General features: G+C 36.8%; 3 protein-coding genes and 3 long non-coding RNA genes across 7 annotated transcripts; 2 read left to right on the plus strand and 4 right to left on the minus strand.

The window, feature by feature from the left end:
* Positions 1-13,728: 13,728 nt before the first annotated feature.
* Positions 13,729-91,841, minus strand: LOC117789010 (protein bunched, class 2/F/G isoform). Its single transcript, XM_034627996.1, has 13 exons — positions 91,770-91,841; positions 89,445-89,813; positions 36,760-37,077; positions 33,432-33,710; positions 29,834-30,583; positions 29,684-29,737; positions 29,038-29,130; positions 27,938-27,992; positions 26,986-27,027; positions 24,006-24,026; positions 15,185-15,345; positions 14,117-14,180; positions 13,729-14,013 (listed from the first exon to the last, which is right to left on the minus strand). The coding sequence occupies exons 2-13, from the start codon at positions 89,454-89,456 to the stop codon at positions 13,907-13,909; spliced, it is 1,956 nt and encodes a 651-aa protein (XP_034483887.1). The 5' UTR covers positions 89,457-89,813; positions 91,770-91,841; the 3' UTR covers positions 13,729-13,906.
* LOC117789011 lies at positions 47,188-64,583 on the minus strand. 2 transcript variants are annotated; one of them, XR_004617821.1, is made up of 2 exons: positions 64,571-64,583; positions 47,188-47,296 (listed from the first exon to the last, which is right to left on the minus strand). It is a non-coding gene; the product is annotated as an uncharacterized LOC117789011 (long non-coding RNA). The 2 variants fall into 2 exon arrangements; XR_004617820.1 differs by lacking the exon at positions 64,571-64,583 and adding an exon at positions 58,963-58,975.
* LOC117789013 lies at positions 59,548-59,956 on the plus strand. The gene is made up of 2 exons (XR_004617822.1): positions 59,548-59,607; positions 59,664-59,956. It is a non-coding gene; the product is annotated as an uncharacterized LOC117789013 (long non-coding RNA).
* Positions 91,842-116,705: 24,864 nt separating the features above from the next.
* Positions 116,706-117,104, plus strand: LOC117788047. The gene is made up of 2 exons (XR_004617718.1): positions 116,706-116,938; positions 116,999-117,104. It is a non-coding gene; the product is annotated as an uncharacterized LOC117788047 (long non-coding RNA).
* A 2,165-nt stretch (positions 117,105-119,269) lies between these two features.
* LOC117788046 (cytosol aminopeptidase-like) lies at positions 119,270-121,027 on the minus strand. Its single transcript, XM_034626702.1, has one exon. It carries the CDS (start codon positions 120,977-120,979, stop codon positions 119,411-119,413), a length of 1,569 nt encoding a protein of 522 aa, XP_034482593.1. The 5' UTR covers positions 120,980-121,027; the 3' UTR covers positions 119,270-119,410.
* Positions 121,028-134,191: 13,164 nt separating this feature from the next.
* On the minus strand, positions 134,192-134,800 carry LOC117786974. Its single transcript, XM_034625407.1, has one exon. The coding sequence runs from the start codon at positions 134,798-134,800 to the stop codon at positions 134,195-134,197; it is 606 nt and encodes a 201-aa protein (XP_034481298.1). The 3' UTR covers positions 134,192-134,194.
* Between the last annotated feature and the right edge of the window lie 8,424 nt (positions 134,801-143,224).

Below are 143,224 nucleotides of genomic sequence, written 5' to 3' on the forward strand. Positions count from 1 at the left end.
TAAAGTCTTTAATTAAAACTACGATTTAATCTCTGCTCCAAAATAAATTTAAATGACATTTTAAAATTAATTTTTAACAAAATTATATTTTTAAATATCATATTAATCTTAAATAATCTTTTGATTTGAATTCAGAATTTTTATCAAATGGATTTGGTTCCCTATAAAAAACGGTTGTGCAACAATTTTTATATGTCCTTGCGATTTCCGTTTGCGATAGCTGTGTCAAATTTTTTGATAGAAATTGCAATCAATATGTAAAAATGAGCTTTACATTTCGTTTATTTAATTTCATTTTATGGCATTTTATGGCGCATAAGTCAAAAAAGGCTATAAAAACCCGTACGTCGTCGTCTGCATGTCCTGCCAACTGGCAACTGGCAGCCTTGTACTCGTATTACGCATTCGCCGTGTTGAGCACGCAATAAAAATACCAATTGCAGTTTGTGCGCCCACGCAGGGAAGAAAGGCAGAAAGGGCCAGTGAGGAAGACAGACAAAGTAATAGCAGAGTGTGTGTGAGAGAGATAGAGAAGGAGAGACAGGAGAAAAGGACAGTGGGCTTTGCTATTGTTTCGTAATGTTGCTGCATGCAAAATTTATTGTTGATTTTATTTTCAGCGTCGTCCCTTTTTACACAACACATTTTCCGCTTGCGTTTTTTATACCTTTTTATGGACATAAATTTACAAGCAGCTACCGGGCTGACATTGGAACTGGAATTGTAGCAAAATATGGAGCTGGATGGCGGACTGGGACTTGAGTCCAACGATGCCCAGGTGCGTTTGTCAGCCTTGACCGCCATTGAAATCAGTGAGTGGCCAGCATAAATTCAGCACACAAGCAGCTGCTGCTGCTTAACTTGCAAGTTGAGAAGTTAAAAACACACACACACACACACGCACACACACTAACTCACTGATACTTGGCTAATACTCTTGGCAGAAGTAAAGACCTCAAGATGCTTGTCTTTTGGCGCGTCCCAGTCGCAATGCCATGTGCCCCAGTCTGTGGCAGCTTTGTCAGCCTTAGTGCCGCGATGTTTGCCACAGTTTGCGTGCCGTGCAGCCATTAGAGCAACGACGATGACTGCTGAGCACGTGGCAGTGGCACAAGGTAAACGCAAATATTCTTATCCTTTGGCAGCCGCCTTGAAACGAGCGTGAAAGTATTTGCAGCCTTTTTGGCTGTAACACCACCCAATTAATAAGCCTGTCGCCCTGTCCCTCAATCTCCTTTTACTCCATTGCTTATTGATTTTCCCGAACTTGTTGAGGGCCACGTGTTTGGGGCGAGTGCACAACAATTAAGCCATTTCGTTGGGGTCTCGTTTAGTTACACTTCAAGTACAACTCCTCTGCCCCTACCCCTGCCAAGTCCCACCTTCTGCTACACACAATTTATTTCGCCTCATTGCGCTGCTCGTGTAATTGTAATATGTAATTGTCTGATTGGACGAGCGAACAAATCGCGATGGCTGCCACGTTGCCTCTGATTGGCGTTGGGCGGTGGGTGGCCCAGTTTATGAGCCGTTATAATGCGCTTATGTTGAGTGATAGCCAGAACGGAGGCAGCTAATACAATTACGCAGATAACACAGCGCGTCCATCCATGTCAAATGCAATCCAATCTGCGGCAGAGACTGTCAAATAACAGCACAGCAATATATCTATTTTCAACCGAACATCTGCTCATCTAATTGGAAAATTAAATTACACCAAATTGTCGAAATTGTAATTATGAAGAACAGAGATGAGATTCCCTTCAATTCATTCGCTTTTCCCTTTTTACCACTTATATTCTAATAATTATTATTACAATGCCTTTTTCACTCTTGGCAATGATTTTTTAATACGCCATTTAGTGCCAATCTTGATGCAAAATTTTGGCAAATTCAGTAGACACATGTTTTTTTGGCTCCACATTACACGCACACTGCTAACTGACAACTTGTTGAATGCTGGCCCTTGGCAGCGTTTTGAGGACACAAAAAACTATGAATAATCCTCAACTAGGGTGTCCATTGGGCGTCGTCAATTATTTTAAATGACTCGGCATGGAAATTAGAAATGCAATAATTGCATAATGCAAGTGATTGTGCCAACAGCTTGTGAAGAGAATGGCCTAGAAACTGGGCAACTGGCCAAATCGACTGCAGCACGCCAAAAGGTAGTGAATAATTTAGGCATTTATGGAAAGTATGTTACTTATACACTGATAAAAAATAAAGGTTGCTAAGTCGAGGAATATTGGTTTAAAGTAATTGATTTTTTTTTAAATAAAACATCTTAAAGAAATAAGAATTTTTGATTTATTTTTATCTCATATAGCTATGAATTTTCTTCTATAAATTGTGTCTAAAGCAGCATTTTTTTGTATCTGACAGTGTGAAAAGTAACGCATTCAAGAGGCACATATTAAATTCTCTACAAAAAACAAATGAGAAAAAAGAGAAGAGAGAATGAGAGTGGGAATTTGAATGGAAATGACAGCGACAACAGCTAAATCCAAAGCCGCTTAAATTGTGTGCTAAGTGCCGTTGAGCTTATAATGAAACACACACAAAAACACAAACACAAAAGCAAACTCCAACACAAAGTCGAGTTCAGAGACAGAGTCGCAGGTACAGGTACAGGTACAGGTACAGGTACAGGTAGAGGTACAGGTAGACATCTCTCATATGGCCTGGTAACGGTCATACGCATTCGAGCGGACTTCCCACGCAGCGACCACGCCCAGTTCCGGTAGCAGCTAGAGGTGTGCGAATCTGGCTAAAAGCGTCAACCACTGCCACTGTAAAGCCACAAAACCACCAACACAGACAGACACTAGCACAAACAGGACACCCAACTACACACACCCATATTGAGTTGGATCTTTGGCTAAGCGCCTGGCGACCGCAGTCAGGACAACGTTTAGAGCTTTGTTATTCTCGTTGTTGCTGTGGGTTTTTTATGATTTATTTAGAAGTGCGCTAGCATACAGTTTCAGTGATTGATGGCCACAGCACTGTGGCCAGAACTTGGCAGGACATTGCGGTGCAGGTCCTCAGTCGGATCCTTATATTAATATGGCCGGCTCGCGTAATTAGCGTAATTATTTGGCCATTTACTTGACAGCGAACAGCATTAAAGTACGAGTATGCTATATAGTACTTTTCCCAACTGGCCTGCAAGTCTCGTTGAGAGCCTCAATCACGCCTTGTTCCCTCTGTCGTCCTGTCGACCGCAAATTCATGCCACATCAAAGTGCTTTGTAACGCCGTTAGAGTTTTAACGCCCGATATGTGCCCCGCCCCGCCCACGACAGCCCCCAAGGGCCTGTCAATGTCGACGTTGTTGATCACACAAATTGAATTGTATATACAATTGAATTTTTGAAAAATTGCTGCACGGCAGAGTTGCATAATGCCGCAAACCGACGTAAGCAGGAGTCGAGCTAGAAAAAGGAGCAGGAGTGGGAAGAGGAGTCAGGGGAAAGTGCAAGCATGTGTGTGAAGGCGACGTCGCAATTTGAGTTATGACATTCCTTTAAGGTCAGAGCCAGCAGCTGTATGTGACGCGGCAGACACTAAGTGCAGCCGAGGGGAATAGTTTTATGCATTGCAAATGACAGCTAAGGTGTTTAAGGAGTTTTCCTGCCACATTCCAATTGCAATGATGCGGCAATTGCTGTGGGTCAAGCAGAAGCCACTTAGAATTGATAACAAAATTGTGGCAAGTGTCTGTGGTGCACAAGTATTACTCAGGCAATCGATAAAAAAGTGTGGCTAAGAGATTTAATATATTTTTTACAGCACAGTACAAAATATTATTTTTTTAAAATAGCAATATCGCAATTTGAAATTTTTGAAGCATACTTTTAGGATCAATTTATATATACCTTTTTCTTCTTTTATAAGCTTAAAAGTGTGTCAGTCTTAATGAAATTTTCAAATTTTAGTTTGAATAAGACAGATACAATTCAAAGAGATATTTGCTTAAATAAAACAGTTCAAGAGTATCAAAAAATAGTCCAAAAATATTTTAACTATTTATATAGCATATTTTGTGCACAATTTTATCATCATATATATGATAATTGTTTGTTGATTTTTGGACAATTAAAAAAATATATATTTACTTGCATATTCAGCTGAATGCTTTAAATTCAAATTGTTAAATGACAACCACACAATTTAGCTGAATATATTTTTGTGGTTACGTTGACTGCAATTTGGGAATAGACCAAGGAAAGCTTTGGGAAATGTTTGTGATTGTCAATGGGGCAACTAAATATTTACACAATCAAACAAGATTTGAGGCAGGCGAGGCATTTATTTTGTGGCTAAGATGCTCATTGAATCGATTGGCCAAATAGCAGCAGTTGCAGTTGCAGCTGCAACAACAATAACAGCAACAATAACAACAACGTTGCAATAGACAAGTGAAAAATGTGGTCAAGGTGCCAAATGCCAAAGCAAACAGAAACGGAAACACACAGATACAGACACACACACACACACACAGACACATAGAGAGAGACACACACATACACACATAGATATGTACTTATATAGATGATGCATGCAGAGCTTGTGGTGTGGCTAATGTTGCTTTGATGGAAATTTCGTTTACACTTCGCCTCGAAAGGGGGATTTTGTGGTCTTGAGCGGAACAATTCGGTTGCATCGGTTGTTGGTAACAGAGCGTTGCATTGCCCTACAAAACTGAGAGCCAAAATGCAAAGCAAGCTCACAGCGAAATTTCATGTTTTTTAATTAAAAGCGCAAAGCGGAGATTGGAAAATGAAAAGAGCTGGATGGAGTGTGGAAAGTGGTGAATGGAAAAGTGCAAAGTGCAGACGCAGCAAAAGCAAAAGGCGCTCTGTGCGCTGCTTTACACACTTGACTGTACAGCAATGTTCGATTAATTAGATGTTTTGGCCATTTGTTGTTGTTGTTGCAATTAAACGCTTTAATCTGCAGAGTTTAAACTAATTAAAGATGATTTGATATGCTTTTAATTGAAATGGACGCGACAATAACAATTCTAATTACAATGAAATCTGACAAATTTCTCTCTCTCTCTCTCTCTCTCTCTCTCTCTCTCTGTATGTTTGTGTATTTTGGGCCGTACATTTTTATTGCCGCAGCATTGGCAATTAACAGACAAATACAACGTGCAACAATAAATACGAGTAGCGTCGAGTCTTGCCACGCGTTGCAGCTGTTGCGTTTTTTATGCCACTGAATTATTGGTGGTTCATCGTCTCTGTTTCCACAATGTGCATGTTGTTGTTGTTGTTTTTGCTCAAGCGTTACGCAGCTGGCAGCATTAATCCAACACAAACACACAGATACATATATGTACACACGCACAGATACTCGCATGTGACTCGTAAAGCAGCCAACAATGGCGCGATGCCCGCTTCCGGTTGCTGTTGTTGCTGATCTCCAATCCCCAATCTGCAGTCTGCATTCTGCATTCTCAAGCCCCCGATTGCCCAATGCATTCCTGTAGTGATTTGCATGCGGCGTCATGTCCTGCGAGGCCACAGCCAATCCGAGAGCCATTGTATGTGTGTGAGTGTGTGTGAGTGTAGGCATTTTTTGCCCCCTGCTCAACGTTTCAATTGAACCGTAACCGTGTATTGCCTTTGGGGTCAACCATAGGAAGCGGGAGGGCATACGCACTCTCTGATTGCATCAACTTGAAATAATGTAATTAGTTTTTGCGCCGCGGTTAGCAACGAGGGTCATGGGAGAGGCCAGTAATTGGTGTGGAGCCACATCTACTGGATTGAATGAGACCTCTAGTTGGATGTTATGGCGTTGTAAACAGTCTGTAAAAGCAGTTGTATCGGGTGGATATTTCCATGCTTTGGGATTTCAGTAATTGTCGGAGTGCACAGCACTCTAAAGAGAGCAACTAAGTGGTTTAACAGAATTGGAAACAATTTTTTTTTTTAAACAAAATTAATTAAATTTAAATGTATTTGCACGCAAAACCATGCTCAAAATGACATTCCGTTTGAAAATCGGTTCAGTTTTGCCAGAGCTATGAATGTTTGAAGTTGGTCAAGCCTTTGACCTAACAACTTTACAAGTCAAAATATTTCTTAATTTTGACATAATTTTTTACGGAAAAATTAAAGTTCTCAGAATCGACTTTAAAGTGTTGTTTTATACTAATAACGATATAAGGAGTCGATTAAAAGTGAAAACTTGATAAATAAAATTTTCAATTTTCAAAATTTCAAAGGGGGGACCATTAGCATCAATCCCATAATTTAGAGGAAAATAATTTTTTTTACAAAATTAATTAAATTTGGATGCAGAATAAATTAAGAGGCCAAATTATGACCAAAATGGCATTCCGATTGAAAATCGGTTTAGTTTTGACAAAGTTATGGAAGTTTGAAGTTGGTCATACCAGGGATCTAACAACTTTACAAGTCAAAATTTTTGTCAGATTTCACATGATTTTTTACAGAAAATTGAAAGGTATCAGAAACAAATTTAAAGTGTTGTTTTATACTAATTACGATATAAGGAGTCGATTAAAAGTGAAAACTTGAGATTTAAAATTTTCAAATTTCGAAATTTCAAAGGGGGGACCCTTAGCATCGAACCCATGATCTAGATGAAATTAATTTTTTTTACAAAATTAATTAAATTTGAATGCAGAATAAATTAAGAGGCCAAATTATGACCAAAATGGCATTCCGATTGAAAATCGGTTTAGTTTTGACAAAGTTATGGAAGTTTGAAGTTGGTCAGACCAGGGATCTAACAACTTTACAAGTCAAAATTTTTGTCAGATTTCACATGATTTTTTACAGAAAATTGAAAGGTATCAGAAACAAATTTAAAGTGTTGTTTTATACTAATTACGATATAAGGAGTCGATTAAAAGTGAAAACTTGAGATTTAAAATTTTCAAATTTCGAAATTTCAAAGGGGGGACCCTTAGCATCGAACCCATGATCTAGATGAAATTAATTTTTTTTACAAAATTAATTAAATTTGAATGCAGAATTAATAAAGAGGCCAAATTATGACCAAAATAGCATTCCGCTTGAAAATCGGTTTAGTTTTGACAAAGTTATGGAAGTTTGAAGTTGGTCAGACCAGGGATCTAACAACTTTACAAGTCAAAATTTTTGTCAGATTTCACATGATTTTTTACAGAAAATTGAAAGGTATAAGAAACAAATTTAAAGTGTTGTTTTATACTAATTACGATATAAGGAGTCGATTAAAAGTGAAAACTTGATAAATAAAATTTTCAATTTTCAAAATTTCAAAGGGGGGGACCATTAGCATCAATCCCATTATTTAGAGGAAAATAATTTTTTTTACAAAATTAATTAAATTTGGATGCAGAATAAATTAAGAGGCCAAATTATGACCAAAATGGCATTCCGATTGAAAATCGGTTTAGTTTTGACAAAGTTATGGAAGTTTGAAGTTGGTCAGACCAGGATCTAACAACTTTACAAGTCAAAATTTTGTCAGATTTCACATGATTTTTTACAGAAAATTGAAAGGTATCAGAAACAAATTTAAAGTGTTGTTTTATACTAATTACGATATAAGGAGTCGATTAAAAGTGGAAACTTGAGATTTAAAATTTTCAAATTTCGAAATTTCAAAGGGGGGACCCTTAGCATCGAACCCATGATCTAGATGAAATTAATTTTTTTTACAAAATTAATTAAATTTGAATGCAGAATTAATAAAGAGGCCAAATTATGACCAAAATAGCATTCCGCTTGAAAATCGGTTTAGTTTTGACAAAGTTATGGAAGTTTGAAGTTGGTCAGTCCAGGGATCTAACAACTTTACAAGTAAAAATTTTTGTCAGATTTCACATGATTTTTTACAGAAAATTGAAAGGTATAAGAAACAAATTTAAAGTGTTGTTTTATACTAATTACGATATAAGGAGTCGATTAAAAGTGAAAACTTGAGATTTAAAATTTTAAAATTTCGAAATTTCAAAGGGGGGACCCTTAGCATCGAACCCATGATCTAGATGAAATTAACTTTTTTTACAAAATTAATTAAATTTGAATGCAGAATAAATTAAGAGGCCAAATTATGACCAAAATGGCATTTCGCTTGAAAATCGGTTTAGTTTTGACAAAGTTATGGAAGTTTGAAGTTGGTCAGACCAGGGATCTAACAACTTTACAAGTAAAAATTTTTGTCAGATTTCACATGATTTTTTACAGAAAATTGAAAGGTATCAGAAACAAATTTAAAGTGTTGTTTTATACTAATTACGATATAAGGAGTCGATTAAAAGTGAAAACTTGAGATTTAAAATTTTCAAATTTCGAAATTTCAAAGGGGGGACCCTTAGCATCGAACCCATGATCCTGAGGAAAATAATTTTTTTTACAAAATTAATTAAATTTGAATGCAGAATGAATTTAGAGGCCAAACCAAGGATAAAATGACATTCCACTTGAAAATCAATGCAGTTTTCACAAAGTTATGAAAGTTTGAAGTTGGTCGAAACTTGACCTAGCAACTTTACAAGTCAAAATTTTTGTCAAATTTTCATGATTTTTTACAGAAAAATGAAAGGTCTTGAGTGGATTTTTAAAATTGCAAAGGGGGGACCCTTACCATCAAAATCAAATCTGGGTGTTGGTCGATAAAAATTATAATTTCCACTTTGAATATTCTCAAAATAATAAAGCACCCCACTGGAGAATGGGCTATTGTAGATTTATCTGTATTTTTCTTAGACCTGAAGGACATTTATATCTTTTGCTTATGCTGGCATTGTCTATGGCAAGTTTGATGCAATAATAATAGGCAATCTTCAGCTGATATCCATATCATTAATAAACTGTCATCAGTTATTGATTAAAACTCTCAACGAAATCACCAACGTAACTTAAGCTTCATCAGAAATTGAATCCCAGTTCGGCTGTCGTTGTTGTCTTCAATCTTATTGCGCTGTCCATTTCGAAAATTGGCCTACTTCATTTACGGCCAACACACACATACTTAATATTTAAGTAGCTCTTATATCAATTTTCCTGGGAATACGGAGAAGGGGGGAAACACATTTTGCGGCATTCCCCATTGCCAATTGCCAAGAATCAGAGAGCAGCATCCGCCATTTTAATGGTTGCCATTAGGGGTATATGCTCCATAGTCAATGCTGAAATTATCGCAGCATGGTGTCGTTCACAACGTTGTCAAATAATTAATTAGAAAATAATTGCACGTAATAATTCATTGGCCCCAGCGGGACATTCCAATACACAGACTAGCACACTCACCGAAAGAAAGGGAAATAGATAGAGATGGGCAAACGGGAAGAAGACATCACACACAGATATAGTCAATGTCCAGAGGGCTAACTTTGATTTCTTTTTGGCCCAAAATGGAAAGTGGAGCGACAGCCTGTATGCGTATGTGTGTATCTGTGTTAGCCAATTCCAAGTACTCATTCTGTATGCATTTGATTGGGTGGCCCACACCTCGCGGCCTGTCATGTCACATGCACAACTCAAATTAATCATTGCTATGCAGCATAATTTATTATGTCACACTGTTGGCCGCAGCGTCAGCCACAGGGCCAATGGGGCAGTGGCAGTGGCAGTGGCAGGGACAGGGACAGTGAGTGGCAGGGGCAGTGGTAACGTCAAACTGAACTGCCGCATTCAAACTAGGGACTCAGGCGTTTACTTCCTGTGGTCGACTGGTTTGTCATGCCCCATTTAAAAACAGCACCAACTCTACATAACGGATATGCGTGCGTATATCTACTATGTGTGATTGTATGTGTGTGTGTTTGGTGTGGGTGTATGTGTGAGGTTGTGTAAGTCTGGTGACTCTTCAATCAAATGTGAAACTTTGTATAATTAAAGGCCTTTTGCTGCGTGGCCCATTTGATTTAATCGGGGTAATAGCGTTTGCATGTCGCATTCACTGTGGACTTTGGAGGTGTTAAATGTTTGTAATGACCGCACATCAACTTTAATAGCCATGGAATGGCATAATGAAGAAAAGCTGCAAATTGTTGATTGATCGTCTATTGTTTTACTTTGGGTAAGGTGAGGAAGAAAAATAACAAACAGTTTCCGTTTTGCCACTAAAGAACTTTGCATATTTTAACGTTCCCAGAGTTCTCATTTGTATACTTACGTGATGACATCACTCATACGTCATGTAGTCTCCCTCTAAGCCATTTGCTGCAAATTGAGTGAAAAGTGTTGACCGATTAAATAAATACAAAGATTCATATTGTTTTTCATATTTTTAAAATTTATTTTTATTGCATTTTTTTCTTTTTTTTCGTTTGTATGAATTTCAAATATTTTATGTTTCACTTTGCTATTTTACTTGCCACACGCATACATTATTACATTTTCTGCACGTTTTTCAAGTGATTTCCCATTTTTTTGCGTTTTATTTTTGGTTTGTTTCATTTTATTTTTGTATGTTTGTTTACAATTTGTCACAACCTTACAAATTGAAAATTGATATAAACCAATATATAGTTTTTGCTTAATGAAATTTGTCTCTTGTTAATAGCCATTTAAGCTGTGTGTCTTTCTGTATCTCTGTGTGTGTGTATGTAAATGAATGTGAATGCAGATAAAGGGAGCAAGAATACGATTATTGAGCATGTTTTCACTTCCCTCATTTGGGGGAGCTGCAGTGTGTTTGTGTGTATGACTGATTGTGGCGGGAGTCCGCTAATATAATACTATTCGTATCTTTTGTTCTATTATCAATTTTGTTTGTAAGGAAGCGCCTGCCTGGGGGGACGCTCGACTCCTAACTCTCGTCTCTATACACAATGCTAAATTTTAAAAATATTTTCCATTATCATCTAAATGTCGAAAAATCAAAATAGGTTCATCCATCATTTCTAGGGAGGGGTTATTCTGTTCTCAAGATTTTGTTGTTGTTGCTTGTTTTTTTTTTTCAATTTATATATGTATTTCTTTTATTATTATTTTATTTCAATTTGCGTTTTGCATTTGTTTGCTTTGTCCATTCATAAAAACAAATGGTACAACTTACAATTTGGCACATCATTAAAGATTAGAGTTTTCTCATATAATATATATATTTATATATATGTATACATACATATATTTTTGTAGTTTATATTTATAATTTAAATAACGTCTATGCGTTATCTATGTGAAAGTGAACAAAAGCGGCGTTGGCTTATGGTTAGACTACACAGATTACAGATTATAGCTTACAGATCTCATCATTATCATTCTTGCTCTTGTACTGGGTGTTTAAATGGGTTGACTGCGGGGTGGAGTTCAGGGAGGGGGATGGGGCGCACAGAAAAGTCTAATATTAAATAATAATTAAAATATTATCGTTTATAAGTAGGTATGTATGTATATTTATATATATAGCTGCAGTGTTTGATTGAGTTGCATTTGCAGTTGCATTTTACATATTTATAGGTTGATTTCTTGTTCATACCTTGCTTAAGACAAAAATTGTGTTTTCATTTTGTTTTTGTTTTAAAAAATTTGCGGTGGAAGTTGAGTTTATTAAATTTTTATATATGTATCTATTATTTGTAAGTTTTTAATAACTACTTGGTTTATTTCGCCTTGATGTTTATCAAACCCAAAGGTGTTCATTTCTTATTCAGTGTATTATTTTCTGTGTGCGGCCAAAAAGTATGCTATACTTTTTGTATGTCTATTTCGTTAATATCTTGCTATTTTAAAAATTTTTTAAATTTAATTACGTGTCTATTTAATTCTCTTGAAAGCTACATTTAATTTGGCAATTGTTGGGTTTGATTTTATTTATTCATTCTCATAATTTTTTTTTTTTATCATTTTTCTTACTTTTTTTTTGTGTAACTGTCATCAGCATAAAAACTAAATCTAACTAAAAATCATTTTTTAAATATAAACTTTGGCTTGAAAAATGTCAACGTAATTATGCTTAAAACATTATTATATATACTTTATCTTGCGTATTTTTTTTTTTTAATATTTAAAGAAACATTGTGTAAACATTTCAAAACTGAGTATGAAATAAATTGCTTCAAGTTGGTGTTTTGTCTGTGTGTGTGCGAGTAAGAGTGTGTGTGAGCGTGTTTTATATAAGTATGTACAATCTGCGACAGTGTGACAGTGAGTTGAAGCTCTTTGGACTCAATAGATAATTCTGGCTCTAAAAATGGAGCATAAACGTATGATTTACGTGTATATATACGAGCATATTTCTGGATTTAGTTGCAAGTTATAAGGAGACATTCGAAAGGAACACCTAAAGAACGATTGCACAATTACACACACATAATAACTAATCAAAGATATCTGTTTGATCTAGCATAGATTGTATATAAACAACTAGTATAAATTTGACGACAGTAGCTGCCTAAGAATCGTAAAAGAGAACGACATCGTATTATTTATTTGAGCATTTTCATAGATTTCTTAGTTTGTTTTCTCGTTTCCATATCCGATTCTCTTTTCTCCCACAAACATTTCAAAATACACAACGTTAAAAGTTAATTGTGTGCATTATAGACTTTATAGTGTGTGTAAAATAAATTCTTAGCTTGCTTAGGGAAGATTTGTGGTCTAGACCAAAAAAGAACAACACTGAAACGACGTGAAGTTTTGTAATTATAAATTTTGGTTATTCTCATTTTTTTCATTTGGTTTTTGTTTTTGCACAACACACAAAGAAAGTGCTACGGAGTTAAGAGCTAAAAATATTAATTTTTTGTTTTGGTTGTTTAATTTTAATGCTTACTACACAAATTTCACGATTTCTTTTCTGAGTGTTTTCTTTCTGTCACTGGAAGCTTGAAGTTAAAAACTATCATGTATTATTATTTGTAATTTATTTCTCATCATTATTTAGCTTGCTGCTAGGGCCGCATTAAAGTAATTATTATTGTATATTCCAAGGATATGTCTACGTGTTGATCTTTTGCAATTACGAGTACCTATGCGCTACAAGTTGAGCAATTTCATTGAGTTGACTTTGCATTTTAGCTGCCAAATAAAATACTAGGAACAATAAAAAGCAAAAGCAAAAATATTTAAAACATTACAAATAAATTCGTTGATACAATAATTATTTGAAAATTTACAATAAAAATTGAGTATTCTTTGGAGCTGTAAAATTTTAAAAAGAATTTTTGTTAATGAATAAAAAAATTGTATGTGCTCCAAAAATATATAAGTTTTTAGTGATTTTTGTTTGTTTTGGCAACTTTTCAATAGCTTTATGCGTATATATTAGAAAAATAACAAATAATTTGTTTTTCTTGCTTTTGGTTGACTATAAACTACAATGCTAAATGTAACAATTACATAAACAGAAATAATCATAAATATAAAGCTAACTTATTGAACAAAAAATATTTTTTTGTTGGTTTTTTTTTTCATTTTGAGTATGCAGCTTGAAAATACATAAAAATTGCTCATTTTTTGATATACAAATACAATAATTATACATATATCCCGTAGGTATATATTAAATATATATATATATTTTTATATAAATTCTGATTTGCCGCACAAAAATTTCAGCTTTTGTTTTTGGTAAAAATCTACGCATGAAGCACGTTTTGCAAACTAATTGCCATTTAAATATATTGTTTATACTGCATTTGCTTTTTTTCTTTTCTTTTCTTTTCTCATCTTTTTTTTTTTTTTTTTTTTTTGACGACATTGATTTGTTTTTGCTTTGCTTAATTTGCCACAGTTTTTGTTTTTGTTCTGTCTAAATTTAGCTTTGATTTATAACTCTCCATATTGAGTATGGGTATCAATTTGTTTTTGTTCATCTTTGAGCGTCTGTTCAGTGTGGATTGAGTATCTGCATCTATCGGTTTAGAGTTAACTGCTACTTACTGCACTGTAGAGGAGGAGTACGAGTATTTACGTCTAATTTTTGTTCATACATTGAGCATTTTCGAGAGTAGTCCAATTGCATTATTTGGCTGACTTGTGTAGCTTTCTAATATGGCGTAAAACGGTTGAATCCACCGCGATACATAGTTGCCTGTAAGAGAAAATGATAAAAGAAATATAAAAGCAGGGATTAAGTAAAGCAGATGAAAGCAATATTTATAAGGGAGTGAAAAACATTTATGACAGAAACTTACCCCATAGCCGGGAACGGGTCCAATTCCATGTCCTAGATAAGGATCCGCATATTCGCGCGCATAACTATAAATATTTCGTTTATATCTTATTAGTTACATCTTAAATAATTAATTAATTGTTTTAATATGTTTAGTAAGGCGATAGTTGCTTGATGATTCCAGTTTTGGTTAGGTTTGTTTAGTTTGATAGTGTTAGTTGTTAATGTTGTTCCTTAAATTATTGTTATCCACAGTTTAAGTTTGAAATTTCCGTATACTTCTTATATTTCTCCATTCATGATTCACATTTTCATAATTTTCCCAGCTTTATTATTTTTAATAAAAATTGTTTAGTCTTGATATTGTTTTGCAAAACAGTTCAATTTTTAGTTTGGTATCTTCAGTTTTCGGTGTTAGACTTTTGCTACTCTTGATAGGTGATTTTTGTTAATTTTCAATTTGTACAAAAAGAGAATGAAATCAAATAAATTAGTCAAGTGTTAAAAAACTAAGAAAATTAAAGGGGATAAGCACAACTACAAAAGATATGGAATTAAAATAAAATTAAAAGAACATATAATATTGTTTGTGGGAATAATTTAAGAATAAAATAGTTAAATGATATTTAAATTAGAAATAAATTATATGATAATAAATAAAATATTTAGTTATTAAAAATCAACCACAACTACTTTGAAATAAATAATATTAAAAAAATATACCGATGTTATAACATTAGAAGACAAATAAAATAATTATATAAAATACAGAAATTAAACTTTAGCTTAGCTTAATTTTATTTCGTATATAATTCACTTTCAGATATGATGAATGCAAATCTAACTCCCCCAAAAAAAAAATTTAAATTTAAATTTTTCTGCCTATCTACAATATTTGAAGTGACTCTTGGAGTCATTAATTAGATGTTATTTTTTAGTTTAGGTTAATGAGTTAGGTGTTATTTTGTAGTTCTCTGAACTGTATGGGTTAACTGTAAGTTTTGTGAGAATATTTGTGAATGGAAAGCTGCTCAATCTTGGCTAAGATGGCAACGGATGGAGCTGATGGCATATTGAGGTCTAAACTTACCCCGCTACGGTGGCATAACCAGCGAGTGCCGGTTGGGCGGCTGCAGCTGCAGCGGCGCCATAGGCGGCCCGGGCAGCAACCGCCGTGTAGGTGGTGGCCGCCGTGGCATACGCCTACTGCTGGGCCTGAGACAGGGGTGTCTTTAACAGCGGAGCAGTGGCCTGGAATAATGTGAAGCAAATTGTGTGTTAAAGGGAGCGCAGTTAGAGCTATTGCAACGGCAACGACAAAACTAGCGACAGGTGATAGAGAGAGAGAGAGAGAGAGAGCAAAATGGCAAAAAGAGTTAAGAACCTAAACCGAACTAAATAAAAAGGTAACGCAAAAGGAGTGCAATCAAATTAAATCAGAGTGTTCATTTTTTCTTTTTTTTTTTTTTTGGTATTATAAGTACATATAAGTTTAATATTCAGGGCAATGACCAGCGAATCCGAACTACAAAACCCAAGATGCCAAAGATCCGTTGGATATACATAATATAAGTACGATTATTAAGTAAATGCTACAAACAAAGCGCCAAATGTGCAGGGTATCATAAAGAACTTATCGTAAATATCGATTACAACTAGGGTTAAGATCATAACTTAGATGTGGTTGCAAGACATAAAGCGCAGATATAGATAGATAACATAAATTAAGGTATGACAACACGCATATAAGTAGAAACAAAACACAAAATGGGGGCACAACAAACAAACTGATCTATGTATATACGATTATTTATTGCAATTATCAAAATGTTGCTAGCTAAAAATGATTATTTTTACCAAAACATTCTGTGGTACCGGAATGCGGTTGATCGTATGTGGGGTACTGTTTAGCGTAGTCACAGTGCGGCGCTGTAAGTTTTTCGATATATATTTGGTATAATTTTTTGTTTTTTTTTTTTTTTTTTTTTTGATAATGTTGTAACGATTTTTGGTTTATTGTAGTTGTTGTTGTGGTTGTTGTAGCGTTTGTTGTAACAGTCGTGAAAAAAGTAACCAAAAAGAAGAATACATTCTTAGTATTTACGAAAAATGTTCACAGCATTGAAGAATAATTATTAATATGCTACTTAAGATTAAAGATTTGTATGTATATATCAAGAATATATAAATACATATTTAAATATTGATTGCAAAAGCAAAAATTGAAACAAACAAAGAAAAAGTAGCGTGTGAATTTTTAAGAAAAACCATAAAAACTGAATTTATTTTCTCTTTCAAATTTAACTTTAAATAGATAGAGAAAGAGAGCGAGAGAGAGAGAGAGAGAGCGGCATGCAGCCTGAAAGTATGCAATGCGCCTTTGTGTGGGCTGCTGATCAAAGCATTTGTTGTTTTTTTTTTTTTATAGTTGTTGTTTTACTACGCGTGTAATAATGTAAAAAGGATAATAGTTGCGTTGACAATAATCAATTAAGGATGCAAATTATTAATCGCTTTAAATGTAAGTTGAAATTGACTTAGGTGTTTCAATCACAATGGATAAATACATAAATACATAAAAGCAGTTATATTTATGTACGGTGATTAGTAAATGACGCTTAGCACATGGCCTATAAACATATTTTATAATAATATTGTGATTTGTTTTTATTTATATGTAAGTACAAGAATATACGCTTGTATATCACCAAATTTTACAGACGCATTTGCACGACCAGATACCAAAATAAAACAAAATGTAAGTAAGTAAATAAATTAGAGAAAATGTTTCTCAATGTGTTGTAGATACATTAAGGGTGTGTTTCATAGTTCATAGTTACACAGCTAAATCAAAACGCGTCGTTAGTTTTTGAAATGCAAAAGAAACAAAATCTGCTCGAAAACCAAGTCAAGAGTGTGTAAATAATTAATGAATTGGTGTCTTTTCACAAGCTACCATCAAAATGTAAAAGTGTAAATATAAAAAATATAAAATGTATGTAGTATATGTACGAGATAATATGTATAATAAATACAAATAGTTTAGACAGCGTTTTTAATTTGGTATTGTTTTGTACGGTTAGCGTATTAATTTGAATAAGTTTCATTACATTTAATATGGCGGCTGGCTGTGCGGCTGGAACTTCAGTGACCGGTTTGGCTGCCTGTAAAATTTATATATAATATATATATGTATATATATTTCTTATTTAATATAAAGTTAGGGTTTTTAGTTTAGCTAGCCAGCCAGCTTTAACTAGATCGAATATTAACAATATCTTAACAATTACTAAAAATAATTCTAAGCCTAACTCTAGCAGGGAATACAGAGTATTTACTGAACTTACCTGGAAGCGTAAATTTGGATCAGCGGAAGCAGCAGCTGCTAAGAAGGGATCATAGTATACGCTGTGTGTGTCGAGAAGAACGATAAAGTAAAGTCAATAGATTAATATTAGTTCCACATATTACTTTCAATCATATTCTCAATGACAGCCGAAACAGAGCAAGTATTTAAAATTATTTATTATTAATATACTAATTGATCTGATTTTGCTGTCAATTTGCTGGCACTTAAAGCAAAATTCAAAAATTGTTATTTATTTTATTTTTGCATAGTTAATTTGATTTATTTTTTTTAACGCACTTGTGTGTGGGTATTTGGTTTTTGGGGCGCTATGAGCAGACTATCAGGATAAGGGCAAAGTTTTGCTTTTCCAATAGCTACAAAAATATTTTAATTTATGCCAAAACTTTGCCTCTGCCCTACAGTCTGTTGTTGTTGTATTTTTGTACCGGATGCATTGGGTAAAAATGGTTGAAACTTAAGGTGTAACTGAAAAATAATAAATGCCTAACATATCCCCTTCCTAATAGAAATGCAAACACCTAGACTTCCTAACATCTGATCTATCTAACTATGTATCTATTTCTGTGTCCTATCTGACCTAATTGATGAGGAGCTGATTAGCTGAATGTTAGATAATGCATATGCATAAGTAAATGATAAGTAGAATACTAGCAAGGATAACCAACCATATAAGTAGGAGACCCACGATATCTACAACAAACATTTCTTGCTCGGTTGCTTTTGATTCGATTCGATTCGATTCGACAGAACAGACACTCATGCACCTAGCTAATTAGTTTGGGTAGAATTCATATAGTATAATTGGTTATCATCATTCGTACGCTATTTAATTTAGTTATTTAGAACAGCAGCCACAGTAATAACAAAAGAAACATGTGTATAATATATAAATAATAAGAATATTGAGGAAACATGCGCGACAGCAGCAGCAGCAGACGCATTGAAAAAAAAACAACAATTTTTTAATATCAAAAATCATCATACGCCTAGTGGTACACAATATACAATTACGCAGTTCCCTTTAACCAGATTAATTCAAAAAACAATAAATAAATATATATTTAGATATAGTGTATGTAGTAAACGATGCCAAAAAACTTTTCTCAATCAAGGATATATATATATTTATGATATATGTTTAAAATAATTAATTGTTTATATAGTTGTTGATGCCGTGCGTTAATTGGTTGCTGCTTTTTATTATTGAGTTGTAGTTGTAGTCGTTTGTTTGTTTATACAAGAGAGACAAGTCTAAACTTGCGGTTCAATTAGATGGTAGTGACGCTATGCATTAAATATTACGAGTACGAGTACGAGTACTTATAAAAAACGTTACACACACAAGGTAGCTAATATCAAAAATTCACCGCATAGACCATTAAAAAGAGAGACGAAAAAAACAACGTTAAAGCTATGAAACAAATTGTCGCTCGACGATGACAGGGAATTTGATTGGGGTGGGGTAGGGTGTGTGTATGTGTGTGTGTGTTGGTTTCGTGTATCAAATGATGACAGATGACAGTGTGAAGGCGTTTTTTTTTTGTGTGCGTGTCTAGGCAACAGCAATAGAAAAACAACAGCAACAGCAGGTATAACATGGCGTATGCGTGATTATTTGTTGCATGCAAAGGCAATGAGTTGCCACTAGATGTTTGTTGTTGCTTCTGCTGTTGCTGCTCATGCTTCAATTGCTGTTGTTGTTGTTTGTTTTGAGTAAGCGATTGGGAGCGAGCGAGCGAGCTTAGACACCACATGAACAAAAAGTAAGTGCGCTAAAACTACATTCAAAATATTTTAGTTTAATTAACTAAAAAAAAAACATAAAAAAAAATACAACTAAAAACTACATTGTTGTTACTTTTTTTTTTTTAAATTTTAAATTTTTTTTTCTTTTTTTTTTTGTGATATTTGCGACGTCGACGATTGTGGGACAACGTGGAGGAGTCTCTACTTACGGCGCAAATCCATGCAAAGCTGCAGCGTTGTTGGCCGCATTGGCCGACGCTGCCATGGAAGCAGCAGCCGCAGCAGCAGCGGCCGGCGTTTGGGAAGCCTGTGCAGCGGATAGGCGTGCCGCATACGCAGCGGCGGCAGCAGCGTTCGCATTGCCCGCCACGCCAGAGTTCCTGTGCGGCAGCGGCCGCAGCGAGCGATTGTTGCAGCACCGAATGTTGCTGTGCGGCAGCAGCAGCCGCTGCGCTGCCGGGCGCTGTGGGCACCGCGACGGCCTGGAGCGTCGGCTGCAGGTGCAGCGCATGCGCATGGGCATGCGATTGTGAGTGGGCGGCGGCGGCGGCAGCGGCGTGCTGTGAGTGTTGGGCAGCTGCGGCGGCGGCGACGGCGGCGTGTTGTTGCTGCTGCTGTTGTTGTTGCTGCTGCTGCTGTTGTTGCTGTTGCTGCTGCTGATGTTGCTGCTGCTGTTGTTGTTGGTGTTGGTGCTGCTGCTGTTGGGCGGCTGCTGCGGCCACGGCGGCGGCGGCCACTTGACGTTGCTGTTGCTGTTGGGCGGCGGCAGCGGCGGCTGCCAGCGCCGGATGATGATGCGGATGATGGGGATGATGGTAGGGTGTGGCACCGACCACGCCCACATGTCCACGTTGTATGGCAACTCCACGCATGGCAGCGGCGGCGGCTACGGCGGCTGTGAGGCGGCCAAACGAGTTTTTTTTTTGGATATTCATTTTTTTGGTTTTTTTTTTATAGATTTTTGGTTTTGTTTTTTGCAACGATTTGTACACAACATTTTACCAGTGTGTGAGTGTTTAATGTGTATGTTTGTGTGTGTGTGTTTGTGAATATTTATACACACGCATTACATTGTTTCGTGTGTGTTTGTTTGTTTGTTTGTTTGTGTTCGTGTGCAAAAAGTAGAAAAAAGGAAAAGAAAAGAACATAAAACGCATGCGGTTAGTTTTCTCTCTCTTTATATAAGTAAATATATAAGTATATAATTCATATATTTATATAGTATATGTTTAGCAAATACTAGGCATAATGTAGTAACTGTTTGTATGTATATAGTTTAAGTATCGATTGAGCGCTGAGATGATTTTAATATATACATATAACAATACGAGTACATAAGACATACGTGAAGTCAGTCATATAAAGGGGGATTCAGTTCGAAACATACTTAACATGATAACATTTAAAATACCAAGAAATTCTACGCAGTTGTTTTTTTTTTTTTTATATATATAAAACTATATTTTCTCATGATCATCCATCAACAATATACTAAAAACAGTAGACCGATCTGTAGTTTAGTATTAACATATATGTATATAAATAGTATTTATATTTTACGTGTATATTTGGCAAGACCTTTTTAAGAAACGCATTGCACTTTGGTGTTTTTTTCTTTTGGTAGGTGAACATATGTGTTAGAGACTTTCGTATACAAAAGCATAATAAAATATGTATACACAATCATATAGTTAAAAATTGTACATTTTAGCTAAGATTAACGTTAACCCTTGAACCTTTTAAAATACAATCAAAAACTAGTAAGAAACATTTATATAAAACTAAATTAAGGGATAGTGCATGGAAAGAGAAAGTTTAAAGATGAAAGAAGAAGACAGATAAATGGTTAGAGCAGTTATATAGCAGTTAGCCTTCGATTTTAGTTCAACAAGTGATCGAAAATCCTTATGGCTAATTATTTAATATATTATAGCAATCAGCTTTTGATAACTGACATGGAAATGGATTTCCATTGATTCGATGAGTCCAGAAACGCAATTAAAAACAAATTTATTTGGCTCATAATAAACAATTGGCAGCCAGACCGCAATAAGCTGGCACAAAGCGAACTGCCAAGACCATAAATGTTGACCTCAGCGAAAATTGTGGCAACTTTTACACAGTTTGCACAGTTGCAACACAAATTATAATTGAAATGTGTGAGTGGCTTCAGCCCAAACAAATGTAACACAATTTATTTGACTAGCATATAATTAAAATTGGAATTGTGCAATTCGTATGCAAATTATTAGTAACGCAAAAGCTCGATAATTTTAAATTTCAGTTACCAACAAAGTTAATTTCGATATTTGCTAATTACAAATGAAAATGCAGTAGAACTAAGCAATCAAAATACGTTCGAATCTTGCTGGTGCATGCAGAAATTCGACAATAATTCATTTTTGCAATATCTTTTCGATATAAATTTTGATTTTGATGGTGACTTTTGCTTGAGCCAAAGCGATGATAACACAAAACAAAAGACGTGCAAAATTTGCCAAAGTAAGTGAAACATATTGAGAGTAAAACAGAGTAGAAAATAGTGATAGCAAGAGATAGATGGAAAAAGTAAGAGAGATAGTTATATTTCTATAAAGAATTTACGAGAATAGCTAAATAACTAATGCTCTATAAGAAATGCCTTAAAAAACGCTGGCTGCGCAAAATATTGACTACCGTCACAGGATACGATAAAGTTGGGTACGTTATAAAATACGATATATATATAGTATGGTATTTGGTATATAATTAAGTACACTATGGTTAAAGCTAGAAAACCTTTCCATACTTAACAGCTAATTACAGTATTCAGGTGAGTTTGCCACTAGTTGGTCGATTGGTTTGGTTGATTGATTGATCGGTTCTTGGGAACGTGTCTGCATGTTTGTGTGTGTGCCTAGCCGTAGAACAATGCAATCTCAAGGGCGCCAAAAAGTATGCAATATATATTATACTTAGCATATAGTCAAACCCAAATGCGTAACCAAATTAACAAGACAACAAATATATATGTGTAATAAGTACGAGTATGTATGTATATATGGTACAGATCTCATAGCTAACAAATTTGTGGCTTTTTGTTGTACTTGTTCATCTCTGTGTATATATTTGTGTGTGTGTATTGGTGAGTGTGAATTAACGAATCAATTGTTGATCAATTTTTGAATTCTGCTTTTTTTTTTTTTTTGGTTTAACTGCCGCACACACTGAACAAATTGGAATCGAGACTTTTCAATGTACCTCCGCCGTGTCGTTGCTGCTGCAGATTGTGCCGTTACAGCTGCTGGGACAGCGCTGTGCGGTGGATGACGTGGCGCTAACACAATGGACGTGGCAGCTGGAGCAGCTGTGGGCGCGGGTGCAACGCTGTGTGCCATCGATTGTGGCACACCTGCCGCTTGTGACACCGACAGTGGCATCGGCATCGTCAGCGGCATGGGCGTCAACGTTGGCCCTCCAGCCCCAACGGGCGCCCCCAAAAATGGCCAAGCTGCGGCCACGGGCAGGCGATAACCTTAAGGTTCATATACACGTTCATAAATTTCGTTAGATTTTGCGTATCATTCAATGTTTAGATGAGCTCCGAGTAAGTGACTGTGAGTGTGTGTGTGTGTGTGTGTGTGTGTGTGTGTGAGTATCTCAATCTGTGTGTGTGTGTGTGTGTTGTATTTACATATCGAATTCTGGGATGCAGTGAATAGCGATTTGGTTTTGTGGTTTTTGCTTAGATCTAGTGCTAAGTTAAGCTGCTTAGAACGCGTCGAAAGTTACCAGTTACATACATTCGTGTGTGTATTTTATTGTAGTCATGTGAGTGTATGTGTAAGAAGTAATTACGCTAAGGAGCATTTCCGACAATGTTTAGACCAAAATGTGTCAAAACATAAAACGAACTGAGGAAAAAAAATACAAAACGCACATACAACAAAACTGGTTAAAGAAAAGAGTCAAACGTAATAATATTGATTTTTCAAATATATATATAATCAATATATATATTTATAAATAGTATATTTATAGTAGGTAGTATGCATAAGACAACACAGCCGCAATATGCTAAATTCATAACCATCATTAGATGAGCTCATTATCATCATCATCATCAAGACTAGAAAAGAAAATGATGACGCGCCTGTTTAATAACAGTTTGTCGAACGGAATATTAATGATATTTGAATTTTCATTTCAATTCATTAAATTTGTTTCATTTTCTATTTTTGTTTGAATTCTTATTAGACGAACTTTGGGTTATATGCAAAAGAAAGATGGACGAAAAACATAAAACAGTTACAAACAGTCATCAAAATAGTATTATCATAATAATTATTTAGGTATATATAATATATGCATACATTTTATATGAATCAACGCGGAACCTAATAACAAAATCAAGAAATATAAATACAAATGGAAAACAATGAAATTGAATTGATTAGTTAAGCGACAAATTGAATACAATTTCGAAATGATTTCTCGACCTTTCAAAGAACCCATCCATATATATATATAAAGATATAATAATTGTTTATATACCTGCCTAGCATTGTTATCTTAATGATTGTCATTTATATTTAGTGGCTTATATGCTAAACGGTAATCCATGGCTTATAGTTAGATTTGATAAACTGAAAATGGATTTGTATTCACTTTAAATATAACTTAATTTTTCTGTTACTGTGTGTGTGCTCAATTGAATATGTGTATGTGTAAGTATTATTTGAAACAAAATACTGCAGGCAATAAATACAAAATACAAATACATCAAAAAAAGTAATAAACTTGACAAAAAACTCACCTTCCGGCCATTGTACACAAACTGCATCCATTTGATTTATCGATATATATACATTCAGTTGTTGTTGTTTTTTTTTTTGTTTTCGTCGTAGGCATGTAAAAGGCAAGAGAAAATATTTGCATTAGTTTTACATTTAAATAGGGTTTTTCATTGAAATAAAATAGCTTTTATTTTATACATGACACGCAGCTCAATTACATTTACAAGTTTTGGGCCGTGCTTATGCAATTACAGTGTATTTGATAATTTGTTGTGATGCTAGGAAATAGTAAGGGGTTTTTTGGTTTAGCACAGAACATGCATTTTTGATTTGTATTTAATATACATTTATTTATTTTAGCTATCTATCCATTATCATTATTTTGTTTAGACTACAAAACGCTTTCCGTTGCAAAGTTGGCTGAAAGCGAATTGTGTTTAACAACTTTGTTGTTTATATTTGTTTTGATTTAAAATTTGTTTGAGTTTCTCTTAGAGTTTTGCATGCTTTATTATATTTCATTCTGCTTTTACTCTGTCTTCTTTTTTGTGTCACAAAATGGACGCCAAATGCAATGGCGTACAAAAGTATGCAATGGAAAATGTCAAATGAATGACACAAATGCCAGTTAAATAACAAATAAGTTCAAACGCTTCCTGTCGCCCTTTGGTTATTTCCAAAGCAATCTGCTTACGATCGAATCTAAATAAATTCCACAAAAAATAGGGTTATAACTAGCGAAAAATGCAGTAAAATACATGTCAGATAGACAGCCAGACAGACAAAAACAGGAGGCAGGAAGAGGTACTCAGTTGTTGTTCTAGCTCCTGGTTGTTGGCTGGAGCGCCTTAAGTTTAACATGTCAAAGGATCAACGAAAAAATAAAAGAGCTACACATACATAAGCACAAGTATGTATGGAAAATAGTGAGGGGGTTAAATGGGAGGGGTGGGGAGGGAAGGAGAGTGCCAAGTGCCGTGCAACGTTGAAATCAACATACGAAGTAGAAGACAAACTTTCTTCCAAATGCACAGAGATGGTAAGGGTGTGTATGTGTGCGTGTGTGTGTGTGTGTGTGTGTGAAAAGAACACATTTGCATAACACACAACAACCATAGGGCTAAAATAAAACGTTTCTACAACGGCCAAAGGACATGGAGGCATCAGGACTTCAAGGAAAACTTTTAGTTATTTTTTTTTTTTTTTTACTTCATTTTTGTTTTTTTACGTTGTATTTTTCTCACAATTTATGGGTGTGTGTATGTGCCGCAACATGTTTGCAACTTTGTGGTTTATTTGTAATTATCCTGACTACAAACTCTAGGAGCAGGACAACGTGGGCTCTGTGCTTTTATTCCTATTCCCATTCGCATTCATAGTCTACTTACTGTTTTCAGGCTAATGTTGCCAGCCATTTGCCAGGCTAAAGAAACGTGATAAAGTGAGTGCCTGCTATTCAGTCTTCTCTTGGCCTGACTGTCTGTCTGTGTCTATTTCTATAATATGCCGGTAACCGCATAAATAGTTGGGCATCCCAATGGACAGACTGCTTGCATTTAGTGCAACGCAAATGAAGCGCATTACGGGCACGTGGCAAGCAGAGGAGACACATGAGGACAACAGCGGCAGCAGGAAAGAAATGTGCAGGGCAAAGGTAGCCAAGAAAACTGTCCACAGAAACAAGTCAACCTGTACATGAACTTTTTAAAAATGACTTTTATTTTATTAATGGAGCAATTTCTGTGAAACTTACAGGTTAATTTCAGTTCTCTCAATACCTTTTATATTAAAGTTAGAAAAATTTTGAATAGCGAACCTGCGAACTAAGAACAGAACTCTTTATTCCATGCACAAAGTTAATATACCCGTGGTACAGGGTATAAAACAGGTTAAAGACGTTGCTGGCAGCTTCAGTCGCATGTGCAGCAGCTCATGTCCTGTCTGTCGTTATGTCCAGTCGTCTGTCTGTCTGTCTGCATCGAAGTTTGTTGGCGATACAAAAGCATTTTGCATGTTCCATCCACATGGAGGCAAAAACTCCTTCGTGGAGCAGCTGCTGGCAGTGTTTGAGCCTTTCCCTTTTGCCAGGCACAGGGCTCAGCTCAGTTTGGTTAGCTTGGGCCAAAACCTTGGGTCTGGCTGGTAAGCGGCTTATCGTATTTGAGCGAAACTAAAGTATAGATTTTGCACTGTGAATATTTTTTAATGGCAACTTGCAGGGAAAATACGATTTAATCAGTCGTATTATTTATTATACATGGCATGGACAACTTTCTGGCTGCTGCCGTCTTACTTTTTTGCCTTTTCTTCTTCTTGGGAAAACTTTTAAGCAACCGCAACTTCAAATGAAATTGTGCGCAAATGCAGTCACAACATTAAATATCCAAGAACTTCTTCTACTTCTAACTGACAAAACTTTGAATAAAATACCACACGATGGCACCAAAAGGTACAATTCTATCTTCTTTTTTTTATCTGCAAGATGTTTTTCTTAAGAAAATTCACACACTTCACTTAAACGATAGAGACAGTTTGGATTATAAATGGAAGACAAGACATTTGATGTTTGTTTTGCCAAGTTTTATGAGTTGAGATGGTACAAGAAATATACGATTATATGTATAGATTATAGTTTACTATCATATAAAACAGGGCAACAGTTTTAGACAGTTATCATGCTGGGACTGTGAGTTTAATTGCGTATTTTCTTAGATGATATTTGGTTTTGAAATATATAATAAGAGTATATTTTTTTTAGCCAATTTTGAGAAAGTTATTCGTTTGTTTATCATGCCACCGTTAGCATGCAACATGCCAGGAGAGAGATTATAATAGAGTTTTGGTGTTACATTTATTGGTTATGCATGGGAAATTTTTGGGTGCCTACAGATATAGACAACATAGTATTTATTAAAGCAAATCACAAGACACATATAACAAATGCTTTATTTATATCTATGCATTCATTTTTCATTTTAATTTGTTCTCTGGTTTGCTCACCTAGAGCTGGAGCCGGTATGGCACCGTCTTTGGTCAGTACAACTGTGTGTGGTGTGAGAGAAAACAAAATATAAAAAATGGTTGTTTGTTTCATCAATATCAGAATGTATTCAATCATCAGTTCAATCAGTTTATAATCAGTATCAGTATCAGTATCAAATTCAAATGCAGACACATTTTAAACATAAACTAAAAAAACAACACAAAATTCGGCAAACACTTTGAATGTAATTGTGTGTGTGTGTGTGTGTGTGTTTATGGGTGTGTGTGTGTGTGTGTTTTGTAGTATATTTGTGAGTGTACTTTGTTTTACTTAGCAGCCGCAAGCCCGGTAGAAGTTGTTAGTTTTTGGCATTGGCAAGTCAGTTAACAAGTTTTTGATTGCCTAACGCCTTGGCATACGCTCTCTATTAACAAGCTCTTCCAAATGAAATCAAAAGAAACAACAACATTTTCCAAGAGCAAAGCATTTTCATTACGAAACATTCGTTGGCAACTCAAATTTTCGCAGAGCCAACCAAAAGAAGTTGATGTGAAAAGTTCAACAAAAAGAAATAATAAATAAAGTAAAAAAAAAAAAAAAAAAAAAAAAAAAGTAAAACGAAAAGTATGGCAACACTAAACACAACGGCCAGTCAAATGTTATGGCAGTTTCAGTTAAAGTTTTATTTTTATTGTTGTTGTATCGTTGTTGTTATTGTTGTTGCTGTTGCTATTGCTATTTAAGTTGCCGTTTGCGTGCTTCTCATTTCTTATACTTCTTCTAGGCCAGAGACGTAATTGCATTTCTTTGTTCAACATTTAAACTTGTTTCGCTACATAGCTTACACTTAGTTCTATGTAGGTGTTTTATATATATGTGTGTGTGTGTGTGTGTAGAAGCAGGTGTGTGTATGTGAGAGAAAGAGAGAGAGTGTGTGTGTGTGTGTGAGTGTTTGTTAGAGCAACTTACCGTTGGGTACTGCTGTCACTTTTTTGGTTTGTACACGTGCAGTGGCGTTATTCACCTTCACAATGGTTATATTGGTAACGAGAGAGTTCGAGTAACGAGTTCAGTTGAGTTGAGTTGCAGCGAGCGTGGTTGGTAGTTTGGTGATGGGTTTTTTTTGGTATTTTATACACATTATATAGATATATATTTATATAAAGAATGTAGAAATAAATTATGTGTTAGTTAACAATTACATTTGAATGTGGTCTATGTGTGTGTGTGTGTGTATGAGTGTTTGAATGTGTGTGAGTTAGGGCAACGGCAATGGATATTTCAATAGAAATTGATTTAAAATAAATTCATGTCGATTTGTCATGTAACTATTCAAGAAATTGTTATTTATATTATGGACTTTTAGGCGCATTTTATCAGCTGAAATTCAATTAGGCTTTTAACCGGAAATTGTGAATAAAATTCTTTTGTGCATTTCGCGTAATTAGGCGGCTTTTTGATGTTGTGCCTTGTCGTATCGCTGACGCGGCGAATAAAATATAATATATGGAAATAAAATATATACAGTTGCGGCGCAGTTAATTTGTTGGCACTTTGTGCATTTTCAGCATATTTTAAATGCCAATTATTTGCAGCTGTCCATTTAACTTAAATACGAAGAAATGGAGAAAATCAGAGAGTGAAAATATAATTGTAATTAATATTTAATGAAAGGCAAATAAAACAAAGGCCACGCATAATTTAAAAATCAATCAGAATCAGAATCAGAGTCTGATTAAAATGAGAAACCAAATTGCGCTGACAATGCGTGAATTCGATTTTAAATACACTATTGGAAAAGCCCAAAGGAGCAGACAATTTAAAAAGGCAGTTGCTGCAGCGTAAAAACTTGTGAAAAACTCTTTCGACACGCAAGTGCCGCAAGTTGAAAGTCAATTTCTTTTCTTTCTATTTTTTTGTTTTTAAGTTTTTTGTGGTAAATGAGAAACTTGTGATAGTTTTGCAATTAGTTGCAGATAATAGCTTGCCATGTGACCGGAATGTATCTATGGGTGTGTGTGTTTGTGTGCGTGTTTGAGAGTGTATTGGTATTGGTTGCATGCACCCACCTCGATTTTGCGTCCCTCAACCACGGTGCCGTGTAGACGATCGCGTGCTCGTTCTGCATCGTTGCTGTTAGCGAATGTTACAAAACCGAATCCCTGCCATTCGCAATCAAACATGCAATTAAAGAAACATATAGAGTATGTATATATATATAGGTACAGTATATATATAGATTACGATTCAGTAAGAAAAAAAAACATGGTTTATACTAAGACGTAACGCTATGCTACAATATAGTACACACAGAACAGACTTTGGGTGAGGCCAAGGACATGCTGGGAAGACAGCATCTTGGGGCATGCATCAGCGCCTTAAATTATGCACATTTTTCGGTGTCGTGTGGCAACAGCGCCCGTAACTATGCAATTATATTTATGTGAACGGAAAAGTCTGAATAATACTGTTGTTGTTGCTGTATTGCTGTATTGCTGTAACTGTAGCTGCTACAGAGCAAGGACATCCGAGTGATATCTAGAGTCTTAACTAAATGCGCCAAGGTTGTCCTGGGCAACGGTTGTGGCCGTCGCTGGACAAAAGGCAGGCAAAAGGACTTCACTATGCTTCAAGTGCTCGCTATGTGCATAATTTAAATGAATCGTGCAACAATCAGATCAAGAAAAGGAGCGGGCGAGGGTCCTGGCAACTTACCTTGCTGCCGCGTTCATTGAAAATGATTTCCACGTCCAAAATGGTGCCAAATTGCTGCAGGCAAATAGAGCAGAAAAGAAAAGTAAGTTAGCTATAAAGAATTTGCCCGAGAAGTACAGTATAGTATTATACTATAGACTTGAGACTCACCCCAAACATGGCGCGCAAATCGGGATCCCTGAAGCGAAACGGTATATTGGAGACGTGCAAACGCTTCGGCTGACTTTTGGCATCCAACGATGAGGCTGAAGCAGCGGCGAGTGCAGCTGCCACTGAGGAGGCGACCGGCTGAGCCGGGACTAGAGCGCTACTCAGACTAGTTACAACATTCGGTGATTGCACCGAGGCGGTCATAATGCCACTTGCCGCCGCTGCGGCGGCATTTAGATGCGCCAGCACTTGGGATGTGCTCGCTGGCACACCACAATTGGCATTGCTGTCCAGTCCGACTGTGGGCAGTAATCCTGTCGAGATGTTGCTGCTGCTGGTGGCTGCCAAGGCTCCCGTTGCTATCGAGCTGGCGGTCACTGAAGTTGCTGCTGTCGGACTGCTGCATATAATCAGCGATTGTTGCTGTTGTTGCTGCTGTTGTTGTTGTTGCTGTTGTTGTTGTAGGGCTGGTGGTGTTTGTAGCAGCGGCTCTCCGCTAGCAATTGGTGATGTGTTGCCCGATATATTGCCATCAGTGGCCATGTTGCTGTTGCTATTGCCATTGAGTGTGGTTGCTGCTGCTGTTGTGGCAACTGTAACGCTGGACGGTGAGCTGCTGAGCGGTGAGCTTGGTGTACCAATACTTCCACCACCACCTCCGGCAGTACCTCCCCCAGCGCCGCCGGCAGCATGTGGCAACGCTGAGTTCTGCTGTGGCTCGGCTGCCTCATTGGCAATCAATACTGTGGACTGTGGCAGAAACGAAAAACGAGAAACAGAGCAAATTGTGAAATTAATTAGTAAAGTGTGGTTAACATGTCGCATATCCTTAAGCTTAAACTGTCGTTCCATTCAACCTTTTCGCTCTGAAAGCGCCAAAGTTTTAATATTAATTTTAATTAGTATTCTATAGATCCATCTTAAGTCTTCTTACTTATATGATGTAATCAGTAGAGATGTTTATCGAAATATAGCATCTTCTTTATTCAATACATCGACTTGTCGACTTCCGTAAAAAAATGTTGTGCAAAACTCGAGTCTTTGAGATTTGAAGATCATTATATCATATTAAAATATATATTAAATTTGTTTGCATGTTGAAAAGTGTGTATCGAGATATAAACTACATTTTTTTTACATCACGAATCTTAACATCAGATATTTAAATCGTATATTTAAACATATATGCGCTGAAAAAATTCGGCTTTACAAAAATATATAAATCTATGTTCCGCTGTTTTTTACTTCACTGCTTAAACTTAATTTGGCATATAAATAAAATTGCAATAAAATAAAATATGAAAAAATATCTTGTTAAAAATGTAAAAGCATCGCCTTAACAAAAAATGTGTGTTTCGGTATAGATAAATATATTTTTTACAACTTTTGTCTCTTTTTTGAAGGAACGACCTAAATTTTTGTATGCTAAAAAAAACTTTGACACTTCTGTAGTTATTCATTTTGTTTTTAGTCTTCATTTATTACGTTTTAGTTACTCCTACGCAAAAGCGTCAAAGAGTTCGAACAGATCAAATAAATAAACAGCAATTGGAATAACACTTGCTTTTGGTTTTGCTGATATGCATCAGTAAGTATGTGTTATTTAAAAAAATTGGTGAAATGTGACAGAATTTGTTTTCAGCAGAACCTTCAGCTGTTATTGTTGGCGTTGTTGTTGTTGTTGTGGTTGCAGCAATTGCTGCATGGCAAATCGAATGCGAACAAGTGCCGCAATAAATAAACAATTGAAATGAAAATACAATTTTCAAGTGGTTTACAGACAACCACACACACATACGCACCACCAGCCCTTTGAGTATGTATGTATGTATGTGTGTGTTTGTGTGGGTGACCCAATAAAAAAGTTACAGCGCATACAATTCGACAGGCAGTCGAATAGACAGACAGACAGACGGACGGACAGACATACAGATAGTTGGACAAATGCAATGGCACATTTGTGGCACAGACTTTTGTTGACTTATGCAATAAAAGTGTCGCGCAACTGCTGCAACTGCAATTCCCCAACTGGCAGCAAATCCCAGGGAGGACCCTGCGGAAATGTTTGCATTTGTATTTTTGCATTATTAAAACTGAATATGCAGTGGCATGTTGCCTATTGGCATTATTGTAGTCGGTCCCATTTTCTCTCTCTCTCTCTCTCTCTCACTCTGTTTCTCTGGCTCTAACTCTCCCCTTATCTCTTTCTATATATAAACACAGAATTGAATTATTTCATATTATCGTCAATTTACACACACGAGCAATGCACTATCAAATGCAATAACAATAACAATCACAATCACAATATGTAATGGCAAATAAATTTGAGGCGGGCCCATTAAAGTAGGCAATAGAAATGACGCCAACTTAATTTGCGAGCCTGAAGTTCGGTATTAAATACGCATTGTTGATACATAAATCTAAACAAATTCTTTTCTTTTCTTTTCACTCTCTATTTCTTTATTTTTTCTTGTTTATCATGCAAAAGTATTCTTTTGTGCCATTTCGATTGCATGTTTAGGACACATTTTCGGGTTATTTTCTTTGGGATTCATTTGCTTGTGGGCAAAGTGAAATGGCGTGAAAAACTTTCACCGTATAAATGGCCAACGATAACAACATGAAACGTAGGGGGATGGTCAGGAATCGGGTGTCATGGTATGGCATTACTCGGCTAAGATTGGGTTACCGTAAATGACATTTAACGCTTTTTAGTTTATAAAATGCCCTTTACAGGCACGCGACGCGATGCCGACAAAAAGGTCGCATCGCATTTTGACGCCGGATCAAAAAATATTTGCATATATTTCGAAACAATAAACTCCTTCAAATCGAGGGTAATTACATGCAAAGGGCGACGCCCCAGGAATTCGAGCTAAATGTTTTGATTTGAATGCGAAAGGTGTTGGCATTTTCTATTAGAAAAAAGGGGAAAAGGAATTGAAAGGAATTTTAAGCTCATTTTCTGTAGCCTTTGTGTAAGTGAGCCTTTAAGCAGTAACTTGGGATTAGGAAATTATAGACTTTAAAATCCTGGAAGTGGATTATAATGAAAGATCATTGCAATGCGAAAGATAAATTCATAAAAATTAGAGAACAAATTAATACAATTTGTACTTTAAAATTTTACGAATTTGTATTTTACTTGAAAGAAAATTCAAGCTTAAATTCCTGTTGCCAACTCAATTTGATTAATTAATTTAAGAACAAAAAGCGCCATTGCAATTTCATAAGAATTATTATGCTGGACAGCAAATGATGACAATGCGGAATGGGATGAAAGAGGGAATTTACAACAAAGTTTGGTAGGACAACTAAGTAGCAGCTACTGCTTAATGAACGAGTGAAGCACGAGTTGGAGTTGGTCATCAAAAAAAAAAAAAAAAAAAAGGAAAAAAGAATCTCTAACTGAGCTGCCGGAAACCCAAGAAACCGAAACCAAGCTCATGGCACGTATATTTCAATTGTTTGCATTGCTCTAGAGTTTTTCCATTTATTCTAGTTGTTGTTGTTGTTCGTTTTTTTGTGCTTTAATGTTTATTTTAATATAATTCTTTTATTTTGCCGTTGCTGTTGTTGTCTTGGCCAAACTCACAATGCTGAGCACATTCTGTGGGGTATGCGGTAGCTGCTGTTGTTGTTGCTGCTGCTGCTGCAGTTGCTCCATGGTGTGTCCATTTGTCAGAGATGCGGGTAGTTGCTGCTGCTGCTGCTGTTGTTGTTGTTGTTGCTGATGCTGCTGCTGTTGTTGCGTGACCAACGTCGTGGCAGTTGTTGCTGGCACGCAGGCAGCGGTCCCATTGCTGATGCTGCCATTGTACTGTGTCTGTTGTGTTGCTTGTTGTTGCTGTTGTTGTTGTGTTGACAGATTTGTCTGTGATAAATTTGCGGATAACAACAAGGATTTGCGTTTTAGTTGCCGTCACAGGCGCTTTAATAGCGGTGCATGTGTGAGTGTATATATATGTATATGTATATGTGTGAGTGTGAGTGACTGTGTGTGTGTGAGATAAAGAGTGTGAGTGACACGAGCACTACGACAGGCAACCAGGCGACCAACACCAAAAACAAATTGCTTAGTACACGTTATTATACTAATACAAAGATAAGTAGATTTCAGATTTTAGATGCATGTGTCACGTTTTAGTTGCTTTTTGTTTTGTTTTGTTTTGCTTTTATTTTTTTTCTTTGGAACATGCCTCAAATACAGTTAGCATATTGTTGATTATACGAATATGTTTGTATAAAAATAGTGATATAACAAAATGCGCAAAAACTAGAACTGATTTAACAGTTGAGTTTCTTGATACTATAAATATACAGACTTAAGCTAAGATATCATATATAGTTATAAAAGAGAAACCATACCATACAAATACAAGTCATGGATTATATATTTAACTAAGTTGCACACATGTGATTCCATCATCCAGTCAATATATCAATATGTCAATAACAATTCATCAATCAGTTTAGCAAACTGTCAGAACTTAAAGCAATGCTTAACATTTAAGAAGGGGAGGGCAGAGTTTACTAACAATAAGTGAGAGAGCCAGATATATACGAGTATGTATGTAGTATATAGTAGAGAGAGAGAGATGTATATATATAGATAGAGTAATTAGATAAATGATCTGTCAATACATCATGCGACCAACACGTATTATATATATGTATGATTAAGTATGTTTAGCTAGTTTAGTTTGAATTGCGGGCCAACAAACGTAACGGGGCGTATGCGTAATTGTTTAGAAATGTACATTCAAACTAAATGTTCACTCACAGCTACGTTTTTTTTTTATATATGTTATACATTTGGTTTTAATATTAGTTTATATTTATTGCCGACATGTGCCAGTTTTTTGTTTTCTGTTTTACCCATCAACCACAGAGTAAACTAATCGAAGCAGATAATTCGTGCATTGTGCTCTAGCTTTTTCTGTTCGTATTCGTTCTCTTTATTTGTGTTAGTTCAGTTTCTGTTTCGGTTCCTTCAAGCATTTGTCATTGTTTTCACGGACGGAAGACGGAAGTGATTCCAATGACACATCATATGGAGCGGACCGAAATGTGCCTTGGTTCATATTTGATGTTTTTGTTATCTTTGATATTGCAAGGTTTATGTTTCCTGAGTACAATTCGTAATGCATTTGTTCAGCTGTTCTCTTGTGCAAACTCAGCACGAGTTTATGTCTGTGCCTGATTTATGTTTTATTTCTGACAGCTATTAAATACTGTTATTCTTGTTGTTTGCAAGCCAGTGTTTAACTAGCCAATTATTATTGCATTTCACAGAAAGAAGCCAGCAGGAGCTTATTTCAATTCGATAAGTTATTGTCGTATTTACTATGTTCTCAAAAGTGTTGAAAATCATGTAAAGAACTTAAAACTCAGCACAGCTTATGGCTGATAATAATAAAAGTCTGCTGTCAGAATTAGACAGAAGCCACTGGACACAGATTTCATTTAAGAATTTGTTTTTTCAAATAACAACAACAGTAAATAGTGTAAAACAATACAAAATTAATCTTTTTTGGTATTAAATGTATTGAATGCAATTGTATTTCTTTTCAATTGCACAACGTTGCGTATACGTATTATAAATAAATGTAAAGTTGATACATTGTACACAACAAATTGTTTTATAGATACATATATTAATATTGCATATATTTATAAAAATAAGATCAACTACAAAAGGCAAACAACAACAATATGTAAAAGAAGAAAATTCAACAATAACAGCGAGTAATTTTATTGCCAATAGTTAAATATTTGTTGATTATTTCATTTGTGAGGTTAAACTTCACCTATAACTAAATGCAAACAATTCCATATGTATTTGTAATTGAATGTGTGTGTGGGTGTGTGTGAGTATGGTTGTGTCGCACACAAATTAAATGTTACACAAAAGCTTAGCTGAAAAATGCAAAGCTCATCTGTTAAATTATTCAAATGCACGAATCAATTTTCATAAACAAATAAGTACATGCCACCGCCGCCTACCAAAAACCAAATGGTAGGCGTGGTCAGGCAAGCAAATAATTTTGGCACCCCTTCCCCCAATAGCATATACAAATAAATCAAATTAAATTGGTTCAAGTTTCTGTTTTTACTGATTTTAAATGGAATATTTCTGGTTCAACAGCAGATGAGAAAATTTTAAATTAATTTTTGCATAATTTAAAATTTATAATGTGAATTTTATTCAAAAATAGAAAGAGGGAGAAACTAGAGTTTTTAAAATCGGAATTTGCCAAAAATATTGCTGTGTTGTCAGGTAGCATTTGTTGTTGTTTTTATTGCAGCTGCAGCTGATGTTGTTGTTGTGGTGCGTGTGGTATATTTTTAATTAGAATAAAAAAATAAGCGATAAATGTATAGAGCTGAGCTCAATGTCCTCCAGCGTGTTAGCTGCTGCGCATAAACCACAACAACAAATGCGACGTGCTCGACCAGCAACTGAAAGTATGCTACACAAAAAAAATATGCAAAATTCTGAGCAAGAGCTTATGGGTGTGTGTGGGTGCTTGTGTGTGTATGACTCTCTCTGTATTTGTGTGTGTTGGTATGTGTTGTTGCTGCTGCTGGCGCTTCTGGCTTTGCAGCTGTGTTTGCAACACATGCGATTAAAAATGTAAAAGCAGCAACAACAAACACATCTCATGCTGTGCGTGTGTGTGCTTGTGCATACTTATAGGCACAACCATAGACTACAAAACGAACCAAACCAAAGCATAGAGCAAAGCAAACTAAACCGAACCCAAAAGCCAAAACCAAATGAAGGCTACAAATGCAATCCAAAATACAAACACTAAAACACACAAAGACACAAGCACACGCACACACTTGCATTGAAAAAAAAGAGTTTCGAGAGCAGGGAAAAAATGTGTGTGTTTATTTGAATGGTAAGGCGAACTCACCTTTTGTTGCATATACAACGGTGTGTTAACAACAACGCCATCGGCAACGCTGGTGGCAACTGCCACTGTTGCTGGTGCCGCTCCTGCGGCTCCTGTGTTGCCATTGCCAGCTGCTGAGGATTCACCGGCTGCCTTTAGCTGCATTCCCGGCTGCTCACTTTTGATCGCGGCTGCTGTCACGGCCAGGGACAAACTCTCTGCCGCTGTGGACGCACCAGCAGCGGCAGCGGCTGCAGCGGCCGCAGCCGCCGGTCCAGGAGCGGCGGCAAAGCCAGCTGGTGCGCCCGCAAAAGGCGCCACGCCGGCTGGCACCATGTGCTGCAAATAGAGTACAAAAGAAAAAGGAAGAAAGATGAGCAAAAGGGGAGTTGGATTAGTTTGATAAAATTTTGGGTATTTACATTTAAAATGAATATTACGTGTTTTAGTTTAAATACCCTATACACATAATACATTAAAGCGGGTATATTAAATTGGGTAAATAAAGTATAAAAAATTTATATACAAAATAAATACATTTTTTTTGGAGGTCTTAAACCAATAAAACTTATATTCAAGTAAGCTTTCCTATTTTTTAAGAATTTATTTTAAGAAAATATTTTTTCCCGTTGATAACCATTTTAATTTCCTTTTCAAGATAGGGTATCTCACAGTCAACCATTCGTGGATTTCTATCATTTATGGTGACACATTTCATTTTTGTTGGGCCACCAAAATTTTGGTCTCTGTGTACTTTACTTTGTGGCAGTTGGCTTGCTATAAAAGTGCAAAATGAAATCCATGTAGTTTATTTTCACAGTTAACCCAGGAACAGTATCTATGGCATTCGCTAAGCTCTTGGCCAGACAAAGGCAACAGCCAAACACACATACACACACGAGCATAGTATTCGCACACACACACACACACACAACGGGGCGCACTTTAAATTGCAATTTTTATTTGTATAAATTTTTGCTATTATTTTGCTTGGTTTACCTGCGAGCAACCACACTCTCATCCCAGCCCAGATCCCGCTCTATATTCACACACCCACCCACACACACAAACTCACCCACACACATACCCATACACCAACATACTTGTACTGTCAGCATCTATGAAATATGCAAAATTTGCAGCTTATTGTAGCTAAATAATCCTGGTCCACTAATACAACTTCGCAGCACCAACCATTTTGTCAGCAAACTTTTTTGTCTATTGAGAGCAGCAGTGTGAGAAGTGAGTCCCCCACAGGGCTAAGAGGAGGGAGTAGCAAAATGGCAAAAGGGGCTTATCGTGTGAGTGGCATTTTAATATGTTTTACTGTAAAATTGTTGCTGCCATGCTGTGTTTTTGGTTACAGGCGCTTAACGAAGTCTACATGAAATGGCTATTAATTTTAAGATTTACAAAAACAAAAAATATATATCTCAAATGTTTGCAGATATTCAAAACAAACATTGCAGCCATGTTAAAAGTAATTAATTTAAGAATATGCTGTAAAATAAAAACTGCACTTTAGGACTGAAAATTTCAAATTTGTGAACTAAAATGTTTAAAAGTATATTATTAAATAAAAACGCAGCATTAAAAAAAAAGATTTGCCATTTTCAGTATAAGAAAAACAAAAGCATTCGGTTGGCTAATCCAATAATAAACTGTATTTATTGCTTATAAGCATTTTGGCTGCAGTTTTCATTTCTCATTTCCCATTTCTCAACTCATTAAACCAGCCATAGAACATCTTTCTGAATGCGTCGAAATGTCAGTGCTCATATTTTTGGCACCGCTCATTTCACTCGCTCTTCGCCTGTTCCCTCATTCATGCTGTTGGTTTAGCTTCTTCTTTTTCCGCATTGCAACGCCACAGCGATTGGTGCTTTGAAAAATTAGCTTGTTAATTAAATGCAAGCCATATGACATGTCTTTGCCTTCATTTTCCTACCCACTTTTGCCTTGGCTGTGATGTAATCCACCGTGCAAATTGGCGCGCACGTTGCGCATACGCCGCGTTGTTTAGCTAGCGACATGAAATATTTATGTACTCGTATTTATTTCTATATGTATATATGTGTGAATGCGTGCGTGTATGCGTGTTGATATTCTATGGCTGTGACGCTGGCAACTGAAACGAAAATTGTCATGTTAAATTTACATAAAATTCTTCGAGAATTCATTTTGATGTCCCAATGAAAATACTCGTATTTTATTTGAATTATCCTCTATATTTTTTTTGCAAACTACAACATGACAACGTTACTTATGCCAGCAAATTATGCACTTGTTAAAAGCGAAGAAGATATGAGAGTCTTATCTTTCTCTTTCGCCCGGGGTGCCATCAAATAAGCGCACTCGACGTTGAACATGTTGAAATGTGTCGCCGCCGTCGTCTTCATCGTCGTCATAGTCAATGAGTCTCTCAAAATGATATCGTCTGGGATTCTGTGAGTTGCACCGAACGAGTGCCACTTAAAACAATGCACACATTCAACCATACACAGTTTATATTGTGGACAATTAACGAGACTATTGATTGAGGGCAGTACTTTCATAATTTAACGTCAATTCTGCCAGTGATTCTCCCATTTTTATGCACGGCTGCATTGTTAAATATTTTGCATTTAATTGCACTCGAACAGCACTTTAGAGTCGAGCATTTTTTGGAGCCCTATTTGCATGGCAAATATTTCGCAGTGCGGAGCCTGCTGCTATCGCAATTTGTATACGGTGCTCCAGCTTTTCACCAATCTATCCTACTGTTTTTCCGTCCCCTTTCTTCTCTTGTTCCCCTCTCAATTGTGGGCATCTGGCGCTGTTTTATTGACTTCGTTGTTGTTGGTGTCGTTTTTGGGCGCACAATATTGTTTACATTTGCCGACTGTCGACTGCTGTTCTATGTGTTGTTTTTGGAACATTTTCAACAAAACACTTTACGCTTTTCATTTTTGCAACAATTGCGCTGCGCTTTCAAGTGGCATTTGAAGTATTTGTCTTGAGTGTTTGCGCAAAATTTCATCAATGCCGTCAGTGTGCAGATCGTCCTCACATATTTACCTCTAGCATTAACTTAAATGTTTATTATAGAAGCAATTTTCATTTACTGTATGCATTACACTTGTTGAAATGTGTGTGCGTCGCCCGCTGCGTATACTTGATATTTAACTGTGGCACAACATGGACCAAAATTAAGAAATATTTAGTGAACAAAATATGTCAAAATATGTATTACAACGTTTTGTTTTAAATCAACAAATTCTTTGAATTTTTCAATGCAAGATTGCTAGAATGTTTGTACTTAAAAATACCAATAAAAATCCTACAAAAGTCTCAAATCAATTAGTAAAAATCTCTTGAAATTTGATATAGCAATCACTATTTTTAAACATTTCAATGTATGTCACAAAAGTGTTTCTCAATAACAAGTAGCAAGTTCGTTTTGAATTAATTTGAGCTAAAAACACGCACTGAAAACAATCTAAAATCAATTAGGCAATAGATTTTAAGACACTTTCTGATCATTCTATATTGAACAACAAGTTGTTGGCACATATAATAAGTGAGCTGCCGAGTGCCGAATTTATTTAGTTCCATTACATCAACTGAATATTAATAAACAATGACGTGAATATACTTGTGTTTTGCCAAAATTTGTTGTGCTTTCCCAGTTGTTGGACGTTGTGCGTCAGCTGCGTTTGCGACGTTGATTGGCAACGAGGCAAGTTCCATGTTTGAACCTGACACAGTGAAAAGCAAGCGTTTGATCAATTGCTCAATAGTTGTTGCTATTGCTATTGCTATTGCTACTGACTGCTGACGCAATAGACATCAACGAAGCGCCAATTTTGGTCAATGCAATGGCAAATTTGGGGCGCTGGCGACACTCGTTTAAAAGCCAGGCCGACAGGCATTGGACAGGCCAATCCAAGTTGGTTAGCCAACGGCACAACGCGCTGCATGCCAATTAAGAAAAGGCAACCAATTGAAATTGAAACTGAAATTTGTTCAACACGCGCGCCAATTCGATTGTTTAACTTTGTTGTTATCTCCACTGAAATGTTGTGTCTCGATTGCTCGATTATTCAATGGGCGTGAGCTAGAAAGTTTTTCTAGGTCGATGCTGATCACGTTTGAAGTAGGTGGCATTCATTCAGGTGTCGTCGACGTTTCGAAATGCTTTATCCAATTTGCACAAAAAAAAAAAAAAACAGAACTTCAATTGCAATTGCAATTGGCCGGATAAAGGTCATTTCCAGTCAGCTGTCAATTCAATTAACAAGGCAATATTCGGCAAACAAGTTTCACGATGCTCAGATTAGAATATGTTAACTGCAAAAGTTATTTGGAATTAGTGCAGCCAAGCGAGGCACATCGGTTTTGTATTGGATTACAGTATTGGATCTCGGCACACAGGAAATTATAGCGAAAGCGTGTTGAAGTGTAAAAGGATGTGTCTAGCTAGCTAGCTATATAGCTAGCTGTACTTGCTGCAGGTGTGTGTAATATGCATGTCAGCAGGTAACGCCAACATGACGTGTAATATGACTACAGAAATTGCTGCCGCTGTCAGTTACCGCCTGCTGCTGCTGCTGTTGCTGCAACTGCAGCACCAACGGCAACAACACTCAATGGCAACAGTATCGTGTTGGTGTCAGATACAAGATACGACAGCGCTATACTGTAAAAGAGCTTTCTGTTTTGCAAATCAACGACACAGCCGGAAATTTATTTCGAAATACTGAATGTGCCATGTTTTCTCACACACAAACAGGCACACATATCCTGTGCCCTTAATAAGGCGAGAGAACTCAACACGGTGGCTCTTGCAGACTGTTATAGTGTCATAGAAAGTGAATGAAATACGAGCACAAATTAGTGAGCAGCGCACACAACATGGCGTATACTTAATTTATGGAGCTTCACATGCAATTTCAGTTGCCTTTTTGCGACGCTCTGCAAAAACTACATAATTACAAAGCGAATTTCAGCTTAAAATTTAATAATTTTTATTTAATTAGAAATTCAAAATCTAAACTCTATTCAAAAACAAAAATCAATTTTTCTTTCAAGCATTTGCAACTATTTTGCTTTTACTGGAAATATCATTTTCATTCTTGACGCTTATTTAAGCATTTCCAAACTACAGCTAGACACATAATTCCTTTTAGCATTGTTCCAACTGATTAATGATTATGTTTAAAGTTCTGTATTCCATTTCCTTTACAGTTCTTATCTACGGACAACTTACGAGTACTGGTTTTCCTCGAGAGTGTAAGCAGTAATTGAAGTTCGAGTAGTCAGAGTACTTACAGAGTCACTTTTCCCCATCTGCCAAAGTCAAAGTCTCTCAAAGATTGTATCAACATGCAGACTGTGGTAAACTCTCGGAACATTTTCTCATTGTGTGTTTTATGAATGAAATGAAATTGCAGTAACTGCAGCAGTAACAGTTGCTGTTCGGGCAATAACTGAACTGAAAAAGCGTTAGAAAACTGAAGTTGCGGCTGCTGTAAAACGGCAAAACGGTAAACCTAAACGTCAGTTGCAGGTGTGCACAACATCAAGCCACAACAACAGAACAAACGTTTGCTAAACACAACAACAAATACGTAGAGTTGGCCCTAAACGGCAAACAGACCCGTAACTTGACTTAGGCCACAAACCGGTCGGCTTAGTGGTGGGGCAAGTTGGCAAGTTGGAGGAAGGCGGGAAGAACAAGTTACTAGCTGCGCATCTGCAAAAAGTTTTGGCCAAACAAACCGGCCCAGCATTTAAATGTGGTTACCATGCTTCGTCGTATGGCAGATACGAGTATTTCAGATATTTCTTCATTTTTTTTTATTTATTTTTTTTTTTTTTAGTGTTGTTGCCAGCAGTTGGCACTTTTGTGTGTCACTGGGCTGCCCACATTGCAGTAGCTGTTGTTATTAATGGGCCAACTAAAGCTGAAGATGTCTCTTGATGCAGACAACGATGATGATGAAGATAATGATGAAGATGATGATACGACTCGGTGCCTGGTTTGCCATTTAAATGGAATTTATGCAGCCAAGCCCGGCAAATGGCCCCAAACCCAACTGCTACTCCTACTTTGACTTCGACTCTAACTCCAACCATAACTCCAAGTCTGTCATCAATCGCCCTCGGCTGCAGCAATGGTAGTTGGCCAAATGAAGCATGTAGCAGCTTGGCGGGGGCAGGTGGTAGGTGGTAGGTGGAAGGTGGCAGGGAGGGCGTGAATGCATTCAAGCTCTATGTGCAAGCGATCAACTAAACCTTAATGCCAATGAAAACGTGAGAATGTCGCCGTCGAGTGCACGCTGAAGATGCACTTTCCGGATTTATATCGCTGAAATTTTTGTCGAACTAACGAACGTGAGTGGAAAATTAAATAATTGAAAAGCGTTCGAAAAGCCAAAGAGAGTGTGCGAAAATTGGCAGAGGTCGTAAAATGCCAGGCCAAAATGGAAGCTGGCTAAAGGTGAAAGCAGGAGGGAACGAGAAAAAAAATTGCATTGTGATTATTCACTGGCTTAGCAAATGAAAATGAAATTGCCCGTTGGCCACGCCCCGTATTTATATAGTATTATAAATCAGCTGCAGCAACAGCAGCAAAATCAATAAAAATAAATGAAGACAAATATCAAAAGCACACACTACCAAAATCTTCACGTTCTTTGCCTTGTCAATAAACGAGGCAAAATCAAACACAAAGAGACGAAAAAACGGAATAAAAGAAATAAAACCTCAAATGAAACGCGTGCAAATAAAAGTACATACAAAAATCGTTGAAATTTGTATTTAGGAGCAAATGTTTAGCTATGCAAATGGCGTGCCAGTTGTCCGACAAACAGACAGACGGACAAACTTGAATTATGGCAGCCAAAAGATGCGATGACAGGCGCACAGCAGAGAAGAACAAGACATACAAGAAATAGGCAGCAGAGACAACAACGAATTACGCACACATGCTTAAAGGTGCTGTCAACTTGTGCGACGTCAAAAAAATACAAATAAAAAATAAATAAACAAGTTGATATTTTATTTTTAAAAATATTTAATGCCCTATATAGGAATGAGGACATTTGCGAGGCCAAAGATCAAAAAGAATACAATAATGCAATTTATCATCAGAGAGCTCAAAGCGGTTAAGTACTAGATTCCTAATGAAAGGAATACCCCCAATGTTGTTAAAAAAAATAAGATAGATCTATTTAATATGCAAAGTGCAGTTTCGGCGACAAAAGACAAATTTAATAAAATTCAAATGAAAAGTTAGTAAAGTAATGGTTTTAACAAGTAAATCAATATTATTAATATTGTTATTTTAAAAATAGTAATCTTTTTTTTTTTATCATGAACAAAACATATAAAAAAAACCAAGAAAATTTAATTTTATTAATGAAATAAAATGTCAAAACCTTTACTTGACTCACTGTATAGCAAGTTATTATCGATTATTTCCAAATCTTATGCAGAGATTCTCTCAGTTCTTTTTCTCATATTTTCAGTATTCACATGCTTTTCATGGTTTTTTTATGGGCTCATGAAAGCGTGTCCAACGTCGTCGTAAGGGCTTAAGTATATATTTGACACACAGTGCTTACCTTTTCCCCTTTCCTCTCACTCAGTTGCTGCTACTTGAAATGGGGCGTGCGGCCACATGGAAAACTCATGAGTCGGCGACAGATTGCGTTGATATTTAGTCATGATTCATGGCACTTAAAAATATCAAAAAAATGTTGGCATACTATATATGCGAAAAATAAACGTATTTTTTTGATGTTTAATAACCATAACTCTGGGAACACATTTATCATATGCATAATTTGACAGCAAAATAGAGATGAGAGTATGCAGAGAGCTCAACTATATTGAATTACACGAAAGTAATTGAAAGTTGGACGACTGGAATAACCAGTTGCTATGACAATTTGCGATTCCATTTCACTCTCGACGCACTCTCGGAATGCAATGAAGCCACAAATATCGCATTACAGGCACAACAACAACATATGTGATAGAGGGGACTTTGTTTGGCTGTCTGTCTGGCACTCGAATTACCCGTTAAGCGGCTGCAATTGAACAACAGCTAAGCCAAAAAGGAGAAGGGTAAATACACATTCACATACGTATATACTCGTAAATAAATGACAGCGATGATTGTGATTGCGATTTTTCCGATTGCGACAACAACTAAAACAACTACAACAACCACAATTGGGGAGAGGAAGAAAATGCTGTCAGATAACTTACTGACACAACAAATCAGGGCACAATGCAGAAGAAAGACAACGACTTTGAGTATAGCATTGGCTTTGGCTTCATTCGAGTGATTGATTTGTATGGGCATTAAATGCAATCAACTGGCCACGCCCATCGCGTCATGGATATAAATCAAGGCGTGCAGCAATCAATAGAAACACCTGACAACGCTTAACCTTTAAGGCTATAACTTTAGTTGCATATCGATAGAAAATAGCTAAACACGCAAAGGCACACTGACTCGCAGCCTAACTTTTTGTTATGGCTTATTAACTAGCTCGACGGCCCTTCCCCCTCCACCGCACCCCACATCTGCTACCCTGAAGCGAAAACATAAACAAACAACGCCTCAGAGCGGAAGGAACTGACGGCTAAAAACAAAAGCTCACTTCCTGGCGCGCACAAGTTATGAAAAATAAATGAGCTTCTAGCTTTACGATATTAGGCCTCCAGGCGAATTACACGCAACTTATGGATACACGGTGGGCGTGGCAAGCATATAAAGTACCATTAAATGCGCGTTAGGGTAGCTTTAAAGAGCACGCGACAATCTATAAGAAGCAAAACTACTACATGGCGTATACGTGATATGCACACACAGCGTGAAAAAACCAACACACACACACACACCTGGAATGGCAATTACTGTTAATCGGATTGTATTTTATATACAAAGCTAAGCTAAAACTAAATGCTCTTTTTGCTCCGCATTCTTTTGGTATTATTGTCGTTACTGTTTCTGTTTGAGTTTCAGTTTCAGTTCCTATTTTGTCTCTTTCTTTTTCTCTGTTTTGTTATTGTTATGACTAGCTTTGCTTTTCACGCTTTTCACACTTGTAAATCAATTAATTTTACAGCTTGTTGTTGTAACCGTTAGTCGTCACCTGCTGTTGGTCATTTAACTTAAGCGCCGGCTAAGCTCAAAACGCTCGACTGGCGCAAGGATTGTGAAGCCCCTGCAGTGTGGGAATTATTTTGTTGTTGTTAAAGCAGTTGTTGTTGTTGTTACAGTTGTTGTTGCTGGCAAATTGCCGGTTAGTTTGTGTATAGGCTTTTCTGATTCGCTTGAGCGACTGTTGAATTGCTGGCAATGTAATTAATACTCAGGCTCTGAAGCTTCATAAGTGGGTCAATTGTGTATGTACATTTACCTACTATATGTGTGTTTTTTGTGTGTGCTGGTAAATGTTGGTAAATGGAATATGAATTGCTATTATTGTTCGTTAAAGTTTGTTATTGGATTTGGCTCATATGCGGGTCTTCTAATAGAGCAAGTTCAAAAAAGTTAAGCTATTCAGCTGGAAATTGAGATTTGCTACCAAAAATTTGTATACGAAAAGTTTTTAGAGGGAAAACCTATGCTGGGTATTTTGGTATTGTATAAGGACTTAGACTGAAAGATCCCTGATTTTTACAGAGGTGTTAAACTAATGAAACCTTACTTTAGAAACTCAATTTATTAAACATTAAATATATAAAAGCGTTCTTGATAAATACATTTAATTAAATAAAAGAATAATGCAGATTTTTAAGCAAATTAAATTTATTTTAATTCCAATCATTAAATTAATGAAATCACTTGCTCAAACGAAACTGATTTTAGTTCAACGCAGAATAAATTTCTGCGAAACGCATAATTGGTTTTGAGATTACATTTGGTTGCAAGAGATTTCTGTGACACCCCTGGCAAAGAGAATTAGATCTAAGATTTGCTAGGGAGAAAAACTAGAGAGCACATGCTGTTGTGCCACTTGCACAGGAGGCACCACTCGTTTGTGGTGCCTCTGCCACTCAAGTTAAAAGGCTTCAACATTTGTTCATTTGTTGCTGTTGTTGTTGTTGTACTCAAAGCATGGTTGAGATGCAGTTGGGATAACCGGCAAAGCTGCTGCTAAATGAGTGGATGCTGTGGCATGAGACGGACTTGGCAATTAAGCAAGCACCGGGAACATAAAAGAGGTGAGCTGAGAAAGAGGCAGCACAGGGGAATGACGTAATAGCTACAATGACTAAGTAATTGGTATATGGAGCCAGACTAGAGTATAAGCTAGCTGCAGTCCTATTTACCTGCTGGTTGCCATAGACCGACATTGTTGATGAGCCTTCATTAAAAACTGAGCTGCCTGTTTCTGTGTGCATCTTTCTCCCATTCTCTCTCTCTCTCTCTCCATTTTTCTCTCTGTCTGGATGACACTGTGCAGTCTCTTAACACATGTAAAGCTTATCAAGTGCTTGTAAAACTCTTACTGGGCTGACAGACTACATTAAGTGCGTATACACATACACACACACACTCGCAACAGCATAAATAGCGAGTTAATTCTGGCAGAGAGAACAGAGAACATGTGTCGTCCATTTAGCCCAGTTGACTGGGAATTATTGACGCGACTTGACTGATTTTCCACTTAAAAGGTTGTCAGCCATTAACCAAACTGCCACTCACTGCGTAATTTGAGATGTTCGACAATTAAGAGGAAATTACAGAAGCAAAAAATCAAGAAAGGAAAGTTATAGTCGCCGAAGATTTGATACCCTGTGAAAGCTCAATTTTAGCCAAGCTTAATGAAGATGTAAATATTTCAATATATCAAGAAGATGTCATAAAAATTGAGGGACTAGAACTCATATCGTCGTCCTGCTCAAGAATATATTTATTTTAAAGGATCTTCCAGGCCTACTTTAAAGTGTTACACATTGCTTGACAAAATTATAAAACCCTCTGCAAGGCTATAAAAAGAGAAGAGCCATAACGAGCAACTTTTATTGCATACTCCGTGGGGCACAAACCGATGCGTGAGTCGTTAGTTGAACTTGTTAACCTGACCAAATTGGCAAGCATTGACGTTAACAAGACTGCCAGACAGTCAGATAGAGAGAGAGAAGTGACTGATGAGTTGGTTAGCGTGGTTTTTCACTCACGGATCGCTGCTCAGATTTTTTGACAGTCAGATTTGATAGTCAACGCTAATGAACATAGTCATGTATTATTTGCCATTTGGCTTTTGACTATTTTGTCATGTTGTGGTCAGTGGTTGCAAGAGCTGTAAATAAGCTTATATTAAACTCAATTTAAGCTAGTCTAAGAGCATTATACAAAAGTTGATTTTTAAAGCAAGATTACAGTTTTCCATTAGATTAATTGGTTTAATTTGGATTGAATTAAGCTTAACTTCTTTGCAAAATTAATTTCTATTCAAGCTTAAAACTTGTCAAGAAGTTGAGCTCTACTAGATCAATGATTTAAGTGTCATTTTCAGCTTTAAGAGACTTTGGCTCATAACTAAATCAACTTTAATGTGCTTGTTAGCACGTGCATAACTTTTGCTGAATTTGTGAGTGTTTAAGTGTGTGTGTGTGTGTGTGTGGGGGTGTGTTTATATGTGTAAGTAACTTGAAAAACAAACAAAACTAAATAAGACATTTCAAATGCACAGTATGAGTGGAAGAGGAATAGAAAACGTGTGAGAGAAAGAGAGAGAGATAGCGAGAGTAGAGCATGAAAAGCACTCAGCCAGTAAATTAGGTTCATGTCTCAACTAGTTGACCCAAGTTAGCCCAAAATAAACAAACAGTAGAATAGTAGCAGGTGCGGAGAAGCGGAAGGAGGCGGAGTAGGAGGAGTTGGAGGTGGGAGTTGGCTACTCTCTGAACTGGGCACTTGTTCTGCTTGAGTTGTTGTTTGTTGCTGATGCTCCGGTTGGATGTACGAGGCAACGGCCCTGAACAACGAGTAAATCATAGCCATGAAATATGTGCCAGCCAAAGGAAAAACGTAGCTGACAACAACACTAACACTAACAACAACAACAACAACAACGTCAAATAGCAACTGCTATAAGCATGGCTAGTAATAATAATGAAAATACAAAATAGCCAAAGCGAGTGCTTAAATTTTATGCTACGAAACGCAAATCGTTGCTACCTTTTGTTGCTCTTACTTGTTACGTTGTTTGTTTGCCCAAATTTACGATACACCCACACACACACACACATACACATGCACATGCACACCTTTACAAAAGATGTTGTTAAGCAAAAAACGTGACCAGCAAAATATATGTATTTAAAAATCTAAAGAAAAAGAAAAACGAAAACGAAACTGAAACTGAAACAGAAACAAGCATTATAAAATGCATTGCAAGACTTTGCTCATGCGAGCGATAAAATTTTTGATGCCCTATAGCCCGAAACGCACTGCCCCCAACCCCTCAGCCTTCCCTTTCCAACCTCACCTCACCCGCAATCACAGCCATAAAGTTTGGAATGACTTGGCACTCTGGCCAAAGCTCAAAACCTGCCCTAGCAAAAGGTGCTGCTGCTCACCAATGTTTTCTGCATGATTTAATGCGTAATTTTCAGAACTTTGCAAATTTTTCAGATAATTTATCATTTGTACACCAACAACTAGAGAAAGGGCTAAGAGAGAATGGAGTTTTTGCCGCAATGACACCTGCCGTTAGCACATTTTTGACCCCACACTCTCCCCCTGTCTCTGTCTGTCGCTCTAAGTTATGGGTTAAGTGCAAGCAAAAATTGTGACCTCAGCTCATTGACATTTGGGATTTAGTGGTTAGTATGGAAGGAAGGTGGCAGCTATTACTCTTCCTGCCAGCAATGTTGCCTTAATTAAAATTTTGGTTGTTCTAAATGGGGTTGACCAGAGTGCAGACTTGACAGGAGAGGAGGGGAAAATGTACTCCCCCCACTAAGTCATAAGCTGTAAAGTTTCTAGGCCTCTTGTGATAAATGTGCGGCCAGTTGGTTAGCTTGCAATAGTTGTAATTAATGGCATGTAAATTTGCAGAATATCAGAATTTGCAGACAGGAAGTTTGTACACGTATAGAGAGGGAAAGGAAACTCCAGGTTGATTGCTTGGACAGCAGGAAAGGCGCATAATATTGATGTGGGAGACAGGAGAGATATTCATCAAAGTGTAGAGAAAATCAAAAGATAATATAAAGATATAAAAGTAATTTTTGATATAAGATTTCTTTAATAACTTTATAATAAAACTTAAAATGACACTTTACATTTAAGAAAATGCAGAAAGAATCACTTAAAGTATATCCATAGTTTGTGTATAAAATGCCATTCCCTTGAATGGGTGAAAAATTATGAAAATGTGAGGCTTTTCACAACTTTGCGCTGACAAAGTTGAGTTTAGTTGCAGGCAGCGAAAACTTTATGACAAGGAGGCAATATTAATGCATTATTCATGGAATGCCAAATATTTTTGGTATTTATGAAAATATTTTCAATATTCATTGCAGGCCAGCAAGTGGAGCAGGAAGCAGGAAGCAGAAGCAGAAGCAGCAGGAATGCAATATTAAGAGTCAGGTTGCAGGTCTGCTTCGTATTAATTATACGGAATTAATTTGCATACAACTTGAAGCGAGAGGAAATCCTTGAAACGTGTATGTTGCACAGTCTGTTCTGTTGCAAGCAACAACAAGCGTAGACTTTAATGATTTGCAAGCTATAAGTATATGATTCGGATTTGAAATGGATAACTCGCAGTTTCAGTTGCTGTTCAGACTGAAAGCTGAAGCTGAGATTGAGATGCATTCTCGATTTACTGGGCATAGTTTGATTGGAATTGATTGATTTGCATGTGGTTTGATTTAGTGGCAGATGAGGTAACCGGTCGACCAATGCATAGCCCATGTACGAGCCATGTGTCCGCCTTGAAATTGTACAGAGTGCAAATTCTTGTTGTTCAGTGTTTTTGCTGCCATTTTGTCGACTCATCTGGCAGTCGTGCAGCTTGCCCCATAACTCACACACTTTGAAATGCAACACATGGCGGCAACTGCAGCGATTCTTTTTTTCCCTCTGCTTCTGTTTACACTTTCTCGTAGCATTGGCTTTCTTTTTTTCCCTATCTCTTGTTCCATTCAGCCTCTTTGCCCGTTATTTGCTACCATTTGCTACAATATCCTTTCAAACTCTTGCTACGTTGGGTTTTTATACTGTTTTTTTTTTTTTTCGTTTTTCTCTCTTCTGGAAATATCTTTGTGAGTATCTGAGTAACTGAGTGAACAACTCTCTGCGTGCTGTGTGTGCTTGTCTATTTTTATCCCTGCTCGGGCTCCCTCTTCACATTATCACCCGACGCACATACATCGCACTGGATTTTGTCGTAATTGCGTATGGAGAACTCGTCGTCGTCGTCGTCGTCATCCTCATCGTCAGGCAGTCAGTCAGTTCAGCTCAGCTCTTTAATAAAGTTTCGTCTTTCAGCTCTTTTTTTTTTTTTTTTTGCTTTCTTTCTTTCATTGCGTCTTTTGCTACCTTCGTTTCAGTATATATTTTTTTTGTTTCGCCCTTTATAGTGCTGTTGAGATTTGAGAGCGACGGTCACCCCATGCTGCGTATTTCACTATGGGCTACCGTCTGAGTGTCGACCCGGACCCGGCTGGCATTCAGGCAACTAGGCAGCCAGTCAGCTATAGCTAAAATTAGACTCCACACATCCAAGGGACGTTGCACGTTGTAGGAGCTCCGCTCATTAAGCAACCAATGGCAATGGCAACGGCAACATCAACATCAACGACATACGGCACAGCATTTTAATTTGCGGCATTAATGCGTAGTAAATAAGGCAGCATGGATATGGAACCATGACCATATCATGGCATACATAGAGATATGTCTGCACGCTCATATATATACTCCTTTATTCCGCTTGGGCGTGCGGTATTATAAAGCGCTTACGACACAGTGGCAGGTTATCCCAAAAGAGAGACTGTATAAATATGGGGCTTAAAATAGGCATAACAGCACTTATGACTGAGCCCTAGCTATACAATATGCAGATACTTGTATATATACTATTGGATTGCAGAGGAAATGCGTGTTGATTTAGTTTTATTGGAGCAAGAGCTGGCAGCACACAAAGCCGGCAAGCATGTGTTAGCTGTTTATACACTTTGCAAGTAAATACGTTTATATTTATATATGCAATACCTGTATCGCATTAGTTTCTGTTAGCATGGTACATACCTGAAAGAATAGAGAGAGACAAAAAAAGAGCTAGTTTGTGGTTCAATTTTAAGACATCAAAGAAACTTTAATAAATACTATTTATTAAAAAATTATTATCAATCCTTTAAAATTTTATATGTAAAATATCATAAAGGTATCATTAAATAAAAATTACTTTTATATTTTTATGTTTAATATGATAGAAAATAGTACTCTATCATTCCAGTTACTCCACAGTTTCTCAACAACTTATTTATAATATTCCTATTCCATTTTCTGAATATATTTCCTATAATTGCAAGCTCCATTATAATAAAAAAAATACGTTTTCAAAATAATATGCTAGATTTGCGTGTTTTATGATTTTCCCACATAATTAATAAAAATTATTTGAACAGCATTCAGTGCCTGTGGGTATTAGAAAATCATTAAAAGTTTTTAAAAAACGTGAGTTTAACTAATTTGTACTTGAAATTTTTCCATCGCAACTGCAAAACTAGTTTTGCATTTTATTTTAATTATATTTTTCGAGTTATTCGACTAATTATTTTCACAGTTTATGGCATCGCAACACGCATAACAGACTAATTTGTGAATAGAAGTTTGCATGCGCATATTTAATGCAAATCAAATAACTCCTCTCCGTTCTAAACAAAGAAAAGCCGGAAAATATGTACGGATTATGTGACAAAATCTGCTTATTTCGGAACAAAAAAAAAAACAACAACAAACAAAAAATGCAAACAAATTGTTCAACTAGTTTACACAATAGTTAGTAAATGCAATTGGCAGATTCTTTTCACTCAATAAATCGTGATTAAATACAAAAAAAGAATTGATATCTAAATGTATATGGATTAAAATATGCATAAATCAAATGTAAATACATATAAAAACAGGCTTTGTTGTCGAGTCATTAAAAAATACAAAATATTTAATGTGTGCATAAATTAAAGCATAAATTGTGCGGCAAATGTTTCAATTACATAAACAAGCGAAAATACTTGTATTGTTGACACAGCCAGCTGCTGACGCTTAACGCATGAATGAGAGAGACAAACAACGAGAGCGAGAGAGAGAGAGAGAGAGAGAGAGAGAGAGAGAAACAGAGTGAGAGGGATATATTGGCTGTGCACTTAAACACATTTTCTGTATTCTCTCTCTCAGAGTCTGGTCGTTTAATCAGACTAAATTGACACTGGGGGTCAAATTCATTAAGATAGAAATATTTCGCTTGTTTCGTTATTGTTTCTGCGTTCGGAATCGCGTCGTCAGGGCGTTGGCTTTGGATGTTTATTTTTCATAAATTTCAAAAATAGATAAGCTGCCAGGCATTATTTTCCATTAAACTAAGCAGTGGCATTAGCATGTGCAACTCGTAGTCTTCGAGTACCTAGGCCCAGTAATTGTTGCCTTTCCCGGAAAATTCGAGAATGAACAGGAAATACTCAAGTGTCTGTGTCCAAACCAAAGCAAATTAACAAAACTGTTTGAGATAACAAGCGGAGAGATAAAAGGAAAGGGAAAGAAATAATGACAGAGAGAGAGAGAGAGAGAGTGGAAAATATAGAGATTAAATGTTACAAGGCACGCGAAAATTTATAAATAAAATTCTAAAGTAAATGACATGACGGGGGGACAGCAGCAAGGCAGGGGAGGAGCTGTGGCTACGCACCGTCAGGATATGCGTGACTAGCATAAAAATTAAACAAAATATATATTTGTGAGTGCTGAGTGTCAAACGATAGGCGATTGTAAACGTGGCAACCCAATGGCGCCTCCAAGTACACACAGTCAATACAAATACATAAATAAATGTAATGGCTTTTGCAACAACACAACACCATAAGTAGTACAGAAGGTGGGAAAGAGAGAGTGAAAGAGAAAAGAGAGAAGCTACAAAAAAAAATCAGTAACATTTATTTTATTTATTTTGGTCTTAGCTTAAGGCGTGGCGAAAAGCAGAGTATTATTTTGATTTCCAAAGCGCTGACTTAACAAAGATCTATAGCTGGAGATGCTTGTATCTGTGTGTGTGTGTGTGTGTGTGTAGGCGTTGATGAAGAGCACATGTGTACAAGTATGAAGTATAATGGAAACAGATGCTTCTGGTAAGCTGTGCAGCTGTGCAAATGATAAAAGCCTTTAAATATTGTTCTTAGAGGAAATCCTTCTTCTTAAATTTCTATTCATATTTTAGAAAACACACTTCTGTTCTGCCATTCAATTTGACAATATTGGAAACTGTAGAGTATCTCTCACTTTAGTCAAGCTAAGATTAAATATACTTCAATTCAAATTATCTTATTTTGCGTTTAATAAGGTAATTATTTAAATATGGTATGCTAATATTCAAACCGTTATTCTCAACACCTTTATAATGTTAACAACATCCAAAATTGGCCAAATTTATAATTTAAGATCAACAGATTTCTCTCATCTCATTCATTAAAATTTTAGCCTGTTAAACAGCTCGAAATGTCATGTTAACAACCTTTAAGAATATCTAAATTATGTTAATGCAAGACGCACTAAATTTCTCAAAATTGTTAATATAACAAACACGTTAGATTCAATATTGAAACCTGTTAGTGAATTATTTACTTTCATATTATTAATTTAACAAGACGCAATTAAGTTGTACATTACATTTTCGATAGAATAGGAATAAGCTTAAATCAATGATGATAATACGACCTCAAGCTACTTATAATAATGTGAATTGTCATTAAAATTGAGTTTGCATCAAAATTCAAATGAAGGGCTTTTCAAAATTAAGATCATTCTGGACTGCCTTTGAATTTGTATCGACTTTCATGTTAATAGTAGTTATAATTGAAGCAAGAGTAACTCAGATTGAAAGCTGTCGTATTTATGCATACGAGTATATGAAGCAACTCAGTGGCATTTGCTGAATGAACTCTTCACATAATTGATATTATAAATTCCAATGTTAGACAAAAGAACAGATATCACAAATTTGTTCGGCCCACAGCAAACGATCAACGTGAATTGCCTAAATTGCCCCTTTATTAGTTTTTTCACACACACTAAAAACCAAAAGAAGAACACAAGAACAAAAAGAAAAACATTTTTTTCCCTTACCCAACAACAAATTGGTAGGCTTGCGTGCTAGTCGCGCATTAAATGGCTGCCAGGACACGGCCAACTACAATAGCAACAACAACAACTGGGAGAAATAATGACAGAACTGAGGCAAAAATATAATAAAGAAACTTGGCCACTTTTAGTTTTCGCTTTTGTTTGAAACTCATACTTGACAGCCCCACTGTGCACAGTGTATAGTGTACACTGTTGTTATAGTTTTTGCTGACCAATTTCTTGGCCTTTTTTTTTGATGTTGTTTTTTTTTAATATTACCCTCATTATTATTTCGCTTTCGTTTCGCCTCACACTAACAACATTCATGTACATTGTACACAATTAAGTGGTGCTGACCTAGGTGGGATATGTGAGATCCTGTGTGTGCTGCAGCCCTCATCAAATCGTTATTGATTGTTGTGGAGCAACAATAAAAGGAGTTGTAGTAGCTCCCCATTGAAGCTGAAATTAAGTGCCCTCTTTTAGGCTATCATTAAAGCCTGTATCCTGCGGGCGCGCCTCATAAATATCGCCAGCATATTGATGGCTATCTGGCACGCAACCGATTTGCCAGCCAACCGAACAGTAACTTACTTGTTTCTGCTTTATTTTCCTTTCTTTCTGTTTTTTTTTGTATTTTGGCTTCAAAGATAATTTGATAAGTGTTTGAATGCCTGCAGGATGTGGCTACTGTTTACGAGTCACCGAACGAGATTCAAGGCTGCCAATAAGTTGATTTAATCTCAGTGCCATGTAAATTATGAGTACTCAAGTACACGAGCGTATTTAATGAATACCCCCTTAAAGTCAGTAACAATCTGATTTCCACATTCCATTCTAATTTCATAATAATAAAGAAGAATACTTATTTTCGGCACGTCGAGAATTTTGATACCCTTGCAGAGGGCTGTATTTAATTCTCGACTGATCGCTCCAATAGTTATATGATATAGCTTAAAAATTTAATAACTTTGTAAAGCTTTCAAAGGCATAGTAATAATAATAATTGTAATGAGAAATTTAAGAAAATTTTTTAAATAGAATCGCTTTTTGCTGGAAATGACACAGTGTTTTTACAGGTATTTTAACTGTTCTTTGTGCAGCCGGCGATCTGCACGTAGTCTTAACTCATCCACATTTCGGGCACATTCCAAAATCCAACACACTTCATTATATAACATGCAGAAAGCCCCTGGTCAGACGCAGCTGTCAGAACGAGCCTAAAACAAATGACACAAGTGCGTGTATCTGTGTGTGTTAGACGTCGTTTCCATGCCACATACGTGTATAACACAATCTCCCACTCCACGCCTCCCTCAGCTATTTACACACACACTATTACCCTCCATAAACCGCCCTCCCCATTGGAATCCCCGTAACTACGAATCATTTGCGTTGCTATCAACGCCAGTGTCATTTGCATGCAGAGAGGAACCCAAAAACAAATGTCAAAATCATAGAATCGACTAGCCAAATGGTGTGTGCTTGTGTATGTGTGAGTGTGTGCGTATCAAGGGGTGATTAAGTGTGTGGGGAGGGGAACACAGCATGTGTAGGCTGCGTTTATTGAATACGCAAAAACATGAAAATGACAATAAAGCATAGCAAAAGACAAAAACAGAACAAAGCATAATTAACATGCAAAACATACAACGATTATTGGAATGTTTGTTGAAAGAGATGGCGAGAAAGAGAAAAAGAGGGAGAGGTGAATCTTTCATTATTTTGCAGCTGTATTCATGAAAACGAAAATCTTGATGAAATTGTTTACATATGCCACATACGGCAAAAGAATAAGTATTACAGGCCAATGACAGGGGCAGCCGCCCATTTGCTTAAATATATAATTTAAACCCGAAATGTACTCCGAAAGTGAATCAGATAAAGAATAAAGATCAAGAAGAGACTCATTTCTTTTAATATAAATATAATTTTGTGGGATAATGTTATTCATGATCTGATGGCTTGTTAAGTTTTGTGAAGAGCGGTCGTTTAATTTTAATAAGCTTTTAAGTGAAGAATTTTAAGGAAAAGACAGGAGAACAATTTTCTTTAGAAAAATTATTTATATTTGAATGCAGAATAAATTAAAAGGCCAAATTATGACCAAAATGACATTCCGCTTGAAAATCGGTTTAGTTTTGACAAAGTTATGGAAGTTTGAAGTTGGTCAGACCAGGGATCTAACAACTTTACAAGTCAAAATTTTTGTCAGATTTCACATGATTTTTTACAGAAAAATGAAACGTCTCAGAACCAAATTTAAAGTGTTGTTTTATACTAAATACGATATAAGGAGTCGATTAAAAGTGAAAACTTGAGTTTTAAAATTTTCAATTTTTAAAATTCCAAAGGGGGGACCCTTAGCATCAAACCCATGATTTTGAGAAAAATAATTTTTTTTACAAAATAAATAAAATTTAAATGCAGAATGAATTAAGAGGCCAAACCAAGATAAAAATGACTTTCCGCTTGAAAATCGGTGCAGTTTTGACAAAGTAATGAAAGTTTAAAGTTGCTCACGCCTCTGACCAGCAACTTTACAAGTCAAAATTTTTGTACAATTTTCCATGAATTTTTACAGAAAAATGAAACGTCTCAGAACCAAATTTTAAGTGTTGTTTTATACTAAATACGATATAAGGAGTCGATTAAAAGTGAAAACTTGAGTTTTAAAATTTTCAATTTTCAAAATTCCAAAGGGGGGACCCTTAGCATCAAACCCATGATTTTGAGAAAAATAATTTTTTTTACAAAATAAATTAAATTTAAATGCAGAATGAATTAAGAGGCCAAACCAAGATAAAAATGACATTCCTCTTAAAAATCGGTTCAGTTTTGACAAAGTTATGAAAGTTTGAAGTTGGTCGAAGATTTGATTTAGCAACTTTACAAGTCAAACTTGTTGTCCAATTTCACGTGATATTTTACAACAAATGTAACGTCAAAGAATCAAATCTAAAGTGTGCTTTTTATACTTTTTACGATATGAGAAGTTGATTCAAAGTGAAAGCTTGAGTTATAAAATTTCAAAGGAGGACCCTTGTCATTAAAAAAGTTTCGTTTTTCTACTAAGGCCAATGACTTATTCGTCCACTCTTACAAAATTATAGCTTATCTGGGCAGTATCAAAGCCCTGACAACTTTATGATTTACTCATGGAAAGTAGATTTCTGGAAAGCTTTATAAAACTTGTAATTTTATGCTAGACATTTCCCGAAACTATAAAGTTGTGACTGCAACATCTCAAACCATTCGTTACTATATGATATACCAAGCTGATCCAGCTGGTTCACGCACATGTGCTGCATGCAACAAAAACAGCATCTGTGCCAAGTTTCATCGCTTGAACTGTAGAGAAAGGAGTATTGGGGTCTATATAAAGTGCAGCGCAACGAAAGGGGAGTAAAAGGGGAAGTTTGATGGGGATGAGGGCAATCGAGAGGAGAGGTGAGTATATTTATATGTGCTGCGTGCGGTTTTTTTTCCAGACTGTGCCGTAGAGCAATGCCAAAAAAGCCAATTTAACGCTTGAATACAATTTTCAATTTAAAGTTTTGCGTTTTCTTATATCGCAGTTCTCTTTCTCTTCCTCCCTCTGGCTGCCATCGCTTACGCCCAGCAACTTGTTACGTTTTTAGTTGTGCTTTTTTATGCCACGCCCCCTTTGGGTAACGCACAATGTGCGCTTTGGGGCGAATTAAGGAGGACGGGATGATGAAATCAAAACGGATGTGGTGCAAGGGAAGAGAAGTGTCTCAAAATCCATCAAAGAAAAAAAAGCGCCTTAAAAAGCTCGCATAAAAGTTGACTTTGATTAAAGTTCGAACTTAAGGCACAAAGTATAAAAGCAGACGCACACACACACACACACACACACCCACACCCACACCCACACCCACACCCACACAAGGATATCGCCAAGGATACACATAAACACTTAGAGCAGCTCAGCAGGAGGGCTTTATCGAAAGTGGGGAGGTGGATTCTCAACCAGCCAGAAGCGAAGCCAAAAGCCAAGTCAATGTAACTGAAGCTATAAGTGAGCCAAAGCTGATTGAAATGATTGAGGCGAAATGACGCGATATCAGCTACAAAGAGAGAGGGTGAAAGGAAATGAGGAAGAGAGGTAGATATAGAGGAAAAAAGAGAAAAGGCAGCTAAGTGCGCGTTGCTGTTGTGTGTCAACAGACAGAAGCACAGTTTGTATATTGCAACATCAAAGTTGATGGCAAGTGGTAATTTGTTTTAGATAGATGAGACGCAGCTAAAAGTACATTAAAAGTATGAAACCATTCTATCAAGGATTAATAGATGATGCTGTGTCCACTTTGTCATGAAAAAAGGCTAAACTTCAATTTAAATGAACTAATTAAAGCTGAGTAAAATAATTTTAAATACAAATCAAATTCACTTGTACATTTTGAAATAAATTCCAATTGAATTACGAAACTTGAGTCTGTTAAAAGAAAAGTTATGAAATCGTATCTTTCAGGCAATTATTTTGAAGAATTTATGTATGCCACGCCCACAGTGAAACATGCTGAGTTTGTTTTAATCAATTTCTACTTAGCACTGCATCAATCTTTTGGCCCAACCCCATTCTGGAGTCTGTCGTCTTGGTACATACCTGTAAGTAGAAGAAGATAAATTGCGTTGAGTGGAGAGCATCGATCAAAATATTTTCAAAAATTATGATGTTTTTCACTAATCAATTGTTTGATGTTTATAAACACAGATGTACACATGTTGGCTAAAGAGTTGGGGTAAATATTTAAGCATTACTGGCAAAATTTATGTGATATGTTGTGGGGGGCAAATAACAAACAAGGCCCAAATACAATAGAAGCAGTCGGAACTCGTTAGCCATTGCCGTTGCCGCAATGCGATGAGTTGTTAGTTTTTAATGAGCAACGAACGTTGATCACAGCACTTATTATTCGAGTCTGGTCGACTCGGGGTCGCATTATGTGATCTTTTTGGCCACGCACAAGCTGTTAACAAAAAAGACCAGAAACAAACACAATTAAAAGGCCAAAAACTAGTTGGTAAGTGCGGAAAATGTGCGTTGCTTGCTTTTGATAATTTCATAATTCTTTTTTTTCTTCTTTTTCACGCGCTTAAAAGATTGCTTAACTGCGCTGTGTGCACTAATGACAGTGAGCGCCATCAGTGTTTGGCCCATTGACCAAGTCCAGCGCGAGGTAGCATCGAGGTCGCTCCTAATGCAGCTCATCTTTCAGCCAGGTTTTTATGGCAACAAAGTTGGGAAGTTTCATTACGATAGTCAAGTGTATGAGACACTCAGTAGAAGCAGTGAAAAAAAGATAACAACGTCTATTGAGTTTTTTCATTTTGCAAATTGTTTTTGCTGGTGCTGTCCAAATGAGTTTTCAATATTCTGAAATGTGTGTGAGGGTGTGCGAGTGTGTGTTGAACTGTTGCTGCTATGCGACACGCACAGAAGCAAACAGCAAATAAAGTTTTCACCATGTGTTTCTTTTTTCCCTTTTTATTTTGTTTGCACAGTTTTTGCCCTTTTTTTTACAAGAGGCAATCAATGCCTGGACTCAAAATGGATTCCCTTTCAAATGTGAACGATGACGACAGCTTTAGAATTGTCTTTTTAATTAAAAATTGTATGTGTAGCATGCGTAGGCAGTTGTTTACAATCAAATTAAAGTTGTTCCACATACATTTAAAGCGGAAGAGGAAGAGGAGGAAACTTGACGAAAATTATTTAACAACGCACAATTCAGAACGAGATCCTAGAGATCCTGGGGCACGTCTCTATAGTCGTTCCATTGTTGCAGTTTTTCATACAACACGCGACATTTTCATTTGAATTTTATGCCCAAGAGCACAGCACGGCAACAACAGAGGGTTACAAAAGTAACGCATACGCCCCGTTCACATACACACATTCACACACAGATCCATACACATGCACACACACGCTTTCACACACATCTTGTTTTCATTTCCGTCAGCTACAATTGACGCTGCTCAACTTAACCTCATTCCTCAGTCCTGCCGCCGTTGTGGCATTTTCATTTGCATATTCAACAACCTCTCGGTGTCCTCGCACAGTACCCTTTTGGGGTTTTTAACTTTTACCAGGCCATGGCACCTTCATTTGTTCTTAACCCAAAAGCAGCTTGGCTCATACAACTTTCACACAAGTTTGGCAACGCACTGAAGAGTATACAGCTTAAACAGAAGAAGAATGTTGAAAGCTCTTTCTAATGAAGAGCTCTATCAAACTCTTGTGATCTGCTTAAAGTTTTCTAACAATTGAAAGCTCTTTTGTTTATATTCGTAAGCTCATTTAATTATTGCATTTAAACAATCTGTTTTATAAGAGCATTTCATTGTCGAAACAGATTTATATCTCTTAATGCCTATTTAGACCCTTTTTCCAAAGAATGAAGAAAGAAGTATTTTTTCACGACTCCAGGAACATCTAGAATAAGTGATATAAGTACAGGGTCTGCTCTAGTCCAGTACTCTCAACTGTAGCCGTTTTTTCTGACAGTTATTGTTGTCATTGCATTTTTGTTGTATCTTTTGGCAACACAAAATTAAAAATAATATTCGCCACTGCAGCTTTTGGGGCTGGAAAGAAGTGAGGCAGCTGCATCTTTCCACTTTGCTAGCTGACATGATAAAGTGTTGCCTTGGCTTGCTTAGTTGCCCCTGCCTGCCGTTGCATGCCCCTTTTGTCGGCATGTTCTGTCTGCATTGTCACGTTTCGCTGCTGTGGCAGGACATGCCGCCCAGGACAGGCCACTTGTTTCTTATCAAATGAAAGTATATAAATTGATGCTGGCCTCTTTAGCTGTTGACTGTTGGCTTGGCTTGGCTTGGCTTGAATTGGGTTGGAGATTTTCCAGCTGCTGCACAAGCAATTTACAGGCAGCGGCTGCTAATTGCAAAGGGAGGTGAATTGAATTTTGAAAGTGTTTGCCAGGTTGGCAAAACCTGCTAGCCCAAGTGTGTGTTACACACACGGCACATAATCAACCTGACTGTCAGAGGAGAACAACATCCATTGTCTATAATGGTTGTCGACTCGCATTTTCACCTGCAAAAATGGCGAATATTTCGTGTGCGCATAATTACGTGGCACTACAAAAGTGTTGCCTGCCAACAGGCGTACAACACACAGATACACACTCACACACACACACACACACACACACACGGACATTCTGCCTAGCAGCTCATTAGACTTGCATTTGTTGTTGCTGCGTCTGTGTCTGGCACTCACTGATGACGCATACGTCATGTTGTACAAACGCGGAGTCGCGACTTTGGCTGATGCTGCAACAACGCCACGACGGTTGCATATATTTCTTGTAATTAAAATCACATTGAAGCCCGGATAGGGAGCCAGACTTTGCCTTTGAGGCAAGGCAACAAACTTGTTGACTGGTGTATATATACATACATATCCACCCGTGTGTATGTGTGCGCCTGTGTTTGCTGTAATTAAACTAAATTAAGAACTCTCTTGGCATTAAAATGAGATTTACGCTTCAGAGCAACGCAACATTGAGAGCAACAAACTTGGGCAACTGTCATTTGAAATGAAAATTTGTATAGCACGCTCCAACCATGCTTAATTAATTTCTAAAGCCCAGGCGCAAGCAGATGACAAAAAAAAATGAAATGTACAGGGAGTTGGTGGGAAGGCGATAACTTCACTGCAAACTTTTCTCCAGCTGTGTGTTGCCTTAGTCAATTATGACAGTCGAAAATTGTAACCGAAAATTCAGTCATTTTAGCGCAATGTCAAAAGATTTTCGAAACCAAAAAAACTTTACTTTACAAGGCTGCTTTAGAATTAGAAAGCACTAAGAAAGTTAAGTGAAAGACAATTAAATCAAAAGAGAACAATGACAATTGACAATTTTAAATTAAAATGGAATACAATTCTATGAAATATCGTCCATGCTCAGTTATTAACTTACAGCTTTAATGTGCTTTTAAAGCTCTTTCCGTTTTATTATCTAAATAGACAACTTTGTCTATTCATTTTCTTGCACATAATTCAATCTATTGCCTTAAATTACTAAAACAGCTCTCGAAAATTGCACAAAACATGCGCATTTCAATTAAAACAAACCACGAAACTCAGTTGAATGCAAATTAAAAACTGAGAACGAAATGTTGTCAGCTTACTTTGCTTTCAATTAAAATCCACACACAGACAATAAAACGAAATCGCTTTTGTTGGTCGGCTAAAAGTTTCTTTCGACTTTGATGGTCATGTGCAAAGTAATTTTTTTTTTCTACAATTCCAGGACGAGGATGAGGCGCCTGCGCGAATGAAATAAGAAATTTGCATATTATTTGCATATGCATGAGGTGAAATTACAAAACGTTTGCTTTAAGATTTACAAAATGTTGTTTGGGGCTTTTAGATGGGCGATTTCAATGAAATACGCAATTATGCAGAGAGCAAGTAATTAGTGAAGAAAGGCATGAACAGACAGCAAAGGAGCAAAAGAAGACTCCCTGACTCTAACTCTCAAATTGCCCTTAAAATATTACAACTGCCTTTAGACTTCTTCACTCGCATTTTATGCTTTATTGCAATTTTATGTCTTAATTTTGGAAAGAAAAGGAAACAATGCCAGTGCAAAGGAAGACGACGGCTGTGACGTCTGTGGAGGATGCTGCGGCAAATGTGTATTTTATGCATGCCCCAAAAGGTGGCAACAACCGGTACACAGACACAGACAGTGGCAAAAAAGAAATGCCAAAAGGGAAGCGCTGTCAGATGCCGCAGGAAAACCGCAATGAGAAAATATATATTTTTACATTTTGGCCAAGGCGCGAATTGTAACAAACGATGATGGAACGGCAACAACAGTAGTCACAGTGCCAGCAAAAAAAACTTTGGTCACTTCTGACTGTCTTCCTCTGTCTCCCTCTCGCTCTTTCCTTTTCCATCTATCATTCAAGGCAATTGTTTAGCGCAAAATGCGCATTTAATTCGCTTTTGTGTTATGCCGCACACGCAAATCGAGCGCAGAAAATAAAGTTGAATAAGTGGAAACGAACACAACTGCGAGGAATGGGAAAGAAAAATGAAGGGAAGAGTTTTGGGAATCGGGATAAATGCAAATGCGGCAAACAGAGAAAACATTATTATAATATGGTAAATATGAAATGCTGCGACGTTCAAACTTTTCAACAGAACGCGAATAAAATTTATGCATTCCAATTATGAAACGTGCCAAAATAAACGTAAAATAAAATGGAGTACGGACGGAAGGAAGTTCCGGGCGCCGTTTTGGTGCGTCCGGAAATGCACTCGAAAAAGTTATGCGGGCCAGCAAAAAAAAAAATATAGAAATAATATATATAATGGAAATTAATTAAATGAGTGGCAAGGCAAAGAACTCCTCAGACCTCTACAAGCTTTGATTGCTTGGTCAATACACAAACAACGGAATGCACACACACACATACACACACACACAAATACATTGTCAATTGCAGCAGTTTCCATTGCAGTTGCCCTTTGCGTCTCTCTCACCTGTTTTGCCACCCAAAAAAAATGGCATGGCAAATACGCAAACTGAAGGTTAAACAGCAGCAGCCACAACCACACTCAGGATATTGCCGATGCCAAATAAACTTTGACTAGCCTGCCAAATTTTTCTCTCTCAACAGAAAAAAAATGCATGAAAAATATATATAAAAAGAACTTTACAGAGATTTCATTTCGTTTGCTTTTTTGTTGGTTGATTTTTCTAGCTTGATTGAATGGCAGTTGGGAACAAAAAGAACTCTTTGGCTTCCAGGGCTGCACACACACATTATAAATAATACGCCCTGGCCTCTTTGCTGGGGGTGTCAGCTGGCGCCGAAAAATATGCAATAAAATTTATTTTTGCACACTGCTCGACATACATAGAAAGAAAGATACCCTCACAGCCAGTCTGAAAACTGTTCTGTCGCATATGTTGTGCAACATTTCCGTTTCCGTCTGTTCTACCAAAAATGTTCACACAACACCAAAAAGGAACGAAAAAAGAAAATTATGTGTGAAATGTAACAAAGAAAAAAATATAAAACATAAAAAAAAGATACTCAGAAAAAGATGACAAAGTTTGCACTTTAACAAGAAAATAATCAAATAAATTATCATAAAGTGTAAAAAAAAACCGTTTTGTTTTGGCCGGAAGTCACGTACTGTCTGCAAGGGCCCAGTCATATGTGTGTGCGAAAGAGAGAGAAAGAGATAGGCATAGCAAGTGTAAGCAAGACAAAATGTAACACTGTCTGGTGGGTTTTATTAACTTTGCTAAAAACATCGTAAAAGGGGGCGACGCTGCTTTAAATTATGGCCAAGTGGCTAAATTATGGGAATGTCGCGTAAAAGGCGACCTCCCCCTTTTCTCCAGCCAAAAAAGGGGCAGGCAGACAAAAGACAAATGGTTTTCATGTGTAAATTATAATTGGAAAACAGGCTCCACAAAAGGGTAAGCGGGAAGTAACGAGCGGCTGATAGGGCAAAGCTTAAGGAAGAGCCAAAACTTTACAAAAGTACTTGAAATTTGAAGAACAAATAAAGATGGGAAATGAAATTTATCAAGAAAGCAGCTGAAACGCTTACAAGATTAAGAAAGTCACTGAAATGATTTATAAATTTTCAAGACTTTTGGAAATCTATTAGACATATATAGAAAAATATGGTAAAAATAGAAAACTTCAAGAAAATAATGAATTTAGAATAATAGTACATTAATTTGAAAAGTTTATTAAGAGGGAAATCTTACTAGAATAGAATAGTTAAAGTGAAATCTAAGATTGGTCTACAGTGGATTTCTGTTCAGAGACTGAATCTTTATAAGCGCCAACAACTTGCTAACAATTTAAGCTTATTCACAAGTAACTCAGGGCAGACACACACACGCACACGCACACTCACACACATACACACACTGCGCTGTTGGCAAACCATCAAGCTGACAATCATAACAGGTCCTCAGGCTGCTTCAGACGAGCTGGACTGGAACTTTCAGGCTGGCAGTCTGGTAGGCAGGCCAGACAATGTTATCGTGGAGCAAATGACGTCCCTGGCCAGATAAGGGTGACAAAAATATGTATTAAGTGCAGGGATGGACAGACGGAACAAGCGGCCGACTATCAAAAGGTATGAAAAGCGTACAAACAACGTCGACACTAACAAAGAAGCAGCAGCAAAGAAATGAAATGGAATCCTTTCACACACATACAAAAAAACTAGACCCTATATGCCATTTACACATACATACATATATGTCTATATATATACATATCTATACATATAGTTGTGAGGGGACAAACAATGGCAACAACGAACGAATGAATGAATGAAGTGCCAGCACCGTTGTAGGGAAGGAGGCTGAAGGGAGGGGCCAAAGGGCATGACAGCACGAGCACCATAGAGGCAACAACAAGTTGACACTTTTATGAGGCACTTAAATGACACAACCCAAAGCAAGCATGACCATATGAGCTCTCTAAGAGGGCCACCACCAAAGCCACTGTGCCACAACCTGTGCTACAGATTGACATGCAAACAATTGCGCACCGAAGGGGTCAGAGATGGAGGCAGGGAGCGAGGGTTTAGTTGCAGGAGCAACAATTGCAATTGTCCAGCAATGAGTTGAACTACGGGACGAAGGAGGAGGCAGACACAGAGGAGAAAGGCAAAGCTAACTAATGCCAAAAACTACAATAGCCTTAACAATGGTGGCCCGTTGCCCATTGCCCATTGGCCAGGACGTAGCACAAATATTTGAGTTGCATAACAAAAGGCAACTAATTTTTTTGTTGTAAAGAGCTAAATAAATAATTGAAACGGGCACTTCCGCTTTGCTACTGAGTACAGCGACAGAGGCAGCGACAGAGGCAGCGGCAGCGACGTCAACGCCACGTCAGACCATCCATCAATTGGAACATCAGAGTCCCATTGAGTCAGACGACCAAAAACTCGCGCCTTTGTTGCCGTAAATCAGTTCCCTGGCACTTTGCCAAAGAATTTTATGAAAATTGAAAAATATAAGCTGTGAGTGAGTGAGGGGGGAAAATTGGAATATTTTCTGACACATTTTTATCGTTGGAAATTGTCAAAGAGTTTAAGCATGAGACGTCGCTGGTGCTGTTACTGCTGCATTATTGACAGTTCATATCGATATGCCATATAGAGTATGTCTATATATATATATGTGCTTAGATATATGAGCATGTATATGCCAAAGTTAAACGAAATTTGAGTAAGGCTGGCTAAAATTGAAAAGAATTGTCTGACGATACAGCGATAGGGGATAAAAGAATGTGTACTAAACCAAATTGTGGCTGTCAGCATGGAAAGTATTCTCATATTAGGCAGCCTCAGAGCATATTTAAATTCGGAATCCGTTCAAGGAAACAGCAAAGGTAAAAGCCAGACAATAAATGGAATATTTCCATGACAGCTCATGAAAAAAAAAATTCAATTTACTTTTAAAAATAGCTGCAAAATTCTTTAAAGAAATGTTGCCTCTGCTTTTAAATTGTAAATACTCGCATAATAAAATCAAACATAATAAACTCTGTATGGAACTCAATTTGCTGTGTTTAAATTGAGTTTCAACTAATTTTAATCGCTTATTAAGTTTATTCAATTGCTGTCAAAAGCAATTTGTAAATAGGCACAAAGTTAATTGTGCATTGCAATATTTATTATTGTTAACTCTATCACTATTGCAACAATTTCTGATCGCAACATTTTTGACATGCAATTAAGCACCAAAAATAATTAGATAATAATTTGGCAGAGAAAAAGTTTTTGACATAAGCGCAAAATTCAGGCGATTGCCACGCGCCGCTGGCATCAAGAAGATTAATATAGTTTATAAAATAAATAAATATATTTCAAAATATGCATATATGCAGTAAACTGACAACAACAGCAGCCACTACAACAACAATTGTGGCAACTACAGCAAAAATTTTCGTGCACTCTCGGGTCTCTTAACATTTACTCTCGACATTTTTATGGGGTTAAAAAAAACTGAATATGAAAAAAAATTGCTGTCCCGGCACGCTTCAAATGGATGATTGCATGTATGGGGCGTACTGCTATGGGCGTGGCCGCTTTGTGGTTGGCCCTCGTTCGTTTGAAGTGCAGCCGCTTTTCGAGCCTGTTCTCTCACTATAATCATTTTAAATCAGCGCCAGACACGGCGTCGGCTTTAAATCTGCCACATGAGAGCGAGTACTGTTTGCCTGCTAGTTTTTTGTGCCACTGTGCAGTGCATTTTTGGGTGCATTGTTCGAGCGAAGGACAGCAAAAAATTAATTAAAATATGTTGCACGGAACCATTAAAGTTGCAACAATGTACAGTCGAGCAAAAAATTGCCTGTCATATGCTGCGTATGCTTAATACATTTTTAAAGGGCCAGTCAAACATTTTTTTCGGCTACGCTGCGTATGATTAATTTCCGTTTTCATTAAGCCCTACAATTAATCCATAACGGATTCAACGAAATTTCGGTCATTTTGTAAGCTTTTTTCATAGCCATATTCTATTGTTATTGGTATCACAAGCAATTTACTTAATTTATTTAATTGCTTCATTATGGACAGCGACAAAGCTACTAAACAAAAGAAAAAATGGAAGAAAAAAAATTATAAGTATTATGGCATAAAAATGCAGCGTTAAATTTCTCAATTGTTTACATTTGCTATTAGGCAATAAATAAACGACAGCAACAACAATGGGTAGCAACAACAACTAAATCTACAACAACAATCAATGACTCGGCTTATTAGCACACACGCCCCCCTCTTGGCACACAACTCCGCCTTGGGTGCTAAAACTAAACTACAAAATTGCTGGCTCGCGTGTCGGGTCGCATTTTAGTGGTCACCCCCTCAAAGCCCCGCTTGTTGCTTGCCACAGCAAGTCGCACTCACTGCTGCATGGAAAAACTTTGCGCTTGCGAGTTTAATCAATAAGTTTTTCCAAGGGTCTAGGACAGAGTCTATCTAGCTCTGGCCCTAGGATAAAAAGAAGGATAAAAAGGAGGCAGCAGAAGCGTTTGCGATAAGCGTTTTAATAGCTCACAATTTTTGATCTAAAATTATGCCAAAGTGGATTGTTATCCCATTGGCCATGGGGCATGCCAAAGCAATTTTCGCAAAACTTTTTGATGGCCAACCAAAGGGAGGAATAGAGAGGGAAATGGAGCGGGTGTTGGCGCCTCAATTTCCTGGCCTAATACATTCCAATTTAAGCCAGCTGTCAATTAATTTGACTTTCAGAGAGACAGCTTAGTGCAAAGTGGCAAAAACAAAAGACGACAAACTCTCGACAGCGACTCGATTTGTCTCATGGGAAACCGCAGAGAATCATCTTAGTATTTATCTGTCTAAAGTCTAGACAGTGCAAAAACTATTGTCTAGCACTGTGAATATGCTTGCCAAATGGCTGCGATTTTTCAGAGGAATTTGCCAAATTGCATTTAATTGCTCTGCTTTTTTTGCTTTTATTATAAATATATATTTGGTGCTTAATTAATTAAAACAAAAGACACGAGCAGATAAAACAATTTCTGAATTACAAATACAAATGACGGGCAACTAATTAAAGCAACTGAAATGTAAGACACAATTTTCGCATTTATTGAACAAAGGACAATCGCTGGTAGTGCGATAGAGATAGTGAAACAGACAGATTAAGAGAGTGATAAAGATAAAGAAAGAGGTACAAGGTCTGCGTTGAAATGAACAATGAATTTGCATTTACATTGATCGATGGCTTTCAATTGCCATTTTCACGGCCCTGTGGCCTATAAATAGACAACAAATGATTAGGAAGTGATTTATATGTGGCACATAGCGAGCAGATGCGGCACAAGACGTGGCAATGTAATCAAACTGAAAGAAGGCAGTTAAATTGTGCGCGAATTTATTTCAGCTAGATCAAGCAACAAAATTTGTAAATGAAATTCTGAAATGTTTAGCTTAGAGGCTAAATAGAATATACAAATATTTATCATTGAGCTGAATAAATGGTTACAATTAATTCTATCACTTCAATGGAGAAATTAAAACAGAAAAAAAGTCCAGCGGAAAGTAAGAGCGATAAAAATAAGGAAGAAAGTGTGGGCAGCTAGCCAAACTTTCAGCTTGAACTTAAATTAATTAAGTCGGCTTAAAGCTTTAATGTGCTTTCGACAAAAGAAGTGTCAAAGAATGGGCAGTTTGCCAAACTTCCAGCACTGGGATAAATTGATTAAATTAAATTAACAAAGTTAGCTTAAAGCTTCAATGCGCTTTTGACAATAAAATTGTGGGCAGTTCGCCAATCTTTCAGTTTTAAGTGAATTGTTTTTTTTTTTAAATCTACAAATTAAAATAAATAAGTTATTACTATAGTCCTGTTTTTTTTTTTTCAATTTTTTAACTTTTTCGTCTTTCGTTTTGCGCTTTTTAAGACATCAGTTTCGATTTGGCTAAGTTTTTTTCGTCTAACTTTTGTTTTAACTTCCGCTTGGCAGCATTTTCGTATCAGAATCCTGAATGTACTTCAGAATTAATCTACTAAATTGGTACATGCACCACTTGATTTTCCATTCAAAAGCCACAAAAAACACTTCAAACACAAGCAACAAAAAACTAAGTAAAATGCAGAAGAGCATCGCCAGCAACAACAAATCCAACAACCAGTACAACATCAAAACTATTTGCGAAATAAACATAAAAACCATTTAATCTGGAATGTATACAGCAGAGTTTCCACACCGCAATTTACAATACCACCGTACACACACACACACACACACACACACACACACACACACACACACACATAAATACACACCAATGTGTGCATTCAACGCGAGTAAATATTTTGGTTAAGTATACGCCATGTATGCTCCTCTTACTCTACCATTGTTCTCTCTCCCCCCTCAGTTCGTTTTGTCTCAATGTCTTGGCGTTTTGTCTGTCGATTGCGTTTCCACGTTTTCTTTGACATTCAATAGTTTTCATTTCTTTATACCACAGATTTCCCTTCCACATGCTACATCCCTTTGTCTGCTCATTTAAAATTATTTTTATATGTTACTCGTTGTTGTTTTATTGTTGTTGTTGTTGTTGTTGTTTTTCTGTGGTTGGGGTTGAGTGTTTTGCGGTTATTTTTATTGCATTTCGTTTTTATGCAGTTACAATGACAATTTCTGTTCTTTCTGCACGTTGCACGCTTCGAGGGGCATAAAAAGCGCTGAGATAACGATAGAGCAGAAGGTCGGCCAAACGGGAGCAGCTGAGATTTTATGCAACATTTTATGCGACATGGCAGTCAACAGCATCATCATCAACGTCATCATCGTCGTCAGCATTATCAACGCATGTATCTCTTATGTGTAAGAGCTTGTCATTTGCATTATTTTCATTACATTTTATTGGACAGCTGCCGGATAGACTCTCAGCTCTTATATACTTAGTATGTTAACTGTCTGTGTGTGGTATTAAAATTCAAAACTGTAACTGAAAATGCTTAAGACTTTTCCCAGCAAGCTGCCACTCGAAGTGCCAAAGTTTGTAGCAAATGTTTTGCGCCTTCAAAAGTTACAACTTGTACGATGTTCTAATCTTTGTTCCATAAAAAATAAATAAACTAAAAACAGCAACAACAACCAAAAAAAAGTGCCAAAACATGTCACATGGAAACCTTGTCCCCCTCACCACCCCAACCTTCCCCTCAAATGAACCTTTGACTTTGAGTTGTTTTTCCACAAACGTCGCTGCGAATAATTTACACAGAACAAACTTTTGACTAAGAAAACAAAATGAGAAAAAGAAGCCAAAAAATGAAACAGAGGGAGAGAAAAAAAGCATTTGCTATGCCTTGACCAAAAGTGAAACAGAGGCAACCGCAAAGCGCCTTGAGTGCTAAGCTGGGCGTTGAACTGGGCGTGGCTGCGGCGACGGGCAACAACAGCACTGAGAGAAAAAGGTAAGAAAAGTTATAAAAAATTTTACGCTCAGCCAAAAGTGTATGAAATAATCCGTAGAGATTTTTATCTTGTTAAGCATGGAAATGTCCAGCAAAGTCAGCTGCCCCCCTCTTTCTCCATCCCTCAATCATTGCCCCTCCCTCGGGTTGTGTCTTTCAGCCTTTGCTTATCTTTGCTGGAAATCTTTGCAGCAGCTGCTGTAGGTTGTTGCTGTTGTTGTTGTTTTTTTATACAGGTAGCAAAATTTGCAGCAAAGTTTTGTTGATTTATTTTTTATATAAAAATTGGAAACTCTTACATTTCCCCTCACCTACTACTCTGTCTTCCATTAACTGACTTGTCTAGGCCTCTTTCATCTTTGCTGTTGTCATTAATTCAATTTACTTTCTGCTGAGAGACTTCACCTGTTGTTTGGCCATAAGTCTGGCAGATTTATGAGCCTGGCCAAGAGTTTCAGCGAGAGGCGTGAAGATTTTTGCCTAATTAAAGTCGCTTTGGGTCACTCACTTTGGTCCACGGGGCGGAGGGGTAATGTGAAGATATTACTTTTATGAGCTAACTCTGAGAAGAAATCTCTGTTGAGAACTTACCTGTAATGAAAAAGAAAAAATAAGAATAAGTAATTAGCGCAAATTAGACAAAATGTTTATAAAAAGTGTGGCTTACGAGAAAGTGTGTATATAACTCTCTGTATATAAGTTTGAGTGTGTTTTAGCCGCTTGGGAAATTAACCAAAATTTGTTAAGTACAAGCATTTAAAAGAAATTCGCAGCTGAGTCTATAACATGCTTAAACTAACTGAAAACCAGTTTAGTTTTCTCAACAAGCCAGACAGTCTATTAATAATGTCGTCTATTTTTGTAAACAACTTAAGAGGTAGAAATTTCCTTATAATTGAGACACACTTTAAATAATTTGTTATATAATTAACAAGTCTTTATAATACTACAATTGCGCTATCTATATTACTATTATATAAGTTAACTAAGTGTAATTCCGACTATTAAATAACAATATTACTTGATTGTTAGATACATTTTGTTGAAATTAAAATAAATTCATAATTAATGATATCGCGCATCAAAGAATTTAATTTTATATCAATTTCGCTTTATCAGACAATATCTTTGAGTTGTTTTTGAGTTTCAGTTTGAAAACTATCTTTATTTTAGACATTCTTGCACGTTGTTTCAAGTTTTTTGTCTCAGGTGCTTCACAGAGTCCTCACAAATTCCATCAATAGCATCATCAACACCAAAAACCTGGCCACAAATCCTACGGTTTCATTGCTGCCTCAATATGGGCATCAATCTCGCCTTGTCAGCGCCCAGTCAAGTTGTTGCCATTGTTGTCGCTCGCTATTTTTTGTGTTTCCACAAAAGCCGCCCTGATGACGTCTACTCTCTGCTGCTGCTGTTGCTGCTACGACACTCCCACAACACGAAACCAGTTTTCCATTCCTGTGCAAAAAAACAGGATTTAGTTTTTGTTTTTTCTGCTTTTCGCCTTAAGGCTAAATTCATTGTCAAAGTCGCAACAGCAGCAGCGCCTACAAAAACTTTTGTCATCAGACAAAAGAGTTGAAAACTTTTGGTGCATTTGTTGCTGTTGTTGCTGCTGCTGCTCCTTCCACGCCCACAACGACACGCCCAGCACACAGAGAGAGAGAGAAAGAGACTAGGAGACTACAACGACAGTGCATTTGTCTTATGGGAACACTGTGAACTCCCTCAAGCAACTGACTGACTCAATGACTCAATGTATCTGTATCTGTGTATCTCCTCGATGTGGTTTGCGCCTCGCCTGCTTCACTTTGATTGATGATTCCGAATTAGCGACAAGCTCAGCAGGAAAAATGTACGAAAGATCTTTTCAGCTCATGTGTGTGTTTTTTTCATCTTCTTTTATTTTTTTCTGTGCTCTTAGATAATAAAAAATGCGTACACATAAGTTTTCTGACAACAACGGAGCAACGACCGTGTGTAGTTTTCTCTCTCTCTCTCTCTCTCTTAATGATGTGGCCATGTCTTGATCAATATGACTTGGCAGCTGGACAAGTTGATGCTTAGAAGAGCTTAGATAAGCTCCAAGTTCATAGTTGAAAGCTTGTTCAGGGAATTAGCAGCGTTTTTAGTAAATGTCTCAACTTAATTCCACATCAACTTGTATAGAATGAGTCTATGATTTTGGCATTCAATTAACTCTTTATACATTTATTTAATGATTCAATTCGTTCCTTTTCAATTCTTCAATCTATTAGCATTTGATTTGCGCATTGTTCGCTTAAGGAAACAGAATCTATGAATAACTCAAGTCTCATTCTCTATATGTCATTGAAGATTCCTTAGGTACAACATCATCATCAACATCGTGATGATCATTATCGTAATTATGGTATTAACCGTAGCTGCCTCGTGTGCTTTTTGCGCTATGCCTGTATGTGTTGTCTGTCATTACAAATTAGTTTGAGTTACGCTATTTTTATGATTTGCCTTTTTGCGGTTTTTGTGGTATGCCCCATCAGGTGCCAAAAGCGAGGCGCTACATTTGCAATTAGCCATGTGCACAGCCTTTTTGATGGCTGCTGAAATGCTGAATACAGAACTGGGCTACACAGCGAAAGAAAGAGATATAGAGAGTGAGACAGAGAGACAGAGAGAGAGACCCCCATGTGATATTCCACAAATGAGACAAGCAGCTGCTTATAGAAGTTTTAAAATGTATCTGAAAGATGCTTCTACATTTAACTGACACCACTTGAGAGTCGTATCTTTTTCTCTTAATATTGCAGCTGCCTATTGTTGTGCGGAGGAGGGCTCCGCACTTGTCTGCTGTAATGTATCTGCCCACGTTTTATTTAATTCCATATTTCAGACCTGTCAAGTGATGCTTCCTGTCGTTGTCGTTGTCATTTCCTGTCCTCCACACAACACGTAAATTTTTATTAGACTCTGCCGCCCAGTCACAGCCCCATTCCCACCTCCTCCCACTGTGCTATGCCTTAAATGATGGCATCATTAGACAATTTAGGTGTCGCCTCCCGTTGATTGAATAAATTATAGGCACTCTCGCGTGCATACTCAAAAAAGCCACAACTTTTCTTTATTTTTATATGCAAATTAACATGCATACAGTCGGTCAAATAATTGTTTTGACAAACAAAAAGGTGCATATATTTATTTAAACAAAAAATAAATTCTTAAGTTTAATGGATTTCATTTTATATATTTTTAACTTGTTTTCAAATAAGAAAAATATAAAACAAGAAAGTGATTGTATGTCAAAATAAAATCTGTGAGTGTTTATCAAAATAATTACTGGAATAACTGTATAATTTTCTGTTTCTGCTGTGCCTTCCCTTTATTTGACAGTCACCGGAAATAGCTATTTATGCGCCCATTAGCGCTACTGCCGCTGCTGAGTCTGATCTTGCCACATTTGCATACGCTATTCCCAGATCGTAATCCCAGCACAAATCCTGGGCATAACAGTTGCTCTGCTGTCTAACCACTTTCACTCTCGTTGACCGGGTTTATTGCACTCGCAATTTACACCACAACGCTTTTCCACTGGTTATTCCGGTTCTTCTAATGCGCGCCGGTCTGTGACGAGTGCCAAGTGCCTGCTGACTATTGCCTCGTGGCATCGGTGTCATAATCAGACCAGACACACACACAACACACAACACACAACACACAGCCCTGGCCAGACCCACCCCGCCCCTGTCAACATTGAGACTGGTTACCTGGCCACAGCAAAAAGAGCCAACTAAACGACGACGCGGTCTTTTATGTAAGCCACGACTGTGCTGGCTTTGAGCTCAAGTGGTTTTTTGGACGATGACTTCAGCAAGTCGGCCTCGACTCAAGGACAAATCGCTTCAAGCGTGCAAAATACATTCTGCGTTGTAGATTCTAAGTAGATTGTGTTGTTGATCTTCGATTTTGATTTCAAATTTTGACAGGCCTTTTAAAATCAAAGCATTACCAAAAAGTTTACCATTTATTTTACCCAAATACCCTTTAAAAGAATGAACTAAAGGGTGTTCTAAAATAAACTTGTAGCTCTTTTAAGTATTTCTCTTTTAAGTTTTTATACAGGGCAATCTCGAAATCAAGAGCTTTGCTTGAAAACACATTCTGTTGATTAATTATTTAGTCTGCCTTTTGTATTTTTTTCTCAGCTGTCTACTGAAATTTAATCTCTGATGATTGACTTATTACAAATTGGAAGCGAAATATGCACGAAAAGAGAATTAATTTATAATTAATAATCACAGCGTTTAGCGAGTGTAACTAAAAACTTTGTAGGCACTCATTAGTCGCTGTCATTGTTGTTGCTTTTTTTGTTGTTATTATTAACATTTACCGGGGTTTCGATTTCGTTTTTCGATCTATTTTCTGTTTCTGCCTGTCTGTGATTTAATGATTGGTTCTCTTTTGGGTTTCGCTCTGACAGCAGGAAGCCCACAGTTATTATTTTAATTAACCTAATGAACAGAGTTCAAATATTGCTGTGGGTATGGATTTGGGTTTAGGGTTTCATTTCAGATTCCATTGTAGCTAAGGCAAATTTGCGGCTTTTTCGGTCATCAAACAATTAGTGCTGGCAAATTGTTAGATTCAACCAAAATGATGATGGAAATTTAAGCTTGGGAAACAGAAGTTTGAAATCTCTAGATGGGGATTTCAGGCATCTTAGTGTAAGCACTTGAAACACTCAGACAATCCCCAAAATATTTAAATGATTACATATTTACACAACATTGAGCATCGATTTTGACACCTTCACCACAGCCAAAAACCCCAAGCAATTGAAATACAAATCAAAATCAACTGGCATTAAATTTATTCACTTGACTGTACTCAACGTCATTTGTTGCCAACACAATTGCAGTCACCGGCAAATAGACAGAGACAAATAAACACAACAACACAACCACACACACACACACAAAGTTTTTCATCCGCATCAAGTCTTATGACACATCGAAATACGATGAGAGGGTAAGAGGAAGATATTCCCAAATGAACGACTGGCAAATTGCAGAGTTATGTGTTCTGCACATCATATAAATTATGCCAAAATGTATGTGTGTGCGTGTGTGTGTATCTGTATCTGTATCTGTGTCTGAAACTTCTCGGTCTCTTGAAGTGCGAGTGACGTCTCTGATGCTGTGCTCGTTATTGTCGTTACTATGAATTGCATTTCAAGTGCAATTCCGTGCTATGTTTATGCATTTGCGGACAGCTGCTAATGCCAAACGGATGCAACAACAACAAGAACAACGATCTTTCTCTCTCAGTGTTCGCACTTCCACAGATGCCACAGAAGATTAGATTAGCTGCTGCTTGCAACAGCTGCGATGCTGAGCTAATGTGGCCTACATTCGGTTCTGGAGATAAAGTAACAGCCTTAAATTGAGCTCAATTTGTGGTGCTTAAACAACAAATTTTCACTTTATGTCAGTCATGTTACTTGGAATGCTAACTGCCTAAACAGCATGCGAATTATAAGGTTATGTCAGCTTAGTATTACTGGAATTCATATCTATAATACTTGATTTTACTTCAGCTATTAACTGCTAAATTATAAGGTTTCCTGTTTAGGAATTGATATAAAAGATACAGTCCTAAATGGAGCACAATTTATAATGCTAAACATAGTTTCACTTGATTTGAGATCTAACATTAGAGTATTTTGCTTAGTAAATGAAAATTAATGTTTAAGGCATAAATGTAAATCAATTTATAGTTTTAATTTTAGGGAATTCAGTGCCTCAAACTGCTGGCGAATTGTAAGAGTCTAAAACCTACAATTACCACCCAACAGGGGTTACATCTTTGTTCTTTTTTCCCCACTTGTCTACACTTTTCCAAGCCCAACTCAGTTTGAATTTAATTAATGCTCTTTTGCCCATGTTCAACCAAAATTGACACATAACATTTTTCGGTCTTTTATTATCAGCTTGTTTAGGTCGTTTTGTATGAGTTTGCCTGTGTGTGTGTGTGTAGCACACACATTTTCCTGACTGTCGTGGCATTTAATAAATTTTCATGCAAAGCATTTTTCGTTTATCCAGCGGGCAAACCAGACACGCCTGTCAAATCTGGCCAGAACCAGAGCTCATCGCAAAGTCTTTAATTAATATTTTATTCATGGCAGATCCCCAAAAACAGAACAAACAAGAAAAACCAAGCTCTGGCCACACTGACAGCAACTGCCGCATAATTAACAACAATTTGGGGTATTTAAAAAATAAATACGGTCAGGTTGGGAAGAGGGACAACAGAGCAATGGGTGTGGTCTCTATTTGAACAGGCTGGTCGTGCAAAATGTTTGCTCACATGACACACATGGGGCATGCCCCTTCTCTCTTGCAACATAAGCCGGGTGCTAATATTAATTTATGTGCAGCTTTTAGACATCATGAAAATTGCCAGAGTAACTTGTGTGCTCATCGGTTGCATCTGCAGGCGCTAAATCAAGTTGTTATTCGTATCTTGAAGATACTTTATGCGTTGTCATACCAAATGGACGCACCTTAGCCACATTCCACTCACTGCGCTGATTGGCAGCCAATAAAAAGGCTAAAAGCAGACAAAGCAATACTTGTAGATACCCAAACACACACAGAGATACAAACAAACACAGTGAGATGACTTTGGCAGGCAAGTGACAGTAACATACATCAAGATAGGCAAGAAATATTCAAAGACACACAAATACACACATAAAGTTAACAAAAGTTATACAAAAGGCAACAAAACTTTTTCTGATTGAAGCTCACAAATGGCAAGTCAAACTTTCGATGTGTGCGTGTTTGTTATGTGGTGTATGTGTGTGTGTGTTTGACAGCTGCCGCCATTTCGTTTTGTGATATGCCACAACCAAGCGCGATAAAAAGGGGTTTCCCCTCCGCCCACATCTAATTGGTTTAGGCAGCAGCTTTGGGCGCTTATCTTATCAGAAACCTAATTGCCATTGGCTGTGGCCAACAAGCTGCAGCAACAACAACAACAACAAACGCAAAAACAACATGTGTATACAACTGCCTAACTGACATTTATCGCTAAACTTGCCGCATATTCATATTATGTATATCAAAGTATATCTCTAATGAGTTGGAGCTGACTGAAAACTTTTTTGTACAACTGTGTCGCCACATTTGACGAGCTTTTAATGAACTGCTCGGTTTGGATATGGGAAAATCAACCTGATGATGCGGTACTTACACATGTGCGATTCATGCGGGGCTTTTGTGGTCGGGCAATGCGTTAATTAACATTTGGTTAGCCAAAAGCCAGCCAGTTAATACGTGATGAGCTTAACGAATGGATGGGGGCAACAGGCGAAAAAGGAGAAAGTCAAGATAGCTTATTTAAATATAATATTAATAAAATGTATATACTCAAAGTACGTATCTTACTCTTAGATCTAAAAATATTGTTAGTTGAAAAGTTGGCTTATGAAAATAAACATACTTAACTCATCAACCCCAACATAAGAGTTAAGTGAACATTTTCATATAATTTATAAACTTTCGAAATTATTGCTCCTATTCATCACATTATCTAAATGCCATAAACACTTTTGAATTGAATGTTAACTTGTTTTGAAATATCACTAAAAGGAGCATTTATCTTACACAGTTCTGCAAGGAGAGACACAAAAATTTGTTTATCATTTGGATAAATACTTCCTGAGCTATTATTCTGCATAGCTTTTAAATCAATCTGAAATAAATTTTGTGTAAATAAATCTCGATGCTCATCTGCATTCAACCCACATGTATTTTCCATGAATGGTTTATATTATACGAGCATTTTGAATTCTTTCAGCACTTTGATTCATTTGAATGTCTCTTGCACTTGATAAAAAAAAAAAATTGAAATAAAAACAAAAGAAAAATGGTTGAAAGTAAGCCAAATAAAATTTGCATAAAATTCATATGAACATTTTTATGTCTTATAAATCAATAACTCACTTGCCATAAAATAAGTATAGTAAGTAATTTTTTTATCTCTGTGCACATTTTGATTTGTTGATATTTAATCCTTATATAATTATTTTTGGTTTTTCTCCCGTTTGTGATTTACTCACAGCTTGCAGTATATTTATGAGGCCGCCACAGCTCTTCGTGCCACGAGCGTGTTTACCTTTCATTGACTGCCAAACAGAGCATCGGTCGGTCATGATTTATATCGGATATATGCATATATTATATATACTATATATTGCCATATTTATGGCCGAGAATTTGTGCAGTTTTTGCCCAAATTGCGTCGTATTTTTGTCAATATAAGTTTGGGTTTTCATTTAAATTCGCAATTTTCGGTAGAATTTAAACTTATTTTTCAACTGTATTTTCCGGAAATTTCAAATGGTAATGGAAATTTTGATTCACTTGTCAGCTTTGAGAGATTTTTAAGCTGGCAAGCAAACATTTTCTAATAATTGCATAAAAACTTTTTGATTTTCAGCTCTAAATTTGAGTTTTAAGCTGTCGAAAAGCTGCCAATAAAATCGCACCAAAGTTAAACAAAACTCAAAAGCAAACTTCTTAAACAATGAAAATGAAAAACAAATAAAATTCCCAAACCAAAAGTCATATTTTTGTATAGTCGCTTTTTGGCAATAGCAAACGGATGTGACATTTTGTGGGCGTGTCATGGATGGCGTTCTGTGGAGTGAGAACATAATTTGAAATTCAAGGGAAATTGTATGCAAATTGTAAATTATGTAATACGAGCGGAGGTATAATTAAATTCTTTAACAAAATATTATGCAAATTATTAAACGTGGCCGAGAGGAACCCAATGATGCATAATATTTTATGCTATTAAGGACATTATAAACTGGGGCAGTTGACAAGGCAAAAGTCGCTCGTATCAAGGACATATTTTAGCTAAATTATTTTGTAGGCATTTGAAAATAATGTTGCTTTAATTGTTAAATTTTAGGTTAAAGTTGATAAAATTTTTAAGTGCTTAATAAATCTCTTTAAATAAAATATATATTTTTAATACTTGAAACATGTTTGCATTGGGTGATTGTAGGCATCGTTTAAATATTGATTTTTAATTATTTTAAGCAGCCAGAGCAACGCCACAAAGTATGCAACACTCGACTGCGCGCACACACACACACACTCGTATACACACACACATACACACAAGCAGGACATCACACAGAGAGTCGCTTGAACGCGACTCGACGCACACCTCGCACCACTTGGGTGGCTCACCTCGAGGGTTGCTGCTGTGTTAATGGCAAGTGGAGAACGTCAAGAGAAGGGTATGAGAAGTGGGTGGGAATGTGGGCGTGTGGGTAGGGGTGGTTGTTGTGCGTGTTTTGTTTTTAGCTCAACACTTTACAAGACCCACGCGGTGGATGCTGCTGCTCTCGTGAGCCTCTTAAATGTCACAATGCTGATGCTTTGGGGTTGGCACTTGGGTCAGGTCAACCCCCATGCGCGGGTTTCCAACGAGTCGAGTATGTGTGGTGAAGAGGGAGAAGCTGGCTTCTCTCTATGTATGCGGAATATGTAATATGTATGAGGTTTGTGCCATTATTTTGCACTTGCCTCACGACTACGACCCTGACCCCAAGCATTTTCGCCTTTGTGTTTGTTCATTTCCTATGTCTTCCTGTGGCCCCTTTTATCACATACATATGGTTTTTTTTTCTTTTTATTATATGCTCTCTACCGAATTTGATTTGTTTTAAGCAGCGTCCATAAATGAGGAAAACATGTGTCTGTATACATTTTGCTCGCACTGTGCGTTAAATGTTGCCAAACTTCACACAGCATCGATTCCGTATTCGATTCCAGAAACTGTAACAGATGCTGGCCACGTGTCGGGACGCGGCTTAAAACCCAAAATGAAACACACACCCGGAGCTGAACCTGCACCCAAACTCGGTCCTGCTTCTGCTCCTGTTTGGCAGTAATTGGATGATGCGCAGGCAGAAACGGGACAGCGCAGTGCAGACAGAAAGCTAAAAACAAATAAATAGTCAAACAGCATTTCGGTCTGTGAGTGAAATACAAATAACATTTAATACGAAAAGGAAATTGTCTATGCGAGGCCAGGACTTCAGCTCGGACTTGTAATCAAAGGGAATTAGTTGGCCAACACACACACACACACACACACACACACACATATATACATGTACAGACAGACTCATACATCCTGTGTGTTCGTGATTGGTATTTTCATTAGATGTTTCAAGTGATGCTCGAAACGAGATTCGCCGAGTCAAGTTGAGTTGAGCTGATGTGTTGCAAATACAGAAAATTAACACACCTTGCAACGTTCTCAAGTGCATTAAATCCGCTTAAGGCTTTAATTGAATTACACACACACAAAAACATACACATTAATTGCAATTTAATATGTGCATAAAGAAAAAAGAAGATGAAAAGAGACGAGAGAAGATACATATAAAAATTGATGGCTAAATCGTGCTGCCTGTTAAGTTGAAGGTCGTCCGAGTAAATATGGAAAATGTACGAGTGCATAAAATATACAGGCATATAAGTAAGTAAAAAACAATGTAAAACTAAATAAATAAATAAATGAGCAAATGTCTGGCGGCCATTAAAAGTGAACATTAAACATTATTGGCAATGGCGCTTAAATTAAACAAAATTTGCATATGCCAGATAACAAGAATAAATTTACTAATAAAACTGGGAACGAATTAAGCATACCCTAACACAAAATTAATACGTTAATAAAATTGACATAAAAGTGCAATAATTATGTCTTTAAAGTTTAAACTGATCAAAAACACATTTTAACTGAACTGTTGTTAGAATCGCTTAACAGGTATGTTAATGACATAACATTAGCATAATTAGCATAATAACATTTCTATAAATGTCAGGAATATAATTCAGCTCTATTAAAGCAGAGAATCTATCATAAAACAAAAATGTCTATGAGATAAAAGTTTGATGTAGTTATTTAGACTTATTTGGCGCTATTTTTTAGCACGTTTCATTGCAGCTTGTTGACTTGTTTCTCGCCTTTTAAGCCTACAATGTGATATCATGCGTTATCCAAATGCATTTAGAATATAGGCACAGATTAAATTGCAATTTAATAAAAAGAAAAACCTGCAGCTTGTCTCATTTAAATTGATATTTTATTTTACTTATCCATTGCAATAATTAAACAGCCATAAAGGGAGTCGAAGGTTAACGACAACAAATGGCAGTAAAGGTCAGAGTGTCAGGTGCCAGATGATGTCACAGTTTTTATGGTCACTGTAAGTTGGCTAACAATAGTACGGGCAGGCGACTGACCAGTATGCATCTTCATTTATCTTTTAGCTGCAAGTCGCCTGGTTTACCTTGCCTTTTCCATGGTTGTTGTACCTGTTATGGTTGTTGTTGTCGTTGTGGTTATTAGCTGCCGTTTTATGCTAATTGGCAACAATAAATGCAAAGTAAACACAATTTTCCTAAGCATAGAGAAACGGCACTGCCAACAATGGCAAAAAATTTGCACATTTTTAGCCGGGCAATAAATTAAAATCATCGATTTGGGACGCTAGCGATTTTTACGCGCGTTTTAAATCGCATGCGACTTTTATTTTCTTCTACCTGCTACACAATTTGTGTTTAAAATGTTTCGTATTTTGCATATTTGAAAATTTATTGCAAAAAATCGTGTAAATATGCACAGCGCGTCAAATTGTTGTTGTCGTTGTTCTTTTCGAGCTGTGTAGAGCAATTAAATGCTGTTTAATTAAATTTGCATTTATAACGCATGGATTTCAATTATAAAAGAAATTTCTAGTGAGCTTTGCTAAATTGCTTGAATCAATGAATCAATTTTGATTGAGCTTTGATAACGTCAATTAAAGCAGCGTGGGGAATGAGCACTTCCGGTTTGAAAATAAATCAGTTTGCTGAAAATTTATGGAATAAGGAAATTAAAACAAAATAGTAATTTTAAAAGAATAAAAGATCTATTTTCAACTAAGAGAATTTTTGTTTATAATACGAAAAGTTGGTAAAGTAGAAAAATTGGCTAAAAGTTTTGTAAAAATGTTTATGGAATAGGTTCGTCTAGTAAGTTGAAGGTGTCGAATCAATTTGTTTAAAGTACTCTTGAAATAGTGTTACTATGCAATCCATCAATCACTTGAAAAAGAATTACTTACTATATATGCACTTAAAATTGCAATTGACAGATACTTTAACTATTATTCACTTCATTCATCTTTACTCTTTTTCAAAGTTGTTGATTTCAATCGTAAATAACTATGTAAATGATAAATAGTTACATGTTTAACTATTTTTAACCTTGTCGAGGTGAGTAGCCTTTTAACTTTAATGCTATTTAATGGAATCGTTAGAATTAGAATTTTATATTTCCGACATTGTCAAGATTGCATGTTACTCAATACAAAGATATTTTCATAAGCAGAATGTAGAAGAAGAAAAAGTGACAACAGAAATAAGGCGAGTAAATAAAACAAACAAATATGCAAAGAAAAAAATAAGCAAAAAAAAAATGACAAGCCAATAAAATGTAAATTTAGAAGCCAACAACAACAATGTGCAGCGGCAAATAAACAGAAATTCAAATAAACTAAAAAAATAAGCCGGCCGCATAAATTAAAAAAAAAACAAAAAATAAAAAACAAAAACAAACTGAGGCGACACTAACGGCCGGCAATAAAAACGGTTGAAGTTAAATGTGTTGGAGGATGGAGAAGGGAAAATAAGGGGATAGCAATGTGTGAGAATGTTGAAGAGAAGCACGTGGGCGTGAAATTGAGAGCGAAATGAACTATGAAACGAAACGAAATGGCATGGAACTAACTTCAAATGCTGCTGCAATTACCGTTTAACGCTGCTGCAACAGCAACAACAACAACAGAAAGAGCAATAACAGCAATAAACCTGTTACAATTTCGTTGCGTCTGCGTCTACGTCGCTGCCGCCGACGCTGAGTCACTGCGCAGGCGTGCGGCGTTCTGCTAATTGAGGCTCGTGTGAGTGACACTAGCGATTAGCGTCGCAGTCGCTGTCAACGTCGCTGTCAGCGTCGACGTCTCCAGTTGAACCGAATAATTTGCATGAAACTTTTGCTATAACTTTTGTTACTTTTCTTGTTGTTGCGAACGGTCGTTCACATTACCGTAGGTTGCGCTTGCTGAGATACTCGATACACTTGTTTGAGATACTTTCGTTAATTGTATTAAATACATATAAATATGCACACATACATACATATATCTATTTAGCGAGTACCCTAAAATTAATTTTACATTTGGAATGTGGTGCAATTTGCGTACTTCAATTTAATCGTTTCACATCAGTCGTAACAAAAGCCTTAATTGTTTTTAATAGCCAAAATGAATGTTTCAAATAAAATTAAAAAAACACGCCCAAAATTTAATGTGAATTTAATTTGAGGTTTTTCGATTAAATTGAACTTTATTTTTACGGCTTTTGCACTTCCAGTAAGCAAATAAAAAGCTTTAAAAACCTTATGAAATAAATAAGTAAGCGGATTGTGCGGGCTAATTATAATTAAATCGAGTGCTTCTTATCAGCAAAAGCTCAACAAATGTGTCGCGTTGCGCCTTCAATTTCGAATGTGCGCCATTTATCAATATCAAGCAGTAAATCTTTATTTGCTCTGCTGCAATCAAACTCACATTCACACACACACACACACACTCACGCATAAGCACACACTCATAGTTATGCAAATACAATAAATACCTAAAGTACGTCAGCTGAGCTTAGCGAGGGTGGTTTCAGGAAAACCTAGGCTTGAGAACGCAAGAAATTAAATGACATAATAACATAAAAAAGACCGTTCATCAAATTTAATGTCATTTTTTAAGTTATATTTATTAATATACATAGATAAAAGATCAAATTTTCAAAATAGTTTTAACATAAATCAAGTTTAATTTTAGCTCGTAGACCAATTAAAAAAAAAATATTTAAAAAAATTATTGAACTGTACTAGCTTACGTTGACCAGAAATAAAAGACCTTCGAGGGAAAGCTTTTGGGTTAGAAAACTACTTGATAATTGTTACAAAGATACTCATTAAGCAGCCTTAATTGATAAATAGATCTATAGATATAAGATACTGTACTGAATATCATTTGAATAAACCACGAGGTTTTCTCTCTCTCCCTCTCTCTCAATGCCACTGTTTGCTGTTTATTGCGACTCTGCTTTGGTAGCCATTTTCAACAATCAACGTGTGGCAAGGCGGGGGGAGACAGAGAAGCGGCAACAAAATTTTAAATCAACTTTAATTGAAATAAATTGTCATATCATTTGCTCTGAAAATGGAAATATGGACAACGAAAAGAAGAGGAAAATATGTGGGCTACGGTACTGCAACGTTTCTTATCTGCGGGTTTTATCTCTATATCTTTTTCTCTATTTGCTCTTGAGTGCTACCTAAAAATGACCATAAATTAGAGCTATCAATCAAGCAAATTTAAATTATTGAAATTTTGTTGCATTATGTGAGAATTCTCAACATTTTCCCTCTCTCCGCATAACATTAATGCGATTGATGAACAATTGTCAAGATAAAAAATAAAAGTAAAAGTCTAAAAGCAGCAGCTGTCTGTAAAAGCAACTTGATTGAAAGGTAATAAAAGCCAATCGGCTAATTAAGTGAAAGTAATAAAGAAACATCAAATGGATTTGTTATTAGATGTTTGTTTTAAGGTAACCTTCAAAGTTGATTGCGTAAAAACAATAAGAAAATAATTCATAAAAGTTAGTCATAAAATCAGAGGTGTATCAAGATCTGTTGGGTAAAAAACAGTTTACCAACTTTGCGGTTAACTGCGCACGCACAATGGAACAACACCTACAAAACCAACATATATAACCCTTCATCCCCCTCTTCCATCCTCCTGCTGACTCTACAAATACAATTTACAGCCAAGCGCTCAGTTTATGCAATTTATGTGCAATTTTTCAATTGCGACTCCGACAAACGGCAAACCGGAAGATTTCGTTTGATGCGACTCAGCTCTTTTTTTGTTTTTATTTTTAATTTTTGCAACGTTGTAATTCGAGTCACATAACTTTATGAGCTGCCTAGTTAATGTTGCACATATGCATTATGTGAATATTTAGTTGTCAACTAAACTTTTAATTGCAATTAATTAGAATGACATTTGAAAAATGTCTGACAAACTGTTGAAATTGCAAGTGACGACAGTCGACAAAACTCGACATTCAGCGATTAAATCTATTCTAGGGAAATTATTTTTTTTAAATATGAAATAAAATTAGCAGATGACAAACAACTACAATTGCAACTAGTTGAATACAATGTTTGATTGAGCTATATGAAATGAGTCTAACTAAGAATATAAGAGAACTTTTGATTAATGATTCATGTTAATTAAAGATTGATTTATATTTTTTTAAAATTCTAATTTAAGCTACCTTACACAAGCATAATAAGCAAGTAACCTCAGAGATCTTTGATTAATCGTTAAAGGTCACTAAAGTTTGATTTACTTTCGAAAAGTTCTATAAACTTAATAAAGGACGAAAGCTTACTAGACTTTTATTTACAAATAGCATTTGTGTTAAAGCAAAATTTTCGAAATTTCACTTAGATTGTCAATAACTGTCTTTAAGTTTCCAATTTTATTTCTGATATATGCTTGCAACCAATTTCCTGTTCGAATTTGTAGCTCTTAGCTAAAAAAAATTATATATAACATAATCTATTCTCTGATCTTTGCGTAAAAGAATATAGTTTCTATTAATCATTGTTGTTATTAGCGATTTCTGATTGATGGCATCTATTTATCTTTATCTATTAGCTTACTTTTTATCGCTATCGCATAAATATACCGCCCAAGTTGTCAATAAAGTTATTTATTATGATGGAAAATTGGTGTAGCCCCAAATAAAATTAACAGATAATAAAACTATTCAATAGATGCCAAATCCGAACAACATCTGATTAACTGGGCCAACATAAGTTCGTGGAGCTGATATTCATTTTAGCCCAAAGTCGCGAGACATCAAAGCCAACTTCATTTTATGGCTGACATCATACATAACTAAACAAACCTATGGCGTTAGATGATAATCTTTTACCACAACATTCACACACAAACATACACACAAAGAGATACTTTTAGTTCCATTTATCAACATGGCAATGATGTCTGTCAGTCTGTCTGTCTTTTAAGCTGTGGTCAACTTCCTTACCAATCATGAAACATTTACATTTAACCCATACATTTGCATTTGAATGTCGACTGTGAGCAAAAAAATTATAAATAATATGAGAAATACAAATAAATTAAAATTTTGAAAAATTATAGTATAAAAATTTGCATAAATTGCAAATATCAACAAAAAAAAATGTTATGTATTTTTCGAACATATTTTTAGCGTTCTTCAATTACGTGGGAAAATGTTGAAAGCGTGAAACGGGGCGTCAAAAGTTGACACATGAATTGTGTATCATTTGATATAGGGAATTGACAAAACGATACAGTGAAAGCTCGCTAAAGCGAAGCAAAATAAATTACAATAAAGTAAGCGGATCAGTCTTTGCTAAAAGGAGCTAATATATAATTGAAAGTTTGTTATCAATAAACTTGAACGTTGACGGGAGCTGTCCGTTTATCAGAGCTTTCACTGTAAATTTATTATATACGTCACAGACAACTCGACAAAGTATCAACAAATTGAAAGCCGCAAGTCAACCCGCATTTTGGACTATCAAATTACCAGACCCCCCCGCAGGGAAAGGCAGAAAATTACGTTTAGAGCTCTCGTAAACAATTTACGCGCATTGTCAAAGAAAAAGAAAAGTCAATAAAGGATCGGGGAAAAGAAGAGTTTCAGGCACACGTGTTAAAACGACATTTAACAAACATATTTGTTGTTGTCTTTGCAAATAGATAAACAAATCCAAAAACAGACAGTCTGCCTGACTGTCAGAGACAAAGACAGAGACACCGAAAGAGAGAGTGAGAGTGTGAGTAAATAACAACAAACACACGCCAAAGAATTCAAAGCGTTGCTTTTAATTGAGAGTGAAAACAACGGTAGCCTGTAAAAAGATAAAGAGAGAGAGAGACAAAGAGAGACAACAAATAAACGGCAGCTTAGCCAAACACGGCAAATTGAGCTGTTGTCCATTCGCTTGTCTCAATATTTATGGTGTGCACTGTGCATGTTTATTGTTATTGCTGCTGTTGCAGCTTCGACTGCATCTTGACCTGTCCTCACACTCATACATATATGGAGCTTACTTATATTACAGATATATTTGTTGTTGGTCGAGGATTTGATTTGTTTGCTTACCGGATAATACATTCCTTGCGGAGAAAGAAAATATGCCCCGGAGCCCCACAGTTTGACGGCTTTTTGTGTTTACAGTTGCGTCGCAAATTATATGCACAGCTGCCCCGTATAAATGACACTAACAAATTATGCGTTTACTACTAGGGGTAGTCTACGACGCTCTGTAAATAGGGGTAGTCACTCGACGAATTATTTCACTATGTTTAACACTCGATTTGAACACGTCGCATTTGTTGCATTTGATTTATTTAGATTATTCATAGAATTGGATTTCCTCTTGAGTATTTACTTCTTTTTTTTTGGCACAATTTTATATATTTTTCATTAATTTAAATGAATTTCAGATAACGATTTGATTGATTGGAACTGCTGGTAAATCAGGTAATTAAATAAAATTATAAATAAAGATTTAGTTATAATAAATAACTAAAATATTATAAATCAAGTTATTAAGTCAATTTTGGGTTTAAAAATGTTTAATTTTCGCTGACCATATAACATCTATACAAACAGTGTATTGTATAATAAAAATATTTTCAAAATTCTATATACACAACTCATAAGCACGATATTTAGTCAAATATTTGTTGATATATTTAAACACGATTTGCACTGCAAAAATTTCGCAATCTTTACGATTTTCACAATTTTCGAATATTGTATTTTATTGTGCGCAGTTTTGAAAATATGTATGAAAAGTACAACATTTTGAGTTTCAATTCCGTTGGCGACTTTCGAGGTATTTTGGAACAGGAAATAAAAGAAGGAAAATGCAAAATAAAATGTTGTAAAACTAATTGTTGTTTAGGGGTTGCTCTCGCTCTCCTTCTCCCTCTCCCGATCCGACCGAAGTTGCGGGCCAAAAAGGATGTTGGATGACGGCGGCTGTGTTCAGTGCCAAACGAAACGAAACGAAAACAGAAAATGCGCAAAAAGACGGAATGAAAACACAGCGCAAACGCGAGACAAAAGAGACCAAAGCAAAAAGCATGAGAGACAACCACGCGCTTTTAGAGGGAAGACTACGCAAAAAGGGGGCGGCAAGTGGAAGGGGCAGCGGCTGAAGTAGCCACAGTTTCCAGTTGAATGAAATGATGTGTTTATAAAAAAGAAATACAAAAACTATTGCGATTGTTGTTGTCACTGTCAACATTGTTGTTGCGGCTGCTGCTGTTGTTGTTGGTACTGGTAGATTGGTTGCTTCGTTTGCTTGGCTTATTTCTCGATAAGTCTTTACGTTTTCATTTCATTTTTATTTTATTTCATATGCGTGCCACAAAGACAACGCTTTGTCTCTGTCGCAAAAACACATTCTGCATTCTTGTGGCGGCTTGTTGTTGTATCTTTTAGTTGCACTTTTGACGCTCTCCCTCTCTGTCTCTCTTACGGGGCATCATCATCATCTGGCACACACATTTTATTTTCGTTGATTGAATGGCAAAGGCAAAAGCAAAAGCAAAGACAAAGCAGCTGAGCGTGTCCATGTGTGTGTGAGACTCTCTGCCTGTGTGCGTGTGTGTGTGTGCGGATGCTGTTGGTGCCGCCGCAAGAGAGAGAGATGTGAAAAATCGAATCAGAAAAAGAGGCAGGCGAATGGCAGGGCAAAAAGGACCAAAGGATAAACAAGAAGAAGCAGCGGCCAGCAAAGAATGTGCGCAAAATAAATTGCAAAACGCGAAGTGCGAAGAGAGAAGAGGAAGGCGACGGTCAAAAACATGTGGCGCATTGAATGAATTTATACACACATTTATAAATATATACATATGTATGTTGTCTGTCTGTCTGTCTGTTTTTTTCTTCTTATTATGTATGAGCGATGATGCTGCCAACGAACGGACAAGCGGAAGAAAGGGGAAAGACAGAACAGACAGGCACAAGAGAAATCACGTCCCTCGCGCCTGTCTGACTCTGTGACGTTGCCGCTATAACAGCGACAGCGACGGCGACTGAGCGAGATGGCATATATATGTATTTATTTTTAACTTTTCATTTCATTTTGTATCTGTACGTTGCCGATTCGAATTTGTATATGTATGAGGATAGCTCGTTGTTGTTGCACTGCACTTTTATTACAAATTTCGATTCACTTGACTATTTGCTTCTTATTCGATTTTGTTGTTGTTAGTTGGCATTTAAAGATTGATGCATCATGTTTAGAATTAATTTTGTTTCATATTGCTTTCACGTTTCCACTAGAAACTGTAAAGCGTGTTAGTTTTTCACTATTTTTTGTTGCGTCTCCAACTCCCACGACTTGTTGAGAAGAGCGAGAATATATACAACTATAATTGGTAGGGAAATACGCGCGCAACGCTTAAAAATTACCGCAGCCACAATCAAAGACGTCCGCTCGCAACGAGAATTGAAATGCGAATGAGAGATGAAAACGAGGAGCGCAACTACAGAGGATGCCAGCATAGGTGAGAGCGCGAGCGAGGAATGCTTGTGCATTGCGCAAAATGAGAGATTGAGGGCGAGAGAACGAAAGGCCGTGAGAAAGATACAAATACTTTGCACGTTGTCTAACACTGAAATGTTAAATCATTTAGGCAGCTTGGCGCGCATCTTAATGTTTGAAAATATAAACAAATATTATTATTAAATGAAATATTTGTAATATTTATGTTGGTGATAATTAAGCTTAACATAAATTAAGCTTTAATAATAAAACAACGTATTTCTTAAATGTTTACGTCCCCTCGTCGAAGTCTTTGTGTTATTGGCTAACAGCGCATTTACATTAACAGTGCCGCTTTAACAGTGCTGTTGCTTGAAGACGCTTATCGATAACTTGCTAAGCGCGCAGCTATGTATATCGAATTTGAAATGTACTTCGGTATCTGTGAATGTGTTGCTTGCTCTCAAATGTAAAGAATTTTGTTTAAAATAAAAAAAATTTAACTAATATTGAACTTGAATAAACTAAAGTAAAATATATTTTAGATAATAAGGTTCATCAATATAAGAAATCTTTCACACATCAGAAACACCGACATTCTAAAGTTATATCATCAAAATCTTCGATTGAGACAAACAAAATTAATGTTAATAAAAAGTATAATAAAATGATATAAATAATAATGATACAAGTAATAAAAATAATAATAATGTTGCAACACGTTCTACTTGAAGTTGAATATTTCAGTTGCCACCACACGGCAATTTAACGGCAGCTACAAAAATGTTATGAAACTCTTATTGCCACCTATCAGTCCCTGCTTTTATTGCCTTTTTATGCCGCGTGTAAGCAGACAGACAGCCTGCCCCACTCGCAACCCCAATCCCCTGCTCCATGCAACCAATTTCACACACATTTTTAATGGCATCAAAAAGTGAACTCTTCTGCAGCCTTTAACCACATTCACAGCTCGCAGATGCAACGGGCCATGTTGTCAAGCGACTGAACAAACAACGTAGCAACGTGGCCAAAATGTAGGCAACCCTTATTGTCGTTGCCCCGCAGACATGGCCAGCAACAAATCAAAAATGCGCCACGGAGCCAGTAAAACCAAATCAAAAGTGACATGCCTCATTTTCAGCTGCCCCAAAACGCCATACACGCCAGTCGCTTGTCAAGATTGCATTAGCCAGGAAACAGAGCAGAAGCCGAAGCATAGGCAAAAGCAGAAACCAGGCAGTAACCAGTTACAGGCCTCCCACTAGGCCTTTTCTATGGGCCAACAGGACAACAGCTGCCCGGGCAAAGCGTGTGAGGCTTATTAAACACCATGAGCAGGAGGAGAAGGAGGAGCAGGAGCGACAACAGATTTGAAATGCAAATAGCCTCACGAGTTTACAGCGTTCCCCCATTTCCAGTTGGTAACTGTTGCAGCCACAGGCGCCAAAGTAGCAATTTTTGCACTATGCGTTCGTTGAAGTGACTGCATCCATCCGGCCATATTTTTGGTCCTGGTACATGGCTTGTTTTGGGTTCTATTGCTGCTTGCATAAATGCAAATCCCGCCGAGCTGGCAACTTTTTAATCCCTCTTGGCCAGCAAATTGTCGCCTTAAATGCTGGCAGCTAAGCTAAGCGGATTTTCACTTGCAGCAGCTGATAAGCACAGCATTTAAGCCATAAAGAAATCCAAAATATGTTTAACTTAAGAAAATGTAAAAAAAGCGGCAAGCTATTAAAAAAAATACACTTTAATTAAATTGATCAAATTAAATTAAATGTACTTTTCAATTTATTAAAAAGATTTAAAAATTGTACACCATAAATAAGACTTTTTTGAATTTTGAAATAAATTAAAGGGAGTCTATTCGGATGACTCTTAATATAAGTTGGAATCATGAAATTGGACATTTTGGAAAAGCTAAAATTCGTTTGCTTATGATTTTGTGTAAATCACCTGCATAACATAAGTTTAACAGCAGCATCAATGTATTCTTACTGTGCTGTTGATGCGCTAACTGTTAGAATTTTTGTAGATCACCTGCATAACACAAGTTTAACAGCAGCATCAATGTATTCTGTTCTGTATGCTGTTGATGCGCTAACTGTTAACAGCTGCTTCACACAGCGTAATAAGCAATTTTTTAAGCTGATATGAAAAAAAAGGTAAGTTGACCCAAAATGTTGATGTTGTTGCAAACTATTCTTCGTTTTGGCCAAATACAATCTGTTTCTGGCTAAGACAACGCAGTGAAGCGCGCAGTTCTAAGGAAACTAACGCTGTTGCCCCCTAAGGGCAAAGGCAGAGAGTTGATGTATGGTTGGGTTCAGTGGTTCGGTGGGTTAGTCGGTGGTTGGGTGGCTCCGTGGCCAACAAACCGCAAACAATAACAAACGATGGCCAAGGCGAAATACAAATACAAACAGAAAGTCGCCTACAAAATGGCTAACAGGGCGGTGGCGTGGGGAGGCGTTGAGTGGGCGTGGTGTGTGCCATTTGGAGGCAAAAAGGATTTATGATGCTTGTTATCGCGCAGCCAGAACGACGCGACGGCAAACGATGACAAAAGGTGGCAAGCAAAAAGGATACACAAAACGGATATACGCAAAAGAAAGAGAGAGGTGCGTATGTGTGTGTGTGCGCGTGTATGTGTTTATGCGAGTGGAAGGGGAATAGCAGCAGCAACTTGGAAGATAAAATCTGCGAACACAAAAAGCATTGCATACTTTTCGGCGAGCGCTCGTAAAACGCAAGGGAAACATGTGTTCATTCATTTGTAGCTAAATTGTTGTTATTTCTTTTTGTTGCTGCTGTTGCGAGGGCTAATCGCAACTTTATGACAGGTAAAATAGCTGTACCTTCCCCCTTGTCTAATGATGCATGTGTTGGCCATAAAATTTACATTAATTCAATTTCATAATAGGCTGCCGATAGCAGAGCGGTCCCTAATTAAAAGGCAACACAAATATAAATGGAATCAAGGAGAGAAAGAGGAGGGAAGCAGAAAAACCTCAATGATGTTAGGTGAAAAATACATATAAGAGCAAAAGTTGGTCATTAAGAGTGCCGAAAAGTATCTATTAGGCTGCCTTTTGGTAAGCACGGCTAAATTAGTCAATAAATTAAAGCACACCACGAAGCAGCACAGTACTTCCTCTTTTCTTTTCTCTCTCTGTCGCTCTCTGTCTCTCCTCCTCTTGCACTTGCTGGCCACCATAACGAGCCAAAAACATTGCATTAAAAAATCCATTCATTAAAATGGCAAAACGTGGCACAAAATTTATGGCCACTGCGAAGACGTCGACGTGGAGCATTGCGTTAAGGCGATGCCACGGGGGTGAAGAGGGGAGCGGAGGACGGTAAGGAAGGGGAAGAGAGAGGTGGTTGCGTCTCAAGTGGCAGCGCATTTGCTTCGAGGTTGCCACAAAGAGTAGTTGCCAGCAACAAAACTGCCACAGCAGCTGACAGGTAAACGCTGGTCCAGCATTTAGCGCACAGTCTTTAACTCTCTTTAAGTGCCAGGGTTGCCAACAGCAGCGATGACACTTGCTTAAAATGATAATGAAAGAATCGTTGAACATAAAAGTCTGTCTACAACAACCAAAATAATTGCTGAGAGATATATTTTTAAATTAAATCACCTTAAGGTTACAATAAAATAGTTATTCACTCGAACTCATTGCATAGAAAAAATTTTTTTAAATAAAATTAATTAAATTTGAATGCAGAATCAATATAAGCCAAATAATGATCAAAATGACATTCCGCTTGAAAATCGGTAAAGATTTGCCAAAGTTGTGACAGGTCAAAGTTTTTGAAAAAATGTCAAGGGGTAGGTATGGAAAAATATGACAGTGATGGCCAAAATATTGAATTTTCAAAATAAATAAAATTTTGATGCAGAATCAATTTAGAGGCCAAATAATGATCAAAATGACATTCCGCTTGAAAATCGGTAAAGATTTGCCAAAGTTGTGACAGGTCAAAGATTTAAAAAAAAATGTCAAGGGGTAGGTATGGAAAAATATGACAGTGATGGCCAAAATATTGAATTTTCTAATTGAATAATATTTTGATGCAGAATCAATATACAGACCAAATAATGATCAAAATGGTATTCCGCATGAAAATCGGTTAAGTTTTGGCAAAGTTATGAGAGTTTGAAGTTATTGAAAAAGTCTTAAGGGGTAGGTATGGAAAAATATGACAGTGATGACCAAAAAATGGAATTTTCTAAATAATTAATGTTTTGATGCAGAATCAATTTAGAGGCCGAATAATGATCAAAATGACATTCCGCTTGAAAATCGGTAAAGATTTGCCAAAGTTGTGACAGGTCAAAGTTTTTGAAAAAATGTCAAGGGGTAGGTATGGAAAAATATGACAGTGATGGCCAAAATATTGAATTTTCAAAATAAATAAAATTTTGATGCAGAATCAATTTAGAGGCCATATAATGATCAAAATGACATTCCGCTTGAAAATCGGTAAAGATTTGCCAAAGTTGTGACAGGTCAAAGTTTTGAAAAAATGTCAAGGGTAGGTATGGAAAAATATGACAGTGATGGCCAAAATATTGAATTTTCAAAATTAATAATATTTTATGCAGAATCAATATATAGACCAAATAATGATCAAAATGGTATTCCGCATGAAAATCGGTTAAGTTTTGGCAAAGTTATGAGAGTTTGAAATTATTGAAAAGTCTTAAGGGTAGGTATGGAAAAATATGACAGTGATGACCAAAAAATGGAATTTTCTAAATAATTAATGTTTTGATGCAGAATCAATTTAAAGGCCAAATAATGATCAAAATGACATTCCGCTTGAAAATCGGTAAAGATTTGCCAAAGTTGTGACAGGTCAAAGTTTTTGAAAAAATGTCAAGGGGTAGGTATGGAAAAATATGACAATGATGGCCAAAATATTGAATTTTCAAAATAAATAAAATTTTGATGCAGAATCAATTTAGAGGCCAAATAATGATCAAAATGACATTCCGCTTGAAAATCGGTAAAGATTTGCCAAAGTTGTGACAGGTCAAAGTTTTTGAAAAAATGTCAAGGGGTAGGTATGGAAAAATATGACAGTGATGGCCAAAATATTGAATTTTCAAAATAAATAAAATTTTGATGCAGAATCAATTTAGAGGCCATATAATGATCAAAATGACATTCCGCTTGAAAATCGGTAAAGATTTGCCAAAGTTGTGACAGGTCAAAGTTTTTGAAAAAATGTCAAGGGGTAGGTATGGAAAAATATGACAGTGATGGCCAAAATATTGAATTTTCAAAATTAATAATATTTTTATGCAGAATCAATATATAGACCAAATAATGATCAAAATGGTATTCCGCATGAAAATCGGTTAAGTTTTGGCAAAGTTATGAGAGTTTGAAATTATTGAAAAAGTCTTAAGGGGTAGGTATGGAAAAATATGACAGTGATGACCAAAAAATGGAATTTTCTAAATAATTAATGTTTTGATGCAGAATCAATTTAAAGGCCAAATAATGATCAAAATGACATTCCGCTTGAAAATCGGTAAAGATTTGCCAAAGTTGTGACAGGTCAAAGTTTTGAAAAATGTCAAGGGGTAGGTATGGAAAAATATGACAATGATGGCCAAAATATTGAATTTTCAAAATAAATAAAATTTTGATGCAGAATCAATTTAGAGGCCAAATAATGATCAAAATGACATTCCGCTTGAAAATCGGTAAAGATTTGCCAAAGTTGTGACAGGTCAAAGTTTTTGAAAAAATGTCAAGGGGTAGGTATGGAAAAATATGACAGTGATGGCCAAAATATTGAATTTTCTAAATGAATAATATTTTGATGCAGGATGAATAAATAGACCGAATAATGATCAAAATGGTATTCCGCATGAAAATCGGTTAAGTTTTGGCAAAGTTATAGAAGTTTGAAGTTGGTCGAACCATTGATCTAGCAGGTTTTGGTATTATTTCTTGCTTAAATTATTTGCTCTAATAATTCATCTATCATTCAATTGTTTGCAACTCCTATCGCCAGATTAATCCTATGTATTAGCGTAACTTTAGGCAACTGTCAACACCGCATAACAGTTGACTTTGGGGCGTGGCTGATTTTAGGACGCGCCAGTTCAATGTGCTCGTCCTGCACTCAATTATAATTTGCTCAGACAGACAAACAGCCCCGGAGCTCAACACACGGAGCCGTGTTTAAGGCCTCCAGGGAGTTACCCCATTCACATGTATCTAACGTCCTCGTCATGCCATTAGCAAAGAGCAACAGCCTCATATATGTGGCTAAATATATAAGTATGTATGTATGTGTATTTCAATGGGAGGACACCGAAAAGTGTGCAACATTTGCAAAAGTTAAAAGCATTTGTCGGTTTATCAGACTCCAACATCCTGCCCACAGAACCCAAAAACTCTTTTCACTCTGAAAACTTCTTTTCATTTGATTTCATTTCATTTCATTTGGTTATGAGTCTCTGTGATTTGGTTGCGCATATTTAGCTCTGAATTCCTTTGACATTGCAAACGTAATATCGCTCAATTTTCCATTTACATTGATAGAGGATTATGAACCGTTATTTAACAAGCCGAAAAGTCTCAATAGGGCAAGTGCTTAAAATAATTCCAAAAGCTAAAACTATCGAAATTTAAGTTGAATGATGAACTTAAGCCACATTTTTTATTGAACTGAAAACTTTAAATAAATAAATTGAGAATAGTGCAAGAAATCAAGAATTTTTCACTAGAAAATATATCTATTTTTGGAAAAATCTCTTACGACATCTCTTAGAGGGTATCTCGTAGTCATACTATGTGCTAGTATGAACAATTTGTAGCCCAAACTCACTTTTTGCCAATATTGGTAGCACACTTCAGTTCACAGCTTAAAAAACCCCCAAAATAACTGTCAGCCAATTATCGATGCCAAAGTCAATAAAAGAAAATACTGCGCAAAGTTTACGCTAAAAGCCCAAAGATAATGTTTGTTTGGCAAGACAACATCAAAAGAGAGCGACAAGTGAAAAAGAAAAACGAGAAACGAGAAAATACGCGTTAGAGAGTGTCCGAGAGATCTAAGACGTGTTTTTAGTGTTGCATTATGGCAGGGGCAAGAGGAAAATTGGACAACAGAGCAAACGAGGCAACGAGGGAAACTTATAATATCTTGACTCAAATCCAAAAAAGATATAATAAAATTCAATTGCAAACTTCTCAGCGCACGGCAAATGAAAACAAAATAATGAATATACTTTGTACACACACTAGCACACATACACCACACACACACACACACTTAGCCAAAGGACGCCAAAAAAGTTGGCAACTTCAGCTTGCCACAGACTTTTGGCCATAAGAAAACACACTGAGTGGAGAAGGAGGGCGGGAGGCAAAGGCGTAGGGGTTAGAGGTGTCTCTGCCTTAACTCTCTCCCTCTCCCTCTCTCTCATTTTCTGGGGAGCCTGCAGCAAACACATGTCAAATGCGCTTTTTAAAAACAAGTTTTTCCTTCTAGCGCAAAGTTGCAGAGTAAAATGGGGGCAAAGAAACAGAATCAGAAGGAGGAGAAGATGGAAAGCAGCAAAATAAAAGCCAAACTGCTTATCTCGACAAAAAGCCAAAAATGTAAGACGGGCGGGTTTTAGTGGGCGTGGCAGCTGCACTAATGGTGCCAAGCAACCGGAAATGCCGCCATGCATGTCTGCTTCTATTTGAACAAAATGGAGGCTGTGTATCGCGTGTACATCTGTGTGTGTGTGTGTGTGTAAAGATCTTGATTGCCTTTTGCTACAAGCGAAATTTATAAGAGCTCCCCTCCTCCCTCTCTGCCATCTATTGGCCTTCGTTTTTGCTATGATAATTTCCGCAGTTGCTGTATTATATGTACGTATATGTATAAAACAAGTGCAGTCAGTCGCCAGTTTGATTTGATGGCCGACTTTATTCAACCCGAAATCAGGCACAAGATACAAGAAGATACATCAGAGGAAGAAGAAGTGCATAAAGAGGAAGTAGTTGTAAAGAAATATACTCAAACAAAGCCAGTGAAAACGTGATGTGTGCCGCGTGCGAATTGCGAATTGAAATTGACATTTTGGCCATTGGCCAAGACTTTGCTTTGGCCAGATGACAACCGAGGTGCACCGAGGGTCCGAACTCAGGACTAAGCTCATGGCTCGTTATGCAACCGGGCAATAAATCACAGTTATTCACAACTGTTACGAATATACCTAATATAATCTTAATTTTTAAAGTACAATATTGTATTTGAAATTAAGTCTCAATCCAATTATAAAAATAGATCAATTCATAACTTATGAGACTGCCAAGATTCAAATAAAATATGAAAATATTCAAAAACTCTCGAAAGAGAGAGTTTTAGATTTCGAAATATTAAAAAAATATATATATATTGTATGAAAATTTGTTAATAAATCTTATTCTTCCTTAAGCTTAAAATCTTAATTCCAAATCCATGTTCAGCTAAAAGACTGACCAAGAATATATATTTAATTAAAATCAGCTTAGTATTTCAACAAATAAGGGAATGGAAAATTTATCAAAAATGTAAACAAACTATCAAAATATTCGAATATTTAAAAAAAAGGTTTTTTTTTCAATTCTGTGTGGTTGTTGTTGGTTTTGACAAACCAAAACAATTATACACTCAAAGAAGTTCTAATTAATTTTATTTGCATGTCGAACGCTTATTATGTGGTAAAAATCAAAACGCATCAAAACGCAATAAAACCAACTATTCTTTTTCACACAGTGTACAAGACGCTGCTGAAGTCATAAATCATAGCAAAATGAACACTTTTATGTTCGTACGCGTCGCAGCCGAAACTCGAGCATTTCCTGTGTGTTTGTTGTTTTTTTTTATTGAGGGTCACAAATGAGTTGTGCGCGGCGTCAAAAGTTGTTGTTGTAGTCAATAACAATAATACAATTGCGATTTCGCATGAAAATCGGCTAAGTTTTGACAAAGTTATAAAAATTCTTTTTCTTTTAAAAACGTGACAACGGCGTGAGCACAAAATATCACTCAATGCAATTGAAAAACACTCAGGCCAATTTGTTTTACTCCCAACGGTGCTCAGAGTAACTCAAAAATTGAGTGCAGTTTGCTAATGGCGGCTGCCACATAGCAACAACAACAATTACAACAACAGCAACAATGGAATAGGATTACAGAATGGGAAAATACGTGTGCAACTTGGCAAGTTAATTGAATTTCGTACGGCGAAAGTGTATTTTTAGTTAGTTGTTTATCCATGTTGTTGTAGTTCAGTGTTCTTTGGTGTTTTGGTTTTTTGGTTGGTTGCTTTGCTGCTTATTCAATTTAACTGCTCAAAAAGTTGCACATTAATGGCCACACCAAATTCACTTTGGACGCGATCCATTTTCTCTGTAAGTGTCCGTGTGTGCCTGTGTGTATGTGTGTGTATTTTCAAAGTCTAGTTAAAGCAAAGGGAGAGCAAAAGAACAAGAGAGGAAGAGGATACACAGGTGGGTGCATAGGAATGCTAGAGTTGCAGTTGAACCTCTGTTGATTTTGATGCCTGTTTGTTTTTCGTGTAGCCGCTGACGTAGCTCTGCTGTCTCTGCCCAACTCCCTACATCTCTCTCACTCCATCCCCGCTTTCCACTGCTATCTACCCAGCTGGAATGCCCTCTGTTGTTTGATTGCGTAAATGGCAGCGCTGGCGGCAACCGTTGGTTGCCGTTGTTTTTCTGAGCGTCGACAACGTCAACAGAACTTTGCACTTTGCAATTGCAATGGCGTCTGCGAGCTGCGAGCTGCACAGGAAGTCAATAAAAGTTGGCCTATTCCGCTAACGGCAATGGCAATGGCAACAGCCGCAGCTACGCCAACGGCAACGTCAACGCTTGCCTCTGCGGCGGTTTTTAGTTGCAACGTCGAGCCCAACGGTAACCAAATTAACGCTGATCAGTTTTTGGCCAACATTTTAGCTGACAGCTAGAACAGCGAAAAGTTAAAGTGCGAGAGAAGAAAAGGGCGCACTTAACTTAGAAAATGTTACAATATATATTTACATATTTTTAAAGTCATTAAAGTTCGAAATGGAATACGTTGCTGAAAAGTGTGATAACTTTTTCCAAATATTCTATAACAACACAATGCAATTCTATAAAGGACAAATTGTATAGGAATTTAAAGGTTTTATTACACAGTCAAGTAATAGTTTTGATAAAATAAAAAATTTAACAGTGTTTGGCCAAAAAATATATTTTCTTGTTTAACTATTTCATATTTTATTCAAGTTTTTATTATTTTTCTAAAGAAAAAAATAATGAAGTAGATATAATGAAGACCAAATAAATAAACTGCTTTTTTTTTAGAACAAATACATACTTGACTAACTGTACATAGGAATATTACAAGCATAATTCCTAACCAAATATCCTTTACTATTTTCATAAGTAAAATTTCCCATAGTTTAATAATGGCTGAAGCGCCCTCTGGTGTACAACACACACAATTTATCACACACTAAACAGGATAATAAAAAAGCTTTGAAGCTTTTCTGGATAAAATTGCCTTTAAAGTGCTTTCACATCAAGTTCCTTAAGCAGCGCACTCTATTGCTTAAAACAGACGACCAGAGGCAGCGCCATCTACTAAAGCAAAAGGATAGCAGAGCCTGCTGCTCAAAGCAATGCAACTTTTGGAAAAGCACAAGAGCTTGAAAGCTCCAAAGATGCAACAGGCTGTGTAAAGAAAATGGTAAGAAAAGCAAAACTAGACAAAAATACAGTTGCAACAAAAATCAAAGTCAAAAAATGAAGATACAAAAAAATACAAATGTAAATAAAAATAAAAATAAGAAACATAATAACGCACCCAAATGTCATAATTAAGTTGATCCCATTCCTCATTTAGCTCGTTGTTCATTTCGCAACAGCGATAGAAAATTTTCCAGTTGCCTGTGATGGAAACTCTTCGCATTTCCGAGTCATAGCTCTGGAAAATCAAAGGCCAGTCGTCCTCCATTTAATACAAATTATAAGCACAACTTAACTAATAAGCAATTAAATCACTTTTGAACGCAAAAAATCAATACGAAAATAAAAGTAACTAAAAATTATATACGATATTTAAAACCGCATCCACGCTCGCCAAAATTGCAAGGCCGACTGAGCCAGCGAGTCAGAAAGAGCGAAGAGTCGGCTGCGCACTGCGTGGGCAGCGCAAGAGAGAGAGAGAAAGAGAGTAACAGAGCACAGACGAAGTGACACGACGAAGAACTATCAGTGTTTCTTGCTCTGACACACACAAGGAAATACGCTCAGCTGAGTTGCGTAAACGGTAATCTCAAGATGCACACGATTGAGAGGCATTTGATTTCCCGACTCTCTCTTATTCCACCGACGTAACACGTATAACGTGACGTCATCAGCTGCAGCTGCGAAAAGGTTTAGCGATTTTCTTACTGAATTTTGAAACAAGTGAAGTACTGTACGCGGAAATCAGAACATTAATATTCAATTGAAAGAGCTTTAATTAAAAACATGCAATTTTAATTTGCATCAAAAAAACTTTCAAGAAAAGGATTGAGATTAGCTGACGGCAAACGGATTCCCAACATCATTTTTCATCATCTTAGCTTATGAATGACTCTTTAAGTATTTTTACATACATATGTATTTGCTCTTAGCTTATGAATGACTCTTTAAGTATTTTTACATACATATGTATTTGCTCTGCATTATATTAGTAATAAATTGAGTAATGATTTTTAACTCACCTGTCTCTGATGAAATTCCATCGCCGGCACATTGCCATTAAGTTCAACGGCCGACATTTGTATAAATAGCAATTGTTAATACTTGGTAAAAATTAAAGTGTTGCAAATTTGTATTGTTTTTTTTTAGTTTGGCACAATCTCACGCACACATATAAGCAATTGCATTTACACTAATACACTCACAAGCCTCCTGTAATATGACATTTGAAAGAGTATGCGTTGAATTCGCTCTCTCGGCTAATTGAATTCGCACAGCGATTTCACAGTGCAACTGTTGCTTTTGTTGCAACTGTACGTGTCAACAATACAAATGCGAAAAAGAATAGGATATCCTTAAACCTTGAATTCCAGCTATTCGAGTTGCTTTTGGTCTTCAATAAACCTTTGATTTTATTAGCTTATTTACAGTTTCTGACTGGACTTCATAGCCTGTGTGGGTTTATACAGCTGAAATGAAGAAAATGAAAGAAAATTGCATTATTATTGCTTACAAAGTGATACAGAATTTTACTTAAAGATAAGGTTCATTTATATTTAAATTTTCTTGTAAGCTAAGTAATCATGTATGTAGAAATTTATGCAATGTTACTCTATTACATAACTATATATACTGCTTAATTCATTATATGTATTCCATAATATGTTCTTAAAGTACTTTTACTCTATCACTATCTCTGACACCCGGTCACCTGGCTGAAAATAAATTTCTATAATTTGCAGCTGACAAGAGAAACGAGAATTTCTATTAATTTTTTTGTTTTTATACCCGCTATTTTTCTTCCAATTTTGCCACGCTAACGATGTGTGTGTATGTGTGATTGTGTTTGTGTTTGTGTGGCAGGTGCGGCATCAGCGGTTGCCTGTGTTGAGATTGTTGTGTCGCATCGAGTATTTCGAGTTGCGAAAGTTAATAAGAGCAGTTTGATATGCAGATTGTTAAATTCCTGGGCAGCCATTTCTATCTGTAGATATTTCCCTCTGTATATGTGTGTGTGTGTTTGTGTATAGGTTGTGCCAGTTTCCGATTGCCCGAATATTGAAATTGTATTGATATTGCAAATGGAATGAGTAAATTGATGAAATACCAGCTCTCTGATAAATCAATTTGATGTGCCAAGTTGCCAAATATCCGTTGCTCGTGTGGCGGAAATTGTTGGAAATTTCACGAATTTATCAGGAGCAAATAAATTGTGAAAATCTGTTGAAAATAAGCTAACATAAATAAGCAGGCTTAACCATATAAAAGGCATTTAAGTATAAGAAGTAATGTGGAATTTAAAATATATTTAATATATTTTTATGGTGATAATAAGTAGATCTATTTATTAAATTATAATGAGGAATCTTTTTTAAACATATGTTAAATCTAAATCAATAACATATATACTGAAAGAATCGATTGTAATTTATGGAGTATTCCCCTTTTCAACAAATTAGGTATTTGCATATTCAAGAACCTCAGCTCAAGTGCAGCACAAGTTGATTTATACACATTGATATCAGATCTTATCACAGTTGCATTTCAAATAAATGCTTAAACTATGCAAATCGCAAAAGTCACTTGTAACAAAAAAAAATAGAGAATCTAACCCTTTTTGCAAATCTCTTGGCAATTCAAATATATTTTGAGCACGCGCACACAAAATCAAGTGGACACAAACTGCAAGTCAAATGGTATTCGGAGCAACTGAGATATAAGTATGAGTACTCATGTATGAGTACACTCATCTATCTACTCGTATCTGTCCATCTGAATGTGAATGTCTGTGTTCGTGTATAAAATAAATGCACAACATAACTTTGTCTTAGCCAATAAGCCATTAGTAAGTGCATTTCCACACACACACACACACACACACACACACACACACACAGAGCTGTATTACAAATGGCTTTAATGGTCATTGGAAGCGGTTGCCAGTTGGCAACATTTGCTGAGTTTCGCTTTTACCTTCTTCCGTTTAACCGAATGGCATTGCGATGTCTCCACAACTGTGCATTCATTTATGTATGGTGAACTACATGCAGCTAACTGTATTTTACACACACACACACACACATTGCTAACAACGTCTGTTGCCTTTACCTGTGCCAGCTGAGCAGCAGAGGAGGGGGATGAGGGGCAGTGGCGCCTGAAATGGCAAACGGAAATTGTACATACATATTTCACTTAACTTCAGCGATGAAATGGCAAATGGCAGGCCAACAAAAAGTTAAAATGGGAAAACCAACCAGCAAATATTTGTAAAATCAAACGGTCTGCTTCTTGCCCCCTCCCTCCTCCAATCGTTCCCCTTTTTCCTTCCACTTTACACCGTACCATCTCGTCACATCCTGTGGCGCTCAGGACTTATAAAACGTTAAGTGTAAATAAATTATTAGCGAGGCGTCAAGCCGTGTGCTTCCTGTGTTAACCCTTGTGCCCCAAACAGCAACTACGCGGGTTGCTCGGCAGATAATCAGCATACATCGATAGTGTAAGTAATTAATAGGTTTTATTTAATAAACAAAGAAGTCTTATATAAGCTAGAAATACGGTGTAAAAAGCCAATTTTCTTTAAGAATTATATGAAAAAGATTTAATTTGATTTCAAAATATTAAAAAATCTATTTAAAAGTTATTTTTTAAGAATATTTAAATTATAAATTTTAACATAATTAAAGCAATATCTTTCTAAAACAAAAGTAAACCAATTGTAAAATCTTTACTTTAAAGTATATTCAAAAACAAATTAGATGACCTACTTTATTAAGCAAAAATTAAATTTTAATTTAGTTCACTAGCCACAAATAATTGTTAATAATTAATGTATATATGCATTGTAAAATCAACCTAATTGGAATTTTTAATGATAGTCTTGTTAATGAATTTATTAAATTCATCACATGATTGCATTAAAAACTCAAGAGGTAACCCTCGTACAGTGAAGCCTTTGCCTGAGGGCGTTGCGAAAATGTGGCATGTTTGCCAACATGCAGCGAGTAACGAGACAATTACCGTTGGGAACGCCATCAGAGTCGACTCTGGCAGCAAGTCCCGATGCTGCCGCTGCTGCCCAAACATGCAACTTTGAGCAGCTTCAACACACACACACACACACACACTTACACAGATACTTGCACAAACACAACACCAACGATGAATGTGTGCCAACACTGAATGGCAAAAACTACAGCATACATTACACTGCAAACTTTCTGCTGCCTTCGTTTTGTCTCTGCGAGTGTGTGTGTGTGTGTGTGTGTTTGTGGGGGGCGTGGCACTGTGGCCAATGTCTGCGTAGACAACGTGTTAAGCTTCAGTGGTTTGCCATTGCAAATGGGACACATTAGCAGTGTTGCAAGTTGCAGCTGCAGGGAATGGCAAGAGGCAGAGTGACAGAAGAATCAGAGGGAGGAAAATCGGAGCACGTCACCGAGAAACATGGGAAAAAGGCTTTGGTGGTTGGTATAAGACCATCTATATGGCATGTGCCAAATGTGTCAGCAGCAGTTTGGTAACATTCAACTGAAAGTCGTGTGAATTGCTTCATTTCGCGTCCTTACGACGAACTCAACAAATTAGTTGACATTTTTTCCCATTTCGTGCCGAGAATGGCAAATGAATTTTAATGCTTGTGTATTTATTCAAATGAGTGTTTACTTTAGCAACAGAAAAAACAGCAAATTGTAAAAAGAAATTAGACGCTTACTTGCAAGTCAGTTGAAAAGTAGCTAAATAGAATTACAAGGCGAAGCAGATTGAAATGAAAGTTGTCAAGTTCACTAGTTAACAACTACGAAAGAAAGTCCTATTTGTAGAGGCAGCAAACATTGAATTAAAAACTTTTATTTTAGCTCAATCAGATTTCTCTTAATTTGATTTATTTTGTTGGAAAATGTAAAACAATGTTGAACAAAATATACAAATCTCAAGAGATGTTAATGTCAATTGCTTTCCCTTAATGTCAGAGAATTGTTTTTTCAGACTAAGCCATAAATTTAATTTAAAAATCAACAAAATTATTAAATTTTGTAATAAATAAGTTTGTTTAAAATGTATTTATGACTTTTTATTCAATTGAATATAAATGTCGTTTAATTCAATAAATGTGGTCAAGTCTCACAAATATTTTTTTGAGGATGGAATGAAAATAATTTTGTTTTCAGGAGCAACTATAATTACTTTTGAGTAGTTAGAATTAAGAGGAACACTTTTTATACTTATTATTGAAGCAGGGACATTATTTAAGTTTTATTGTACATCCAGCTATACTTAGAGCCGTCTTTAGAGTACAATTTTAAAAGTGCGTAATTTTCTTTGCTAAGAACTGTTTCCATTTCTCCATTAATAACTCAACTCTTGCCATTATTCATAGACGCAACTGGTCCCAACGCTAATTAATTTCGAATAGCTTTTCAAAACTTCTTTTGCTGACTTAATTTTGCTGCTTGACTGCCGCCATTAACAGCACTGCATCCCAGTTTATTGCATTTGCATTTGACGTTTGCCAACACTGTTTGCCACAATTCCCTCATTTGCTGTTGAGAGTGTAGAGAGGTGGGGAGAGGTATTGAAACTTCGAAGGACGACCCATTTGCAAGTTTTTATGAACTTTGCTGCCGTTGAAGTTGACGTCGACGTCGACGTCAGCGCCAGCGTCGGCGTTGGCGTTGACGACGTCGTCTGTGTGTTTATTTTGAGCAAAAAGTTTCATGTGCTTGTTTGTTTATTCGTTTGTTTTGCTTTTTGCTGTTTGTTCTGCTAAAAACTCTTCAGCACAGCCCAAGGCAAAAGCAACAGCAACAATAGCAACAACGACTACAACTATAACAATGCCAACAACAATGGCAACAACAAAAGGTTGCGCTGTCACGCGTAAAATATTTCTAAGAATTTCTCTTATGCTTTTGCATTCAATGTGACTTTAAGCAGCCTCACACACACATACAAACACACACATACACACACACTTACTTTAAAAATGATATTTTACTTTTTGGCAACAAAAGCGTGCTGTGAATCGCGACAAGTTCATGTTTTACTGTGGTTTCCATGCAATTTGTACTCTGTAATCAAGTCGCAATAAGGTATGCCAAACATACAAAAATATATAGTTATTATCATAGTAAATAGTAAATATAATCAACTGAACATTTAATTTATTAATAAGTTAATTCATATTTAACTGCATTTGCTTTGGAATTTTAGCTTTATATTTATAACAGAAACTGTTTACAGGGTAACTGTCAGCTAGAACATTTTCTATAAGTTAGTCAACTGTTGTGTGCTTTGATTTCTCTCTGCAGTTGGTTTTATTATTGTCGTGTTGCTTTATGATTTTTAATATGGCAACTGCAGAGCTCGTAAATTCACGCAGCAAAATGTTGCACGCTTTGTTTGTTTGGCTGCTTAAACACACACGCACAATACAGTTTCATGTTTGCACATCCCACACACACACACAGACAGAGAGAGAGACACAGACACAGGCAGTGAGTGTGCTATGCAATTGACAACTAACCGTGGCAACAACAACGACAACAACAACAGCAACTTCTACGACTGTGACTACAACTACGGGAACAACACCCACAACGCCCACCCGTTGAGCTCAGCTCAGCTGGCAATTTCCTGGCAGCATTTTCCTACACTTTATGCGACATACATATACACAAACACACACATATATATATATTTATACGTCTTGCGTATTTGTTATTTTCCTTGGTTTTATCGTTGTGATTTTTGAAGCTGAGAAATTGTTGCTTGCAATACGAACTTTAATGTTTGAATTAAAGAAATGATAGCACTGCTTACAATGCATTTATTATTTATTAATTCTATAAAATAAAATAATATAAATAACTAAGGTTATTTTAAGTTTCACTTGATAATAAATTCCATAACTCATTTTAATAAATTTTAAATCAATTTAGTAAGAAATGTATAAATAAAATTATTTGAATTTTCATTTAACTAGAATTTCAATAAAAACTAAAATTATTTTCAATATTACTTAACAAAGTTGCACAAAAATTTTATAGCATACTCTTCAGCGCAGCATTCAAATAAGTAGCTCACTGATTATGCACTTTAATTCAATTTCAAGTATGCTTAAAACTTGTTTGTGGAAAGTGCTATTCGAAAAAGCTTTGATAGATTTTAAATTAAACTAAAAACATTTTATATCTGTATCGAACATTTCAATAAAATGAAAATAAAGTTAGCCTTATTAACAAAAGTAAACTTTTAAAGCAATTAATCAATGTAAATAATGGTAAGCAAAAAGTAAGCTTTGCTAAAAATCGTTCGAAATTTGATTGACTACGTTTTGGGGAGCTGAAGAAAATCCTGTCAAGCTGCTGTGTTGGCCGCTTCCTCTGACTGTTTTTGGCCATTGTTATGCTTTGGGTTTTGTCTTGATTAGGAGTTGGACGCAAGGGAATTGGCTGATTGGCTGTGTGTGGTATTTCGCTTATTTTATTTGGCCAAAACAAACGTGGCAGAACAATGGCTAACCGAAATTCAGGTTTACTTTAAAAAGATAAGAAAAATAAATGTATAACAGCATGAAGATAAATTAATTTTATCTTTGGCACTAACTCGTAGTTCTTGGTCCTTAGTTTCGCACCTGGCGGGCATTTTCTAATTTAGCCACAAATATTTGGCCGCATCAAATACTCGTACTTTGGCGGAGCGCACAAATTGCCAACTGCATCAACTTTGGTCATTAAAACATTTGTTTGCGCATCAAATTAAACGCACGGCTAAGCCGAAAAAGCGATACACTGCGATTTCCGTTTGTTTTCGAGATGGCGTCTCTTTTTGCCACTCGTTTCCTTGCTCTTTCTGTCTCTCTCTCACGTATACGTACACTCTAAGTGCCTGTGGCTCTTGTTTACCGCTATCACTTACTCACACCGTGAAGTCTGCGGGCGTACTGAGCAGCAGCTGCAGCTGCCAAAGGAGCCGAAGGAGCCAAGTAAGGCGTATAACAGTTTTACAGCTCTGTTATACGTGCGCTCTCTTTGACAGCAGTTGGCGTTTTTCTCTTTGCTTTCTGCTTTGTTTACATTCACAAATTGCAAGCATTGAAACAGAAAATTCATGTTGCTGCTTCAGCTCCTGTCTGTTGCTTTTGTTGTTGCTTGTGTTGAAGATTTATCTTTTGGTGCATAAATCGTTTTTTATGTCGATAACTTGACCTTCAATTAATTGCACAGTGTCTGACATTGAAACAATTCACGCTTTCTGTGGTCGAGTGCAGTCAGCCCCAATGTTGCATTCTGTTTTGGATTTTAGCACAGTTGTTGCTGTTGTTATTGTTTGTTGGAGTGCTCAATTAGTGCTGACTGTTGTTGTTGCTGTTGTAGCTCTTGGGAGGTGCTTGTCAGGCTGGCTTTTCAGATTGACAGCGTTTGTCAGTGATTTATGCACTGCACTCTATTGTTTTCCAGTTAGTGTGCGACATTTGATGATTCTTAAGGGGCGAAAGAGAATTGCACTCATTACTTGAGCAATTAAAATGCTGAAATTGTGCTTGAAATTTATTACTTACAATACATTTATATAGCATGCAATTATGGGCATAATTATTTAAAAACATAATCAAAAAGACATAAAAATAATTTTAATTGATGTCTTATTATATAATCTTTAGAATATTGCTTTTAATAATTATGTTACCAAGCATTTAAATATTTGTATAATGCCCTATGAATATTCATTGAGTCTTCTTTCCACAAAATCTGTCATATAAATAGTTTATTTACTTTAAACTATTTGAGAATTATTTTCAAATTTTTGCTTAAAGTATATGAACAAGCTTTTACCAAAAATTCTTTTACTAAATTCCAGTTTATAAACTAGAAATTATGGTGTTTCCAATGTACAAATTCTTCAATAAATTAAAACCCTCTAAGCATGATGTAAGAACTAAATTTCAACAACTATTTTGTGTAGTCCTCCCACACATTGGTAAATGCTGATCGAAATGAGGCATTTTAAATGTAAATTGCTATGTCGCATTCCAAATTGACCTCTTGGCTTATCAACAAGGGTCGATAAGCACATTTTGTTGACAAAAGCAAATAATTTAAATAATTTTAAACGAAATGGGAACCTTTTTGGACCAAAAATTACATGTGGTTATACCGAATATTAAAAAATATGAAAACAACAAAAGGATCTGGCCCAAAAGCCGACAGAAACACATGTCACATTTTTGTGTATGAAGTTTTCTTGATTTTGTGTAAGCTGCGTTCTATACTGTGTTCCGGGACGGAACATTCACACACGTACTTTGGCAATGCTATTCAAGGATTTTATTTTGCATAAACAAGGACAACAGTAGCCTAGTATATGCGGGTCGCTCCCATTTCATGAGTGTGTGAATGTGTGTTGCAAAAATATGCAAATACATTTACGGAGTAGCCAATAGGACATAAGTGACGACAATTTGCCAGCAAGTGTACACAAACACATGCACACATCTCTGCGTGTATGTGTGTGTTAGTTTGGCTGTTGCTTCTATTGCTGTGGCTTTGCTGTGGCCAGAGCTCATTTGAATTTTACATTTGCATTTCCGTTGCCGCTGAGACTGTCAACTGCAAATTGCACCTCATCCAAAAAGCAGCCATCGATCAATGAGAGAACCCACATAAAACAACCACAGCCAAGTCATTTAAGAGTCCTGTATACCAAAAGCCACTTCAAATGCCGTTTTAATTGAGCTGCTGCTGCTGCTGCTGTAGCTGTAGTCGATAATGCTCCTTGTAAATAAGAGGAAAACAGCACAAAAGTCAAAGACGAAACCAGAGTGAAATGTTCTATGCATTTTCTTTCCTTCTATTTTGCCAGCTCTCTCTTCCAAGTTCGCTTAAGTTTATGCATAATGACCCATGGCAAATCCGAAGCACAATAAAACGATGACGCCAAAAAGTATGCTTCAAAATAAAGTTCAACGCATACTCGAAATGTCCTTAAAGTGGTCGAAAGCAATTCAATTTAAATTGAATTAAAATTAGTTTTGGTAAGCTAAATGTATTTAAAAATTTGCTGAGTAACAATTTCGAATGGCATAAATTAATAATATAAATAAACTGTCTGTCGTCCGCATAAATTGTTGGGCAGCTCAAAAAGTATTGCATACCTTGAGGGCGGCATCAGAATATGCAAATTTCGAGTGCACATTTAGCCTGGAAATATGCTCAACGGAAGCTGCTTCCAATTTACGTAAATTTTGGTAGCTCTGACGTTGATGTTGTTGCTGCTGTTGCAACTTGCATAAATTTGCGAATCCTTGTTGCATACTTTCGAGCGTCCAAGCGCCTGTGGCTAAAATAAAATTCTATGCAACAGAAATTCGAAAACCGTTTGGAAATTCTATTAAAAAAGTGAACTATGAACATTCTTGTCAAATGCACACGTACATCAACATTTTAGACTAAATTCTGTTAGAGTAAATGCAAAATTATAATTGGATAAGCAGTACAAAAGCGACGTTGTCAAATACGCCGTGCTTTTGTTTTTATCTTGCCACATAATGAGGCAAGCTGCAGCCACGTGCCGGCTAATGACATCAAAGTCTACAACGAGAACAATGTTAAAGTGTCAAAAATGGCACTGAGCTAAAATAAAAGTCTGTACCCCAAAGAATCCAGCGAAAAATTGCTACGGGCTATGCGCGTTTCTATTTACAGCTGTGCGGCTAATTTTCACAACAACAATAACAGCAACAACAATGTCAAGCTGAAAATGTAATGGGACACAATGAAATGGAGCAAAAATGTACAAGTTTCTGCGTGCGTCATAACACCTAAAAGATGACAATGGAAAAAAGGAAAACTCGGAGCATGAAGACAGCCATTGAAATGCTCTATAAGAAATTGAAAAAATAATCAATAAAAAAATAATTGTGTGGCAAAAAATTAAAAGATGCTTCTAAGAAAATTAATTAAATATTTGTAAATCCAAAAATAATTGCTGAATAGATAATATAAAGAAGGGAACTATTATACTTGATGATATCAGCTTTAAATTCAAAGATAGAATTTTAATGTTTTTCTATAAAAATCAATTATTTAATTGTATGATCTAATAATATTATTTGAACCTCATCGAATAATAAAAGTATAAAATTCACTTTTTATTGACAAGCATCATAAAAATGCGACTAATGCCATTTAGTTGAAACTGCAATTTGTGTGCTGTCATTTTTCGGAATACTTTGCTCTGCATTATTTTCTAGAAATTTGGTCAGCTCTCCCTGTCTCTTTTTAGTCGGATTTTCATCCGCCGGAAGGCAATGCGACCTTATTTTTTTTTCGTTTTCATCTAGCTGCCTTTAAATGCGACTTCCGTACGACGGTTTTTCAATTATGCAAAAAGATTTGCTCGGCTTACTGGACTGCAGAAATGTTTTGATTACGAAAGTCGAGCGGAAAATCTGTTAATGAAATGAAGGCGTATTTGCGTATTTGCGTATTTACTGTGTTTTCAACTTGAATGGAGTGAAACTGCTTGGCATATTTACTTTTCATTTATATAATTAATTATGCATTTCTTTAGATAGAGCCTGAGCCTGAACAAATGTTGACTCAACAAGCAGCAAATTATGTTTGGCCATTACAAAGTACATAAATCAAACGACTGCTGGCAAGGATTAGCTCCGGCTAGTTTATATTAAAAACTCCAAACGCAATTATGTCAATAAGCCAAATTGTTTATGGCCAGCTCCGGAACAAGGCGCCAAAGGAGACTCCAAAAATTTGGTGTCATTAATCATTTGCATGTTTCGTGACGTGACTGGACCAGCAAATAAGTCGTTATGGACATTATGGACCCCATTGAGGTTGGCATTGGGTGCAGTCAAGCTTGGCTGCCTTAAAGTATGCCGCAGACAATGGACTCAAGCTAAACAATGCCCAGAGATTGGTCAAAGCAGCACAAAGAAAACTTATGAAAAGGCATATTCCTTACGGTTCAACGATAGAACCACAATTGATAATTCACTGGGCATAAATATTCTCTTTCTCATTCCAATTTACATTGCCACAGTCATAGTCATATGCCATCGAAATCAGTTAGGAAACAGTGCTGTTATTAATATCCCAATCAGCATAAACATCTGATGCTTTGATACGGACTACAACTACAACAATTGGTGAATCTATGAAATTCACAGACGTCTGCGAAAGTACTCATAAATATTCGCCCATGGCCATCATCGACCAAAGAATAACAGGAGCTGCTATGAGGAGGAATTGAAACTACTACAACATGAACTACTGCTGAACGGTTGCTTGAGCTTATCGCTAAAAGCAAATCAGCAAGTAGCTGTGTGGTGCGAGAACCAAGCATAAGGAAGCATGCCACAAAGCGGAAGTTGGAAAAAAAAAAACATTGAGCGACTTTTCATACACTATACAGCGAGAGAGGCATAAAAAAAACTTTGCTGCGGAACTGAGTGAAAATAGTAGCATGGTGGGGGAAAAGAAAGAGAGAGAAAGAAGGTGCAAGCATACAACGGAAGTTCGAACAAGGGTGGCACACAATATGATAAATAACAGATGAGCAAAGAGTGTCAGCAATGTTACTGCCAAGGGGAGAATCGGGTTTGTTGCTTATTGAAAGTATGACGTACAAACACACGCCAGGACAGCTCGAAGAATAGATAAACAAGGCGACAAAACAGTCAGGGTTGCACACCCTCAACGGTCACTTTAAATACACTTTCACTTATTTCTGCATTCTATTGATAGTAGTGAATTTATTTCATATTTCATTTAATATTTGTGATAATAGTTTATTAAACAAGTGTCATGCAATGTAAATTTTCTTGTTTTTCAACTGATACTAATGCCCTCTATTGTCATGTACTTTTTTTTTAAGTGTCAAGAAAAAAACTGGACAGTGATGAAAAAAATTGAATTTTACAATTTTGATGCATAACTAAATTAGGGGCCAAATAATGATAAAATTGACATTCCGAAGGTAAATCGGTTCAAATTTGACAAAGTTATGACTATTTAAAGTTTTTAATAAAAAGTTAATAAATAATACAAATATTTATCTATTTATTTTTTATTTATTTATATATTTAAAAGCAGTCGGCAAAGAGAAAATAAACAAGTATAAATATTAAGTTTAAGATAGCAAATACAAATAAAATTAAATATAAATTAGTATATAAGCTCCATGTTCACATAATTTAAATTGAAAGATTGCCTTTTTCTAAACTCAATCTTAAACTGTTTTTATTTCCAATCCCTTATAAACTCATTTATAATGTACAATCCACTCTTTTAAATTTTCTTACAACTTTTTCAATATTTCATTAATCAAATCGCTTTAAGTACTCTTGTCGCCTGTGCAGAGGCTTTAAAGTACCAAGAGAGATTCCTTTGCAAAGTACCCAGTTGCAGCTCCTGGCAACACTTTGAAAATACATTGACTGTGAGAATGTCATGAATATTAAATTGCGATTATTGCCTTTGGCAATGTGACTTCGTCGTCGTCGTCGTCATCGTCATTGTCAGAAGCTCTTGATCCTTCCTAAGCATTGACATAGTTCAGTTTTTAGCTAGCGAGTTGTTGCTTCCTACACGGATAAAGTTCCGGCACTCGTCGAGCTTAATTAAATGCGCTTTAATTAAGTCAAATATTAACCCAAAGCTGCAAACAGTGTCATATGCATGCCTGACCAGCCAAAGCTTCACAATGTGCTTTGATAGATGACTAAAGGGGGGATAAAAAACGAAAAAAAGAAATGTAAAAATGCAAAGAGAGATGGATGATAGAAGGGCGGAGAAAGTGGAGTGTTTTTGGTGCAATGCTCTCAAACTGATGTGATTGGGAATTTGATTTATTGGCAGCAAACTAAGCTTGGCCAGCAGCCTGCGCTTGACTGATGTTCATTGCCTTTGGGCCAAAAAGGAAAGTTCATTTGCATATTGCCAAGAAAATTGAGCAGGCTGTTGCCAATAGACTGAGAATCATCACCTTGCCTCACGTGTCACAATAGTTTTAAAATTCTCAATGTTTTAACTTCGTTAAATTCATTTAACTACCAAATTTTAAAAGTTTTTCTTGTTAAAAAAACTCTCAAAGAACCCTCTAAAATTTTTAATGTACTGATACCAAGCTCATTGCAATGATTCGAATTGTTGGCTGTTTGACGCCCATTGCGGTGAATCGTTTGCGTAACTCGAGACCAGTGAAGAGGAATTTAAAGCTAACCCAGAAAGTATATGCCACATGGAAATATACTTTCAGGAACATTGCTGTCAAGGACAATCGTCAAATAGACGAGTCATGTATCGTAGATGTTAATTAAACTGGTGCGTAGTTTTTTTTGAGATCAGATCTTGAGTTGATTTAAATAAAACATATCTATCTAGGTGGAATCGTCAATGTATTGGGTATAGATATGTATAGGTGCGCCGCTTGCAGTGTATTTTTGTGCTTTTGATTACTTTTACATTTCTTAAACTTATTCTAAATCAAGCTTGTGTGTAAAAGCAATGGAAAATGTTTAAATACCAAATAGAGGCGTAAATTGAGAATATAAGTTTCAGACTGTTGTTTTATTAAAACTGGCTGGCAACCCTTTCTCTTCACGTAAGCCAATCTCATCTGCTTTTATCCATTTACCTGGCCTCTCAATAAAAAAAGTCATTTATCCAATCTACTCTGTGTTTATGTTTTAGAATATATGTGTACATATAACCTCCCCCTAATCAGGGCAGAGCAACCCCCTTTAACAATTCCCAGCACAAGTCAATGGATGCTCTGTGGCATAAGGGATGTCCTTTGTTTCCTCCTAGACCAAAAGCCTTTTCTCTCTGCTCAATGAGCTTTATATATACCATATATATACATAGTACATACGTATACATATGTAGGCGGATGTATATAAATATTCTAAGCTCACTTTGCTTGTGGCTTTTGTGGCTCAGAAGGCTTTTGAGACGAGGCCTGAAAAGGCAACTGTAATTGAATTTTTCTTTGTTTACAAACAAATTATTGTTGGCTGACAAAACAAGTGAAAGCCAACAATATGCTGGGTCTATAACCTTTTGACAAGTAATCACGTTAATTTTGTTGGTTTCATAGCCATTTGGCAGGAACAACAAGTGCTCGACTAGCAGATACTCTAGTTTGGCAAGCAAGTATATTTAGCAGATGTATAGAGCTGTGCCTAAAAGTATAGAAAACAGTAGTGTGAAAATTTTGAGTTGAGACAATATTTTTAAAATACCATAAATGTAAAAATCAAAAAATTTAACAAAAAATAAACAGAACCCTATTTCTGTTTAAAAAAGAGTATCGATGATTTTTAATACACTTATATTTATTACGTTAAAAGTCAATCACCGGTTATTATAGTCACTGCCGGAAGCCATGAAAACTCTCGAGAAATGTTGAGCGAAAATTTCAATTATTTTTCTTTAATTTGTAACAGGAATGAAGCCAATTTCATGTCAATGCTATTAGCTTTTCGGCAAGTTGCAAGTTGCAAGGCTAACTGATTGTTGCCCCAAACAAGTTGAACTAATCGTTTATATGTGGCACGAGTTGAGCTCAGTTTGCCATTGCCATCTTCATCCGCTCAACGAGAGCAACACACGATTACCTGATAAACACATTCAGTGTACATTATTGAATACACACACACACACAGACGCACACAACGTATACGTAATATTACGTATACGCATCATAACCAGAATGAAGGCGATAAGACAACCCCCAAACTGAGCCCAGTAAGCGGATGTGCACCTGATCCTTTTTGCCACAGCATTCACACACACACACACACACACACACACATGTAACCACACCCTCACACATATGGATACACATTGTTGCTGTCGTTGTCGTTGCCATTGCCGTGCGCTGTTATTTATGATAATTCAAAGTAATATCCTGCAGCAATTTCATCAACAAAGCCAAGAGGCTGAGGCCAAGCACCGCCTGGATGTGGTTGTGAATGTGTATGTGAATATGTGTAGAAGCAAATATCCTTTTTCAGTACCAAGGACACGCCCCCGGGGGGGATGCTCTCGAAAATGGCCTAAACGTGTCAAATGTGCAAATGCTTGTGTGAAAATTGCAAATTTGTTTGTATAATTGGTTGTTGCAGGTACGACGAGTACTCTATAAACGTCGTCTACGGCAACAGCCTCGTAAAACATAAAGTACTCTCAACTTGTACGATTATGTACTTTCAAAGTGAAACGATATTGGAGCAGTCACTTCTCCAATTTGTATGCCCAATTCCATTTGCTTACAAATATGAGTACATAACGTAAAATAAATGTAAATAATTGAATAAAAGATGTGGGCATTTGAAAGCATTTTACTGAAAGCTCTTCATTTGTGGTAGGCTTAAAAGTAGCTCTAAGTAGGATTACATTTACAGTGGCTTGCAGCCTATTTTACCCACCAATCTTACATATTACAAATTTTAAATGAATTTATCGCTATGTAGGTAGGAGTTATAAATAAAATTAGAATGCATAGCTGCTTAATTTTTGGCATATTTTTACTTTATTAAATTGATGTTTTCATCTGGACTTTAATAACTCGTACTTCTCCGCTTATCGGTAAATATATATATCTATATATTGTCACAACTGTCTATAGTTTTCTATTAAAACGCAATGAAATTACAAAAATTTAAAAATTTTATTTGTATTGACTCTGTATGCCTACAAATCGAAAGAGCTACACATAAACTGCGCTTAAATTGATAAAATTATCTCAGTCAATGGAAACGTATCCTTTTTGTTCGTTGTTGTCTCGGTCCCCTACTTTTGTTCGGGGCAGGCCAGCTGATAGAGGAACTGCACCAATGTCCTCGTTGGCCGTCCCGTCATGCGCCAGGTGTTCAGATACGGAATGATACCATACTGACTGAGCATACCCGAACCCCGTGTATCGATATGCGCCCAATCCGCACAGGGAACCAGCTCGTGGAGCACAGCAGCCGCCAGACAGGAGTTGGCCAAGCCACGTCCATCGTTGCTGATGTCATAGCCAAGTTCATCGGTGACTTGCTTCTTGTAGTATTGCCACAGTGGCAGACGCCACATGCGATCTCCGGTTAGAGAGCCAGCACGCTGAAACTGTTTCCAGATGTAATGGGAATTGGAGAAAATGGCAGAGGCGCCACCACCGAATGCCTTTTTGGCACCCGTGCCCATTGTGGCCACATCGACCACCAGACGTGGCTTATAAGTCGTCTGGCCATAGATGAGTGGATCGGCCATTACCACAACTCCCGCCTTGTCAAGATCGCGTATGGCCATCGCCTTCGCATTGAGCAGGGTGCAAACATCACCGGGTTTTGTTGCCATGCCTGAGGGCAGATTCTCGCACAAGGGCACGATGAGGACCACATTGATGGGCAGTGAGAGGGCGGCCACACAACGCATCATTGCCACACATGCTGCCGCGCCGGACATGCTGGCCCGATACTCATCCATGCCCTCGCAAGGACGCAGGTTAATGCCACCGGAGTTGAAGGTAATACCCTTGCCCACAAACATCACGGGCTTGTCCTCGGGCGAAGTGCCGCAGTAGGAGATCTCCATGAGCACGGGTGGCTCACAGGAGCCCTTGGCTATCATGAGGAAGGACTGCATCCGCTGCTGCTCTATCCAGTCCATGGTGCGTATCTCCACGGTGATGCCGCAGGGACACAACGCGTCCACAGTGGCCTGGGCGAATAACGTGGGCGTCATGCAATTGGCAGCCGCGTCGCTTAAACGACGTGCCAGATTCTGCGATTCCGCCTTGAACAGACCACGAGTCCAACCGTCCTGATCATGTGAATTGTACAGATCCAGCTTAGGCACAACTCGACGATATTTCTTGTTGAGCATTTCCATGTGTCGCCAAATGGCCAGACTGGCACCCTCGGCCGCCTGCTCGGCATAATCCATGCCGTCGATGGACACCTCAGTGCATCCGACTAGCTGCAATGATCGTGCACCAATGCCAGCGGCAATGCGAACATTCTCCATGCCCTCGTCCAGCATTTCCAGCTCATTGAAGCCAATGCCCTCGAGGCCCACACCGACGACAGCTATACTTCTGAAGTCCTGATCAATATTATTGAATACCTTGCCGCGTCCCAGTCTGCCATCAATCTTTGTCTCGCATATCATCTCTGTCAACTTGCCACCCAATCGATCATTTATCTTTTCACCCGCCGTCGTCAACTTGGGATCCTTGTCGCCCTCCTTTTGGTACACGCCAATCACAAGTCCCTTCGCCTTCGCTCCACTTTCCGCACAAGCATATCGCACATGGTTGACCCTCGCAATGTAACGCAATGGTTTTGTTTTCAACAGGAGTCTACGAATATTCTGCATAATAAGCGTCTTTGGAAATTTGATTAATCCTCGAAAAAATTAGCTAGTTTCTTTTTGTGAGAATTTTTTTTACATATATATATATACAATCAATTTTATGTTTAAATGGACAAACACACAAAAATTTAGACAAAAAAAAATTGTTATACAGAAATCTAGATATAAGAGTACAAAACACGAGCACAGTCGAATAATAACAACTACTAACTAAATAGAATTTTATACAACCCGTGACAGTTCCTCGAGCTGACATTTAATTATGCGTTTACTTAGATTTATAAAAAATCTAAGGATTTTTAAAATACTTTAAATCGGTAAACACAAATAATAATCTGGATAAATAAGAATATCATTGATATATCTTAAAAATAAAATAAATTTAGGGCTATATTTTATTTTTTGTATATATATTAAATGTACTTACTCTTAATTTTAATTTTTACTATAAAAATCAAATATAAGAGTTATTTTAAATTTAATTTTGAAATTATTGTTAGAGTATTAAAAAAAATATTATAATATATTCTAATAAAATGACACAAATATTATTTATTCTAAAATAATTGCAATTTGGTAAATCAAATGTAATTAATTTAATTTAATAATGTTCAACCTCTGTTCCAATTCTTGTTGCATAATTCCAGGCTCACTAACTGTGTAACGATAATTAGCCAAGTGTAGCTTAAGGGGTGTGACACCCAACTTGAAGCATAAATTAATTCAGTTGCATTAATTAATGCAAATGCCTCGATAATTATCACATTGATTAAGTGAACCACATTGAAATTGCACTTGATTGCCATTATCAATGACTGCTCTCGCAATTACGCAACATAGCGACCAATTTAACTGAATTAATCGAGAACCAGCAAACAAACAAACAAACAAACAGGCCAACAAACGAATGAACAACGAACAAACTTTTTCAGTTTGACTTTTAATTAGTTAAAAACAAATTGTTGTCAAAGCTTAGACGCGAAATGGGAGATGCTCTCGGCGGATTGGCAATTGAAAACATATTTTCAAATGAAACTATAATTGGAATTGTTGGGCTGGAAATTTTGTTTTGGTCCTAGCAGTTGTATTCAAATTTGAATAGTTTCTAAATTGAACAAATGACTTCTAAAAATGTGGTTAAATTGAAGATTTGTGGAGCAACTGATTAAAATTAAATTTATTGTGACTATACCCAACAATATTTTTAATTTAATTAGATAAAGTCTGCAGAACTACAACTCGATGTACAGAACTTCAAAGCGTTTTAAAATAGATCGTTTAACAGGGTATCAAGCAATGCAAACAATCCTTAAACGATTGTAATGACAGTTCATTATTCTGCATTTAGATAAGTGGCAAAATGTTGCTGAAACTTTTGCTTATCGCTTCAAGTTCTCTTTCTTATGTTAATGCCATACAAATTGGCTAAAAAGAAAGCAGATTCTGCTGATGTTTTTGGTATTGTCGAAAACTCAAACAAACTAAGTTTTAACTGCAGCCACATTCACGATTATGCAGCAAATGTTTTGTTCAGCTTTAGTATTTATTTTGGTGTGGTTTTCATTTAAATGGCATTCGTTTGTTTGAACTGAATACGAGTGTACCCATATCTTATGCCTTAACCGTTCAAGCGCACTCTTGTGCTCCAATTGCTTAGCCATTCATATGATTATTGCGAAACAAGTAGCTCAGCTTGGAGTGTCTGTGACTGTTAAGGTCTGAGGTGGCAAATTCCCTACAGCAATCACTGTTGCTCGCTCTTCCCCTCTCTCTCTCTCTCTCTCGTTCTCTTTCTATTCATGCCCCCCAAGAGTTGTGGCAACTTAACACAGTTTCTTGTTGTTGTTTTGGGGCGTAACACTTGAGTTGGACAACTTTTTGGCTTTGCTGGGGTCTGCGAAATCAGCAGGATGCCTGCATTTTCCGCAAGCCCCGGAACCATGCCATAAAATGGCTCTGTATGTGTCTCTCCACATGTGTGTCTATGTGTGTGTGTGTTGACAGCATTTGTTGCCAACAATTTCATTACCGCGCATTTAAAGTTTTACCAACACTCACACACTCACACACACACACACACACACACACACTGAATAGACACACTCATTTGTGTGTTGCACAACCCCTGCAAAACACCCGCCTAGTAAAACAACCCCCTGTGCAGTGCACATGGCACTGAGCTCGTTATAAATGGAAAACTTTTGCTACTTGCTCAAGTGGTTTTTCGCTTTTCTATTTGCGTTTTTCCCTTTTGTTCTTCCCTTTCTTACCCTGATTTCATCTTGGCACTCGTATCTGTAACGGCTGCTGTTTCTGCTGCTTTTCATTCGCATTTGATTTCGAAACTTTGACTTGTTTATTTTAGTTTTTAATGAGAGCAGACATCAGTATCGTAAGTCCCTGGACAGCAAACACCTGCCGGACAGCAGAGTTCTTCTTCTTACTTACATACACGTATATCTGACGATTAGCCATGTGAAATGGAACGTCAAGTTGTTAAACTTTTTCAACTTACATGTATGTATGTGTGTGTGTGTGTGTGTGTCTTTGTCTTTACTTTTCTCTGTCCCCTTTTTATATGCTCGGTCAGTTTAAGAACAAAGTTCTACGGCAGATTTGTCAAGCGGCAGTTTAAAGTGCGTGCAACAGTTGAAGACTAGTTTCCCCAGGTCAGTTGCCAGTTGGCTCTTAAACCTGACAAGCTTTATCTGCTTAACTGAATGGGTTCAGCTCTCTTCCTCTCTCTCTCTCTTTCTCCACTTTTCCTACTCGCTCTGGCTCTGCATAATATTGATTTGAAGAACTTTTTGCTGGCCTCGTTTTAGAGATTCTCGCAATCTATTTCTCTAGTGGCTGGGATAACACACAGTTGAGGGTTTTTAATTTGAACTTTTTTGTGGCGCATTCGCATATCAATGACTCGTCGAAGCATCGAAGCGTAAGTGGCAACAGCCGCTGCCAGACAGCACCACCGCGTGCCACCACCGCCAACAGGAATGCCACCACAAATGAAGAGCCACCATATCGTGCCATCGTGCTGGCAGCTGTACAATTTCTATTCTATTGAAAACTTGGCACACAGCAATTCATTGCAGTTTCCTTCTGCATTGCAGTGATTTATAAATTTTGATTAACATTTTTCGGCGACCTTTTGAATAAATGCAATGAACCCTTTCAATGGGCTGCCAATCTTATCGTTGTTCATCGCACAACAACTCTTTATATTTTTTTTCTCTCTTTTTATTTGCATCCATTTAAATGACAACATTTTGTCACTGAAATACAATATGTAAATTTATCTGGCCTGAATGACACGTTGAATAAAATTCAAATAAATAAAAAATTAACTGACCAGCTTTGATATCCTGCTATTATTTTAATAGTCAGTTCAACTGAAAAGTTATACTATACTAATATCTCCATCAAGGGAATACACTTAATAGTATTACAATAAACTACCTTGTTTAATGTACACTCAGGTTTTATTGGGATTACTAGAAAGTGTGCTCTACTTATTTATTGATTTTTTTTATATCTAGTAAAAACTCACTTATTTCTGTATTTATTATCCTGAAATATAAATTTGTTTTAACACACTTGGGAAACTTAGCACCTACAGGGTATCCACAAATCGAACAAACCAAATATTTGCATTTCCACTTGCCCTTTTTTGACATTATTAATATTTATTTGATTACGTGCGAGTGTTATGATTAATTTAGCAGCGACAAATTGCATTCGCGGTAAATACTCATCAATATTTATGCTATTTGCTTTTTATTTATATTATTTTGAAGCAGAAAATATGTAATTTTTATCTAACTTAACATACGATGCAATGTAAATTGAACTGTTAAGTGCCCCAAAAAATGAAATTTTAATTTTATAAAAATAACTGCACAAGCTGAAAATAAATAGAATTAAGAAAAATCATTTTAAGTATCTAAACAATATTTCCTTGGCTTTGCTATTTCTTTGATCGTTGCTATTCGAGCCACTTTAAGCCAGACAAATTAACTTACAAAAAAATAAAATGTAGTTGAGCTGATTTTTCAATTTATCTTTTTGAAGTTTAAAGCGCTTTGCGCGCTGAATAAATAATTGTGTTGTTGCTATAGAGAAATAGCTCATTATTTTTAGGTTATTTGCTGGTAACTGCAATCAGCAAGGCACACACACAAGCACACACACAACACACTGCAGAATATATGTATGTGTACAGATTGATGGCAAATATGCAGTTAACACAGAGTTACCCTACAAATTGAAAAGTTAAACTCACAAACAAATTTGCACAAGCATCACATGTGTGTCTGTGTTTGTATTTGTGTATGTGTGTGGGAGTGTTGGCCAAACTAAGCCAGGACTTTAGCTGTTGTAAGTGGTACAAGAAGGCGACTGTGTAGTAGTCAGTAGACATTGCAGCAGTAGTCAAATCGAACACTTTTATTGGCATTTGTACATTTCGATCAAAGAGCATAGGAAACGAAAACGTTGGCAATTGAAATCGCAACAAAAGTCGGCTGAATCATTAGGCTAATTGAAACACAGGGAAAAACGTGGTGCGTTCAATTAGGCAGGCGCCCCAAAAAGTAGGCAATGGTTTTGCGCGTCTGCAACATTTATCAATTTGCACGACCCCATAAGCTATGCATAAGCCGATTATCGCCACAGACACAGACACAGACACAGACACATGGCAAAAGGCTAGAGGCAAGAGGCAAGAGGCAGACACAAGTCGAGGCACACACTCAAACTGTTGTTGTTGTGGAGAAAATTGTCAATGTCGCAAATCTGCTTGTCGGCAACTTATCAGAGAACTGAAGGAATGGAGAAGTGAACGGAGAACGGAGCACAGAGACTGTGAGAGAGTAAAAGGTGAAGGAGAAAGATAAAAAAACACGACTAATTAATTTAAAGCGTTTGAGCAATCAGCGTTTTTGGGGCTTGTCAGTCTGTCAAGCTGTCAGGCCGTCAGTCTGTCATTCTGCCAGACTCTCTTGTCAGTCTCGCAGCCTCTCAGGCTAAAAAGTATGCCATATATTTGAAGTATGCTCTATCCTGCTCACGCATTGTTTTTGTCACTTGCAGTTGAATTGTGACATTTATTAACGTCAACGCATCAGCAACAACAACAACAAGAGCAACGGCATGGTAATTGTGGGAGTTTTGGGCGTCAGCGTGGGCGTGGCAATTTGGAATTAAATACGCATTTACGCTGTCAGCTTCAGTCAGCATCAGTCAGGCAGTCGAGAGGAGTTGAAAGCGCTACAAAGAGATTTATCGTATAGCCCCACACTCCAAAGCTCAGCTCAACTTAACTGAGCTCTCAACTGTGCGTTTAACGTCCCATAAAAGTTTTGCCCGAGCAGTTACTGATGCAGCCAAAGAGCCAAGAAGATAATAAAAATGCTAAGGTGCTTCAAGCATATTATGAAAATGACATTAAAGTGACGACAGCGACGTCAGCGACGACAGCGTCGTCTGTCAGTCAGTTATTAAAGCTTATGCCGGCAGTTTATGGATTGCCACTGTCATGATGTGGCAGGGGCTAAGTCGGGATTTACTTGACTCTAAAGTACGGCCATTGGCGATAAAAGCTTCCAATCATTTCAAGTTTCCCAGACAATCACTCGACACGCAGCCCTCGAACAGCTTCAGACAAAATAGCAAATTGCAATTGAAAGTGGCCAGATTCGTTTTAAAAATGAATATTGAATTACAAGAATTATGTTTCTGTGGCAACTGCAATACTTAAAGTATACTCATAGTTTCAACAATTTTAATGAGCAGATATAATTCGAGCAAATAAGACGCTTGTAAGAGAATTCGAGGAACTTTAAAACACAACATAAAAAGGTACTAAGAGTTAAATTATTCCAGACAAAGAAGAAGCATGATATAAGTGACACAAAGACATTAATTTTCGCAGAATATCAAGCTTAAAAAGAATGTCAAGATGGTTAACTCATGCCTGAAATGCCAAGATATGCTTCTAAATGGCATCTACAGTCACAAAGAGCTCTCCCCAGTGTAATATTAATTATAATTAAAATAATTATAATAAAACAAACATGACAAAAACCGCAGGTAATATATATTTAAAAGCCTGCCAAGCATTTTCACCTATGTAATGAATTTAATTTAATAAAAACAGTTGGAATCTGTCTAAACCACAAGCGCGCTTTTAATCTGCAGGAATGTGTGTGTTAGAGAAACTCTCAACATTCCAACTTATATACCGGAAAAGTCGCATAAAGCTACTAAGGAAAATAACTAAATCATAAGAGAGCAAAAAATGTGTAACAAAAGTTATTTTTATTGTGCTGTAGTTACCTCAAAAGTTACACAAAGAACACGCACAGCAACAATGCCAAAAATTCATGGCACAGCGCCCAAAAGTCTGCAATTGTTAAACTGTTATATGGCCAGCATAAGCCTCTGGCCTAAAAGTCTGACAGCGCATGACCAAAGAGAGTCGCTTGTGAGAGAGACGAAGAGAGAAGGAGAGAAAGAGAGCTGGCTGTCGGATGCAGGGACACACAGTGTGAACTAAAACGAATATAGCAACAGCAACAGCAACAGCTCCTCACTTAAGGCCAACAACGTAACAACGGCCTGACCTTCACCATTAGCGCACATTTTTTGTTGCCTGGCTTTAGCTTACAACAACAAACAAGCATCAAGCACGTAGTAGAGGAAATAACATGAGAAAAAATGAAGTATACGCCACGTTGTACGCGTGTATTGGTGGGCGTGGTGCTGTTGGCTGCGAGGCATCTTACTTGCCCGGCTTTGGCTTGGCTTAAATGCTTTTTGCCTAATGGAGCATCGGCAACGGCAACGGCAACGCGGCAAAAAACATCGCAGCATTACAGACGCCATTGATAGGCGGAAGTGCGGCCACTTGACGTATACTCAATGTGTGTGCGTAATGACGTCGGCGGCAGATGCTTAATGAGTTTGTTAACCCATATTTCGGAAGTGCTATAAAATGACTAGCAAAGTGGCAGTATTTCAAGAAAATATGTATATGATTTTTCACATTTAACTTTGCTAGCATTTTGAAAATGAGAAGATTAGCTTTAATTTAATAGAAGATTTTAGAATCTCTTTTAAAGTTGTTCTACGTGCCAGCTATCAAAATATAAATTACATCGTGTATTTCAACCCAAATAAACTTATATTAAAATTTAATTTAAGGCCTTAAAATAAGTAACAAATTGAACAACAAGTAATGAAAAATAGGAACATAAATATTTAAATGGTTTATTTTATCAAAGAGAAAGTTGTGGTAAGCAAATTATTTTTATTTTGATATTTTTATTCAATAGGTGAAAGTATTTACCGTGTACTAAAGCTAGTTTCTTTTTTTTATGATAAGAATTTGCATAGAGTTCGATGGCAGCGTGGTTCATTGGCTGCTTTTGATGCTGTTGAAATATGTGTGTGGCATGATTGATGGTGCAAGTGATTGAAATGTGATAAATTGTTGTCTGCTGCCAGAGACAGCGGCAACAACAGCAATAAACACAAGTAAAAGGCAAAAGCAAAAACAACAACTGTTCGCACAGTTACTCTTGTCATACTCGCATATGAATATATGAAAAATTCTGTGAAGCGGGTATTTTTTTTTTTTTGGTGGTACGTGCCCAACAAAAATAAGCGTCTTTTCTTGCATGTCCTGTGCTAAGAGGATTTCCCCAGGAGCAGCAACCACTTTAGTTTGGGTTTGTTTTTACATGTGGTCGTGAGCCAAAAGTTTCGCTGAAGTTGAAGTAAGTACATTTTCTTTTTCTTCGTTTTATATTTTTTTTTTGGCCAGTTTCCTTTGTATGCTAATGCACGAAGTGCGGAGAGAAGCATTTAATCAACTTTATGTGAAAAAAATTGCATGTTGCTTACAACAAAAGCTGCCACGAAAATGGCTTAGAATTGCCATTAGTTTTATTAAAACTAAGTCCAACGGATAAAGCTGAATGTGGCACGAAAGCTCTGAATCAATAAGCTCTTTGGAGAATTTGAAAGAAATCAGAAAAACTCACAGTAAGGCTAAAGTACTTAAAATATTGCAAATGGTATCAGCTTTTATATTTAAAGTGCCTAAACATATAGTAAATACATTTCTATTTCGATTTTTCAAAGTAACTTGCCAACTAAGCATGGATTCAATGGAGCCTGAATCAATTCACGTTTATTGAATTCGTAGAAAATAAAATTCAAAAAATTTATGGCATTTTTGTGCAAATATTTTTGCATGTCGTGAGATAAATTTTGGAATTGACTACAAGACTCTGTGTGTGTGTTTGTGTGCTGTATAAATAACTGCAAATGGAGCAGCTGCAATAGAGTTTACCATAAACTTTTAGCTTTGCTAAACAACTCAAGGTTCAAAACTTTAAAGTAATTGCTGTTTATGCCACAATATTGTTATAGTTATATGTTTCAACATGTGTGTATATATATAGTATGTTTCCATAATACGTATACGCCCCACTGATTTATGGTGCTCACTTTTTAAAGCTCGTTGTCAAAATAAAACTTTTTCTGCGCTTCGCAAAAACCAAAAAACTTTTATTTGCTCTGCCACACATATTGTTGTTCTTGTTTTTGCACGTTTGTTGTAGTTATTTTTTCGTATTTTTTCAGCCGTTTCTCTTTTTTTTTCTTTTATATTTTTTTGGTGCTTCCGCTGGTCTTTGCTCATTTAAAACATGGAATTTCATTATTGTCGTTGACAGTTTTATTTGCTGCAAATAAATTTGAGCCTATAAATAAGACTCTGAAAAGTTTTTCCACTCGGTTTTTGTTTAATTGATTCTTTCATTTCGATTTAAGTTTTTGACAGGCAATTACAAATACTGCAAAAATTATTTCTTTTTCAACTTTTAAAGTTCTGCAGAAATTGTGTTTTTTGTTGTGCATTCAACTTGTTAGCTTGATTAAAAGCCATCAACGGGCACTTGAACAACTTTCAAGCGACATAAATAATACAAGAAATTTTTATGTACACAAAGCCACAGACACACATAGAGCACACATGCAACGTGCCACAGCACAGGATAACACACACACACACACACACACACCAACACACATAGACAGCACTTGAGTGGCAGTGCCACAGTTTGCCGTGTTAAAAGCGGAAGTCTCTCACAGTGACTGACAATTTTTGCGTTAACAACAACATTTGTAACTTTAGCTACTTTTTTTTTTTATATTATATGTATTTTTTGTGTTGTACTCGCAGTCATTGCCACATGTGCTGTTGCCATATGAAGAGCACGTCTCAGCATCCTAGCTGCTGCCTTTGGCAACGGTTTCTAGCTCCTTTTAGCCTCAGTCCTCAGTCTCAGCTGCTCCTGTGCCTCTGCTACCTTCCTTTCCTTTTCGTCCCTGCTCCCGTTCGTTAGTCAGCATAATGAATTACACCGGTACACGAGCGTCACAATTCGTGCTGGCAATCCTTTTGCCTACATCAAGCTGCAGTCGACAGTCAACGGGCAACAAAACAACCACAACAACAATGCGTACGTATGTATGTAGCTTTGTTTGTGGCTGCCACAATTTTACAATTGACTGTTTCACTATAGAGGGTGGCACGACGGCGATTGGGTGGTTGGGCGGACAACCGTAAAACGCTCGACTTGTTTTACGCATTATTTACTTAGTTGGGATGCTGCTACACATTACGTGCCATTGTGCGGGTGTATGTGTGTGTGTGTGTGGGTGGGAGCAAATGAACTAGCATCACAGTGAGTTGCGGCAAGTAGCAAAACGTTGGGCTACAATTAATTTGAAAGTCTGTTTACGGTAAATGGAAATGGGTCTCAGTTGATGGGCATGACTCTGTGTATATATAAATAAGTGTGTGAGTGTGTGTGTGTGCTCGGTCCATTTCTGTTTATATTTTAAATGAATTGAAAGCAACCCATTTAATGGCGCTGGCATTTTGTGTGCGTATTGATTAAATTCCTTGATAATTTGAAAAAAATTATATATTTAAATTGTAACAGGCAAATGTTTCAATTCAAAAGGATGACGGAATAGCGCGTAAATAATCAACAAAATTCTTTGTTCGTTTTAATGTATTTTTCATGGCTTTTGTAAAGCATTAAAATGAGAATTTAAACCACATTAAAATACTCGAAACATTTTCCCACTGGGCAGGCAATAAAATTCAAAATGCGCATTAAATTTTTGACATTTTCTTTTCCCATTGCCCCAAGGAATAGAACAAAAGTACCAGTGAATGGCAGACACATTAAATTCACAAGGAATCTTTAATTGTTCTTCCAAAAAAGAAGGCAATAAAATGTTTGTAATTTGATTAGATACACAATCCGCTTATCATTGTGTGCATAAGCGGTTTACTTAAGCAATTTTATCAGAATTCGTTTGCTTCCCGTTTTGTGCTCATATTAAATATCAATATTTGAACGCTACTTACTTGTGCTTAGTATTCGTGCTTAGTACTCGTTCCAAGAAATAACGGTTTACCCAATATTTTTTGCTTGTCAATTGACTTGTGTCAAAAAGGGAAATATGAGCTGCTCTCGTGGCTTATTTGTGATGCGGCAGAGTAGACAGCTTATGCAACATTTATTTGATATTGTATTAAATATTTAACACACAACACGATAAAACACTTTTGGCTCATTAATCTTATACACGCAAACGCACACTCACACACACACACACGCACGCACAACACGTTGAAAGCGAGAGGGAGACAGAGCTAAGATGCTGCTAATGAAGCCAACAAAAACTGAAAGTTATACGAGCAGGCCTCTAAATATTTTCTTGCCCGAATAATGTGAATGGTTGCGGTTAATTCTTTTTTTTTTTTGTGGCTTTTCAAACACTTTACGCGTTTCTGTTGTGGCATTCAACACGGCTGCTGGCGGCAAGGCAAAAAGCTGTCGGTCTGAACGAGAGCACTGGCAAAGGGAGACTGACGCCTCAAAGTATGCAGCAGCTAACGCCTGTGCCATGTGTATAACAGTATAACAGTGTACGAAGCGAGAGAGAGAGAGCAGTGAGAAAGAGCGCGCTGAAGCTGAAGCAATAAGGGGGTAACTCTTCGATAACACCTGCCTGAAATAAAAGAGGAAATTACCATTTGACCATAACACGCACAACGACCTTGCCTTGACGGCAACAACAATAACAACAACAACAGTAACAACAACAGTAACAGCAGCAACAACTATTTAACACTTTTAGCATACGATATGTGGCCAAGAGACCACGACCAAAATCACTACCAGCAAATTAGCAAAATGTGCGCACAATTTGTTTTTATTCCAACCCCAAAACCAGAATCTTTAAGCACGCTTTACGAGTCCTTTATATGCGATATCCTTGTCAGTTGACCAAGTTCGAGCACTGAGTGTGTATACAAATTATGATTATGATTATTTACTGTACTGTGTGGGCGTTTGGTTACATAAACATGCCATTAAATTTAAGTGCCACATTTTGAATTTCACATCATTTCAGAACTCGGTGAACTCAGAATTTCAGCACACGCAACTTGATTTGCCTCCTTTTTTTGTTTGCCGAATTCAATTGAAGATGCTATTCAAATGTCAAACAAATTTCGAAATGCCACTCAGCGTGTCTCCCTCTCCCCCCTCTCGAAGCAAAAGTAGACAACAAAGTTGATGCCTGAAATCTTTGTGCGTCTGCAGGGCCGATAGCCAATTTGAAATGGCCATAAGAAAAGGCATGCTATGCCAGACAAGCAAGTTCCGTACCAAAACGTAATTGAATTTTTATTGACATTGCAGCTGAGCGACATTGCCTCGACTTGTAGCTAAAGGCCAGCAACTATTTTCCCGATTTATCCAAAGTGGAGGACAGTTTGAAGCAGCAAAAGAAAGGCAGCAAAATGATTGGGGACAAAAACAAGACAACTGCTAAGGTGGAAATGGTGAATGGAGATATTTTGAAATTAATTTTTATCCTAAAAAATATTGAAAGAAAACGGCTCGATTGGCATTATGTCGTTTATGCTAAATGTGAGGTTATCAGATAGAAAGGCAGAAAAATATATCACAAATCTAATCAGCATTAACTTTTTGTCCAAAAGGCACAGAAAAAATATAGACAACCTGCAGAATGACTACTTTATCTCAGAGAATATTACAGGATGTATTACCCTAACAACATCAAACTTTCCAACTATTTTCCGACCTTTACTCCATTTCTTTATGTTCTTTTTTAAGTGACCCTAATTCAGACTCTCCTGCAGAGTATCTGCCAGTCTTCTGCACTCAACACTTGTCCCCCACATATCAGTTATTCTCAGAGCATCAGAGCAAAAGTGTTTCCCCTTTGGCAACATTTATCGTTTGACTTTCCGGTTTTTTTTTTTTAATGACCCAACTCTAATTGATGGCCCCTTTGGTCAGTGGCTGCTGTGTGGCACACACAATGTGCCACAATTATCATTTGCAGTTGCACGCTTTACGGGTGCCATCGTTTTGCTAATTATAAGTGAATTCCCCCGTTCAGCTCTTGGCTGCTGTAGTTACTTTATCTCTGTCCGCTTGTTGCATGCCACGGCCATTAAATTATTTTATATGGCACATTAAAATAAACTACGCAAACGAAAAAAAAAAAATAAAATAAGAGAATGGAAAGGGCAACGCAGCCGTTGCCAAGTGCCAAGAGTCAGAAGAGTCTCGAATATGCACAGACCAGGGAATTGAGTCTGGATAGGCCACATACATGGCAAGCAAGAGCATCTCCAACTGCAACTTGCAGCGTGCCTCATTGCGCATTATTATCGCAGTGTTATTATTGTTATTACTGTGCCGCATGTTGCGCGACTTCTAAGCAATTACTTAAAACGCATCGCTGCCTTTGCCTCCCCACAATTTGCATGCAACGCGGCTTCAAAAGGTCCAGCATTCTGCTGGGATTGGGCTTTAAAAACTGGGCCAGTTGCAGCTGTTGTTTGTTTTGCCTGTTGCCTGTTGGGTCCTGTCATAAATCTGAACCAGGCACAATGCTCATACGCCGCGTGTGACCGTCGAGTTGCCTGTTGGCCTGGGCACCTCAGTGCCTTGATTGGATGGCTTTGTCAGTGGTGCTGTGGTGCAGCGGTGCTCACATATTTATTAACAATTTCAATGCAGTTTCCCTTGAAGTTGTGCACTCGATTGGATCAACCAGGAATTACATCGCTTAAGTGATTAAACTGTTAAATAATTAGCCAATATTGGACTTCTTTATGGGTTTCGCATGTCTTTCTATGGCTTCAGAAATGAGACAGCTCAGCTCTTTTATTTCCTTGACTCCTGTTTTGACCTCCTTAATCAAATTTCCATCAAAAGTTCGGAACTTTGGCGGCACTTTGTTTCCCGCGCTTATCCGTGACGAGGGCCAGTCAAAAAGTTCGCTCACTCGGCCATTTATCAGATGAGAGTGCTCCAGTTTGCGCCGTATTGCCTGAACTACTTGCTGCTTACCTTCGCAGTTATAGCCGGCAACGCTGCCCTCTATTTTTAGCACGTCATCGATTTGCACATACGGCGAACGTACATAGACTTCAGGTGATTGTATTGCTTCCAGTCTATCCAAACGAAGCGCCAGCAAATCCAGTTTCCATAGTGTATCCTCCATGAAGGCTGTGAGATTTGCTGAGCGTGCCATGCACTCTACAATCTTCTTCAAATTGGTATTCTGCACGTGCATCCGATTGATACACTCCTCCATACTCGGGGAATTGGCCAATGCACTCGGCTTGCGTGCCAACTGCGCCCCGATGGGGCCGATTGCCGTTAGCTGTGGCAATAGAAACAACAGCAAGTGCATTCTGTTGGTCCATTAGGTGCAGAGGTTTGATAAGCAATGTCAGGTCAACTTAAATGAATTGAGTTTTTGAAATGAGAATAGGTGTTGAGAGAGTTAGATAGTAAATTATTGCGCACAATGGAAGTTGAGAAAAAAGTGTTGCATACTTTTATGCTTTGTCCAATATTCAGAGACTATTTTAGGCAAATGAAGTTGGCAAAAATTGTTGCATAGTTTTAGGTGCTACTCAGAATTGATTAAATATTTCTATTGAATGAATTGAAAAGTTGGATTCAAGAATTTCTTGCTTTCATTTATAGAAATGGAAAAAGAAATTAAAACAATGCAGATACTCTCATTTTATTGTTGTAAAGTATAATTCCCCAAAAATGCCTTTACAACATTCCCATCATCTTTATTTTCAGAAACTGAAGCACGTAATTGACCCATCGTAAGTACTCTTATCTGTTTGTTTGTTCGCATAACGACCTAATGCTTGATTCTAGATCAGCTTTAACCTCTCACATTGCATTTTACCTTCTCAATTACAGAGAGCTTAGCTCTTCAGCCAAAGTTTTTGTTTGGAAAACCTTTCAGTTCAGCTGGCTTTTAAAGTTCCGCCTGTACAAACTTGCCGCTTAGTTTCTTTTGGGGAGGGGGTGCTGCAAGCTGATTTCTGTGGCTTCTCTGGCTGTCCTCTTAAATCTTGCGGCTCATCTACCATTTTGGGTGTCGTTGTCGTTGTTTCCATAAATAAGCCTCACAAATTAAGGCAGTCAGCGGTCGACAGCAAGGCATACGTTCTGCTTAAAATAGCAAGTGCTCACACACAACTCACACACACTTGCTCCGTTGAATGTATAACAGTTTAATCAGCCCACCCTCTGTGAAGTTGAACCAAAAAGCTGCCGGCTATAAGGCAAAAGAAAATAAACAAAAATACATGTAAAAAATTTGGCCTTTATATATGTCGGTTTATAAATATATATAGTATATTCCGTATATATATATGACCCTCAAACCAGGCGCATAGCAACGCTCTCGACTTGGTTGCCCACGAGTAGCCCGGGGAATAATTTCTTCTCGTTTGGCGCGTTAAATTTATTGTTTGCGGAAGTTGTCTTTAATGGCACCACCCAGCTGCCACAAACGAGCCGAAGCCACCACTACAACCACTGCACCACCTACAACATTAGCCAGAATTTTAGTTGCTGACCTTCAGTTACAAATAATTTCAACTCATTGAGTTTATAGTGATGGCATCTGCTTTGAATTGTGGGCGTGGTTTTAGCCTGCTTGCACATATTATACGCATTTTGTTTATTTATCTGGGCACAACACGTGCCCAATAGTCAAATGATTTATGGCCAACCATATTCATAGCAAATATTATTCAACATTCATAAATATACATAAATTCGCTGTATATTTTTCAAGTTTGCCGTTTACATTTTTGTCGTTGAACTTGCAAATTGTATTTTGATGTGGGTTCGTAAGCCGACACGTTAGCCACGTTTGCCCTCCCAAAGGACACTAATGCGTTTATAAAGTGTTAACATTGCGTATGCGTAATATTTTTTTGTTTTGTTTTAGGGTTCGCTTCATATTAATGGCAGTTATGAGCCACAACCTCCGCTTGTAGTTTGAGCTTCTGTTTTGAGCGGGTTTCTTATTGCTTGATTTATGCTTATGGAATATGCCACGCCTCATTTTTATGGCATCTTTAAGTGCTCGTAAAACTGCTGAAGCAGACTCAAGTCTTTTCTGTTAGAAGTTGCCAGCAAGGTCATAAATTTAATTGCTACGATTATTGCTTGGAATTAGCTTAAATCTGTAATAATGGTCGAGTTTTATGTCTGCTTAAGTGTAGTACAACGAGTGAACACAAAAATAGATTGCAACCAATATGTCGACAACAATTCCGAGTTTCGCAATTTCCGATTAATTCATGAACTTAATTAGCTAATCAACGCTTAAAATACGAATTTATATTAAATGCTTTATTACTTAACTTATTGTTAGACTTTAACAGTTGAATTTTCTTTGAAGTAACTTACTGTACAGTAAATTATATTAAGCTAATAATATTAATATTAATATAGAGTTAACATTTCGCAATTTAACATATTTGTTACTTATAGCGACTTAAATAATTGTTGTGTTAAACATTATCTCTTCTTTGTATTAAGTAAATGGACAACAAAACCAGCTGTTAAGTAACTTTCGGAAAAGTCAGTTAAAGTAGATAGCTAATAATGTTGATCTGAATGTTCCAAATAAACTGACCGAAGAAGCAAAAGTATCTAAAGTACATTTTATTTACCTAAATTTCTATGCAAACACCAGAAAAGCTCTTCAAAAATTATCATTCCCTCTTTTAATGCGCAAAATAAAAGTTTCTAGAAAACTTTGTGCTATCTGAGATTCCATTTACATTTATGCAAATTTCTTTGAGTTCTTATGCCACCGACAATGACTTTCATTTAATTGTTGCTCTTTGTGGAAACCAAATAAAAAAGCTACACACACTCACACTTAACTTTACACAATTTACGGTTAGTTGCAAAATTAAAGCACTCGAAATAATTTAACCAATTGAACATAGGAGACAGACTAATTGCTTGGGGGAATACAAAATGGGAATTGTCGCCATTTGCCATTTGCTGTTTGGCATTTACATTTAAATTTTAGTTTCGTTTTTAAGTGCAGCTGCAGAAGAGTGTATCGAGGTAGACAAATAGGAAAGTAAAATGTGATAAAAATGGCAAGCGACTGCTGAACAGAATGTAAGATGAATATCATTTAGTTAAAAAGAAACAAGACTAGCATAATTTATTTAAAGTAGCAGCTAGAACTAAACAGAATGCGAATGAGTATGGAAATATATATATTTAAAGAAAGAAAAAGTAAAAGTAATAGGCGGAAGGTTGGAAAAGGAAAGAAGCGACAACGAGTCAAGCGCACGCATTTGGGGCACAATCTCTCATTGTCTATCTGTATCTGTCCGTGTGTGTGTGTATGTGTGTGTGTGTGCCTTATTGTTATGCTCAACACTTTGTTGGCAATATTTTTTGCCTTACGAGGATGATGACGACGTCACCGCCCACGACCTTCACACACGTCAGCCAAATGCAAACAACAAATGTGCTCCCAAAAGCAGACTAAGCGTTTTGTCTGCCTCTTGTTCATTTTGCTGTCGGGGGCAGTCACTTAAGCACTCGTGCATCAGACAGTAGCATCCAACAGCAGGCGGCAGGCAATAGTCAACATTCAGCACCTTTTACACATACGTATACTGTATGTAGTTAGTCAGTCAGTAAGTCAGTCAGTCAGCCGGAAGGCAGTGCATGCTCTGAATAACTAAGTAGTTTCCTCTCACTCAATCTTGGGGGATGCTCTAGTTGCACGTTCTTCACTTAACATTTCTTATTTGCGTATTTATTTGGCACTGATTTCATTTTAATGTCATTGGAATTAGCTGCCAAGGCTTAATTAGTTTCACTGTTCAACTTAACTAAATAGATTATCCCTTTAAATGATCTACTTTTGGCTTTTTAAAAAAATGCACTTTTATTTGCATAAGTACTTTAATTAAATTATGTTTTTAATTTGAATAGTTTTTACGAGTTTAACTGGGGAAAGGTCCGGCACTGCGATTCATTCAAGTTGCATAATTTGTGTCGAGGTAAGTCTCAGTTCGTTGAAATGCAAATGCAACGCATACAATGCCAACTAACAACCAGAAATGTCAGACACAGACTGCCAGGCTCAATAGGAGCAAGAGAGTATGCAATAGAGACTATGAGTGAAACCAGAGTGAGAGCAGTATAGAATGTTGCTGCTTAATAATTAACTATTTTCACGTCAATAAGAGTGCACAATGTTGTTAGTCCAGTTATGGCAATTAAAGCATTTAACAACCAGTTGAAAACGTACTCCCTAGAAGTTTCCAATCTCATCTAAAGCAAACACAAACTATGTCCACAAATGGCCCATTACAGAATTCATAAAAAAGGGATAGACAAACAATAGTTCTATTTCTTATATATGGGTATTTAAAGAGACGCCCATCAGTTCATTTACATTTTGTTGTACACAACGCGACAGTTCCGGAAATAAAAGGAAATGACCGAAGAGGTTTATGTTTGTTTAGGATACTTTTGTCAAACAACGTACTTGTGGCAGTTGAAATAGAAAAAGACTTTAAGAACTTTGCATAAATTTAGAGAAGCTGAGCTTTCTTTAAGGTTTAAAGAGGCACGTCGCATAGTTGCACTGACAGTCGCTACTAGCCATGAATTTTTGGCAAGCAATGAGACAAAGAGAACGTCAGTTCAGGCTGAATTTTATAATGAGCCTCTGCCAACGACTTTCTGGTAATGGTCCTGCCACTGGCCTCAGAGCTGCCTGAGAGCAGCCAAGGCACAAGCATCCTGCCTGCCTCTGGCTTTGCATCCTCTTTATGCCTGTCTGAATTTTGGTCGCAGACAGAGAGAATTTCTTCCCTCTGCAGACGTACGTGGCATAGAAATTCATACATAAATTAATGCAGTTGATATACAATACGCACACACACACACCACACACACACACAGATGCAGCTAGAGATACTGAGACATGCATACGCAGACAGAAATGCTGCAGTGTAATTTCTCTTGTCGTTATTAAATAGAATATTTCGCTCTATGACTTGTGTCTGCAGTTGCATCGCAGCAACTGAAGAGAATAAAAACGCTGTGAAAACTGTAGAAGTGGACTTTCTTGTTTTCTTTTTCATTTTTCTTGGCAAATGTGTGCATTGCAGACTTTTGCTTATCTTATGGGACCTCCGGTTCATCTTCTTCTTGAGGCACACAAATAAGGTCCAGAGTTTGTACTAAAATATTACGGATTTGTGTTGGCAAATATTTGTATATAGACATTGTTCAACGGAAATAACTTTCAACTCAAATTTCAAGCATATCTTAGGCAGGCAACATAACAGAATAATGTCAATAATTACTTTAAAAGACTTATTATATATGATTTTCATGTTTTTTAAAAAATTATTTTTTCTTTTTTTTCATAGCAAATTTAAAAATTTAATTTCAGCACTTCTGCTGAGCATATGTACGCTCTATTAAAGCCAGAAAGCAATCGCATAGTTCTGCTATTAAACTGTGATTTAATTAAATTTTATGTGCATATATTGAATCGTTTTTGTACAACTGCCAAAAGTTGAAACATTCAAGTTAAATGTTATCGGCCTTTTTCTGTGATACTTTTTCAGTGTTTTTGGTTCATTGAACACAGTATCCACACACACCCACTTGCACACAAACACACATTCCGTATTTGATATGCCTAAAAGCAGGCTTCAGTTTGGCATTCAGCAAATAAAATCAATTTTAATTTCTTTCGCATGCGGCGCTCCAAAAAAAAACGTTTGGCGTCAAAAATGTTTGGCCAGGCACTTCAGCAGACGATGCCGCGCCGTAAAAGCCATCGGAGCAATAAAATTATGCACAAGTGATGCCAAAAAGTGGGCATTAAGCCGCACACTCACAAGCACACACACATAGAAGTGTATAACAGTTTCGCTGCTCTTTGAAACTCTTTCTCTTTATCTTTCGCTTGAATGTGCTAAATGAAAATGAAACCAAACGCCTGCGAAATGCTTAAATAAATATCAAATGCCAACAATTGGACACCTAAATTAATTAAACATGAGCTGAGCTTACTAATTAGTCTGATTTATTGATCAAGTTTTTATTGCGTTCATTGAATTGTTATAAATATAGACAATTTAAAAACAAACAGCGAATAATTGGTCTCTGTGTTTGCTTTTATTTGTGGCAAACATAAGGTGTCAGTTGCGTGTTTGCTTACCTGACTCAATTTGCTGACAGCTTTGGGCTCACAGTGCTGGCAACATAATTCGATTGGATTTCCAAAGACTTTACCAGCTCAAAGCCTTCATCTAAAACTGTGTGCTATGAGCTGGCCATTTGCTTTATTTGAGGCTTTTTATTTCTAGTATTTTTCTTTATGGCTGCTTCTTATTGAGTTGTTTGGGCTCAACTTGTCATTGTTTGCCCCTTTGCATTTGAGCTGGGTTCAAGGTTTTGATATCAAACTTAACAAGAGTCGACAGTTACAGCAAACAAACGAATAATAAATGCCCTACAGCATTATCTAATTGAAAGTAAATTTATCAGAAAGAATACTTTAATGATTTAATGGATCCTTGTTTTATATATTTCATCATTATTATATATGGTTTCCTTAAAGTTTTCTGTATGCAATTACAACTTCCTTAGTGTACTAAAAATACCCTTCTTAGCAGAGTATTATATATCAACCGTAAGACGTTTATCATACTCTTGCAATAAGACCCTTTTAGGCAGAGTCCATTAATAAAGTATGTAAACGGCGTAAAATGAAATATCTGTCAATTTATTAGCTCATATCGGGTCTAATGAGAAAGCCTTGTCAGTTTTGTGGTTTAATTACAACATAGCCAATCAGAACTCCAAACACAATTCAATTATACGCATTCTACCATATGAGAGCCATAATTGCGATGCTTTGTTTGAAAATATCAATTTGCATATGGAAGTGGACAAATAGATTTACAAAATGCCACAACTAGATGACATTATCGTTGCGCATTTGCAATTAAAAATGTTGTAATATCAACAACATAACATACAACATATAACAAACAACAAGAACAAAGTACAACTTGTAGTATCATTTGTATGTCGCATAAATCAACTTAAAAATGAAAACACTAAATAAAATAGCTAACGAAATGTTCAATTAAATGAGAATGTGGCATGCAATGCGAATATTATATAATCCGTGGCACATAATTGCAAATTTAATAGCCACAGACGACAAGAAAACGGGTCATATGAGCGGGGAACATGCGGCGTATGCGTAACATACAGCAAATAAAATAACAGAAAAATGGCATCCAATATGTGCCATAATATGTGTTGTGCGTGTGTTTGCGGTTGTACGTGTGTGTTGTGTTTGCACGTGAGTGCATGAAAAATCACGTCTAATTCCAATTTCAAAACCCACAACAAAACACCCAAGGGAAGTAACCGGGAACTAAATTACAAGAGAGTGTGGAATATTACGTGTGTGTTTGGTTATGTTGCAAGCAGCTCTATTGCCACATCAGTTTCTGCTTTAAGTTTCAATTTGCTGCATGAAAATATATTATTGTTGCCTTGGCGACTTTTTGACATTGCCCTAGCCCTGCAGCTGCCACGTCCCCCCTGCTGACCCTGGTGCACTTAACAAGCTTTGCATTGTACTTTGATTACATTCGCAATCTTGTTGTTATTGGTTTATTGTTGTTGCCGCAATTGTTGCCTTGGCTTTTTGGCCGCCGCCTTTCTGTTTTCCACTTACGTCTTCGAATTGAATCAAGTTGCCGCGTTTCCTGCTCTCACGCTTTTTTTTTTTGAGCTGTTTTCTTCTCATACAGCTGCCAACAGCCAAGTTTTTTCCGCCGGAAAACGCAGCTTCCGCTTTTTATAAATTCTCAATTGTGCGCGCCAATGGAAAAAAAAGTGCCAAAGTCGACAAAAAGAGGCGACAACTCGTGCAGCTATTTTGATGCTATTCTCTGAAATTGTCATTCAGTCTTTTCTGTGTCAAGGATCATCTCAGACGAGGCTCCACTCCCTTGTTATCCCACCAACAGGTGTGTCAGTATGACATGTGGACGGTTGGTTGTCATTTAAAGTGGATTTGCAGTGACAACTATGTGTCAGATGTTTGGCAACGGCGCTGGAAAATATGCTATGAATTCGAAAATATATATGCATCTATGATACCCTTCGCACACTTTGCAATGCAGGGTATGTTGTGATCAGGGGAAATACGTATTTGGAGGAGTAAAGCGTATATATCAATTAATTTGTATATTAAATATAATAAGTTTAAGGAATATACTTTAAAATTAGTTTGGATAAATTATACAATTTTAAGCTACTTAATACAATAAAATAAATAAAAAATGTTTATTAAATAATACTTAAATAATAATTAGTAATAGCTAAGTACTTATTGGTCTGATTGATTTTCACAGTGTTTATCCAATTCTGGCAACAAATGTTGGATCAATAAAACAGACTATTATTTTGTACTTTTTGTTTTTAATAACAATTATTTAGAATTCAATCTAAATATTTAATAAATAAATAAATATTGATATTGGGTATCTTTCTGTCGACCAAATCGTTGTGGTTTTTGCTATCTCTGCAGCGCAGTCAACGCAATTTTGTCTGGTCGTTCTACAAGCATGTAAAACAAAGCCGCACATGGATGACAGCAACAACAACAGCAACAACAACAGCAGCAACAACATCAGAAGCATGACATGTGTTCAGCATGTATTTTTATCTACCATCATCATGATGTGTATTATTTTTTACTCACAATCTGCTG

Source organism: Drosophila innubila, assembly GCF_004354385.1.
Source record: "Drosophila innubila isolate TH190305 chromosome 3L unlocalized genomic scaffold, UK_Dinn_1.0 0_D_3L, whole genome shotgun sequence".
NCBI lineage: Eukaryota > Metazoa > Arthropoda > Insecta > Diptera > Drosophilidae > Drosophila > Drosophila innubila.

Bases quoted from the DNA above. Each gene is read 5' to 3' on its own strand.
- LOC117788046 (XM_034626702.1), bottom strand. From the start codon at position 120,979: ATGCAGAATATTCGTAGACTCCTGTTGAAAACAAAACCATTGCGTTAC.
- LOC117786974 (XM_034625407.1), bottom strand. From the start codon at position 134,800: ATGCACTTGCTGTTGTTTCTATTGCCACAGCTAACGGCAATCGGCCCC.
- LOC117789010 (XM_034627996.1), bottom strand. The intron at 24,027-26,985 runs GTGAGCAAACCA...AAATGGATGCAG, and splicing joins CATACCGGCTCCAGCTCTAG to TTTGTGTACAATGGCCGGAA. The intron at 14,014-14,116 runs GTAAGTTTCTGT...TTTCTCTTACAG, and splicing joins GACCCGTTCCCGGCTATGGG to GCAACTATGTATCGCGGTGG.